We start from the raw sequence: 125,142 nt of genomic DNA, 5'->3' as shown, positions 1-125,142 counted from the left end.
TATATGAATGAACCAGGGGGACGTCTTACAGGTTCCTTTTCTAGCTTAGTTCATTTCCATGACCTATTTTAAAACATATCCCTGTTGTAGAGAAAAAAACTAAGAAGCTAGTGAATTGCAATACAGAATATGAATTGTGGTTCAGAACAGTTTCTTAACCATCCAACATGCCTGTATAATGGTAATGTTTTGTACTGAACTATTTCCTATTTTTGTTCAATGTAATTGAATAATATCAATTCTTTTCAAAGAGTTCCAACAGCATGTATCAGTATTAAATTAAGAAATTGATCTGTCATGGATTCATAATGCTAGCAGCGACTTTCATTTGATAGGAAAATTAGCAGCTCACCTCTCAAAGCTGAAAAAAGTATGTCCTTTCCCACTGTGCAAAACATTCTGCATTGATTACCAGGCACTTAATGATGTTTAAGAAAATAAATTTGAATCTATAGCTCCTCCATGTTCTGCATTATCTGCTTTTCTGGTGAACACAAACGTGACCCATCTTAGTTCATGGTGTGGATTATGAGGAGCAACACAACTGCTCATAACGCAATAGTTTAACAGGCTTTGTTATTAACTTTGGTGTTCTGTTCTTTATAAAAGTATGTTTGGCCAGTTTTGCCCAACTTAGTTTCTTCAGTGCTGTTTACTAGGCAAACAAGCCAGTGTAGGAGTCAATGGCAATGTTACGAAGTTCTGCAGTACTTCTAACTAGGTAAAGCAACTGTAAACTTCAGACTATTTCTGGAAACATTTTCCAAGTTTGTGAAAAACAATAATATTATCCACACATTGCCTGGTTTTGCTTTTATGTTTGTTTTACTCCAGGTGCATTAAGTGCTACAGCATTTATAATGCCATCTGCCAAAACTGAGAACTTTCTTCAGTTCTGCATCACTGAAATAGTAATTTTAATACAAGGAATTAACTGAGTTATTGTACTAGCATTTCAACAGTAATTGACTGGCCAGGTATGAAATAGCATCACTTCCTCATAGGCAGTAACTTATCTTTTATTAGACAGAATACACAGTAGGAAACACTTATAAATCATTCATATCCAGATCAAATTCTCTTGTAGGACTAGTGTAAATCAGTACTGCAGTCAATGGGGTTGCACTAATGGGTATCAGTGAAAAGAGAAGCAAGGGTAAAGGCTCTTAGCATCATTCCAATTTAAAAAGACTAGCAGGGTGCTTTTGATGGTTGTATTTGCTAGCTCTAAAGTAAAAGATCTTAACTCATTTAAAACCATACTTCTAGTAATTTATTGGCATTTTGGAGCACATCTGCTTTTCCCTTAAGTACAGCTCAATGCGGGTGGTTCCAAAAGAAAAACAGCTTCATACTGTTATACAACAGAAATGTGAAACAAAAACATTCTGTAAAAAGACTTCTGGAATTTGTTCTATACTTCTGCTCCTTCTGCAGGCTTTTCTCTTGTTTGTTTCTTTTGAATGCAAGGTTGTATAAGTAAAAATATTATTCCCACCATGTATAGCAAGCCAGATATGTAAAAAGAAAAATCGTATTTTTGTGTGATGTCATAGATCCAACCTGAAAAACAAAGACAAGACACATTGGTAACAAAGCTTGACAACGTGAAAAACACTGCACATTTCTCTCATGACATTTCAGTCAAACCCATAAACGTATTATGGGAGAAAAGGGTGGTGACTGTCGCCTCCTCTAGATGCTACAACTGGAAATGTATTAACAAAATCTCTTGTTCATTCACCAGAACCCCTCATTTAAACAACCTTTATTAGAATAAACAACCTTTATTAGAATAAACCAAACCAGGTTGGAAGAGACCTTCAAGATCATCGTGTCCAACCCATCAACCAATCCAACCCACCCAAACAGCTAACCCATGGCACCAAGCACCCCATCAAGTCTCCTTCTGAACACCTTCAATGACGGCGACTCCACCACCTCCCCGGGCAACCCATTCCATAGCGCAATTACTCTTTCTGTATAGAACTTCTTCCTAACATCCAACCTGAACCTCCCCTGGCGCAGCCTGAGACTGTGTCCTCTTGTTCTGGTACTGGCTGCCTGGGAGAAGAGACCATCATCCGCCTGTCTACAACCTCCCTTCAGGTAGTTGTAGAGAGTGATAAGGTCACCCCTGAGTCTCCTCTTCTCCAGGCTAAGCAGCCCCAGCTCCCTCAGCCTCTCCTCATAGGGCTTGTCTTCCAAACCCCTCACCAACTTTGTTGCTCTTCTCTGGACTCGTTCCAGCAAGTCAACATCCTTCCTAAACTGAGGGGCCCAGAACTGGACACAGTACTCGAGGTGTGGCCTAACCAGTGCAGTGTACAGGGGCAGAATGACCTCCCTGCTCCTGCTGGCCACACTGTTCTTGATGCAGGCCAGGATGCCATTGGCCCTCTTGGCTGCCTGGGCACACTGCAGGCTCATGTTCATCCTACCATCAACCAGCACCCCCAGGTCCCTCTCTGCCTGGCTGCTCTCCAGCCACTCTGACCCCAGCCTGTAGCACTGCATGGGGTTGTTGTGGCCAATGTGCAGAACCCGGCACTTGGATGTGTTAAATCTCATGCCGTTGGATTCTGCCCATCTGTCCAGCCTGTCGAGGTCTCTCTGCAGAGCCTCTCTACCCTCCAGCAGATCAACTCTTGCCCCCAGCTTGGTGTCGTCAGCAAATTTACTGATGATGGACTCAATGCCCTCATCCAGATCATCAATAAAGATGTTAAAGAGCACAGGGCCCAGCACTGATCCTTGGGGCACACCACTAGTGACTGGCTGCCACAGAGGTACTTAAAATAGAACTCCAGCTATGTGTCATCCAAACAAGACAAGCAATCTTCACTCTAAAACTGTACATTTTTCAAACAAGTTATCACAGGTCTGCCTTTAAAAGAGACATTTTGGAATTCAAAACCAATTAATTCTTCCGTCCTACTACTGACTTTGTAAAACGTCTGATATTGCAGGCTAGCTCAAATGCTGTGCCTTCTGCAAGCAAACACATTTCCAATAGCTTTCTCAAAGACTCACATAACAATAAAAGACTTTTCAAGTCAGTACTCAGTACTGCAATGACTCTTGTTCCTATCTTAACTCATTCACAAAAATACATTAAAGTTACTTCAGAAAGGTTTCAGAACCCAAAGTAGCAAAATTCCCGCATTGCATTGCTATGTAACCTTAAGATCAGAAGCTTTGTTACTGATGACCAAATGCAAAGATATGTTCAGCACAGACTGAGCTGCTGGAAGAATTAAAACACCCCTGCACTGAATGAGCTTTCTTCTACATTATGTTGGCTCACTCAGTGATGGGGAGAGAAGGTGAGAGCATTCTCACTTTTCTGGGTTGTTTGTGCTGCTAAAAGCTTCAGCCACGTGTCATCCATGGCTGATGATGGCTGTTACTCACAAGGTTTCTTGCTGCTTTCTTCTGATGTGTGTTTCTGTAGATGACAGCTGTACTCTGGCTATAGCACTGACGATCAGCACCTGTATCTCTTTTATACTCCTATACTTCTTTATACTTTATACTTCTATGAAAAAATGTATGAATGTTTGTTTAAACCTAAGTAACTGTAGGGATAACATACATACACTTCTACGTTCTGCTGTGGATGGCAGTAAAGAGATTATGAACAGTGCAGTCCCCAGAGTCGGTATTTCTGGCTGAAGGAAGGCAAAACTAGGTTAGTTAAATCAACACATCCATTGGCAGCTCAGAGTGGTGACATCCAAACACACTTTAGACTTCTCGGAAGCAATACTGTACTAACAACACCTGCCTACCCTGAAAACTATTCATTTGTTCATCTAGAGGCATGAGTATATATAGGGCATATATTACACAAAATACATAAATATAGGTTAAACTTTTCTCATTTTAAAAACGTGTGTGATAACATTTTAAGGAAACATACCACTGAAAGGATAGATTGTGATGGATTTGGGGTTATTTGCAAGGATTGTAATTTGTAGTGTGTGAATAGTGGACTGGAACCCAGTGGAGGTGATCTGTGAATTTGTACAATATAAAGCTGGATGTCCATTCTGAAGCAGCTGTAATTTTGTTAATTACACATGCTGATAGCACATAAGAAAGCTTAATAATATAACAAGTCACAAGGTTATTATACAAACATCTGTTGGTTAGCAATTTGAGCATTTTACCTGCAAAGGGTGGTCCAAACAATGCAGATATTCCATTGGCACAAATGATGATGCCATAGGCATTTGCAAGGTGTTTAGTTCCAACTAAATCTTCAGTCACAACAGGCATTAGTGAAAAATAGCCACTAGAAAATCCAATCAGAGCACAAACCACAGCCAAGCTAACATATGTTTGCATTAGTGGTAAAGTAAGAATGCAAGTGACCAGAGTAAAATTAGCCATAAAGAAGACATTCCATGTACTGATGCACGGGAGATCAGAGACTATTCCAAGAATCACTTTACCAAAAATATGAACAATGGCTATAATGGATGTCAAAGGGAATATATTATTCTGACTAGACAGGTTGTACTGCTTGACTATTTCTGGAAGATGAATAAAGGGGATGACAAAGCTGCTATAGGCAAACAAAGCCCAAATTATAAAGGCCACAAATACTCTATTGGTAAACAGTGATGCAGCTCCGAAGTAGCTGGAGTACCATATGGCAAAGCCCTTCCTGACTGTAACCATCATTTGGCTCACTGTCTTAAGAATGCGCAGTCCATACATACTCCTTTCACTTTGAGATTTACTTCCAATCTCTATGTGCTGAACATTGTCAAGCACTTCTTCATTTGCTGTTTCTTTTTTATCCAGTTCTTCACTAAGGACTCCGCTAGATTTTATAGTCTCTGCAGAACGGGACAGAGCTTTTGCATGATTACTTTCACTATTTCTTCTCGAAACATATTTTTCACTAACAATGTCTTGGGGAGAGAGTGGTCTCATAAGTGCCCCGCAAACACAAAGATTCAAAGAGATGGCACCCTGGATGAACATGGCGTTCCTCCACCCGAATTCAATACAGAGGTACTTCATTAAGGCAGTCATTAAGAAAGCTCCAAACCCAGTTCCTGTGGTGCTGAGTCCTTGTGCAAGTGCTTTTCTCTTCTGAAAATACTGCCCCACCATGACCACCGCAGGCAGATAAACCATGCCACTTCCAATGCCTACGAAAATAAAAGCCAAAATCAATCAGAACTTTTTGCCAATGAGATAAAAAGTGCTTGTGCAATGAGTAGTAAAACCAAGAATAAATATTCCATTATCATTTTAGATTTCATTTCTGCCCTGTAGGATTTTCCCAAATTTGCACTGTTCATTCCAGTGAGAATACAATACTACTACTGAACTGCTGGAGAAACTGAAACACATGGAAAACAAATCCTTTACATCAGCTAGGCATGACACTGCTGCAAACTCCCAAACATGCCACAATGAAACAGCAGCACTTAATGTGGGGAACAAACATCAACAAACACTGCTTTGAAATATCTGCATTTGTTATACTTGCATCTGATTGTGTTAGCAACCAGAAATGGCTTAATGGGCACAGCTTGTTGCTCTTGCCTAAGTTCACCAGCAATAATGATCCAGGCTGAGTTTTTGTCCTTGCCTTGTAACTTTGGAGACACAACAACCATGACATATGTTTCAGGAGTGAGCATGGGGGCTTAGGCTGGTGGTGGGACCTTGGATGGCTACCAGGTTTCAATTTGGGAAGTCCAGTGGAGGACCACAGAGTAGCTGCACAGGCATATTCTTAAAAGGTAGATCTGCAACTTTGTGCAAAATCTCTCACTTCTAATTGTAAGCTAGGGTATTAATGGTACCTTCTTCAATCAGAAAGTGTTGAGGGTTGTGCAAACACACCACTGAAGTTAACAGTTGCCCAGTTTTTCCTCACAGCAAATTCCTGACAGCAAGGATTTGGACAGGAAGAAGTATATGCAGAATATGCTTCAAATTCACTATGATCATAATTTAGAAGACTGTTCTGGGCTTAAAAGTTCTCCTGAACGGTAGATAATGTAGCTGCATGCAGCTACAGTGGGATCCAGCTACAAGTGAACTGGAGAAAGGGTGTTATTCCAGCAAAGCCTTAACAATCATGGCAGTGTACTGTGGTCAGAGCTGAACCATTTTGCATGTTAGAAGTATCTATATTTATTTGCTATGCAAATATATGATTAGGTTTTTGTATTGCAAAAGGTCTCCCTCCCTACACCCAGCCAGAAACGCTATGGAAGTCTCTCTGCTCGGCCCAACCTATGCTTCACTGCTGTGAGCAAACAGCACAGCCTCAGTTACTGCACTTCCCCTCTGCAGCCTCAGAAAGAACATTTTTTTTCTTGAATTGCTTTATCTTTTGATTCTGTAAGCTGCACAGCAGAACATAGTCTAATCCCATCGAAAGGCGCGCTACCTTCTCGGGTCAGCCCGGGGCCACAGGCCTCTCCACACCGTTCCCTCACAGCTTTCTCATCCTAGGCTCGCCCCTCGCCGCAGGCACGGCCCAGGCTTGCCCTGGCCCCCACCCACAGGGACTCTGCCGCCAGCAGCTCCAGGCACACATCCCGGAGCCCCTCAGGATGGGTGAGGGGGGACAAGGCTCCTCTGTCCCCACAGGGACTCTGCCGCCAGCAGCTCCAGGCACACATCCCGGAGCCCCTCAGGATGGGTGAGGGGGGACAAGGCTCCTCTGATCCCACAGGGAGAACTCAGGGAGCTGCGATGACGCTGTCAACCAGGTTAGGGGACGAGGCTGTGAGGAGCTGAGGGAGGGGAGCCACACTGACAGAAGAGGCACTTTGAGACTGAAGTGAGGCAGCAGGATCATAGGGATGCACCATTTGAGGGCACCTGGCACAGCAGGTCACCGGTGTGGAGAACAAGAGCCACCCAGAAGTGATCAAAGCTGCAGGCAGCCATGGTAAGTGAGCAGCAAGGGGATGGGAGTAAGTGAAGGGGGTTTGAAGTGATGAGTGAGTGAGATCCTGAGTGCAGGGCCTGCAAGTGGGGAGATGGAGAAGGGATCGTGAGTGAGGGGAGAGTGAGTTGATGGTGAGTGAGGGGATGGCAAGTGAGGTGAAACGGGCATCTCGTGGAATTGGATGAAACGTCTTGGGCAGGTACACATTATTTTTCCAGCCAGCATTACTCCTGCAACAGCATCTCACTTCTCTGCCTCATGTAAATATTTGCCTCATATTTTGTCTGAAAATACGGTTTTCACCCTTCTTTAAATTCTCAGTCTCTGCTTTTTTGTCTGACAGCTTGTGTATGCTCCTTCTGAAAAGCATCAAGGGTTGGGAATAACTGTAGATTACTGTCTGCTTGATTCAATACCAATGGAAACAGACATTCCAAAAGGGGCACAATCTTGCCTGTAATTATTGTTCTTTGTTCAGAAATGTATGACATTACAGAAATCTATGGTATGGCGGTATCACAAATCCACACAGTGATCCTTCATAGTTTCCATTTTATCCCATCCACAGAGCTAGAAGAAAAACTTATGTCTAGAAATTCTGCAGATTTCTGTGACATTCTGTGAAAGGGTAGGTTGAAGGAATGGAGGGTACTGAAGCTATTACTGGTATTGTGCACAATTAATTTCTTTTCATATCACTTCTCTCTGTAACATATAACACAGATAACATGCTTCATCTACAAACATCACTGGCCACGTTATTCGTGGAGTGAATGATATTTTGAAGCCACCTGTATTGCTCTGTGTTACTCAGACAGTAATTAAAGACCAAATTTTTAATTTCTTACTTGGATCACTTGAACATTTTTGTTTCATATTTATTAACAGTATCTCTTTTCAGAAGTGAGCAGTGAATAAAATGGAGTAGTGCTTTAAGTAGATAATACTGGATTCACAGAACCACAGAATCCCACAACAGGGGTTGGAAAGGGCCTCCAGAGATCATCTAGCCCAACCACTCTGCTAGAGCAGGATCACCTAGATCATGTTGCATGAGCATGTGTCCAGGTGGGTTTTAAAAGTCTCCAGAGAAGGAGACCTCTCTGGGCAGCCTGCTCCAGTGCTCTGGCACCCTCAAAGTAAAGAAGCTTAGCCTTATGTTTATGTGGAATCTCCTGTAGTCTAGTTTGTACCTGTTGCCTGTTTTCAGTTCACTGGGCACCACTGCAAAAAGCCCAGCCCCATCCTCATGACCTCTCACCTTTGGATATTTACATGGACTAAGAAGATTCCCCCTCAGACTTTCCAGGCTAAAGAGCCCCAGACTTCTCAGCCTCTCCTCATCATAAATCTGCTCCAGTCACCTAACCATCTGCATGGCACTCCACTGGACTCTTTCCTGTCTTCTACCTAACTTTCTTAAAGTAACTAAATTTTTTTCACAAGAGCCAACATTTTGCTAGAAACTGAGCATTTAAGCACTATGGATCTGTTGATTTCAAGAAAGATGCCTAAACATGCTTTGGAAATGTTGATTGGGCTCTTATACATCAAAAGGTATTCTGGAGCCCTAATTCCAATAACAAATGACAAAATACTACTTCTTTCAATGATTTTGATTGCAAAAAAGGCAGCAAAGATAGTTGCTATTAATTAGTGGCTGTTGATGTAATCTGAATGTCTTTTATAAGAAAATGTGTATGAAGTATGGCCCCATGCATTGTTCTAACTGAGGCTGGGACAGAGTTAATTTTATTCATAGTATTTCATGTGGTGCCATGTTTTAAATTTGTGACCCAAGCACTGCTGATAACACAAGCATGTTTTAGTATCAAGCCTTTTTCTGTTTCTTGTGCAGCCCTGCCAGTGAATGTGCTGAGCGTGCACAAGAAGCTGGGAGGTAACACAGTGGAAAAGATGACCCCAACTGACCAAAGGGACATACCATACCATATGATGTCATGCTCATCAATAGAACTGGGGGGAAAGAAGGAGGAAGGGAAGACCTTGGGAGCTGTGGTGTTTGCCTTCCCAAGTAACGGTTACATGTGATGAAACCCTTCTTTACTGGAAATGGCTGAACACCTGCCTGTCCATGAAAAGTAGTAAAAGAATTCCTTATTTTGCTTTGCTTCTGCATGCAGTTTTAGTTTTACCTATTAAACTGCTTTTATCTCACTTCTACCTTTCTGATTCTTTCCCCATCCCTCTCCAAAAGAGCAAGTGAGCAGTTGTGTGAGGTTCAGCTGCCTACCAGCAGTAACACACCATACTCTTTTAAAATGGATTCTAAAGCATTACTTAGTTATGATAACATGGTATTTTATTAACATGGAGAAACTCCTGTAGAAAACATTTGCTGTTTATTCCTGTGACAAAGAGAGGAGTTAGTTAGATATGTAATTTAACAGTGGCTTAACATCTTTATATTCCACTTGTTAGAGTTTGGGTTACATAATTATTCTAGGTAAAAATGTCCTCTAATAAATTCAGCTGGGAGAAACCATCTTCACACAGTCGATTTAAATGTCAACAGAAGCCATTGGGCCCAGTCCACTGAGTGAGTTTTCTGCAAACATAACAGATTGTGAAGTGTGAAAGAAAAGATGGAATAACTTCACAGTCTCTTTCCTTATCCAGACCACCTTCAAAGGAATCAAAAATAATAGGAGGAATTTCCAAGTGTCAGTAGAGTTCTTACCAGCTGTTACTCCAAATGTAAGGAAGAGGCAGTGCACATCTGAGGCATAGGCACTCAATATCCACCCTAGGGCGTTCAACAGCCCTCCCATTATCGCAGTCTTGCGGCACCCACACATGCCAATGAATAAACCAATGAAAGGACCTGTTCAAAAAAAGAAATGGAAAAATGTTACCTTATTTAGTTAATTCTCTGCACTTTTTAGTAATTTTTCACATGAAGATTCTCAATGTTTTAAAGAAATTGCTTAACATCAGACTACTCATGCAATTTGGAAAGAAAAATTAAACCAACTGACCAAATACTTAGCAAATTGCCACAGGACTTAAAATCAAAGAAGCCACCTGAAGAAAGGACAGTTCAAACTGAGGAAGAATCATAGCTCATAGAATAACAGAATGGCTTAGGGACACTAGAGACCATCTACTCTGATCTCCCTGCCATGGGCAGGGAAGCCTCTCAACTAGATTTGGTTACTCAAGGACTCATCCAGCCTGGCCTTGAACACCTCCAGGGAAGGGGCATCCACAACTCCTGTGGGCAACCTACCCCAGAGTTTCACCACCCTCACACTGAAGAACTTCTTCCTAAGATCCAGTCTAAACCTACTACTCTCCCTCAGCTTAAAACCAGTTCCCCTAGACCTGTTGCTAAACAACCTCATGAAAAGTCCCTCTCCAACCTTCCTGTAGGTGCCCTTCAGGTACTGGAAGGCAGCTATAAGGTCTGTCCCTGGGGTCTTTTCTTCTTCAGGCTGAACAATCTCAGCTCCCTCAGCCTATTCTCATAGGAGAGGTGCTCCAGCCCTCGGATCACCTTTGTGGTCCTCCTCTAGATACACTCCAACAGTTCTATGTCCTTTTTATGATGGGAACACTAGAACTGGTACCTTTTTTCAACATCTGGCTAGAAAGCAAAGATTTTATTTCATCTCCAGTGGAATTAAACACAAGTTTTTCAATATTCAGTTAGGGATATAGAAGTGTCTACATACATATGTACACAAATGGATCCCTCCAGGTATATTTTTGGGATGAACTAACAACAACTTAAAAAGTAAGTTTACATTCAGCTGCCAAACTGAGATATAAGCTGTTGAAATTCAACATTTTCTCCTCCCAGATAGAATACAGGGAGGACCACAAACTTCACATATCATGTGTTTTCTTAATTTTAGTGAGACCCTGAAGTCACAAGCATCCTTTCCTGCTGATGCTGTCTCCTGGAGTTACCATTTTCTCTGTCATCTTTGCTGTGGTTCCCTTTCTCCCTCTAACTTGCAAAATTTATCCTGGTTAATTTAAAAAGGCAGCTCAGGAGAACTCAGGCAGCTCTGTTAAGAAAGTGGAAAAACTACAAAAATACTTGAGGGATGAGTGGCAAACATATTGTGATAATCTACATAGTTTTCCAATAAATTATGCAGGAACATACCTACAATAAGTGTAATGCCCATGCTGAGGGAGCTAACCCACGCTGTTAAGCCACGACTTTGATTAAACTCTTCAAGCCACTCTATGTTGAGTATTCCAAGGGCCATTTGGGACCCCATGGTAAGTATGTGCACAAGGAAAGAGGAAAATACAATCATCCAAGCCCATCCTCCATCAATGTTTGGATTAGGTTTAACTGGTTTACTTCCAACTTTTGAGTCATTTCCAAAATCATATCCAATATCCTCTCGACTAGCATACATCTTCTCCACAGTATTCTGAAATAAAGTAAATATCAGTACATACCTTCAAAATGTGTACAAAAAGATCAGGTTGTGCAGTGTGGTTACAGTAAATAGCATACATCATACCTCACTACCGCATTTCACCACTGTGCTTTAGTGCCACTGTAAAGTTTCTATTGCTCAGCCATAAAATGCTTAGAAAATTCTCTAGTAAATGCTTTTATGTAGCTTTTTTTCATGGTTTTCTGTGCAGGAATATTTACAAGTTAACACAGTAGACTGCATAATTTCCACTATATACTTCACTTACTTGTAGATGGCTTCAAGCACTCACTCTTCATGGGTTGACTGTGGTCACAAAAATAGTCTGGTCACTCTCAATGTGTTCTTTCGCTGTATCACCTTCTAGAGTCCATCTGGGTAAGATTGTGTGCTTTTGTGTTCAAGCTGATAAAACTTGGGATACAAAAAGGAAACCAGTAAGAGGTATGTAGATGAAGTTACTACATCTTTTCAGAGGAAACCAGTTTTGAGATGCCAAAAATAAGTGATCCATGGGACAGCAATGTACCCTTGTGGCTAAGAGGGCTGATGGTTTCCTGGGGTGCATCCAGTGTGTCCAACAGGTCTAGAAAGGTTTTCCTACCCCTCCATTCTGCCCTGGTGAGACTACAACTGGAATACTGTGTCCAGTTTTGGGCTCTCCAGTTCAAGAGAGAAAGGGATCTACTGGAGAGAGTCCAATGGAAAGATATGAGGGTGATTGCAGGACTTGAACATCTCTCTTATGAGGAAAGACTGAGAGATCTGTTTAGTCTGGAGAAGAGAAGGCTGAGAGAGGATCTAATTAATGTCCATAAATATCTGAGGGGTGGGTGTCAAGATAAAGGTGGTATCCTGTAACAAGACAAGTGACAAGAATGGAGACAGGGACGACAGCACTCAATATGAGTGATAGTAATCATCCAACTTTATTGTTCCACACTTCATTATTTATAGTCTTATCTTATGCATAGTTAATTCTATTCTAATTTAACACATACTATTGGTTTCTCTCTAAATGGTTACATCATTGTTTTCACCACTCTGTGGATTTTTTCTACTCAGTCTAATTGCTCTTTTTCCCAGATCTTGCCTCCTCCTTATCTTGTTTGCCTCTTCTCAGGGGCAGCTTGACCTCAGCATACCAAAGCAATCAGCACTTCCCCACAGCTCCTACTCCATTGCTATATTATCAACAGAGAATCCTTCAAGGCCTGAATTGCACAGGTGTTCCTGGGACTCATGTCCCCTCTTGCTTAAACCAAACCCCAACAGACAAGGAACAATGGATACAAGCTGGAACACAGAAGGTTCATTCTCAGTATGAGGAGAAATTTCTTTATGGTGAGGAGCAGGCTTCCTAGAGAGGTTGTGAAGTCTCCTTCTCTGGAGACCTTCAAAACCCATCTGGATGTGTCCCTGTGTATCCTGCCCTAGGTGATCCTGCTGTGGCAGGGGGGTTGGACCCAACAATCTCTAGAGGTCTGTTCCAACCCCCAACATTCTATGATTATATGACTCTTAGCAGCAGGAAAACAAGAGCAAAGACAGAGAAAGATAAAGATTTAAGGTTCTTACTTTGTTTATATAAAACAAGGAGATTGTATATACCTCTCTGGAAAGCTTTTTATTAGTCAAATTGACTGTTTGCTATTATGCTTTTGGTTTCCGTAGCATTAATCCATATAATAGTGATAAAAACTAAGTGAATGTTACTCTAAGTGAATGTGAAAATAATTTCAACTTCCTTTTTAACTGATTAACAGGCAAGGCACAGAATCTCCCTCTGATTTTTGCTGCAGCATATTGAAACGTTAGCCAACTGTGAAGCACCACCTAGGTTTCCATGGAGACTAGAAATTTAATGATACAAATTCCCAGAAAGAGTAACTTTTTCTTTTTTTTTCCTTCTCTTGAGAAATAAAAAGAGCCATCAGCTACACAACAGTCAAAAGAGAGAAGAAAGTTATCAACAATTGTTTTGAAAAGCTCCTTACATATTCTACGAGCTTTCAGAAGACCTGCCTCAGTTAGCCTCTCCCTACTGAAAACTGCCAGTGAGTAACTCAGATTCTGTACTAACTGAAAATTTGAACTCCTGTCTTTAAAGTTGTCTTTATACATAGGTATATTTTGCTTATCAAATTCCTACCTTTCCAAACTATTTGACTTTTTTCTTATAGCTAGAAAAACATACAGAGGCCTTGAGATATTTCACACCAATATGTAATGAGAGCTGACCAGTCAAAGCTACTTACTGCTCCTTGCACAGACACCAGTGAAAATCTGCCAATACACATAACATCTCCTTATTGCCTGGTCACTCATTTACCTTTGCAGTTCAGTGCCACATAACCCTTACTTGCAGTGCTGGGAATGATGTGTAACTAAGAGCAGCTTTAATAGCAGGTTCCTCCAAGAGCACACTGATTTGTCTCATACAGTCAATTGGAGCTAAAATTCCTGGTATCAAACATTTCATAGATGGATACTTCTTTATGGACTAAATTGTCATTACTCCTAACTTGGCCATGGAAGGTATTTGCCACACAGTAAAGAAGAACAAGAGCTGGGCACATTTATCACTTGCCAGAGCAGCAGAGAAGCTGGAACCAACTGACAAGTCCACACCTGAGTGACAGTGGAAACATTTACTGAAATGAATTACTAGATTTTTCTTTCTAAATCAAGAGGCAGAGATAATGAACAGGTCTTTCTAGAGGTCCTGCAGAGTGTTTGAAGCAGGAAGGGTAGCAAACAGAAAGTCATGAGTTTTGCAGTGATACAGTCTTTTTCTTAATGTAAGAGGACAGCCTGGGATAGTCTTAGCTAAAATCACACTTCATCATTTCTCTGCCAAGGGTAGGTCTTAAAGATGACATCTCAGATTTTTCCTATTAACATACTTGAAGCTAGGTACCCTGTAATGTAGTTTATATGACTACCTATGGAGGATTCCGCCCACATAGAAGAGAAATACTAATTGCATTAAGGTAATAAAGATTCTGAATAATCATGCTAATAGGAAATAACAAAAAGCAACAGAATGAGGAAGAAGTAGCAGAGGAAGCATAATTGCAAGCTGTTAAACATGCCCAGTTCAAAATTAATGAAAACATATACTGGATATTACAGTGTATCTTAAATAATGGAATATAAAGTTATGTAACTGAAGATTCAGAGTTAGGATTAAATGTTGAGCCTTACCTTTCCATTTCACGCTTTTGACTGGTTTTGTATGCATCTGAATAGTGGTACTAGATACAGAAATTTTCTTCTTTGGACAGGGAATAGATCTACCTCTTATTTTGCTATTTAAAGCAAAAATCATTGGGACGCAAAGATATGACACTGATCTTTGCAGTCTTATTGACAAAATGGGCTTAGATTAAGTAGATGCAAGTTAATGTCATACATGCATTAACCTCCACAAATCTTCAGAAAATGCATATATTTTTCTCTTTGGACCAGATTCTTGCTTATTATCATTTTTAGACTATGAACTTCCCACTAAGGTCACAAGTTCAGAGTGAATATAGTTGAAAACAGTGCAGGTCTTCTCCAGTAGTTGCACAAACTCTCAGGCTCTGGATAAATGAAGCACTGGATCTCTGGATCCTCTCTCCAGTACTGACTCATCACATCTATCACACCAGAAGAAATGCACTTACCTGCTCTCAACCTTCTTCCCTCACCAAGGGGAACTGCCATGAACACAGTATTAAGGAAGGTAGAGAAGCCCAAGAGGCTCTTTGCAATTGTGCAATCCTTGCAGAGAAACTGCAAGGAAAAGGACAGCAGCTGGTTTGTGAAGCAAGCCATACCTTCCCAATCAATGATGTGGTGACAACTAATTCACAGCACCAATGGTTGAATACAGCCCCTCACAAGGGATCACATTTAATAAAGAAGGAGAAGCTGGACTCTTCTATAGTCAGCTGGGGAAGACCTAGATTTTTTTATATAAAAGAAAAAAAGGCTCTTTTCTTATTGTGTGCATACATAGTATGCAGGGCTTTCAGAAAAACTGGCCCAAACATTAGTGTCCACAAACATGCTGAGCTTGTTTGAAAATGTGACTCATGGGCTATTTTAGAGACGAATGCAGGTGCTGTAATAAGACCACAGCCAGCAGCAAAACACTCACGTTCACTGCACCATCGGTGGAGCTATGGTTTTCTAGCTTGTCATCCAACTGGATCATCAGAAAAAAATCTGATCTCGCTATAAAAAGTCTGTATGATGAATAATTTATGAATATTTGAGTAACCTTGGCCAGTATCTGACTTGCCTCAGCGTTAAAAAGTATAGAACAAAACCATAAAGGCACTTCCAATGGATAACTCATAAAAAATTATTTCTGCTTCACAGTATTCACAGTAGGCATGCTACATGTGTTATTATTTGTCTTTGGAAGACACACAGAAAAAAAACGTTGTTAAAACAACATTATTTTGGGCACCAGAAGTTTTGGAAGTATAACCTTAGCTCACTAATACATTTAGCACTCTTGTTGTTGATGACTTCACTGGAGATGTGGACACCAACCACTTCTGCAGACCAGCGCCATGGTGCAAAACTGCACTCCCAGCAAGGAAAACCAAACCAAGTACATGCTTAAAGGACTGTGCTATTTGCCAGTCACAAGTTTGCATGAGGCCAGGAGCAATTCAATTTCCAGACCTGGGTTGCTGCTTTCTGCTTCTGAGTGTTGTTTCCCAAATTTTGCTTACAAAACTTTTCCAGGAGGCCCCTTGGTGCTGTTCTGCCTAAGTGTGAACGTGAGTCCCATGTCCACAGGGACAGCAGAAAGATGCTCAGATAGCAAACATTCTTACCACCTTGGCGCCAAGCAGGGCTTGTATCAGGTGATGTACCTTTATTTTTGTAAATAGTTACAGGCTGTTAGAGGACCACCCGAAGGCACAAGGGTGGTACACCCTCAAGATAATAACTTCTGGAGCTTGGCATAGCATGCCTTCCCCCAGCATTCAAGCTAAGCTCTCCTGTGTAAAGCACTGCTCAGATGGTATCCTGGGATGCATTAAGAAAAGTGTGGCCAGCAGGTTCAGAGAGGTACTCCTCCCATTCCACTCCGCACTGCTGAGGCTGCACCTTAAGTACTGTGTTCAGTTCTCAGCTCCCCAGGTTGACACAGGGAACTACTGGAGAGAGTCTAACAGAGGGCCAAGCAGATGCTTAAAGGACTGGAGCACCTTCCTGACAAGGACAGGCTGAGAGACCTGGGGCTCTTCAGTCTGGAAAAAAGAGTGGACTGAGAGGGGATTTTCACAATGCTAATCAGTTTCTAAAGGGTGGGAGTCAAGAGTATGGGGCTGGGCTCTCTTCAGTGGTGCCCAGTGACAGGACGAGGGCCAGTGGGTTCAAACTAAAGCAGGTGAGGCTCCACATAAATATATGGAAGTAAACATTTCTTTACTGTGAGAGTGCTGGAGCCCTGGAGCGAGCTGCCCAGAGAAGTTGTGGAGTCTCCTCTGGCGACTTTTAAAACCCGCCTGGACATTGTGATCGTGGGCAACCTGCTCTAGGAAAACGTGCTTTATCAGGATGGTTGGACTAGATGACCCCTGGAGGTCCCGTCCAACCCCCACCGTACTGGATTTCTGGGATTCCATGGGCAGGGTTGCTCCTCCCCGAGCCCCAGGTTGCCCCAGGGCCAGCGCTTGTGACCGAGCCCGCTGTGTAGGCGCGCGCGCTCCGCTGCCGCCTGCAAGGGCCGCAGGGGCGGCGGGGCCGGGCGGCGCGCGGGAGCTGCGCGCAGCTGCGGGCGCCGCCCGCCCGAGCACAAAGGATGGCCCTTGGTCACCCAGCGCGGCACGGCGGGAGCGCCGCCGCCAGCCGCCGCCCCCCGGGCAGCCGCGCGCGTACCGGCATCGCGCCGGGCCAGCCCAGCCCGCCTCTGCCGCAGGCGATGCAGCTGTCGCGATGCAGCTGTCGCGTTGCCCTGAGCACGCCCATGCCGATGCCGCCGCTGCTGCTGCTGCCGCTGCCGGTGCCGTGCGGCTTCTTCCGAGGTACTCACCGCGCCGGACCCCGCCAGGGCTGCCAGCCAAAGCGGCGGAGCCGCTACGCGTACCAGGTGCAGCTGCGGGCTCCGCTGTCCACCTGCGCCCCTTTCCCTCGCCCCGCTCAGCCCCGGCCCTGCTCGCTGCCGTGGAATTTATTTTCTGTTGCAGTCTGGCATCGGTCTTGAGCCTCTCCCAAGCGAGGCAGCTCGTCTTCGGCACCGCCTTGTCTCCATTCCCCGCGATTTCAGTTCTCCACGCTCCCTCATTCCTCCGATACCGGCTGATTCTGGTTTGGCAGAGCTTTGCAGCCCTCTCACAGGCACACTCTGCTGGCTGAAGGGAGTTCCTTGCCGCACAGGTTATCGCCCACATGTAGAGCTGAGAGTTAAAGGAGATCATCCTATCAAAACATCTGGTAGCAAGATTTCAGTGGCAGTTGGACTGTGGTTACTTCAGAGGGGCTGGTTGAATCTTTGCAGCCAAACCACCCTGAGAATGAAGCTTGAAAGCTTCATTGTGTTATCCAGCTGAGACTAGGTATGCTGTCTGAGCGTTGAATACACTATGCTGGTCTTTTGAGGACCACTGATCAGGGCTGTATGGTGTAAAAGTGGTCACTTTGTCTAACCAACGCATGCCTTACTAGGGACTAATCCCTGTAAAAGGGCCAAAAGATCGATGGGAGCTCCCATCAAAATAAAACAAAAGGCTTAAGAAAACATCTAGGATATCAAAACTAGCTCTTAATTGGAGACGACTTCTTGGGTTTGTAGATGTTGGAGAACATCTTGAGATAATCAGTTGGGATTCTGGCTGGAGAAGTAATATTAGCAGGACCCTTTCTGTGAACTACCCTCATTATAATGTTAAAAATCGCACCTAGCTACAAAGTCTCCTCCCCAGATAAACTGGGTTGCTGGCTTTGTGGGAACACCTGTCCAGCACTCAAACTTGTGCAACTTCGTGGTAAATCCATAGCTACTCCCAGTGTGTGAGATTGGCTCATTGCACATCAGGGGAAAGAACACATTTTTCGGACAATAGCGTAATACCTTGTTTGTGCAAGAAATAAACTTCAAAAATAATTCCTTTGGGGAGGAAACAAGCAGCAGAAACATACTCCTACTTTTTCAAAGCAGTTTCTGGACCTCAGTTGTACCTTCCTGAATGACCTGACATTAATGAAGTATACATTCTGCAATGAATTGCTTTGCAGTGTATTTACCCAGGCTGCCACTGTACAACACTTTCATCATCAGAGGGTCCTGGTGTCCTACAGCACTGCACTGAGTAGCATAAGTAAATACTGTTCAAAAAGGTGTAAGAGAGAGAATAGCTTGGAGCACAAATACAGGCTGAGCGAAGAGTGGCTCAAGGGCAGTATTGAGAAGGACATGAGGGTGTCAGTTGATGAAAAACTCAACATGAGTGGACAATGTGTGCTTGCAGACCAGAAGGCCAGCTAGTCACAAAAATATTTGTTTGATTTGCTATTAACCCATGTTCCCTCTAGTACCTGAGATGCCATTTGCATGCTTAAATCCTTCTACTAGCAGAGGTTCTCTTTTTACAGCTTGATCTGGTACAGAATTCATTTGGCTGTGTCATAGTGCCTCAGCAGTTTTGGTTCATATATCATTGTGGTTCTAGATTTATGTTGTCTCTTGGAAAGATCAGTATCTATGGATCTACTTGAATTTTAACCATTAAATTGCACAGGTCTAGCACCAAAGGTACAAAGGATGTGCAATAGGGGGAAAAGTCCATTTTGTAAGAATGGGAAGGACAATTCTATAGTATTAGAATAAGTTTTCAGTTTTAATAAAGATTTGTAAGGTGCCTGATCCAGTAAAAGACTTACTTAGACCTTTACATTCATAGAAGTGGTGGTTGGAAGAGATCTCTGGGGACCCACACAGTTCAGCCTTTCACTGGAAACAGGACTGTGACCTGTGGTATTTCAGGTTAGCCATGGCTTTGCCTAATCCGCTCTCAAGAGCCTTCAATAATGGAGACTTGAGGGCCTTTCCAGGCAGTATGTTCCTGTGCAGCACCACCCTTGCCCAATCACAGCTCCAGTGACTCAGCTTGTAGCCTTTGCTCCTTGTTTCACCATTTGCTACTATTAAGACTTCAGTGATCTTTGCCACTCTCCTTCAGGTAGTTTTAGACCGTTATCAGATCTCCCCTTATTTTCTTCTATGCCAGGCTAACCAAGCTCAGCTTATTTCAACATCTCTTCACAAGTCATATGGTGTAGGCTATTTACCATCTCATCAGCATTCTGCATGCCCTTCCCATGTTTCTTGACAGCAGGACACATTATCCCAGGTGTGGACTCACTAGCACTGAACAAGCAGAGCTAATAATTTCTATTCATTTGCTGTCCATGCTTTCTTCCTAATGTAACTCAGTCTATGGTTCACTTTATTCACAATGAAAACATCCTGTTGGTTCATATTCAACTAATAATCCAATGGTTTTCAGCTGGGCTGCTGCTCAGGCAGCCTGCACTGCTGCCTGGCACTATTCAACCCCATATGCACAACTTTGCATTCCTTGATAAACTTTATGAGATTTCTCATGGAGTTTATCCCATTTTTTAAGTTTCTCAGAGTACTCTCAGCTGAAGCCCCACTGTTTGGTTTGAGAACAACCCCTCCTACATTAGTATCTGAAAATCTGCCACAGGTGCATCCTGTGTCATCAGCCAAGTTACCATGAAAACAATGAATAATACTGGCTTCGGTACTGAACCTAGAGTGTTCTGCTTGCTTCTTGCCACCACCAACTAAATATCAACTCATTGATTACTACCCTTCAAACCCAGCAATCCATCCCAATTCAACCCATCTAGCAGTTCATTCATCCAGAACACAGTGCTTAATTTTTTCTTCACCTTGCACTTGCATGACTTGCCCAATCCCTGTTGCTCAAAATGGCAGCTGCACTAAAGAGCTTACTGACTGGTCAGCCCTCTGAAAATTTATATTGATGAAAACATAAAGTGCTGATTTAGTTTCTCAGCTCTTTCCCCCTGTTACCTCAGGGAAGATTATGGAGCAGTTCATCTTGGGTGTGCTCACACTGCAAGTACAGGATGACCAGGGCATCAGGCCCAGTCAGCATGGGTTCATGAAGGGTAGGTCCTGTTTAACCAACCTGAACTCCTTCTGTCACCAGGTGACCTGCCTAGCAGGGAAAGGCTGTGCATACCTGGACTTCAGTAAAGCATTTGACACTGTCTCCCACAGCACTCTGCTGAGGATGGCTGAGCCCAGTGAGCTGTGGTGAATGGAGTTAAATCCAGCTGGTGACAAGTGATGTTCCTCAGGGCTAAGTGCTCAGGCCAGTCCTGTCAAAGATCTTTATCAATGATTTAGATGAGGTGCTTGAGTACCCCATCAGTAAGTTTGCAGATGACGTGAAATTAAGCAGGCATATTGATCTCCATGAGGGTAAGGCAGCCCTACAGAGGGATCTGGATAGGTTGGATCAATGGGCGAAGATTAATTGCAATAAGGCCAAGTCCTGCACTTTTGTCACAACAACTCCATGAAGACTCCTTGCTTGGGGCAGAGTGGCTGGAAAGCTGCCTGGTAGAAAAAGACCTGCAGGTGTAGGTTGACAGCCAGCTGAACATGAGCCAATATGTGCCCAGGTGGCCAGGAAGGCCAACAGTCTCCTGGCCTGGATCAGGAATAATGTGACCAGCAAGGAGTAGGAAAGTGATTGTGCCCCTGTACTTGGCACCATACTGTATTCAAATACCAGGTTCAGTTTTGGGGACTGCAGTGTAACAAAGACATTGAGGCATGGCTATTTCATCAGTGCCTTGCCAAGATTCACATTAGCCTCCCTCAGCAAAATGCAGTACTACTATTCCATACATGAGGAGTTTGGGCCAGGTCCTTCCACAAGAATTGCAGTAAGAATAAAGAGGGAAAGTGAGTGGGAAAAGGACACTGAGATGGAGAAGCCTAGAGAGCTGGCAGGGTTCATTGGATGGGTAGAAGCATGTATTTCAGCATGTGCTTCTGAACTGTACTGTTTCTACTCATGTAAAGTCATTCAGGGGCAGCAGACATGGATTTCCAGGTTGCAGATGAAGAAGCCAACAGAAAAATGAATGTCCTGTTGATTCTTTGCCATTATTTCACTGCTTCAGAAAGTCTCAGCTCAGGAAAAATAGCACTTGCTCACAAAACAAAGGAAGATGTGATTAAAAAAACACTCTCTCCCCATCCCCCCACCCCCAGTGCTATTTAATCTCAACCTTGTACACTAGCAATCCCAGTTGATACTGAGAAGGTAAAACAAACTATCTTATCAGAAAACCACTATTATTTGTAAGTGCTGTTGTAACACTTCCATGCTTTGCAGATGGCAATATCTGGCTTTTCTGGTTTAAAACCTGTGAGTGTTAAGGGTGGGGTTGCAGCTGCTTAAACATCAGCAGCACAGTGCTAGGAGAGAGAAATCAGGGTCCTTCCAGTAGGACTCACAGCTGCACTGCCAGACACTTCCTCCTCTTGCTCAAACTTGTAATCTCAGAACATTCAGTCAGAGGTAGATGACTTGGTCGTGGGTTGCACCTGTTGCAAATAAAAGAAATTAACAGCAAATTCCAGTCAAATTAGCACTGAACTAGTTAATATAAATTAAAACATTGATTTAGTGTTTAGTCCTCCAGCCTGTGGCATTCAAATCACAGCATTAATTGGCGTGCTGTAGCTTTCTAAATTTTCACTCTTGAAATGTTTCACTCCAGCAAGTACAAAGTAAACCATAGAACAGAATCACAGTATCATGGAATCAATGTTTTACATATGTCTTGTCTAAACCAATAACTGGGGGTTTACTGCAGACTGAGCATAGTGGTTTAAATCTATTGGTAGCTTTGTTCTGTAATTTGCTTTCTGCTTATCTTGACAGCCCCTTAGATCAAAAGACTCTCCCGATCAATAAGCATTTTGAATATATTCAATCACATATTTGTGCTTGTAACCTCTGAGTACATCTAAGATGGATTTGAACTGTGTGATGTTCCTTTCTGTTCCTCTTTTCTCTGTAGCAGTACTGCCAAATATTGCATTCTTTAGACGAATGAATCAAAAAATAGTGGGGGGTTTTATGAAATATTAACATCAACATTTTAGTAATTTGATGTGTACAAAATCTCAAAGAAATATCTTTTTTAAAAAGAACTGCAATAATATTTTGATTCGCGAGAACAGAGCAAGTAAACAGTGATTAGAGAGGAGGAGAGAAAGCTGCTGCTGTCCACTGTAATAAGAGATGTAAATATTTTAGCCAGGTTACAGCAGGCAACTTATTCAGTTCCCAGTTGAACTGTATTGTGTGACTCAAATCTGATAAGATCATCTCTATTGGTACTTCAACCAGACATTTTCAGGTTGCGGGAAGCTGCCAGGGTGTTCTCACAGTTCCTGGCCCTTTGCTGCTGTCTCACTCTCCAGAGTTTTACAGGCCATTTTGGAGGGCCAGAATATAACTGATCTGCATTAGGATCTGCAGAGATCCTCCAACACAGATTGCTGTGAGAATTCAGCCACAACTCTTTGTACAAGTCCTGATATTACATGTCCAAGGTAGAGTAACTCCTTCCCAGTAATTGTTCCTGTGTCGCTTGTTTTGTTAGTTGGGTTTTTCTCAGTGTCTATGTAGCACTCAGATTTTCAATGGCCACAATTTTGCCTAAACAGAGAACCCAAGTGCTTTAGAAAATGTAAATAAATACAGACAGGAATACAGAAAATAAATAGATTTTATGTTTTATTTATGAGCATTCTGTAAACTTTGAAATTAAATTCAGGCATCTATACTAAGGCCTGGGTTCCATTTCCTTGATAAGCTTTTGTTCTTGAGCAGTAAACAGAGGGCTTCCTTTGAAATAAGTAAGAGCACAAACCAAAGAATTGTTGCCTTGTGCTTAGTTTGTCTATATCTCAGCATATAAAGAAATCATAGGATTATAGAATGGTTTTGGTTGGAAGAAACCTTAAAGGTCATCTGATTCCAACCCCTCTGCAATGGGCAGGGACACCTTTCACTGAAGAGGTTGCTCAAGGCCTCATCCAACCTGGCACTGAACACTTTCAGGGAGGGGGTATCCACAGCTTCCCTGGGCAACCTGTTCCAGTGTCTCTCTTCCTAATATCCAGTTCTAAATCTGCCTTCTTCCAGGTCAAAACCATTGCCCCTCATCCTATCATTACAAGTCCTTTTAAAAAGTCCCTCCCCAGCTTTCTTGTAGGTCCCCTTCAGGTACTGGAAGGCCGCTATAAGGTCTCCTTGGAGTCTTCTCCAGATCTCAGACTCTCACAGTTGGTTCTCACAGGGGAGGTGTTCCAGCCCTCTGATCATCTTCATTGCAACTTTTCATGGTCACCTAAACTTTCAGTGTTACATTCTTATCACTAAGCCAGTCTACTTAGGAACTCCTCCCACATCATGTCTTCTTTTCCTCCCTGCAGTACATTTTTCCAGTGAGCTCTAAGTGAAGATGAAATGCTTCATTTTTGGTAATATAATGGACTGAATCAATCTCTTTGTTTTCTCCCCACTCTCTGCCCCCTGCCAATTTTACTGTTACTGCTTTAAATGACGTGGAATGAAACTGTTTCAAAATCTGCCTAGCAACCAAAGATGCTCTCTCTCCCCCTGGTGGAGAAAAAAAAATAGTTGTTTTTTTCCATTTCTGCATGTGTAAACCCTCAAATACTATCAGAGGTAGAAAGCTTTTTTGAACAAGAATATATAATCATCTGCTCAGCAGGTTTGCTGGTGACACCAAATTGGGAGGCTTGGCTGATGCAGCTGAAGGCTGTGCGGCCATCCAACAAGACTTGGACAGACTGAAGAGCTGAGCAGAGAGGAACCAAATGAGGTTCAACAAGGACAAGCACAGAGTCCTGCATCTGGGGAGGAAGAATAAACTGCACCAGTACAGGTTAGGAGGTGGTCTGCTGCAGAGCAGCCCTGTGGAGAGAGACCTGAGAGTCCTGGTGAATAACAAATTATCCCGGTGGCCAAAAAGACCAATGGGATTCTGGGGTGTATTAAGAAGAGTGTGTCCAGCAGATCGAGGGAGGTTCTCCTCCCCCTCCCCTCTGCCCTGGTGAGACCTCATCTTGAGTACTCCATTCAGTTTTGGGCTCCCCAGTTTAAGAGGGACAGGGATCTGCTGGAGAGGGTCCAGAGGAGGGCAGCAAGGATGATTAGGGGTCTAGAGTACATGCCTTACAAGGAGAGGCTGAGGCACCTGGGGCTTTTTAGTCTGGAGAAGAGAAGACTTAGAGGGGATTTAATAAATGTTTATAAATATCTGAGGTCTGGGTGTCAGGAGAGAGGGGACAGGCTCTTCTCACTTGCTGCTTGTGATAGGACAAGGAGCAATGGATGTAAGCTGCAGTACAGGAGGCTCCACCTCAACACAAGGGGAAACTTCTTTACTGTAAGGGTCACAGACCATTGGAACAGGCTCCCCAGAGAGCTTGTGGAGTCTTGTTCTCTGGAGATTTTCAAGGCCCATCTGGATGCGTTCCTCTGTGACCTGAGCTAGATTGTATGGTCCTGCTCTGGCAGGGGGGCTGGCCTTGATGATCTCTTTGGGTCCCTTCCAACCCCTGACATCCTGTGATCATCTGTGTATAACATGTAATGCAAATATTATGAGAGTAGCAGTTTTAGAAGATATATTTTCATATCAGTGGGGGTTTTTCTGCAAGTACACAGCTTTTAAAGTGATCCTTAATTATATGAATTGTAAAATATTTACCTGTAAATATTTACATATATCTAGACACATTTTAAAATAATGCTAAAGGTCCATCAGCTAAGATTAAAAACAACTCCTAATCTCCAAAGCAAAGTACAGCATTCTTAATGCTGAACCCAGGAGCAGCTTGCATGTTGGTACTTGCCAGATTGAACCTCAGTTTGAAAAGCATGTGCCTATATGAAAACCTTTTTATTTCAATCCAAATTGAAAATCTAAATCCAAACCTTTTTATTTCAACCCAAACTGACTGTTCACAAGGGCTTTTAGTGATAGAACAAGGGAAATGGCTTGGAGCTGGAAGAGAGTAGGTTTAGACTGGATATTAGGAAGAAACTCTTTAGAGTGAGGGTGGTGAGACACTGGAACAGGTTGCCCAGGGAGGCTGTGGATGACCCCTCCCTGGCAATGTTCAAGGTCAGGTTGGATGGGGCCTTGAGCAACCTGGTCTAGTGGAAGGTGTTCCTGCCTGCGATGGGGGTGTTGGATGTACATGGCCTTTAAAGTCCTTTCTAGCCCAAACCATTCTGCAATTCTATGTTTTCAGCATTTGTAGTGCTCACACTAAGAGGAGAAGGAGACTGCCACAGTGCCTGGGTGCAATGTGTATTTACCCCTTCCTCAAAGCTGGCTGATAAAATCTACTGTTTTGTTTCAGTCCCTTCATTTTTAAAGAGCAGCATAAACACCTTCCACACACTTACTGCTCATTAGAAGTGTGAACTGCTTATGTCAGGGCTAAGTCCACAATTAGGGGAGTAAAAAATACTTCTTGTGTATTACTAATTAAAAAAGATACGTTTATAATTACTTTGCTTCTAATTTCTGAACTTTAACAAGGCCATTGTTTCTTGGATAGATTCCAGTTTTGTTTTCAGTGGAAAGTTTTTCTTATTCTGCATATTTTTCTATTTGGTGTTTTTCTTATCTCATTTTATTGGTATTTTTCTTTTCCTTCCTTGTTGCCATACAAAATTTCACATAGGTAAGTGGAGAAGCCATTGGCTGAAGGGAATTTGGAAGATGATTGCACATGCAGTTACTCTTACAGTATTCTTCTTTTAGGAAGAGGGGCTTTCTCCACCTGCCTTGCACTGTGTGTCACTGTGAGCATTTTAGTTCAAATTAATTTGAGTTCATGTGTTTGTTGTTTTTAGTCCTTACTAAATGGTAGCACATGAAGTGTTAGGTGACAGTTCTGGATTGCCACTGTCTCACTCAAATACCAGCAGAAAGTAGATTTCTTAGCAAAGAGGAAAAGCTTTTATTTTCTTGTACAGGAAGTGACTCCAAGGACTGTGGTGCAATGAGTCACTCAAGTTGTAACTGCTATCAGTAAAACAGAAATGTAAACAGTGGGTAGGAACAGTGCACAAAGAGGTGATAGAGAAGAAGTGGTGGAAGGCTCTTCAGAAATGGCAGTGGGGCCTCTGGGCTGTCTGTATTTGGAAAAAACTCCTCCAGCATGAAGAGAGGTAATATAAGGTAATAAGAGGGATATAAGAGAGTGCTGCTGTGGCTGCCACAGCAGCTCTGTGCTTCCCTCCCAGAAGAGGCTGGTGTAAATGCATTCCATGCTCTGGAATTTGACAGACGGTTGATGACTCAGTTTGTGCAGTGTTCTAGTGTGGCTGACAGAGAACAAATAGCAGAGAAGCTAAGTGTGAAAGACATATTTGTGCACTCACGGTTTGTATTATCAAATGGAAAGGAAAGAGGTGAAGGGTCTGGAGAATAACTCTTGTGAGGAGTGGCTGAGTCAACTGGGATTTAGTCTGAAGAAGAGGAGACAATGGGGAGACCTTATTGGTCTCTACAATTCCCTTGAAAGGAGGTTGGAGTGAGGTGGGAGTCAGTCTCTTCTCCCTAGTGTCAGGTGACAAGAGGAAATGGCCAGGAATTGTGCCATCAGAGGTTTAGGTTGGACATGAGGAACAATTTCTTTCCTGAAAGGTGGTCAGGCATTGGAACAGACTGCCCAAGGAGGTGGTGGAGTCACTGTCCCTGGAGATGTTCAAGAATGTATGGACATTGTTTAATGGCCATGGCAGTATTGAATTGATGTCTGGATTCAATAGTCTTAGAGGACTTTTGCAAACAGAACAATTCTGTGGTTCTGTCATTGCTGACTAGGATAAGGCAGTAATGCTTGGATTTGTTGATGCTATTTCCCAAATGCTGTGCTCATTTCCCTTTAGTGTAATAAGACTGTAATAAAGATTATTATTTGAAGGACAGTATTGGTTCCTGAGGCATTTGGACTTAGTCATTAACTTCTCCCTGGTTTCAAAATGAAGTCTTGAGCTCTCATGGTCAGTAGTTGCAAAGGACATCACAGATGATTGGAGATGCCCTTTCCACTGCTGTGATGGCTACAGTTGAAGTAGCACCAAATACAGAAAAGTAACAAGGAAAAAAATGTTTTCAATTTAAATCAGTTGATCTTCTGTGGAGTTGCTTTAATAGGGAATGCAAATATTATTTTAATACTTTTTTGTGTGTATGTATTAGGAAATTATTGTTAACCTTTATAAGATTACTTTTTGGAGCATTTTTTGTTCCTTTTCAGTTTTTCAAAGCAATTAGTGTATTCCTAGCTTTGGGATGATTATTTCAGCCTCGTAGTATTTTCAGGTGCACTGGCTTTGCAAGATTAAGGAGTGCAGACTCATTTCTCAAGATTTTCTTTAAAAAGGCACATGTTTTATTCAGGTCATTACTGAGCTGACAGTTCCCTGAGTTGGTAATTTTTAATTTATTTTTTAACAGGAATGTAATGAGACTGTAATGAGAAGCTACAATTATTATTAATGAGGCTTCCTGGAATGAACAGTTACCACATCATTTTACCATTCCTAAAAATAATGTTTCTGTGCCTCTAGTTGCTCCTTTCCCCCCAGTAACCATGTGGAGATACTGCTCCCTGAAGGGCTGGAGGCAGATGCATCTCCTCACTCTAGCTGCACTGAGAGATGGCTTCTCTGCTGCTTCCAGCCATTGAGGAGCCCTCCAAACCCAACACCTCACAGAGAAGAACATATCTGTAGCCAGTCCACTCTTGTAAGCCTCTGTGGAAAACTCAAAAGGCCCTGCTGCACCAAGCAGACACCAGCCTGAACCACATGTAGCTCATTCTGCAGTCTTTTAATTTGAGGCTTTTCCATTCACAGGTGCTTGCTTTGTTTTGTAGAAGCTAGAATTTGGTATACCTTTTACCTTGTTTTGTCACAGGCAGAAGCAGCAGCTCAGTAAGGTACATTACATGCAGACAGAATCATAGAATCATTAGGGTGGGAAAAGACCTCTAAGATCATTCAGTCCAGCTGTGAGTCAACACCACCATGCCCACTAAACCATGTCCCAAAGTGCCATGCCTACACATTTTTTGAACACTTCCAGGGATGGTGACCCTACCACCTTGCTAGGCAGCCTGTTGCAATGCTTGACCGGATCTGAACATCAGACCGTTTGGTGAGGTGTGAATAGGAGTAATGCCAAAGCGAAGTGACAGCAAGTCACACTGGAAGCAGACACATGATGCTTTCTGAAAACACTCATTTGGTAAGGATACACTATTTTAAAATATTTATTTTAATCAACATCCATCTGAATATGTCCTTCAGATGTATGAAATTAGATTTAAAATCAATTTTTATTCCTATATTAATTAATTTTACATTGTTGCCAACTTACTGACATTTTGATAGGTGTTTTGAGTAAGGCCATTATAAAAAAAGAGGAGGTTTCTTGTTCAAAAAATACTTGGTCAATATCTCTGGAATTTTATAAAAGTTTGTTGCACTAAATAACAGCTTTTAATTCTTGTTGAGTATCTTTAGCATACAGAATCCATAAACATCCTACACGTCATTATAAACATTACATTCTTTCACAAACAATGCCATTTGTGTCACAGAGAAGCCAAGCCATACTTGGAGCAGATTGCTAAGAAGACACAAGATAATATCTTCATCCTCTGCCCTGTTTGATGGCTCTTTGACCCCAAAGGCAGGTAGTGCTTGATAGGTGGGTAAGGCTGATAATTCTGGGCCTCTAAGAAGGTTGCAAATTACATGAAGTAACCTTTGGAATTTCTAGTGTTCATACCAGGCTCAAAAAACTACCCAGAGTTTCAATACCTATTGAAATACCCCTGATATCTGCTAGATAATAGAATAATAGAATAAACCAGGTTGGAAGAGACCTTCAAGATCATCACGTCCAACCTATCACCCAACACCACCTAATCAACTAACCCATGTAACCAAGCACCCTGTCAAGTCTCCTCCTGAAGACCTCCAGTGACAGCGACTCCACCACCTCCCCAGGCAGCCCATTCCAATGGGCAATCACTCTCTCTGTGTAAAACTTCCTCCTGACCTGCAGCCTGAGACTGTGTCCTCTTGTTCTGGTGCTGGCTGCCTGGGAGAAGAGACCAACCTCTGCCTGTTTACAACCCCCCTTCAGGTAGTTGTAGAGAGCAATAAGATCACCCCTGAGTCTCCTCCTCTCCAGGCTAAGCAGCCCCAGCTCCCTCAGTCTCTCCTCATAGGGCTTGTGTTCCAAGCCCCTCACTAACTTCGTTGCCCTTCTCTGGACTCATTCCAGCAAGTCAACATCCTTCCTAAACTGAGGGGCCCAGAACTGGACACAGTACTCGAGGTGTGGCCTAACCAGTGCAGTGTACAGGGGCAGAATGACCTCCCTGCTCCTGCTGGCCACACTGTTCTTAATGCAGGCCAGGATGCCATTGGCCCTCCTGGCCACCTGGGCACACTGCAGGCTCATGTTCAGCCTACCATCAACCAGCACCCCCAGGTCCCTCTCTGCCTGGCTGCTCTCCAGCCACTCTGACCCCAGCCTGTAGCACTGCATGGGGTTGTTGTGGCCAATGTGCAGAACCCGGCACTTGGATGCGTTAAATCTCATGCCGTTGGACTCTGCCCATCTGTCCAGCCTGTCGAGGTCTCTCTGCAAAGGAGGGCTCCTTGCTGTCAGATGCAGTATTCCTAGAGTATGGAACACAGTACAGAAGGTATATGTCTGACCTTTGTCTCAAAGTTCAGTTACCCTGATCTCTCTCCATATAGTTTTTCTGGGGAGGTGAGGAAGCTTCTGGGTCTCACCAGTGCCTTTATATTCAGTTTTCAAGGGGAATTAAAAAAAAAATAATAAAGTGTAGACTATCTGGTAAGACTACGAAATGATGAGGTCTTCATTTCCTTTCCAGCTTTAGGGAACCAAATCTAGTCTTACTCTGTCAACAGCCAACTGCAAACCTTTATTTCCTTTTGTGGAGTTAGCATCATGTGCCTTGGCTTGGTTCTCCTAGAGAGCTCCAGGCATCTTGGGATAATTGTTCTCAAATATAATTTGTCAGACCAAGGTTTTAACTTACAGAAGATCAGAAGAGAGAGCAGTCATCATCTGATTGTCAGGTCATGACTTCAGTGGGAGAGCACAGGGAAAGAAAACTGTTCAAATGTTAAATTATCTGAACTAATTTCACCCTCCATTTCATTCATCACACATCCAAAGTTCATTTCTAAGCAAAAGAAAAAAACATTCCTAGCCACTGCTAAAAAATGTTTTCTGAAATACTTTATTTAGAAAGTGTTTCTTGAAATACTTTGTTTATGGTAAGTAAATTTGAAAAGAAGCCTGGATCTGTACACTGACTGTGAAAATTGCCAGCAAGACTCACAATATAGAGAGTCTCACAAAAGGCTCAATTTTCATTACTGCCTATTACACAAGGACCAAGTCCATTACAAATTAAGATGTTTGACACTAATCCTGCAGTGGGCACATTTGGGGACTAAATGACAAAGAATGTTTTTCTGGTTTCTTTTTCCCTTATGTTTAGAGATCTGGATTTACATTTCAAATGGATGCCTATTTTGAGTCTCTTGGTTTGTGCAGTTATTAGGTTTCTAAAACATTATCATTACTTTACTTTATAAATTACAATTAAAAATTACATTTATTTTAGTATTTAGAAGTCTGCTTAGTTACTTATAAACTTCTGGCCTCTTTAAGATGTTTCAAATTTGAGCTTTAAAATTGAGATGCTAGTGACTTCAGAGAATAACAGAATGCATCAGGTTGGAAGGGACCCTCAAGAGCATCTTGTCCAACCACCCTGCAGTGAGCAGGGGCATCTCCAATTAGATCAGATTGCTCAGGACTCCATCAAGTTTGACCTTGAATATCTCCAGGGACAGGGCCTCAACCACATCTCTGGGCAACCTGTTCCAGTGTTCCACCACTCTCATTGTAAAGAACTTCTTCCTAATGTCCAACTTAAATCTACCCTGCTCCAGCTTAAATCCATTGCCCCTTGTCCTATTGCTACATGGCCTTATAAACAGTCCCTCCCAAGCCTTCCTGTAGGTCCCTTTCAGATACTGAAATGCTGCTATAAGGTCTCCCCAGAGTCTTCTCTCTCCAGGCTGAACAGCCCCAGTTCTCTCAGCTTGTCCATGTAGGAGAAGTGCTCCTGCCCTCTGGTCATCTTCGTAGCCCTCCTCTGAACCTGCTTCAGCAGATCTGTGTCCATCTTATGTAGGGGGCCCCAGAGCTGGACACACGTAGCTAGCTATGATAACATCCTACTAGTCAGAACAATGAGGAAGTAGAAGCAAAGCTAAAATTGAAGCTTATGGATTTGAATAATTCCCTTTCTGGTACAAGGAGGTGCAAATTGTATTTCCTGAGTTTGCAGCACACATAGCAAATGCTAGTTACAGCACACACACCACACCCCACACCCCCCCCAAATGCACTGTGCTATGCAAAGGCCTGCTCACTGCCTCAGCACATCCCTATCTAACATGCATAGTGTTGCTTTTCATGGCTAACACAGTGCTGGTAGCTGCTTCTTGTAGGATGTTAGCTGAAAGAAGGTTTTGTGTTGCAGTTCTCCTTACTGCCATTTGCAGTCTTTTATCACTGTCACCCAGACAGGACAGCTTATATTAACAGTATCCTGATAATCTTCAGCTGGACAATAAATTGAGGCATACAGGGCTCCCATCCTCTCTGCCCTGATTTTTTTGCATTGACAGGTGGAGTACTGGTAATTGTGGTACCACTCCTGGTGGTAATAAGCAGTATATTGCCTAGTGTGCTGGGTTTTGTTTTGTTTTCTCTTAGAAATAGCAATAACCTACTTCCAAGATGTGTTCCAACAAGAACAATCTTATTACTCCAATTTCATATAATTATATTTCAAAAAAAGCCCAAAGCTGCCAAGTGTGCTGATGTCTTGCTGAAAGATTGTAGCTTCCCTTTCAGACCACAACCCTGCCTGAGAAATGCCAACAAAATGTAGTGCATTATGTTGTCACAGCAGACTGATCATGGACTCCAATATGATAATCAAAGATATTCATTATAGCATCTGAGGGTCCTTTTACACCTGCCCAAAAATGGGTGATGTGACACATAAAAGATACAAAGCCCAGAGCTGCACCAATTAGCTCGTTCTAATACAACTGGCATAATATATGGGTAAAGATAACAAGTCTTACAGTTACACTAAAATAACAAGCGTAAATTCCTTTCCACTTATCTTACAAGGTCAAGACACAAACAGGACAGTTGCCTCTTTCAGACAGTCACCAGAAAGGTTTCATCCCACAGTTTTGAACTTACAAGCACAACACTTCTTTGTTACCTGCCTGATCTCTTAAAGGGGACTTAGATCTTGCTAGTTCTAATTCCCACATTATGGCAATGTAAGTCAGATGCAGCATATACCATGCATGAGAGAGAGCCATAAGGTAAGCTCAGCATGAGAAACCCACAAAATGAAATTCTGTTTGCAAAGCTGTGGTGGCTAGAGCAAAGGAGGAGCTTTTGAGAGGGGGTCAGAGAAGATGATAGACATGTTTTACCCAGTGCTCTTGTGATTACACAAATTATGCTGGTGCAAATATCCCTGCTTGCCACTGTTTTCTACAAAAGATCAGTTTGCAGCTGGTAGTGAATCTGAACAAAGTAAGGCATGCTCCAACTAACTTTTTAGGACTTTCATGGATTTTGGGGGAAAGATTGTTATCATTCTAGGGCTTGGAACCAAAATCCAGATCAAAAAAATAAGAGGTTTTGTGGTTGTTTCACTCACATTTTCCAGGCCACTTATGTTTTTCTTCCACATTTAAAATTCACTGCATACACTTGAGATTCTCAAAAATGGTGAAGTGAAATTCTAGGAAGGAATTTCCACTGAAGATGAGTTAATTTTTCAGTGATATTGTTATTTATTTGTTTCTACAGTACTTGGAAAATGCTCTTGTGAACCTTCTTGGCAAAATGGAAGGCCATAGTACTCCCTAAAACCAGCAATGATTCAATCTCCAGTACAGAACTGAGTAATAAGCAGTGAAGATTATGTAGTGCTTGTGTAGAAGGAGGCACATTTGCTCAGTCACACTGTTCATCTTGCTTATCTAAACTTACCTTATTGAGTGCCATGACCTTGTAAGAGTTACCCAACCTGTTGCCCATAGGCCCCATGACTGTTAGAAGAGCTGTGAAAATTTTTAAATTGAAATTGTACAGTATGCCTGCATCCTCATCTAAATACATACACAGATCTAGACTGAAGACAAGGCCCTTAAGCTACTGTTTCCTTTTGCCCATACATAGGAAATGACTAACTGAGAGATGAATGACTAAGCAAAGCATTAGTTATTTATGGACATGTAAAGTCAATTTCCTAGGGCCCCTGACAACCAAGGAGACAGTGGTCTGTATATCTTAGCAAAAACAATAGCAGGTTTCTGCTTATTTAGTGAATAGTTCTGATGAGTTCATCCTACTACAACAAATGTAAGACAGAATGCCAACTACATATATTTACTTATGGTTGAAGAAGCTAAATGCTTCCCTTGCTAGATCACACTAGGCTGATTTGTGCCAATGCAGTGCATTTTAAAAATAGCTCCAGATGCTAGTATTGACATTGTGGAAACTGTATGACTGCACAAAGCCCAGTTAAAGCCAGAAGCTGGCCTGTGTGGAGTAGTTTGAAGCTTTGGAGCCATAGCTCTGAAGTGGTGTGTTAGTGTTAACAGGTTGGCAGGAACAGATGAAGCTGCTTCAGGGTCTAAAAAGGCATCATCTGTATCATGAGTATTCTCTCTGTATCTGCAAATCAAATGGTGATAGGTTTTTGGTGATGCATCTTGTTTTCTGTATTTGCAAGCACAGTGAGAAGTGTTGTCTCTGGCAGTGAAGCAGTGTGCTTCTCAGTGCATTGCTCATTGATGACAAAGATCCTCAAAATCAAGTTATGCCCTTACTGGTATATGTTCAGCATGGCTTCCTAGGCCTAGAGCTTTACTAGCACTTATAGCAGGATCATACTGACTTCACAGAATTTGTAGTGATGTAACAGATCAAAATTCAGCTTGAGAAAGGAGCTGAGTAAAGAGAAATTTAATTTACATGTCACTCTCCAAAACGCATCCTCTCAGAGTTAGCTGTTTCCAACTGGTTAGCACATTGCTGGCAAAAGACTTTGTGAGCATGTTTTGCTTGGATTGTTCTGCTTTGTCAGTGTGGTTTGGAACACAAAAGCTATTGTTTAAAAAAATATGAATGTCAATTTGTATGCCATCGCTGGGTTTTTACACAGGGTGTGGAAAGAAAAAGCAAGCTTTGATTTAAAAAACAAACCCCAACATTGTTTCCTTTTCCCTTTCTTCTTCCTTGTGCCTGGTTCTCCTTCATTTTGATGTTTCTTCTCCAGACCATGCTCCTTGAAAGAATGAGTGTCCTCTAGAACTTTTAGGCAAATGTAAGTACATCCACAGCTGTGTCTGTATAATACAATAGGAGAGAAAAGAACAGGAATAGAATAGAATAGAACTGTTTCAGTTGGAAGGGATATGTAACAGTCTTTTAGTCCAGCTGCCCAGAGATCATCTAGCAGAGCTATATAAATTTTAAGACAAACTTAATTTACAGAATCAATTTTATAAAGATGTCTGTGGGACAAAAAGAGACTAGACTACAAGGTTCAAATTTCTTTGAGTTTTGCTTACAGGTTTAACTGCAAGGCCCAAGCAAACAACTAAGCTGAGCTTCACTTCTGGGTTTAACAACAGCACTGCCCTGTTTGGTCTATGGTTTATGGGTGACTTGGGGCTGAGTTATCTACACAACTGCCCATAGGTCATCTCTGCATAGGTAGGGCATCAAGGCAATCCAAGTCTGGGTCACTTTTACAACCCTTCCGTGAGTAACTTGTGTGCACTAGACAACAAAAACTTGCTCAGAACTATGAGCCAGATAATCCATACAGTCTGTGAACAATGACACCTGAAGTTAGGAGGTAACTGCAGTATGAAAATCCATATCCATCCTATGCCAGAAGACTCTGGTGTAGCTTCAGAAGTGACATAGATGCTCCACAGACCACACTGCCACCATCCATTGATTCTCAACCCCGAGTCATGTGCTCCAGCTGCCTCCGTAGCTCTGGTTCTTATGTTCATGTAAACAGTGTGCTGAGTTCACTAAAACAATAAAAAATAACCCTACTAAAAGGGGCTTAATTTTCAGCTGAACTAGTGAGCTGGTTTGACTCAACATGCAGCCTCACAAATACCAAGGCTAACATAAGAAGGGTGGAAGGAACAGGACATTGGGAGGAGGAGAGAGTGGAGCTGTCAGAGCCCTGAATCCACTGATAAGCCTTTATTGACCCCATCCGGGGCTTCCCTCCACACCCATGGGCCCAGAGGCTCTATTTAAGTTCAGGTGTACAGATATCTATGGTGGTTATTTTTGCAGGGCCTGTTGATCTGGGTTGTTGTGCACTGTCTTGACCCAGACTTAAAGACTGACTTTGCAGCCTGACCTTGGCTCTCTTCTGTCTTATAGACCTGCCTGATCATCAAGAGGCTGGGTCTCATCCTGACTTACAGAGTGGCTTCCTGATTTGACCTCAGCTCTGGCACTGTGAACTTGCCTTGGTAATCACAGGGTTGGGTCTGATCCTAACCTGCAGACTGACTTCTTAGCTTGACCTTAGAGTTGCATTATAGCCATGCACTTGTCTGATGATCTAGTTTGACCCCAGGTACTACTCGTGTCCTAAAATAAGGGAACAGAGCAGGGTAATAAGGTGGTGTCTGGTGAGGCTTCTGCTCTACCTGCAGTGATATAACTCCCTGTTCCTTGAGGAGCAGCCAGCCCTCATTGCTCCCTGACAGGGACCCCATACTGGTAGCAGTGTGGTCTTTGACTGGCTCCTACCAGTCTAAACTAATTACAAGACTGTTCAGAGGTGGCAATAGCAAGGAAGATGCTTCCTGAAAGAAGCAGCCCTGACTATTCCCCAACCATAGGTGCCCACTCCTCTTCTTTGTGCCAGCACAAGTGTTTGTGCAGCAAGGCTGTGAAGCAGAACAAACTAAAGTTATAGAGTTGGCTCTGGAAGAAAACATGGCATGGATTTACCTAGGACACAAGGAAGCAGCTAGTTTTGAGAATAGTAGCTGACAGTTTTTGTGTTTGTGGAAGTCTGGCTGAAAGAGCACCAAGAATGAGGAGAAGTCAAAACCTATGCATTCTGTTCTGGTCTCTGCCAGCTTAGTTGTGTAAGGCCCAGCCCATTTAGTAAGGATTGGTTGGTTTAGGTTTTTTGACTGCCTGGTATTTCTATTTTTCTTTTCAAATACTGTCAGATGGTCAGAATCAGCATGGAAGTAATGTCATGACTGGTATGTATCTGGGAAAACAGTGTTCAGAAGTTTTGAACTTTGGAAATCTTTAACTTAAGTGAAATCCCCAAGAAAAAGCTCTCACCAATGACCATACCTGTAGCAGGGAAGATAGTGATTAATTGGAAATGGAGACTATGCAAATAAAAGGTATCTTCAACTTTGGCAGGTAAGAAATGTTCAAGGTGATTAATGAATAGAGAAACAGAAATCAAGACTTTATTCAGTATGTTGTAGAGAAAAACCACATTTTATAAATTACTTACTCCTTATTGTTGGCTGTTCATAAGACAGCATTTGCTTTCTTCTGCCATTAATATTGAGGAATCTGTTACAGACTTCATCGAAGTTACTTGTTTTGGAACTATCAAAAAGCATTTGCATAAATATTGTTATTCTACAAATGTATGAAGTATCAGAATTTATCAAATATCATGGAGGTATTAGGAATAATTGAAAAGGCACTCCAAAGGGTAATGAAGCCAAGCAGGCATGTGAAACAAACTGCCAGTGTAAGTAAAGCACAAGTGATTAATAGCATCAAGGGCAGAAGATAAACGAAGGATTATTTTGTCTGGAATAGAGTCCATGATGCTTGGTAAAGACGAAACTGTTGTACGTCTTGTTGTGAGCTACATTAAATCAGTTTAAGATTAATGAGCATCAGACTAAGCATGTTCCAGGAGCTGAAAGTGTTGAAGGAGATTGATATGGTACTTGGAGAGAAATTTTACTATTTATATTATTTTGCTGTTCTTTCTATATCTATCTTGATGCCTTAAAGAAAAAAAAAAATTAATATAGTCATGCTGTCCTCTTCTTTGAAGTGATAAATTATGTGAATGAAGCAGCTGATTGATTCAGGCCTGATGGCCACTACTTAGAATACCCTCCACTTCTAGATTTGCACCTGAGTAAACCAACATATGCAGTAAGAAATTCTTGGTGCTTATGAATGACCCTGCAAAGGTCCAGTTTGAATTACAAAATTAAAGGATAAATAAGGAACTTCCCTGCTGTTAGTCCACAGCATGCTATTTTCTTGTCTGTTGAGCACTTCCTCTGAGTAATTATATCATGGTTTTGGAAGCCTTTTATAATGTTTGTATCTAACATTCCACATCCGTTTGTCTCACAACAGTTCTTGGTTGGGATAAGCCACATGTGCACGTGGTTCTGGGTGCTGTTCCTGGGTGAATCACTTAGCCCCTCTGTCTTTTTCTATTTCCATCCATAAAATTAGCATAATAATGCTAATTTATCACAGGCTATAGTTAGACTCAGTGTTTATGATGATCTCTGAGACTGTTGTATAAAACATGCTGTAAAAGTGTATTATTATTGTTAATGAAGCCTTTTGTACAACTGCATTCTAACAAAGCACTACGAGTGCTCACTGGCTTTAGTCTGAAAATTTTACTGAAATTCCTAAGGATTTCAGGGACTCACAGAATGGTAGGGGTTGGAAGGGACCTCTGAAGAGCATCGAGTGCAACCCCCCTGCCAGAGCAGGATCATCTAGAGTAATGGGATACAATTTTCTGTAAGTGTGCCCATTTCTCTTCTTCACTTATTCATACCATCAGAAGCACAGTTTCAGTTCTAAAGCTGCAAACTGTGCATGGAGAGAAATTATGTCATTTCATAACTGATCTAGGACTGAAAGCTTTTTAACCAGGGCCTCATTTACACTAACCTTACTTCCAGCACAACTACTTCAAACTTCAGAGAGCTATGATTTATAGAATAACCCTCTTAGAATGAGGTACCTGTCTAGCTGGCAGTATAAATACTCTTTAACCATGGAAATGACAGCAGTGTAAGAGAGTTCTGGTAAACAAATCTCATTCTACATCAGTGGAGGAAAAAGTCTGGCATTCAGAGTTTATTCTGGATAAGAGGATGCTCAGGGGAGACTTCAATGCTCTCTACAACTACCTAAAGGGAGGTTGTAGTGAGGTGGGAGTGGATCTCTTCTCCTTATTAACAAGCAATAGGACAAGATTAAATGGCCTGAAATTGTGCCAGGGGAGGTTTAGGTTGGATATTAGGAAATTTTTTTCTTCCTGCAAGAGTGATCAGGCATTGGAACAGGCTGTCTGGGGAAGTGGTGGAGTCACTGTCCCTGAAGGTGTTCAAAAACAGTGTAGGCATGGCATTTTGGGACATTGTTCAGTGGGCAGGGTGGTGTTGGCTTGATGGTTGGACATGATGATCTTTGAGATAATTTTCAACTCTAATGATTCTGTGTGATTCTGTGATACATTTGTTAGATTGTTAGGAGTTATGAGACAGTCACTTACACACATGAATTTTAGGAAGCAAGATTTCTCTTTTGGTTTTACCAAAAGCTAAACAGTTTTATTGGAATTTCTGAAACATTTTCTCTTCTGATGACATACTGCAGCTTCCTACCCCTGCTTGTGCTGGTACTTATATTATTTTAAAATTATTTCTTAGTATTTTTAATAATGAAAAATGTGTGTTATCCTCCTCCTGTCTCTTCTTCAAAACAGTTCTTACTCAAACTTTACTGAAAAAAAATGATTAAAAATGCTGATAAATCAAGCTGATCCTGTTTAAAGTCATATATATATCAAAAGTAACTTTAATCAGCAGTTTATAAAAGGAAAACTTTTGCTCATGTGAAGATGTAAAAATGCTGAACTTTCTTTTGCAAATGATAGATTTTATGTTGACTGCTCTGAGAAAATGTCTGTTTTTCAACCTAATCCTTATTTCCCTTCTTGTCTACTGTCTAGTAGAAGGATGTGGCTAAAATACCTCTCTCCAGGATTTTATGTAACTGAGTGAAGAAGTTTGTTCATTCATTTATATATTATTCAGCATAGCTCCCACATCCAGGGCATCTCCTATAGCTAGAGGGACAATATATTCTCTTGATCCAGCTTGGGCCCATGTTGAATAATGCTGGAAGTGACTTGATATGTATAAAACTGAATGGTTTTGTCACTGAATGTGTTTGTCATTTTTTTTCTCAAAGTCTGCTGATCTTCTTCCAGCTATTTACTGCTAGAAGGCAGTAAATTCTTCAGAACTTGGCAGAGTTCTCAGCTTACCAGACTGCCCTTGTGTATTTTCTTCTTAGAATGACAAGGTGTGGCAGTATTTTCTGACAAAAATCAGCTCAGTTTTAGGAACTCTGTGTGAGTCTGTCTTTCCACACACTATCTCCTTTTGCTTCTGCTCTCAAATGATCAATCTGGAAGACTAGGACTTTTCATGTAAGAAACCATATACTGGAATGTGGAGGCTGCAATACAAAGTGATGTTAGACCCCTCCTCATTCCTCACCAGTTTTGATAAGATACAGTACGTGAAGACAGTATGTGAAGAGAGATTAGATGTTGTTGCCCTCAAGTGGTGATAAATAGGGGAAGAAGAATCATGTTTACAATTGGGAAGCTTGAAAGTAGGAGAGTACAAATGGCTTGTGAGATGCAGAGAGGATACTTAAAAGAGCCTCACTTTAAGCTGATTGAGTGACTGACACAAGCTCACAGAAAGAGCTGAGATAGTCCTGAACCAGCAAGGGCAGGAAATTTTGAAGTCAAGGACAAAAAAGTCAGTGCTTTGGAACTGCACAGTTACAAATAAGATTTTTCTACTGAGAAACAGCATACAATATGAATATATCTGTACCTTGAAAACTTGGGCCTACTTTGTGCAACCTACAAGTGCAATTTTTAAAATGTATTTTACTGTGTCCAGTTCTGGGCCCTTCAATTTAAGAAGGACACTGAGACTCTTGAATGTGTCCAGAGAAGGGCAATGAGGCTGGTGAGGGGCCTCGAGCACAAGCCCTATGAGGAGAGGCTGAGGGAGCTGGGGTTGCCTAGCCTAGAGAAGAGGAGGCTCAGGGGAGACCTTATTGCTCTCTATGACTACGTGAAGGGAGGCTGTAGACAGGTGGGGGTTGGTCTCTTCTCCCAGGCAACCAGCACCAGAACAAGAGGACAGTCTCAAACTGCACCAAGGGGTGTTCAAAAAGGGATTGGACGTGGCACTTGGTGCCATGGTTTAGTAGTCATGAGGTATTGGGTGACAGGCTGGACTTCATGATCTTTGAGGTCTTTCCCAACCTTATTGATTCTATGATTCTATACTGTGCCATGCATCATGCAGCTGTAGAAGGGCCTAGAATCTGATTTCTGAATTGTAATTATACTGAGTCTGAAGCAAAAAATTGCAACTCCAAGCCTGGAAAATTATTACTGCTAAGCACTGAAAATGGCCTGTTTAAGCAAGAGGTACACATACAGATTTGAACAAGCTCACTGCTGTTCACTGTGAGGTGTTTATTCTTCTGCTGCATTCATTGCCAGCAGACCTTTAATATTTCCTACATCAAAAAACCCAGAACACCCTTCTATCCCAGAACAGTATCTCTCTGGGAAAGTGAGACTCCTGACCTCAGGAATACAGGAATAGATATATTTGTTGTGAGACTACACTAAAACCTGTCTTTTGCTGAAAATCTTTCTTTAAACAAACTCATCACTTGGTTTCAAAACTGCAGAATCATAGAATTGCCTGGGATCATCAAGTCCATCCATATCCTGACATCTCCCTGTAGGGACCATGTCCCTAAGCTCCTCATCCAAATGTCTTTTAAATACCTCTGGGCATGGTGACCCCACAACTTCTCTGGGCAGCCAAATGACCCTTTCAGTGAAGAAAATTTTCCTAACATCCAAATTAAACTTCCTCTTGTGTAGCTTCAGTCCATTTCCTCTTGTCCTATTACTTGCTGACTGAGAGAAGAGGCCAGTCCCCACCTCACTTGATGCTCCTTTCAGGGAGCTGTAGAGAGCAATAAAGTCTTCCCTCAGCCTCCTCTTCTTCAGGCTGAACAACCCCAGCTCCCTCAGCTGCTCCTCACAGGACTTGTGATCAAGACCCCTCACCAGCTTTGTTGCCCTTCCTTGGACACACTCCAGCACCTCAATATCTTTGTTGTAGTGAGGAGGCCAAAACTGAACCCAGACCTCAAGGTGCGCCTCATCAGGGCACAATCACTTCCCTTTCCTGCTGGCCATACTATTGCTGATCCAAGCAAGGATGCTGTTGGCCTTCTTGGCCACCTGAGCACACTTCTCTACCAATACCCCCAGATCCCTCTCTGCCAAGCAACTTTCCAGCTACTCTGCCCCAAGCCTGTAGCATTGCATGGGGGTGTCATGACCCAAGTGCAGGATCTGTCACTTGGCCTTGTTGAACCTCATACAGTTGGCCTCATCCCATTGATCCAGCCTGGGCAGGTCCATCTGCAGAGCCCTCTTCAGCTTAGGTTTACCTTCTTGTAAAACTAACAGCCTGCTATATAAGGCCCAAATCTTCTGTCCTTGAAATCTATCAGAGATTTGCCATAATTTTAAACAGGGCATGATTAGTTTGATAGTCTATACTTGACTGAGAGGAACATTAAAAAAAAAAAAGACTCTATGTGGTTAGGCCACACCTCGAGTACTGTGTCCAGTTCTGGGCCCCTCAGTTTAGGAAGGATGTTGACTTGCTGGAACGAGTCCAGAGAAGGGCAACGAAGTTGGTGAGGGGTTTGGAACACAAGCCCTGTGAGGAGAGGCTGAGGGAGCTGGGGTTGCTCAGCCTGGAGATGAGGAGACTCAGGGGTGACCTTATCACTTTCTACAACTACCTGAAGGGAGGTTGTAGACAGGTGGATGATGGTCTCTTCTCCCAGGCAGCCAGTACCAGAACAAGAGGACACAGTCTCAGGCTGCGCCAGGGGAGGTTCAGGTTGGATGTTAGGAAGAAGTTCTATACAGAAAGAGTGATTGCACTATGGAATGGGCTGCCTGGGGAGGTGGTGGAGTCGCCGTCATTGAAGGTGTTCAGGAGGAGACTTGATGGGGTGCTTGGTGCCATGGGTTAGCTGTTTGGGTGGGTTGGATTGGTTGATGGGTTGGACACGATGATCTTGAAGGTCTCTTCCAACCTGGTTTGGTTTATTCTAATAAAGGTTATTCTTAATTTAAAGTTGATCTATAGTGGCATGTATCTAATCAGACAGGTCATAGTTATAAAAGCTCAAAATGAATAAACAAAAAATCCAAATAAAGGGTTGCTGAAATTCTAACTTATTTTCTAATCATGTATTGGAATAGCTAATGGTTTTGCTGCTCTGGTCTGCCTTTCTGCTGGCTGGGTTCCCTTTCTGTGTGACAGATGTGCTATTTATAGAAAGGGATTCTGAATATTTTAAAGCACTGACTGTTAGGATCATCTCATTCCCAGCTTTTAAAATGAGAGAGAACAAAGTGCCAAATAACTTCTCAAAGAAAAACCTCCTAATTAAATTGCTACCTATTTAATCACTAAAAAAAAGACGATGGAAAAAAAGCTAAATCAGATTGTCTGGGTTTTACAGGAAGTGAACACGTACAGGCAGCAGTCTAGTCGCTGCTGTGCAACATTTTCTGATTTAACACAATACTTGCTATTAGTTTTAATTTTCAAAAAACAACTGCTCTTTTAAAAAAAAATTACAATATTCACAGGTTCCTAGAGCAAGAATATGTGGCTGCAAATTTGTCTGCTTTCTTTCTCAGCTGTACTGGCAAGTCGTGTAAAAGATAACACCTCACAAATATCGCCTCACAAGCATCTGTTTAATTCAGCAGTTGACCGGGAACCATTTATATTCACTTACATATACCTATGATAAACAATCCCTAAAGAAGTCTTTCAGTGAAGCATCTTCAGAGCTACCACATTAATTTTCAGAATGCTGTTCATGTGCTGTCTGTCAGCTGGTGGTATTTGCAGGTAGAGAGACAGGAAACTGTGCACAATCACTAAAATAGTGCACGGGGGGAATCTGCTGTCTAAATAAGTAGATCTCACAGTTCGTTTTGCCTCATCTGATAGTTTAGCCTTCTGGGAAGGAAATTGAGATTGCAGTAAACTGTGGTATGCTCATCTCATCTCCCTTTTGGAGACAAGGATAATGAAAATAAAACCAGCTTTGCTTATTAGACATTTTAACAAATAAATTCAGAGTAGCCGTTTTTAACGCTTACTTTTATATTTTGCATTATATATACAAAATGTTTTGCTGTATTTTGAAGTTTACAGAAGATGACCCTTTTAAAACATTCATAAAAATCTAATTCCCACAATTACTCTTGCAGTCTCTGCAGAGGGTGATACCAGTTTAATGTATGCAGCTAAACAATGTGCATGTCATTAATCTCAGAAGGCAACAGAAGGATGTTAAGTAGATGATGTGAAATTTGTAATTTTTTAATATTTTTTTTCATCTCTGCCTTAATATTTCAATATTTTTTCCCTAAAGATGATAGTACTTTAATATCTGCATTGACCTCATGATGTCAGAATGTCATTGTGCAACCGTAGCTAAGAAAATCCTCTGAGGGGAAACAAAAAAAACCAACCACAAAAAACAAAGGAGCTTTGCATCTTCCAATAACATGAGATGTGCACACACAGTACGCAGCATTTTGGATTTCATACTGTGGAAGTGAGTTGTTGCTTTCAGTTTGATTAGACGATCATTGTTTCATTTTCCTTGCTGTGACAGCGAGTCTGCTCGTACGCTGCTTAAGTCTTCTTAGTGCTATCTAGGTCAGTATACTTAGGATAGCTTTTCCGATCTGTACGTCTGACAGCTACCATGCCTGACAGATTGGTACTGAATTTTCTTTTATTTGCTGTATCTGAGGAGAGAAAAAAATATTTTACAATTAAGCAGAATGGTATACCACATAGCACCTACAGCTTCTGCATTGCAGATATATTTAGCTCTAACGCTGCTTATGGTTAACAGTGTGTAGCGTAGACACAGACAGCTGATCATGCAGTCAAACCCTGTGCTCGTGCGGTTTGTCAATACTGCTCAGCATTTTGATGGACTGTAAAAGAGAGGAAATGGAAAAAAAAAACAAGGTTTTCTTTAGATGAGCATTAGAACTTTAGTTGTGCCTTTTTTGCTACCTTTTTTTTTCTTTTTTCTTTTTTAATTCTGAGATTTTAAAATTAGAAAAGCGCAGCAAATGCATCCAGGATTTAATGCGTGCGACGTGAAATCTTTTTGCATCAAGAGGGTGTTGCTGTAGTCAGTCCAGCATTTCTCCAGTGAGCAAGAAGACTGGTTTCTTTTCCTCTGTAGGCGGACTCAGCCATTGCACAGGCAGATTTTGATAAGAGTTTGAAATGCCTGCTACTGTATCACTGTAGAATTTGGAGTTTGCTAACAGTGTTAGTGACTGAAGCTCATCTTGCATCACCAATTGATGACAATTTTCTTTGTTCCCTCCCACCCAGTTGAACCAAGACTGTGTAGCTGATACGCAATGTCACTTACAACATTAATCAGATACTGCATTTAAGGTGAGCTGTCCCTTGCCTCCTCCCTTACCAGCGCTGTGCTGCAGTATGTATCTTACTCCTGCGAGCCTAAAATGGCAGGCAGGATTAACGTTGCTTGTGCTGTGTGCATGCTGTGTATTGAATTCATTATACTGTGCCTAGTATCTCAAATGTGAGTATGTAAATGGTCTGTGTGCCATGTCATGCAGTAGTGAAGATTCATTTATACTTTTTTACAGGCTTAGATATTTGAGCATCACCTTCAGAATCCTTTTTGCATTTGCAGCGTGGTGAGCTGTTAGCTCGTCATCACGTTCAAACTACATTATTAGCCCTTGGAAAGGGATTTAAAAAAAAAAGAGAAAAAAAAAAAAAAAAAAAGGCAAACTGTGCTTCCAGATGGTGTCACCCTTTTTCTTCTTGTGTTTACTGCAGTTTAAATAATGTATATTGTATTGTTAATTAATGTGAATATCGAATTAAAGCACTTGAAACTTAGATATTTATTATGCAGGTAGGAGGCATGTCAAATCTATTTTTAACTCTTACGCAGTTCACGTTGTGCAATGGGCTTTGGTTGTTGAGTTTATATTTTCAGCTGCGATATCAATAGGCTGATTTTCAGTAAACGTGACAAGTGGCCTTTGCAATGGTCAGCTTCAAGCTTTGAACCCTCTGAGGAGGAGAAAAAAAAGAACAACCAACCTTTTGTTGCAGTTTCAGAAAACCTTGGACGAGGACACTTTTCTCCCTCACTCCTGCCCTCCCTATTGATAAAAACTCAGTTCTGATCACAGTCTGTTCAAGCTGCTTCCCATCTGATTTTTGACTGCTTCTAAAAAATTATCAAGAAGACCAAGAACAGAACTTCATCGCTTCACGTAAAATGGCTGGGTGCACTGCCATGCTAACGCTGCACTAAGTGGCACGAGCAGGTAGGTTGAGATTTGCATGTTTTACTGATTTCTTGGTCAGTACTGCAAGAACATGAAATGGGCTTTGGAATGTAGTTAAAAATGTATTAAACTGTTAAAGAAAACAAGCTAATATTAAACTGTTGTCTTCAGTAATTGGCATGACAATTGTTCTAACCTGCTTTTAAAAAACCTATTGTGAAAGTAGAGCAATCATGCCTGTTAAAATAATCATATGTACCGAGGGCGTGGCAACGCTTATGCAACAAAAGAATTTTTGAAAACCCTATTGATTCAGTTACATTTTAAGGGTGACCATAAGCATTACTAAGCTTGCCATTAAAATGCAAAAATAAAAAACTGAAGTAGGTAAGAAAAATGAAAAATATTTAAATTTTGTCATAAGCGGTTTTGTGCGAAATCTTAAATAAGTCTACTTGAATGTTTGTATTTTCAGCATTAGCTACAAACAGGAACCTGCAGCATTTCTTTTTATTTTAAGGTAGAAGGACTTTAAGGAGAGAGATTGATAGAGATGGTCCTGTCAGCTTAAACTGAGTACCAGTTCACTGAAGTGTGTTTTACTTTACACAAAACCAGGCTATGAAATAAAACCAGCACTATGTACAAAACCCCCAAACTGAGCACCAGGAATAAAAATGTGGATGGTATGTCTTGCACCAACTATTGTAATGTATTTGTTTCAGATCAATACTGGGCCAGAACCAGTTTCCTTGGCAACCAAATCCATTTAAAAGGTGCAATGGTATAGATGTAGAAAGATGTTTTTCTCTTTAATAGCAGTATCATAATGCAAATGGAAATTCTGCAGTTACTTCTCTTTAGTTCTAAATAAGAATCTGATCTCATGTTATGTTTCCATGTGGCTCTAATTTCTTAAATGATGCCATTTTTATAAAGCTGTTCACAACATAGAACTGGTTTATTCATGTTTTTAATTGGTTGTTCCCAGTAACGTAGGCAGGTTTCTTTTTTTAATTTAGCCTAGTCTTGCACGTAGGTCAAGGTTTGTACTGTGGGTATACAAAGTGATAGTTCCATTATGACAAGAATAGAAGTATCATTTAAATATTTAGCAGCTGAGAAATATAGAGAATCAGAAGTATGTTTCAACCTTTGCTGAATTCAGCCCCTGTAATGCTAATAAACCTTTCTTTAAATAGTGGACCCATTCTGAAGTTCAGGTAACAAACTGTATTTAAGCATAGTGGAAAACCATTTCTGTCAGGTCTTAAACAAGCCTTTACAGGATAAACTCACTTGTAGGCTGCGGTAATTTCCAGATCCTATAGATTTTTCAAAATTTAAGTATTCTGATTTGTTGTTTCCATTTTTAGCTAACATTTAACAGTACCAGTGAAGTTAAATCTTACCTGTACCACAGGTAACTGTTTATACAGAATCAGATTTTACTAAGTTTCTCCTCTGAGCTTATAACGTAGTGTATCTCCTTGTGAATCTCCTTTCTATGTGACTTGAGAAATTCTCAGTACTGCAATGAGCATTTTGCAGCAGGGTAGCCATTTTCCTTTCATGTCCTTGACTTTAAAATGACTAAGTATATTTTGTGCGGATGAGGAACCAGCACTGAAAATTAATGCAAAGGAGGTACTGAGAAGCACAGCCAATTATCAGTAATAGCCTTCACAGCCTTAGTAATATCAAACTAATTCTCATTTATTTCTAAATGTGTCAGTTTAGTGCATTCCAAATAAGCATAGTATAACCGTTCAGGAATATGACTTGTGACCTGCCTTGATAGGCCAATGCTTAATAACTATAATAAAAACATTTGAGTCATAATTATGGGACTAGTCTGAGGCAGTGCAATATTCCCCTGTTCCACCTGAAGAAGCAGAACTGAAAATGTAATAAACAGCATCTCTCAAGTGGCAGATACAAGTCTGCAGGTTTTTGGTAATTTGGTTTCTCTCCAGTAGCTTGCTCCTGCTGAATCTTTTCCTGGTTGAAATGTTAATGTGGAGTATGCCATTACATGTAGCTATCAGAATTGCATTTCTTTGTTGCTTGTGGAGTTATTTTTAAAGGAAGTTGCTGAGCTAAGGCTACGTAGAAGCAATCTATTTATTGCTGCTGATATTTATCTTTAGAAAAGACAGGGCACTTAGCAATAAGCTGGTTTTATTACGTCTTTGTGTCCAAGTGTACCCACTTGAGGCATTTTAAAAACTATATAGCTCCATTACATGAGTGTGCTTTGCTAGGGTTACTTTAAATCCATCTGCAAATTTGCTCTCTTGTTAGGAAGTCCAAGTCCTCTTCTAATTAATATGACTGAATTCAAAGGCTGAAATGAGTCTGGAAAAACTCATTGGCAGCCTGTGAACTCTTAATGTTTTCTAGCTAAAGAAACTTATTTACTGAGGAGGAGACTACTAATTAGCAAGCTGTTTCCAGTTCGATCATTTTAAGTGAGTTGCTATATGTATTTTAATGGCAGTTACATACAGCTCATGCAGAGGATCAGAATGGCACAGCCAGAAGTGTCATGAGAAATCTTGCATCGGCTTAACCATTTTATTCTCTCTGGCTGAGGGGGCTAACCAAGGCACGTAGGAGCAGGTGCAGGTTTTCACACCTCCAGCAAAGCCTGCACATGTTATTGTTAGGGACACTTGAGGTTTTTTCCTCAGACACTATCCTACATGCTTCTTAATGACCTTTCCAATTAAGGTTAGTTCTGCTTCTAGACTTAACTCTGATGTGAAACTGCAGATCTCTCACTCTGAAACTGTGTTCACATATTTGTTAGGCTATTACACAGACTCAGGCAGAAATGAACTGGTATTAATTAACCCTTCTGGGGCACCTAGCATCTGCTGTATCTTATCATGTGGATTGTTACTACATTCTAAGAGGGCTTTTCTATGTATAATATTAGATTTGAATTCTAGTATTATCAAATTTGAGGGTTCTTTAGCTTCGTAAGATCTTTTGCTGCTGGATTGCTTCAAATGTGATGTTTAAGTTTCCCATTCACCGTAACATTCCCATTCATGCTTTTTGTCAATACAACTTTTGTGGTATTTGAAGTAATAATAATAGCTTCATGTAATTGTCTTTCATTCTATCCTTTGTCATGGGCAGATTTGAGCTGCAGAATACTCACTGAAATCAAGATATACCTAAACCAACAAAAAACATAAGCTCAATTTCTTACTTTTTAAAGCCAAAGTGATGGATCCTATATTGGCTGTATAATGTTATTCATAAAAATATATTATATATTTGTAAATGGAATATGGATCCATATATTGTTAATTGCTGCTATATAAATGCTGATCAGCTCTGACGTTTCGCAGTTGCCCTGTGGAACAATTTAATTTTGTTTAGTGTCTTTGAAACAAAGCCCTGCTCTGAATCATTTTTACACTATTACATAATAGGCTTATTAGGATGTTTAATACATAATAACATAAAATTGGGATGTTTGACAACGATGAATAATCAATTAAGCAGAAAGATACAGGAATTGTATTCCATAGAACAAGAGCTGCCTAGAAATGTCAGTAACACAGACAGATAGCAGAATAGAAAGGGGAGAAAGAAATACTGCAAAAAACAAAAAACATGGAGGCTTTTAAGATAAAGGATAACTTGTAATTAGTTTCAGCAGTTTATATGGAGTCAAAGCTGTTGACTAGTAATGATGATTGCTTCTCCCTGTACCATGACTTGTTTTCTAACTGGCAAACTGTGGAGCTGATCTTAAAATATATTTATTTTCCACTGATTTACCTCATGAAACTCAGGACCAGATACAACTGAGGAAGCTAAGCCTCCATTATTTCATGTCTTATTAGGTAAATGTGTGAGGAATAATTTGAATCATATACTAAATAGTGTATTACATAGTATATAATTTATATTACCTTATATAATGTATAATATATAAGATGCAAAATATACAATAAATTTTAAAAAACAATATTAAAATGGGGAAAGGGAAGTAGAGCTAAGGATTGGGTTTAGCCTTGTTTTTCCAGTGACCCAAATGAAAAATTAAACTTGAAAACCTCCTTACATTTCTGTCTAGGACACATTATGAAACACTATGTCCAGTTTGCACTATACAGGTTAAACTATAATACAGCAATGCAGGCAGAAGCGGTATTCACAATGCATCTGGAAAGTGCTACTTGTCTAATAATTTAGTAACTACATTTGGATTTTCCCCCTTTGCAGGCTGAAACACAGTAGCCACAAAGTTCACAAAATTACTGAGATGTTTTTGCTGAAAATACCTGTTGATACTACTTTTAAAAGATTCTAACAGAAGAACCTGATTTTAGGTGAGTAAGTTTATGGAGTAATTATAGCAAGCTGAGATCTCTTTAAACCTCACATACAAATAGTGCTGAAATATTTAACACTTTAAAACCACTGCATTAAATGTTTGGGGTTTTTTTTCTGCTACCAGAGTTCTAATTTTCTTATAATCATTTAAGAGTTGTTCTTGCTACAGCACCACATTGCTCTATTCTCCTATCAATACTGTTCGATTTTTCCATCTCCCGCTGGATTTTTATTGCCATGGAGGTTGGACAAACAAAATCAGGCAAGAGAGATCTTTGAAACAGGTTGTTACAGCCTCCAGTTATCTGTATGAACCAAACAAATTGGCAGGCGAGCAAACCTCCTGAGCTTGCCATAATGTTAACCCTGGATCCCAGTCACTAGTGTGCATTATAAATCGGTGCCATACAATAAAGGCTGAGGAACCCTAATATTATTGTTTTGGTTAAGCTGTACATAGTTCAAGCTAATCTCTGCCCCTACATGACTGTAATCACGTCAATTTGTAAATTCAAGTATAGTGTTGGGATAAATAATCAGGGTATTTCAAAATACGAGTTTCGCACTTTGCATGGCTTTTTCAAATATCAGCAGTTTCCTTTCTTATCACTGTGAATGCACAATAATCATCTTGGTTAAAATAAGTATGTCTGGTATCTGTGCTTTAGATTAGAGATATATACATATTGAATGAAGGAATCAGTGAAATCCTGATTAATTCTTTTTTCTTTTACCATGGTTCCTTGTATTCTAGCACATGATCTGCGTTATACAAAGGGAGCAAGTTTAATTGATTTCAGTGGCACCATTTGCACAAATCTCTATACAAATGGTTTGTTGCAACACCATTGTTAATGTCATATGATAATTAGAAATAAGTAATTAAGGCTACCAGGCAGAATGTAAGATAAGGATACATATTTAAAGCAAAGCAAAACAAAACCCCAAGACTAAACATCAAACCAAAATTCTACTCAATTCCTAGAATCTCTCGAAACATTTACTATATTTAAGTTTACTTCTAATACCCAGTGATGTACAGTGTAGAAAATGGCAATGGATTTCCAGAGACAATGAAATGGCACTGGAGATTTTATCAGTGAAACAAAATTAGATACATACAGGTTACCTGGATTTACAGAAGCAATGAGATACCAAATCTTAGTTGTGCCTATTTTAAGTAAATTATCACAGAACATTTGCTCAGAATTTTCAGAATACTGGGCCATAACCTGTTTCCTTGGCAACCACATATGAATAAATGGTACATTAGCAAAGCTGCAGATGTGTGTCAGTGAATGCTTATTAAGCAACCCAATGCATTAACATACCATGTGCCTGCAATAATGCATGCATCTTGAAAATCACCATATAAAAAGATTTCTGGGCATGGCCCAATGCGGATTCTTAATACTCAAAGCTTTTAACTTAAAAATCTCATGTTTGCAATGGAAATATCTTGTAATTTTGTTTGTTTGTTTGTTTGTTTGTTTTCATTATGCTTTAAATTGAAATTAGAGTAACAGGGCAAAAACTGGCATGGTGGGCTTGGTGTCCAAACTGAAACAATTCTCCAAGCCTCTCATTACTTATAGCACTGCTTTAAGGCAACAAAATACAGATGTAAAGGGAGGTTTAGAATGCTCAGGGATTCTAAATTTGAGTTTTGTACCATCACTCAGAAGTATGCTTACACTATTTTACACAGTGATAAACTAAAGCCACTCCATGATGATGTTGTTTGTTGTACTCTCATTCTATCCAACATCTTCAGGCAAAGAGGTATGATGAAACACTGTCTCCTAAGAGTCAACAACACATAAAGATGGGGGGGTGAAGGTGTAGCAAATAAATGTAGAAGTCATCAAAATGGCATTTCATGGACTTTTAGAATAACATTGGGATGTAGTATTTAGGCAGTACTCACGCCCTCTGTGCAATTGTTCGTATAGTACTATTTTGTTTTATAGGCATGGACTAAAAGAAGCTCAGATTTTTCAAAACTGATCTTACATGTATTTTTACTGAATTCAGCAGTTTTAACTACCAGTTATTTATGGTGTTTCTTCTTAATGTATTTATGTATATATAAAATGAAAAATGGGTGCAACCCTTTGGGTTAACTCTGTTATCCCAAGATGATAGATCTGTAAGAAATCTAAAATGCTAGTTTCAGTATCACTAAGGTTGGAAGAGACCTCAAAGATCATTGAGTCCAACCTGTCACCACAGACCTCATGGCTAGAGTAGGGAGGCCACTGCTGCCCACTGCAAGCTTGAACTCACGACCTTCCCATTAAGGGTCTTACGCACTACCAACTGAGCCACATACTTGCTAATTCCATCTTTTTAAACAGGAAAAATGGCAATCTGCAATTTCTGAGCTTAAATTCAGTTAGTGTAATCTGAGTTGTTGTCTATGTGAACAGTAACCATTTTCTGGAGGGCGCAATAAGAAAGAAGGCTTCATACATAATAACGTTATTTAGCAAATAAAGATTATCCTGACAATCATAGAATCATTGAATGGTTTGAGTTGGAAGAGACCTTAAAGAACATCTAGTTACAACTCCCTTGCTACGGACAGGGATACCTCCCACTAGGCCAGGTTGCTCAAAGCCTCATCCAGCCTGGTCTTAAGCACTTCCAGATATGAGGCATCCACAGCTACTCTGGGCAACCCATTTCAGTGTCTCACCACTCTCATAGTAAAGAACTTCTTCCTAATATTTTATGTAAATCTACCCTGCTCCAGTTTGAAACACTTCCATAACTCTCAACAGAAACACTTCCATAACTCAAGTGTACCAGAATCTAGTATTAATTCCAGATAGTTTGAACACTGCCCCATGAATCTTTTCATGATGCTGAACCACAATGTTGCTATATACCATCATCTGTGACAATACTATTAAGGCTTATGAGAGAGTAAGAGTTCAGGAAATTATTGTGGAGATGCAAATCAACTTTTTGGCTGGGGTTTTGTTTTCTTTTTGTTATTTGTTGCACCCCATCTTGCTTGCTGTCAGGCCAGGCTTTGTGCCTGAGGCAATTCATGTTGGTTATAGAGCATGCAGCACAAACCAGAGCTGAAGCCCTCAAGCTTTTTCTTCTTACTACCAGCTACTACCTGGTTTTGGTACAGTTCTTCTCCATTTAATGATCAGGGCCCTTGATACAGCTTTTAAGTTGAAACATGCAGCAGGATGCAAGAGGATGTGTAGGGCTTCAGCCACACCACTTAATTCAGCACAAAATGGAGCATAAGACTATTCAAAAGCACACAAAACTACTGTGTCCAGTAAGCTGCCATAAGAAATGGCCACACTAAAGCAATGAGTAACTGCTTCCACTTGGTGCATTGTTTTTGACATGCTAACATTTATCAATATAACAGCAAACCCCCAAATATTTTGCAATAGTTTAAAGATATTGGAGATCAGAGGTGGCCTAAAGTTTGAAGACCAGTTCTAGCTTTCAAAACATTTGTGTTCAGCCATCTAGCAGACCAGCTAAATTAGTATTCCAGTTAGCTTTCTGATAACTGAATGGACAACAGAATACCACAGAGTAAACAGCCAAAATGAATAAAATTTAAATGTTTTATTTGATATTTTTGTTTTAATCTATTCAAACATACATACATATATATATATATATATATACATTACTGTATCAAACAACAACAAACAACAGAAAGATATTTGGTGATGTCATGCTGTAAACATAGCTTCATAATTGCAACTGATAAATCTATGCTAGCCAAAGACTATGATACATCTCAGAAATGTAGGAGGCTAAACAGTGGCTCGTCAGCCGCAGATAAAAAATTAAAGACTTAACTGGAAAATAATACTGAGATTGTTCAGAGATATGAAGATGTAAAGTCAGGTGATTCTTAGTAGTACAACATAAGCTTTTATATCTTCAGCAAAAGAAGAATTTGGATTTCAGTCAGTTATTGTTGCCTCATTTTGGTTTTTAGACTGATGGAGGAACAAAAGTATAATTATACCTTTATAAATTGCTTGTAGTCTGTTTAACATTGAAGGAACTCAGATTAATCCACCCCTAAATTGTAAGAAGGCAATACACCTTGGAGGAAGACTTTCTCTGCTGCACATGCGTAGCTTACACAGTTTGAGAGCCAAATGAGTTTTGCCAGATTCCTCTCTCATCCAGATTTGGAGAAGCAGGCAGCTGCTGCAGGTCTCCATTACTGCACTGCTTCTCCCTTTCTCCCCCTCAACTTGATGCTTGAGAAGAGTAGAGTTATACAAAGGAAGTCCTTGCCTTGCTCAAAACCAGAAAGGAAGTAAAGTCACTTTGAGCTCCTGGGTCCTTCTTGCACCCCCTTTCCTAGAAAAGTGTTGGGCCTGCCTGAGGGGTGAAGAGCAGCTGTGTTTTCTTGCTTGGCCACTTTGACCTCATCAGTAAGAGCAATCAAGACACTGCATCCAAGTCTTTTTCTCATGGATAGGCTCACCTGCTCTAGCCACTGAGAAGGAAAGATGTCAAGCCCTGGTCAAAATCCTATCACTCATGAGGAATTTGCATGAGTTGATAATGTTGTTTCCTGCTGTTTAAAAACTGAACCTGCTTGTCCAGAGAGGAACACTGGAACCTTTTTTTCCTAGATGGTCTGAAATACTCTAAAGGGAAGAATTCCACATGCCATGAGTCAGAGAAATGAGATTATCAGACTTCAGCAACCTTGGAATTGTTTTATACATTTTAAAGAAGTCAAAATTTGCTGACAATTTTCTCCATACCTTGCAATTTTACTACATAAGATATAATTCAGTGCAAAACTACTCAGACTTATATTTAAAAGTAACATTTGTATGATGTTATGTGCTATCATTTATATGTTTAATGGAAATTGGTCCATGTATATTAGCAATATTGCTATTTTTACAGTATATAATTTGCACTGTGGCTTACAGTCTGAAATCAGGACTGCAGATGCAGGTAAATCTTGTCCGACCTCTCACAGATGTCAATATTCTCCATTCTCATAGGTATGACTTCAGCACCAGTTCCTCTCCTGTCTTTGCAAGCAGTTGGTTTTACATGAAATATTACAATGAGAACATAAATTCTCACGTGGAACTAAGACAGCCTTATGAGGGACTGTGAATTCCAAATAACTCAAATTATATATTATATAGAAAAAAGAACCTTCAATTACAGCACTAGTCACAGAAAAGGTGGTGGGGTTTTTATGAATGGATGTGCTGAAGTTGCTTTAAGAAAACACCCTAACAATTGAGAACAAACAAAACAAATAAAAGCTAATCAAACAAATAACACAACAATAAACACAAAGAGGAAATAAAGAAAAACGGAGTCAGTTTTCTCCAAATCTGTTACATTGTCTACAGATATTAAGACTGCCAGAGTATCAAATGGTCTCTAAGTTGAGGGTATCTGCTACACAAATGCTGGTTATGCATCTTATTTTCAAAACAATTTAAAATATTTTAATTCAAGTCTAGATAGAATTCATAACCTAATATTCCTTAAATTTATTTCATGTGGCCTAAAAAGATGCTTGTACTTATTGTTGTTCAGTAATGCACTTCTTTATTTTAAAGGATTACAACAGATTTAACCTTAATACAGATGATTGTATTGTTACCGGCAACACGTTTGTCACAAATATGGAACCTGTGTCAGAAATCTTCTTTAATATATATTACTATGTATATATGCACCTCAAACATTAATAAAGAAGCAGCAGTAAAAAAAAAAAAAAAAAAAAAAAAAAAGCAAAAAGCAATATCTCAAGATTAAAAGTAACCTATATGCTAAGTATGAAACTTTGATTCTCAGGTAAATTGGAATGAAAAAGAATGTTGTGAAAATTTGGGGACCCACTTCATTTTTGCCACCATGACAATTTCCTGACAAGAACAAATTTCTTCACATATCTTTTAAACAACCAGGAAAGCATGCATATGCATTCCAAGACAGAATGCTGCAAAAACAGACACCCCCTGCATGTAACAGATTTTATATCTTATGTTGGTATTAAATAGTTTCCTCAGACAGTAAGCTACATTTATAGTGATGGAGGTCTAGCAAAATTCTAACTTCCAGGCCTACCACGGGTGAATATGATTAAAAGTAATGCTTCTGGGTTTTTTGTTTGGTTGGGTTTTGGTATAAAGTGAATCAGTTCCTACTATTCAGTGTTTCTAATGCATAGGCTTGAAAGATTTGAAAACTGAGTAACTGTGCAGTCAAACCTCATACACCAAAGTCAGTAAAAATAAACACAGGTTGGACTTGATGATCTTTGAGGTCTTTTCCAACCTTGTTGATTCCATGATTCTATGATTTAGAGAAGGATGAGAAATTCAGTAATGTTCACATATTATGCTTTTATTACAGTGTTGGACACAGGGGTGTGTACACAGCCTGTGTTACCATGAGAGGTTTCAGTAGATGCTTGTATGCGAAAAGGTATCTATCTAAAATGACAGAGGCATGTTGATATTTCACATAAAATCCCGGTTCTTCCTATCTATACAAAGTTATCTAAGAATGACAGAAGTATTTCACAGACAGTCCTGGTTCCTGTTTAATCTTCCTTTCTTCAAGGTCCGTCTGCCCCTTCCTGCATTCCAGCCAATTATAATAAGGGGAGTTCTTCATCAATGTTGTAATTTCATTAAATTGGGTATCTCTTTATCAACTCTGTTGTCTTGTTAAACTCAGGAATTATTTTTAAAGATTTTTCCACTCATCAACTCCTCATCAGGTTAACTTTGGGCAAAATTATTATTTTCAAGCAAACTGTCCATTTTTCTAACAGTGTTTTCCACCTGTCTCTAAGACTAGCTTTGGGGTTTTTTTACTTGGTTTGGTTTGGGTTTGGGGTTTTTGTTTTGTTTTTCTTTAAGCTTCATGATTCCAAGAACTAGGAAAGAAGGTTTTGCTGACTATTCAAAGTGAGAGGTAGAGAAAGCAAACATACAGGAAGGCTGTACCAAATATTTTTGAGCATCTGGCTAAATGAAATCAAGCTAATTGCTTCTTTATCTAGGTAAGCATTTGTTAAGTGCTTATGAAGCACCAAGAGTTTGGTTGCACTTGGTTCCTGAGGCAATAAGTAATCAGATGAAACCAAAATCAGAGATAAAGATTACTGCTTAAAATTAACATCCTCATGATGCGGTATGAGTTTCTATGTGTGCTTTAAAAATGTAATCATCACATAAGGCAAATAAGGTAAATGTGACTCTGCTTCACATCTGTAAGAAATTGGGTTGCTGGTTTTTTTCAAGGTACTATTTCACCTCTCCTTCTCCTGGAAAATTGCATAAACTATGCACAGAACTATGTATCTCCAAAAATGCTTTCTCTTTCTTATTATGAGAAGGGTTTTGAAAGAGAGCCAAGGAAATCAGAATCCTGTGTTAGATTTAAGAGGAATTCTAAAGATGTGGACAAAACTGCAGTGATACCTCTGGAGCAGGGGGTTGGACATAGGGAAGATGGGATTTCCTCATTTTCTTTGAATTTGCATATAAACAACCTTGTCTGATCCGCTAAATAGCCCATCTGAACGTGTTTATTAAGCACAAAGCATTTGCTGTAAAACAAATACACTAAAAATACGGTAGCAGCAGAGCAAGAGGGCAAGCGCCCGTGCGCTGGAGCCCGCCTGCACTCCACAAACCACAGCCTAATCCGCTCACCAGGGATTAGGAGCGCAAAATGGCGGCGGCGCCTTCCTGCCCGTCGGCCCGGGCCCTGCGCCGCCCGGAAGACAGCACCTGTCACGTCACCCCGCGCCCGGGCGCCCCGCGCACCGTAAGGCTTCGCCGCGGCTCTCGCCTCCCGCCCTGCCAGAGACAGCCCCAAAGCCATGGGTTTAACCGCCAGGTAGCTCAAAAACAGTGAGTTATAAGACATTCGAGCATAAAATTGCGTAAGCGTTTCTTTTGCTGCTAGGAAAAATCATGTTGCAGGTTAATGTGCTCTGCTTCCTCGGCTAGAGATCGAACCGAACCCAGACGACAGTTATTGCCCATAAACCGGAAGTGTCTTCAAGTTATCTGCAGCTGACAGATTGCCAAATGTTTGATGTCTCAAGAGGCTCCGTTTTAAGGCAGACAAATATATTGACATTAACGGGCTTTATATTTTATGTAATTCGCGCAGAATTAAGAGACAATTGCATTTGAACTCTGTAGGAGCAGTTGCTGTTTAACGTAGTGGTGAAAGGATGGATTTAGTCTTGCTTAAGCAAGGAAAGGGGACGGGGCCTTTACTCTGCGCGTCCAGCTCCACCCTGTGGGCCAGCTGTGCGGGAGAGCCTGTGCGGGCCGCGCCGCCGTCCTTAGCCCCTCAGGGTCTGCAAGGGCCGTGGACGAAAGGGTGAAACCTTTAAGTATCAGGAAGAACTGGATATGCAGCGGGAAATCTATTTTTAATTTTTTCCCCGTTTCTTTTTAAATAATTGCAAAGCCAGTTCAGGAGAGACGAGGAGCTACTGGAGAGAGTCCAGTAGAGGCCATTGAGGATGATGAGGGCACTGGAGCAGATCTTTGACAAGCTCTTCAACCTGCAGAAGACTGAAAGGGCATAGATATATTTACGTATACGTATATATGTATGTATATCTAAAGGGTAGAGAGGTCAAGAGGATGGAGCTGGGCTCTTTTCAGCAGTGCCCAGTGATAGGGCATGGGGCAAGGGGTGCAAACTAGAACATGGGAGGTTTCACTTAAACATAAGAAAAAACTTGTTTGAGGGTGCCAGGGCACTGGAGCAGGCTGCCCAAAGAGTTTGTGGAGTCTCCTCTTGAGACTTTCAATACCTGCCTGGACATTGTATTCCTGAGCAGCTTGCTGGGTGACCTTTGCTTTAGCAGGGAGGGTTGGAAAACATGATCTCCAGAGGTCCCTTCCTAGCCCCGCTAGTCTGTATTCTGTTACAAAGAAAGGACTCACCTTGGTTTTCAAACTGAGAAACACGACTTAAAAGCACAAACCCACTCTGAGCACTGATAAGGTTTTAAAGGCTGGTTTCCATATGTTGAGAAAGGTGTAATGTAGGAAGTGAGAGAATGAGTTGGAGATAGTAGGGAGTAATTATGGCTCTGAAAGAATGGTTCATCTGTTGGCTTCAAAGATTTAACATTCTTTTGATAAATTCCACCACCCCAGCTGTGTGAATTAAAAGTCAGAGGAAGCAAGTGCAAGGATGAAAAAAAATTATTTAAAGTTCTGTGCTTCTGAGGCCATTAACAGTAACTATTCTGTATTAATAGGGAAGGAGGTAAGCAGTGAGAGTCTAAAAGAGAAAACATATGAATGTAATTGTAGAAATACTGTGTAGCTATGTAAATTCACATACTGCAAACTATTAAACATTTAAACTAAAACTACTGTGAAAATTTGTAAATAAATTAAAGGTACCATTACAATTAAATTCAAATTACCATTAAAATTTTTCTGCCAACCTGAGGTTGTAAGGAGACTGAAGGGACCCTGGTTGAGGCATACTCATAGGCATACTGAATAGTCATACTGCGCAGATGGGACTTCTGCAGTGATTCCATATAAAACTGAGCTATCATCATAAAGTGATGATTGGACAATAGGTTTCCAGGTAGGCAAGGGTCAGGATAGTAGAGCTAGGATAAGATTGGGGGGGGGGGTGTGGAGATGTACTTGTTTTTGTATATTTGTGGTGCCTAGTTGTATTTCTGCTCTTGTAGATGAAGGTTACGTCTCAGGGAAACAGGTTGGAAACAAGAGACAGCCTTGACTATATGTTAATAAAGTGAAATTTATCTGAACATAAGGAAAGTACAGAGTAAACATCTTTCCATAGTGTCATGTTGATAAGCAACAGAAAATACTAGCATCTTTAAAATCCCAGTAGAAATGTGTGCAATAAGAAAAGAGAGGGAGAACTGTTATTTCATGTATCATGTATCTTTCTGGGGTTTATTTTGCCTAGGTAGTAGCAGCTGGCTTGAATGGTGTTTTTTTGCTGATGCCATTAGCTTGTCTTTCAAATTTAGGTGACTGAATTGTAACAAAAGAATCTGTTCTCATGTATACCATTACACTTGCCTGGCAGTGGGTTTCAAAAGTTTATCAAAAATTAAAAACTATATTCTTGCTTTGCAGCAGTTCTCTTTGGTAGTAAAAAAAAAAATACTGTATTTGTTATATTTGGCATTCATCAGCCAGTAAAACTCCTTGAGATCTTGTAGTTTATGTGCAAATAATACTAAGTAGAAATTAAGAGTAGGGTCTTGCCCTCTTCAGTGTACATGTAGAGCTGGATGCTCCAATGTTTATAATTAGCAGTGTCATCTGTGAGGCATAAGTAGTCAGATTTGTGTTTGGATGCATCAACCCTCTGGTCTTTCTGTTAACTTTTAATACTACTTGTTTTCATTTACAGCTGTTGTCCTGAAGTGTTATTCTGTTGATGTCAGAAAAGATAGCATTACACTTGAATCAGCCCACTAAGCATTACATTTACATTTCGGATGAATATGTAAATCTATTTTTCCCAAAGTGATTCAACAACTTTTAATGACAGGTTAGGGCTGTTACTGTTTTCACAGAAAATATGCAAATAGTAAGGTAGTTTGCAATAAAAAAAAAATCTGCTGTTAGAAGCTAAAATTGTCTATGGGTGCACCAAAGATGAAGTTATACTACAAAGGTACTGTTCAGATTCCTAAGAAACTATTTATGTCTGCATTGAGAGTATAAAGTATCAAAACAACACACATGCTTGTGTCACAAAAGGATGGCATGGCAGGCTGAAGAGCTTTGTCAAATGGGCAATCTATGAATAACATTAGAATTTTTTCTGTAAGTCTATAATAAAAAAAAATACAGAAGAATAGTAACTTGTAAGTATTTTAATAAGAAATATTTTAAACCAGTAATATAATACAAATAATGCTACAGCTCATAATACATCTGAAAAGGTTGATCTTTCTGCATCTTTGTCTCCATAGAGCTCTCTGGGAAACTGAACACGTTTTCCTTTTGCAAAATGAACTGCAAATGGAATGTGAAGAATTCCTAAAATATTCCATTTATTGTGTCCTGGGAAGAGCCTTCTGATTTTATAGTGTTTCAGATACATTTTTCACAAATGCAAGAAGCAAGACAGGTAAAATAAAAGGCAGCAGAGAATCATTACACACATGAATAAGTGGACTATTTGGGAAATGTATAGTCTGAGACAGAAGTCAAATTGTTGGCTCTGAAAATCGATTTGATCTGGAATTTTTCAGTATCTTTCCAGTGAGATACGTAACAGATGGTTTAGCACACAGCAAAAACTTAGATGTCCAAATAGCAAATGATAGTTTCAACTATCTCTACACAAGGAATCTAGTTTGGTGGTTTACTGAGCATATCAAAACATCCAGAACTGTAAAAACTGGCAATCTGTGTACATGCAAGTAGAAATTTAAAATATATACTTGTCTCCTTAGGAGGATGAATTTTGAAATAACTAGCTGAATAATAATACTGCTACTAAAACCACTTGGGTTTGTAGGCCTTGGTTGTAAATGCCTCTTAGTATAAAAGTATGCAGTATGTCAGATGATGTCTTTGAACTAAACCCAGCGGTTTCCAGGAAAGAAACAGAGGAAACACAGGCAAATTCCTAAGGGGCAGTTCACTGGGAGGCAGAGTTGACATAATTTATTTCCTATACTCAGGAAATAACTCTATCAATAGCTCCTGTTGTGAAATGGTTTTGATGTCTTGAGAGTTGGTTTCTAATACCACATCACATGAGCAAGTCAGATGTAATCTGAAGACATTGTCAATGAGAAGAAAGAATTATGGAAGAGTGGCTGCTTGCTTTAAGAACTAAGTTTTCTTGTCAGTATTCTTTCTGTAGAAGACTCAGTGCAGGTTTTCAGATACTGAACCAAAGCACATAGCCACATCTAATTACTGTGCACTTCAGGTTATCATTCCAAATTAATAAACATCTCCTATTTTAAGCCAAATAAGTGTAATAAACACAAACATGATAAACTCTGATTTTAAGAATTAAAGGCACAAACCAAATGCATCTAGATTTACAGCTGCTAAGAGTGACCAGATAATAAAAGTAATATACATCTACTTTTCTGTCATAGCTATACTAATGAATTTTGTTACGTCTGTGATATATACAAGCATCAAAGGCATTTTTTGTTAATTTGTTTTGATTTTTCTGAATTCTGGGCAATGAAAATTCTCAGCCATTAAATGATGTTGGAAATTTTGGCCGTTTTCATAGGCAACACTGTCCTGATAGAAGCAGTAGCCATGATGGAAGGTAGAAATTTTACTTCCAAGCTTTATCCACAACATCCCAAATGACAATCTTTTTCATAGTACATTGTGTTTATCTGCACAGTAAGACTGTCTTTTATTTTGGTATAATTTGATTTGCAGCAAAGTAGTTGATGGATTTGTGATAGTGTCAAAAGTGTAAGTAGATGCAAGGGTGCATGTCCCATGTTACTTTGTGATCAAGACCTATTTTCAAGAAAGGATTACTTCTGAATAGCTTCAGTGAGAAGGCAAATGTTCTAAATGGTCATTGCTCTTTGTTTAGTGAATATGGGTCAAACCTTTCTTGCAGCATTTGGTTCAAACCTATCCTAACAAATATATTGGCATTTGTAATGTGAACTATTTGAGGGTAAAGGTAAGTTATTCGTAACTTCTTAGAACATTACAGCATGTACTATTTTAACCTATCAAAATATCTGTAGTTGGTCATTTTCTTTAAGGCTCAATCTATTTTCACGAGTTGAAAGAAAATGGTAGTTAATAAATGTGAAGATTTTTTTACTGTCATGATTGGTAAGTGCCAGAAGAACAACTATTTCTTCATGACTTGAAGTTGGAAATGGACAGTACTAGTTGGAAACTACTCAGATACAGAAGAAAAAGAACAAGCCTCATTATTATTTGCACAAAACAAAAAAAATCATCCATTTAACTCAGAGATTTTCTTCAGATATGTACTGTCAAATTCATTGTGTTTTTCAGTCTATTTTTAAATTCATATTGGATTCATATAAACCATAAAACCCCCATTTAATTTATATAAGCCAATATATTAATACAGTAACAGCCTGACTAAGCATTTTTTTGTCATCTTTAAACCTCGTTATTGTGAACTATCTGTTATTTAACAGCATTTTCTATTGCAATTAGTCTGAAATTAACATACTGTCTAGTTATGGAAACACTATAAACTGTAACTGAAGAAAAAATGTCCTGTTATTCTCTACTTATTTTTCTCACTGAACTTATTCAGTTACTTACAAATTCTCAGTCATTTTCAAAGTTAAGTGTAAGCTATTTAATAAAATGTAATCAGTATTTGAAAACAATGCTGTTTCTGCAAACGGTGTTACACCCACTCTGACATTGTTTACAAAATTGTGTGGCTTGTAAATTCATTTCTTTATGAAGACTTGCAACTAAAACTTTATTGCATGGGATCTCTGACTCCTATTTTAAATGTCAGCCTAAAAAGGGGATCAGATGCAGTTGTGTTGTAGTCATTGTCTGACAGCCTCTGAAAACTGTCCTTAGTATCCACAGAACTACAGCAATTCGGCCTTCCCCAGAATGTCTACCAAATACTTCAGCTGCATGCCAGGGGCATTACCTCAAGGATGTAGTGAGGTATTCAGTGTGAAGCTGAGCAGACACACCCACTGGCACAACAGAAAGTTGGCAGCTGTGGTCCCCTCCCCAGTGAAAGGTATAGGGCAGGCAACACACCCATGTAGGGACAGAGAAGATCCTCTGCCTCCTACTGAGGAGCTACTGGTATTCATGCACCCTTGATCTGTACATAGACTACCTTCAGTACTGTTGGCATGAATGCACCTAAGATGACTTCAACCTGAAATGCTGTGACAAAATTTTAATCATTCTTAACATGTATAAGTTAATAAATAAATAAATAACTACTATAAATAGATTTACATATGTTTTTTTCTTGCTTTTTCTTGTAGATGACAGTCATGTCCCATTCAAAGGATCTCAAGGATGACTTCCACAGTGACACTGTACTTTCTATTTTAAATGAACAGCGCATTCGGGGCATTTTATGTGATGTCACCATAATTGTGGAAGATACCAAATTTAAAGCCCATAGTAATGTGCTGGCAGCTTCAAGCCTTTACTTTAAAAACATTTTCTGGAGTCGTACTATCTGTATTTCAGGTCATGTACTGGAATTAGATGATCTCAAAGCTGAAGTGTTTACAGAAATACTGAATTACATCTATAGTTCCACAGTAGTTGTTAAGAGGCAAGAGACAGTAACAGACCTTGCAGCTGCAGGGAAAAAACTGGGAATATCATTTTTAGAAGATCTTACAGATGTTAATTTTTCAAGTTCTCCTTGCCCCTATGCATATTGCGTTAGTGAAAAAGGGACTGTCAAAGAGGAAAAACATGAAAAGAGACATGAAGACTCTGCTGTGGCAAATGGACCACGAATTACAAACGCATTCTCCATTTTTGAAACAGAAAACAGTTTGTTTTCTCCACTTGATTTGAGGGCAAACTTTAAAAAGGTATCTGAGACAATACAAGATCACAACATAAGCCTCAACAGAAGTGACATTTGCAAAGATGCTGAGCCAGCCAGTACACTGGCTGAACACTCCTATGCAGTTTCTTCTGGAGGAGATACTTGTCAAGGAACACCTTTTATTGAACAGTCCAGCAGCCCTTCATACAGGACAGGTGAAGACCACTATGAAGATGTCCAAGCCACACCACTCATTCAGCCACAAAAACAAGTATGTAGTACTCCTAAGACAGTCCTTAAACCCCAGGGTACTGGTTTGGCTATAGCAAAAGCGCCAGCCTCTACAGTAACCACTACAGAAGCCCAGCATGAAGCAGTTACTGGTCAGCCAATTACTTCCTTTCCAAAACCTCAGAACAAAGCAGGAGATTTCCATTTATCCAGAGAAGAAGAAAACAATCCTGCTAATGTCTCTGGATCCACAGCAACTGTAGTTCCACCTGTTTACAATTGCACCTGTTGTGCAAAATCATTCAGTGACAGGGCATTACTGAACACTCATCTTCAGCTCCATTCAGAGCATCAGGAAACTTTCATATGCAAATACTGCAGCAAACAATTTGCAAATCTAAATGTATTGGAAAGTCATGAACAAGTCTGCACAAGATCAAGTGGCTTATCAGTTCAGAATGGAAAGCAACAAAACTTTGCAGGTAATTATACTGCTACAGACAGAAAGAGTGGAAGTTCATATGCAAATGCAGAGCCTCTGCTGTCTGAAAACAATATGACTGATTATTCTAATGCAAACTGCACTTTACCAGAAACAGATCATTTGATTAAAGTTGTGGATGGGCAGATATTATATACTTGCATTGTTTGCAAGCGTAGTTATGTAACATTGTCTAGCCTTCGAAGGCACGCAAATGTGCATTCCTGGAGAAGAACATATCCTTGTCACTACTGCAATAAAGTATTTGCATTAGCTGAGTATCGCACTAGACACGAGATCTGGCACACTGGGGAGAGACGGTATCAGTGCATTTTCTGTCTGGAGACTTTTATGACTTACTATATACTGAAAAACCATCAGAAGTCTTTCCATGCAATTGACCATCGTCTCTCGGTAAATAAGAAGACAGCCAATGGAGGCTTAAAACCAAGTGTGTACCCATACAAGCTTTATCGACTTTTGCCCATGAAATGCAGACGACTGCCCTATAAGTCCTACCAAAATTCTTCATATGAAAATGTTCAAGCAAGTACCCAGGTTAATGAAACTGCTTCTACTAACTGTTTCATTCCAACTTCTCTTAACTCTGAGCTACCACCACTGAATTTTCAAAGTAATATCATACCAAACAACAGACCTCTTGCCTTGGATACATCTTCATGTAATGATACAGCATCTGCTGTGAATACTCAGAATGTGTCCTCTTGGGGAGCAGGTATCTTAAATTCTGACCTGCAAAGGGACTTTTGTACCATTGAGAAAAGAGTTTCCACTGCCACAGGTGACCCTGGTTCTCAGGAATGTGATTCCTCTGTTGTATCTCCAACTAACATGAATGAAAATTCAACCTCTGTCATCAGTTACAGCAGTTCTGCACCCTCTGTTATAATGCACAGTAGCAGAGTTTCATCGGTAATCATGCACAGCAAAACAGTCACTTCAGTAGAAAACAGCAAGGCAGAATCTTCAAATAATCCACCTAGTCAGTCTGCAACTGATGATTGTAAGTATGAGTCAGATAATCATGGGAAGGGCATTACAAAATCAAAATCTAATAAGGAGAAAAAGAAGACACTGCTGCAGAGCAGAGCAGAAGCAACTGAGGATACACAGCATGTCCCAGGACCTGGAGGTTCATCTAGCAAAACAACAAATACTGTCCAAGAATCAAGTAAAACTGAAACATACATTGCAAAGCCTGCCTTACCGGGAACATCTACTGACAGTAATGTTGCACCTCTTTGTCAAATTACAGTAAAAATTGGTAATGAGGCTATTGTAAAAAGACATATATTAGGATCTAAGCTGTTTTGTAAAAGAGGACGAAAAAATAAATGTGAGTCCAAACAGGACAATCTGGTTGAGGAATCAGAAACAGAGAGAAAAGAAAGAAGCCCATCTAGGCTGTATAGCTCAGAATGCCTGGAGCTGACAGAAATGTGTGATGACGTAAGTGACCAAGACTCCAGTGATAAACCCTGGAGACCCTATTATAATTACAAACCAAAAAAGAAATCCAAACAGCTAAGAAAAATTAAAAAGACCAAATGGAGGGAAAAGCATGGAAGCAAGAATACCATTGTGGAAAACCACAACACTTGCAGTCGAGAGTATGCACTGAGGAATGCTCCCGAGGAAAAAGTTATTAGTCAAGAAGAGAACACAGAAATGCCTAATCTCCATTGTGAGCTTTGTGAAAGAGATCAGTCTTCCACTGAAAAAATTCAAGATCATGTACACTGGCATGTAGTGACTTCAAAGCCTTACATTTGTGAATTATGCCAAAAACAATTTCAAAGTCCATCCACTTTAAGAATACATATGAGGTCTCACACTGGGGAAAAGCCCTACACTTGCAAAACCTGTGGTAAATGTTTCTCAGTTCCTGGATATCTACAGAAACACGAACGTATTCATCTGGGTGTCAAAGACTTTGTCTGCCAGTACTGCAATAAGGCATTCACTTTAAATGAAACACTCAAAATACATGAGAGAATTCATACGGGAGAAAAACGTTACCACTGTCAGTTCTGCTTTAAGAGCTTTTTGTATCTTTCTACCAAAAGGAACCATGAGCAAAGGCATGTACGTAAGCTTAATGGAAAAGGGTTTGCTTGCTTTCACTGTCAAAAAATTTGCAAGACAGCAGCTGCTCTGGGAATGCACCAGAAGAAACATCTATTCAAAACTTCAGGTGCACAGGATAGAAAAGAACAGTTTTGCAATGAAAGCACTAAACTTTTGGAAAACCCACATGTCCTTGGCTCAGAAGGAAGTGAAGTGAAAAATACACAAACTGTACCTCCAGAAGTTATACTCTGAGTGGCAATTTTACAGAAGAGAATAAAAATCCAAAACTATGTATTGGAGAAAATAGAGAAACATCTCCACTCCAGTTGGTATCATTTACTATGACCAAATTTCTTCATCCAAACATATCCCTCTATGCAAAGGAAGGAAAATAACCCAGAAAAGAGTAACTGCTATTTGCAATAAAACAAACTTAGTGTGAAAGACCCACAATACTTCTGCCACAACAGAATTCTGACACAGAGAAATAAACAAACAACCAAACCCTTTCTGCTTAGTCTTATAGGAAACTAGTCTCTGAACTATCTTACAGTGCTGTTTTAGGAGTCAGAATTGTTCTAGGCAAAATAAATACATAGATTCACGGTGTGCTCTGCAGAATTTGTGCTGCAGAATGCATATATTGCAATTTCTTAAAAAAATGTGTTTATAAAAAAGTGTCATTTAGTGTATTCTAAAGTGAAGGTGGGAAATGTTTCATGCACTTGAGTACGCTGAAGTACGGTTGAGTTCTGGTGTGCTTTTCGGTAACTCAACATTTAGAAAACATTCAGGAGTTTAAACCCCTTTTCCTTTCCATGTTCAGTTTTGTAGTTACCATAATAACCCAATAAGTCTGAGTGCTCATGTGGAAAGTATTCCAGATTTATGGTGTCCCTCAGACATTTACTAAAGGTTCAGTGGAACTCACAAGACCCAGTCTTCCAAACTTCATAAATCTCAGTGTCAGTGGCTTGGTAGAGTTACTGAGGTTCATTTCTCTAAAGGAAGCTGTTCTCATGAAACAGCCTAGCTTAAAGAACTGTATACAATTTGTATACAATTGTATACAAATGTCCACCTACTGGTGGCTCTGCAGCTCCTGTGTTTCAGAAATACTATTCTTCTCAGCAGAAAAGGAAGTTTAAACTCTTCCTTCTCATCCTGGAATAATGCTTGGACAGCTAACAACAGAGCAAATCCCTATAAATACTTCAGTTTTGGGAAGAGTAAGTAAATACTCAGATTCTTGTTTCCACGTATATCATTGATGCAGTCCCTATGTATAAAGAGAGATAGAGCCAGTTTGTGGTGTTCCTTGTCACTCCCATGCTTTAAGTACAAATTGAAACCTTCCTGTGTCTCCTTCAGTGATTCCCCCTAACCATGGCAGCATCTGGGCCAAGGCAAGCTTTGTTGCACTGTCCCTTGGCCCAGCAGCATGGTCCCATAGCAGAGAGGTGCCTGGAATGGGTTACTGGAAAAAAAAAGTGTTGGCCTTTCTGCCTCCTTCAACCTGTCACACCAAAGGGTCATGGTGAGCCTTGAAGGTTCACAGTTTACTAGGAATCAGGAGAAAAGGCTCTGAAAGACATCACCAAAACATACATACAATTTTATGAGAATGTGATTACTTTTAAGAGAGAGTAAGATTATTTTTTTTTTTAGGAGGAGGGTTTATGTGTACAAGTTTTATATGATAGGGCTCTGATGTTCTGTTTATCTGAATTTCCAAATAGTCATGTATGTTCCTCTCTGTGAAGTGTTAAAAAATTAAGTCAGGACAAAGTTTAGTGATCCTCTACTTCATTCTACGTGCAGATCTGGTACACGGTTTACATATCTCATCCTCTTGAATATTTCAAAATAAACTATAGCTGGGTACAGTAAAACCACAGATAAAATGATAATGCAGTATTGATTGAAGTAATAATATAGTCCACTTATTTATTCTATCAGTGGTGAATGCTATGAATTCCTCGAGGATTTTTTGGTTTCATGGCGGCTTTGGTTCCATTTAAATAAGGCTAATAGAAGATTAAACAGAAAAAAAGTACAGTGATATTTCAAAGAAAATACATAAAGTTACTGTCTCTGTGGACTTGTATGATCATAATTATAGACCAAAGCAAATAAGGTAGAATATTTATGAATATAAAGATAATTTTTGAAATATTTTATATAATTGTATAGTTCATAAGAAAAAATATTGATAGCTTGTGTTAGGTTGGGGGGGGTTTGTATATTTTGATAAAAACACAACGACTTTGTAACTCTGTATATTCTCTACAATTTATAGCAAGACAGTTTTAAGATGACAATGTCATGTTTGTAGTTCAGTTGTGGCACTTTTACAGGTAACACGTTGCAGTAATGAGTCAAGTATTAATGAACAAATTAAAGTTAAGTGTAAGAGAAAGTAAATACTATACATTGTCAAAGACTGTAATTTGCTACATAACTGCATCTGTATTTTTGTTTAGAAGAAAATATTAAATGCAGATGTTAAGGATTGATTAAAGAGTCTAATTTTATTTTTAGAAAGAGTGATTATAACTCTGTTTTTGCTTAATTAAAAAGAACATCTTCCTAATTTTCTTTAAGTCTCTCCATTTTTTAAATTATGTTAATGCTTAAATAATCTCTGAGATCCAGAGATACGTACCTTCTAGTAGTTACTCCATTAGAAGATTAAGCAACACAGTTACCAAATGCTCCCTTTGTTAAGGTCAAAACAGTGACTCAAGAATGCACCAGAGCTCAAGGGAAATGATGGTATCTCCTGGCACCTTTCTTTTAAGGTGAAGGCAATGCTGAGGTGAACAGAATTTACCTGCTTAGTATCTTAAAGGACTTGGAAGACAGGTGAACTGCTTTTAATGCTTTGCAACATCTTAAATACCTGTTTATGAGGACCTGAAGCTTTTAGAAGTCTTTTCAATTCTGATAGTAATCTTGCAGTATAGATTGTGTATTTTACACACTGTACTTCAGATCTTTTGGGACTACTGCCCAGAAACATTCAGAATGCAAATACCTAATTGTATAAGAAAATAAGATACACAGAAAACAGAAGATTATGCATATTCAAAGTTCTTCCTCCTTCAGCTAGGTGTCACTGCTCTGTAAATTGCATAAAAAAAGTTAAATTTAAGCTAATTTAGGCAGATCATTTGGGGATGGTCCTCAGGAGAGAGATAGAACTAAAAAAAAGCTTTATAAGTTTGGTACATATAACAAAATACATTTTTCTCTTTCAAATGTTAATTAAAACCACGAGTGAATCATCAGAAAGTTGGTACATCTAACAGATGCTCCAAAAACGTAACTTTAAGGGACAGTGAAAAGGAATATTATGCAATTGAACCAGCATTCTGAATATAGTATGTTAGATTAAAACACGGCAGGTTTAAAATAAATGGAGCGGGAAGTAGACAATGGCAAAACTACAAGCTGAGCTGAAAGTCTGTTTCGAAGGAAGGTGATGTTAACAGTAACCTCCAACTCTAACCATAGAGTATGGGAGAATTAGAGTCACAGGATGTAACTTTTAAAATGTTGCAACCCACAATGTAAGCATATATCTTTGTGCTCAGAGTGCTACCCTGTTTCTCACATCAGAGCTTTGACTAGGTTCACCAGCCACCAGTCAGACTGCAGCCAACCTAGGTGGCCAACTGGGATAACTGAAAAAAATAATCAGACTACAAATAAGATGATGATCAAATTCTGTATTTGTACTATAAAGCAGTTTCTTATTTTTAACATGTTAAAGTTCATCTTATGCAACCTCCTGTCTCGGTACAGATTTGGGGGTTGCATGCACAGACCCAGTACTGGTGTGATGAAGCAGCTTATTTCTCAATGCTCATTTCTCCTGCCTGCCACCTTTGAACACATACCTGTGCTCCCCCAACCGTGAAGTGGAGTGTGAGGATGAAGAAGGAACCTCGCTGCTGCTGAAGGAGCAGCAGGGGAGAAGTTGGATGCAGGAAAAGCCACCAAGGAATGAGGCAGTTTAGTGCTTGACTGTCAGATGATATGCAACAATGCTGTATCAGAATGGGAAGATTCCTGCAGGAGAAATAAAAAATGGAGCACAACACAGAGGAATTCAATTTGATACAAATTAGAAGATATGGGCTGAAACTTCCCAAACTTCCCTGTGCTGTACCAGAAGGGCAGGCTCAAGAGGGCTTTCTAGGCATAAAAAATCCTAGTTCTCTACTGCTTTCTCAGTGTTAGCCCCTTGAACTACCTCCGGTTTAGGATATGTCAGTCACTAAAGCATTTTACCAGACTTTGTGCCTTGAGGGCTTCAAGACCAATGAACCCTCAGCATGCATCCGAGTGCCAACAAACTGGGCACACCACCTGCAGCTGGGTGGCTGGCTGAATTATGCAGACCTAAGAAAGTAATTTATCACCCATGTGGGACTGAGGTAAACTGCAGGTGTAAGCAAGATCCTGGGGTTTCACATTAGAATCTGTACCTTCAAGAAACGTCAAAAAACATGAGGCAAAGGCCCCTTAATTCTTGCTGAAGGTGGGTTGCTGCTGTACTTCATGTGCAGTGTACCAGCACCCTGAGGTGTCTTTAGAACTCCAGTGAACGCGGCATTGCTCGCTGCAGTTTGCAGGCAGCACTATACCAGCTTTCGCAAGCAGCACTGGAATCTGCAACCGGCTCTGTCGCTCGTTTCAGCCGTTTAATGGGATGAATAATGCGATTAATACAAGAGTTTCACCCTTCTGCCTCTGTAAGAGGCACATAAAGCCACGTCCAGTGAGGGCCAGGTCAACCCCTGGGCTCGTCGCTGCAGAGTCCGCGCGGCGGGAGCTGCCTGTGGCCGGACCTGGGCCTAGGAAAGGGTGGCCCCGCCGGCAGCCGTAGCAAGGGCGGAACCGCCGCGCAAAGCCCTGCTGGGAGACGGTGTCCGTCGCGCATGCGCCCCTACGCCCCCCGCCCCTCTTCGGTCTTTGGTGCCCCCCGACAGCGGCGGCCGGCGCGGTTGGGGTGGTGGCGTGTGGCGGGGCCGAGCCGTTCCGCTCCCCTCCCTTCCCCCCACCGGGCACTGCACTTCCCAGGCGGCGCTGGCACGATGGCGGCCGGAGACGGCACCGACGAGGTGCGGGTGCTGCAGAATCTCCGCGGGAAGATCTGTAAGTGCGGTGCTGCGGCTAAGGCGGGCTGCTGCGGAACCGGGCTGGGCTGGGCGAGGGTTCGGGGCCGCCGCGTCTCAGGTGCTCGCTGCCGCCTCAGCTGCGCCGCCCGCCGCTCTCCCTCTTGTCGCGCTGGGTCTGGTGCTGAGGCCGCGGGCGGGACGCAGACGCGGAGGCGCTGAGGGCCGGCAGCTTCTCACGGCGGTGCTTCTCAGGCTAGGCGCCGAGGAGAGGCTAATAGAGCGGGGGAGGCCGCGTTGACGCAGGCCGCGTTGTGGCAGCTCCGGTAAGGGGCTTTGTGGCAGGCGCGTCTGACACGTGTTGGTGGGTGAGGCCGAGCCGGGGTCTGTGCGGCCCCGCCGAGGGAGGGAGGAAGGAAGAGAGGGATGTGGCGAGTCCCGGCGAAGCACCTTAGGGGCTGGGAAACATTCATTGCACCCAGAGTTTACTTGAGCCAGCGGGAAGCAGAAATGCTCCCACCCGCCCAGAGTTTGGGCATCGGAGTCTGTTTGTCAAGAAGAAATTGCGAAATAATTGATGTGCAGGAAGTCGGTGGTAGCGGGCTGTGCTGGGAACGGTCATTAATGCTTCTGTTTCTTTGTGTAGTGTGTGTGCGAGTGAGGGGGAGGCCGAGAGAGAGGCTGGTGACTTTATTTTGGTGGTTAGGAAGTGATGATTAAAAACACCTATACATTTAGTAACGTGGGAAACCAAAGGATGAACTGGAGAGGAGGGGCCGGGGAGGAAAACAGATAGTGTGGTACGGCTCAGGAAGACTTCAAAGCAAGAGGGAGAAACAGGATGTGCAGCGGCTTCCTGAAGGGGTATCGAAATACATTCATACAATTCAGATGCAACCCATCTATTTCCTTTCTCACGCAGATGTTGGTTTTGTGTTTTTTTTTAACTTGAGAATGAAGTGAAACAAGTTGAATTTGGCATGGCACTGGGACTGAGAACCGGCTGTGAAAGTCTTTTGAAGGGTTAGGTTTGATGAAAGAATGGAGTCGTGTTTACTTAAATATCTTATGCAATATAGACTCAAAGGTGTCTTCAGTAAACAGAAGACTAGGTCACAGAAAAGGAGACTACATGAAGTGAAGCTGGAGGTACACTCACTCCAGGGCATTAGTGAGAGAATACTTGCCCCTTGAGTAGACAAGGCTGGACGCATACTGAGATCTTGCGTTGTAAGCAGCTGTCACAGAAATAACAGGTCAACATGCCTTTGAAAGAGAATACTGTTAGTTTTAGAACTAAGGCATTAATTACTGAGGCTGGTTTATTTATTGTCACCCTTCTGTTTCCTAGTTTTTATCATAAGGTTTTTCTCAAGGAGTTTTACTTCTTACACTACATGAACCAGACACAAGTTTTCCATTAAGCATTGAAAGACAAGAGCCAAAACATCTTGAAATTTATGTTGAAACTAATTTTATTGTCCCATTTGTGTGTTCTGGATTGAGACTGCTGTTGTATTGTAACTTTGAGTATTCAGTTACCTGGCCAAAGTAATGGTATACCAGACTGTGATCTGTATCCTGGGGAATTACATAGAAAGCTGGTTGCCAAAGATGAACCTGTAAGAACTCTAGGAATCCATCTGGAAAATTAGTGGAAGTAATAGCTGCAATAAAAGATGATTTTCATGCTGCCTCAAGACATGTCACTTTGTAAGCCTACTTACTTCTAACAAAGCAAAAACTGGTTTTTAGAAAAGAGTTAAATATGCTGAGGGAGCCTGAAAATCTGCTAATTCCTAGATGTTCTTTTGGCTTCTTTGCACAGCAAATACTGTTTTATTTTCACTTCTTCCTAGTGTTTTACTAATGTGCTTTTTTAGGGGAAAACCTTATGAATGAACAACAGTAAAAGGAATTATAGAATTGTTTCAGTTGGAAAAGATCATGGAGTCCAACCTTCAGCCTAAGACCGCTATGGCCATTAAACCATGTCCTGAAGTGCCATGTTCATACGTTTCTTGAACACCTCTGGGGTGGCAACTCCAATGTCTGACTACTCTTTCAGGAAAGGAATTTTTCCTAATATTCAATCTAAACCTCCCCTAGCACAATTTAAGTCCATTTCCTCTCATTCTAGCGCCTGATACTAGAGAGAAGAGACTGACCCCCCACCTCACTCCAACCTCCTTCCAGGGATTTGTAGAGCAGTGAGGTCTCCCTTCAGACTTCTCCAGACTAAACAATCGCAGTTCCCTCACAGATCTTGCTTTGGAGAAGCTTCATGTTCATAATCTGTGAGAATTCCTTGTAACATGTTTCACACAAGTGAGGTATATCTTGGTGCCTAAGCTTTGTTGGCTTTTACACTACTACCAGCCTTGGTCCTGGCTGTTTTCATATGTGCTACATGAGGGAGTGTGGTAATTTTAATGAAGTCAGTTCTGCAGTAAGTTCTTACTTATGCTGTTGTTTAAGAATACACCAATGGTAAAATCTAAAGTTACTGATGTTGTATAAATCATCACAACAGATTTAAAACTGAGGCACTTAAGTAGCTATTACATACCTAGCGGTGAAAAAACTGGCTAGGGTCACATATGCAGTCCCTGGTGTACTCTGGTTTTTTGCGGGTTACTTGTGTTTGCAGCCAATCTCCTGCTTCCAGTTTTCAATTAAGGGGCAAGATGAACTGCATTTACCAATTTAAGACCCCCATAATATTTCTGGAATATATGGGTTTACACTTTAGCAGATTCCCACCAGAAATCCACTGAAGCTCTGTCCTTTCTTTAGGATGTGTGGGTGTCTCTATTTCATATGTCATAGTGATGACCAAAGCACTTTCCAGAGGTATGTGAATATTGTGTGGTTTTAGGCATATCTCATAGTGTGGTGTTTTATGCTGTATACTAACGAGCTTCTGTTTTCATTTTGTGACATACAGTGGTACGTTTTTAGGCGGTAAGTGATTTCAGTTGCTTTCCTTTTGATGTGATCTCAAGGGTAGTTTTGAATTCAGTCTCTTTGGAATCTAGTGGTTCTGTTCATGCTTCTTGATCTCTGTGTGTGCAGTTTAAAATGAATGTGTATACTTCCTCTTTTCCCATACCCATGTTGATGAAGAGCTCATTGATGCTTTTGAGAGTACAGGTTTTAACTGTGGAAGTACTTAAGTGTCTGTTCATGCTTTCCATCCCTGTACATATTCCTGACTTGGAGAACACCACACACAAAGTACAATCTTTGCTCCTGTTAAACTGTCATGTTCTCTACTCAGATACTATAGTGGTAGCCTTTCCAATACCAAGCATTGCTTAACTTTCAAGACAGCAATTACTTTATTATTTATTTAAAAAAAAAAAAAAAGGATGGGGAGAGAAAGAAAATAAAGTTCTGATTTTACATCTTAACAGCATAGAAAATCTCATTCCACTGTGCTTCCTATCTGCAGATTTTTTTAAATGGGAACATTGGTATGATACTTCAAGTCTTGTTTCAAGCTGAGGTCTTTGAAAGTGGAGGTATTTTATTCAGACAAAAGTAATTAAAACTTTGAAATAGTTTTCATCCTCTCACTTTTTAAGACCTTCCATAAGTTTAGATAATTCCTCATTTCATTGGAACAGGTGTTTCCAGTAGCAGATAAGGATGAATGGTTCTGTAAAAGGTCCTAGTGCAGAATACAGTTCTGGTTGCCTGTGTTTAAGATAAGAATTAAAGTGCCACAGAGTGGCTATTTGCTGATAGGAACCTCTTCTGTGAGAGAATACCAGTAGAGCTTCTCGGTTGTTCTTCTTTAAGCAGAATAAAAGGTGAAAAGGCTCTGTTTGCTGTCTTCAAAGACATTCAGAGGGGAAGCAAACATCCGGTGGGAAATATCTGTTTAAGCTAAGGACAGTGTTGCTGTAAATAAATGTAGGTGTCTGCGGCACTCCCAGTTTGGAAGAGCTTTCCAGTTGGAGCACTAGGAACTGGTTTTTGCTCTAATCACTTAGAAGTAACCATTTCTGGAAAGGGCTGCCTGATAGCCAGTGTATGTTAGTGCAGTGGACTAGAATCAATACCCAGCAGATCTTGGTATTCCTGTGTTGACAGTCATCCTGTCTCATTAGGAACTTCCTTTTCCTACTTGTTGTTACCCATGTTGCACTTAGTAGGTGATTTTTCCCTCAGTACTAGACCAGACAGGAAAATATAGAGTACTCAAAGGTGAACCTTTGAAAATCTGTCAGTTAACTTAACATCAGATGTTTGTTGTGGAGAATGAAATCAGGATTTGATGTGTAAGTTCTTCTTAATCAGCTTCCTTTAGCAGAAAGAATACCAAGTGAACGGCAGCTCAGCCAGATCATTAACACCTCAGGCTGCAAGCTTCTTGGATTTAGCAAGCTATGCAGGGTCAAGCCCAAGATGAGACCTCTCAAGGGAAAGTGCAGGTGCTGCAGGAAGTGGTGTTCGTGAGTCACTGTGCTGTCCTTTTCCTGTCTATTCTTACTCCACATGAAGATGGGTGTAGCAACTTCTGTACACTGTTGGATCGTACAAAGTGGAAATGAATGTGGAAATGCATGAAAGGAGAAGTAAATTTTGGACACACATTACAACTGTAAAATTCCTGTGCCTAATACTTTTTCCCCCTCGATACTTACAGTAACGTTTTTATTTACAGATGATGCCAAGCACTTAGTACCAAACAAAATGAGAGACTTTTTCTGTACCATAAACTTGGACCAAGAAGAAGTTTTTCGTACACAGGTAGTTGAAAAAACTTTAAGGTAAGCTTAATTTTTAAGTGGAGATGATAATCAAGACTGCCTCATTCAGAATAAAAACAACCTATGTGTCAGTATGCTTTTGCTCGTCCCTTTTTAAAGCGAGAGCTATTTTGTGGCAACTACTCAAATGTTACAGCAATGTGTAAGTTGTGAGTAGTTGAAGACAGAGTTGAGGCATGTGAGTAGTAGAGTGCTTTGAAAATGAAGTGTGCCAAAACATACTTCACTATTTTGTGACACTGGGCAGCACATAACATTCTCTGTCTTGCCAGGTTGTTTTCAAGAGAATGAAGTCTGCTTGGTAATTTCTCTCCTGTCATTTCCTGCTTCAGACATGCAGTAGATCCGTGTTGGTAGAATTTTGCTTTTAGTATCTGTCTTGTAAAACCTGTTTATAGAATGAGGGAACCAGAACTTTGTAAAGAGTTCTGTGTGCTGTGGGATATCTTCCTGAACAGGCCACATTCTTTCTTGAAATTCTTGTTTTGTGAACTATCACCTGTACTCTCACAGAATAGATGGGTTTGCCTCCCTGAGCAATTCTTGGCTGTAGATTGTACCACTGCCTTAGAGTCTTAGAAAGCAATCAGACCAAAGGGTCATGATAACGTAGGTGTAGCAGTATGGGCACTTTGTCTCCAAACACTTCAGTCCATTGATGATCCATACTGAGGCATCCTTGCAGCTGCCTTGTTCAGTATATCCAAGTGGCTGTTTATCTGGAAGAGATATTAAACTTTACTCATAAAAGCCAGAAAGCCTGTCCACAAAGTCTTGTTGTTTCTCTTAAAATCACTGGAAACAACAAGAATTATTGTTAGTATGTGCTCTCCGAGTCAGCTTTGTTGATGCTTCCAGGTGACACACAGCATACTGCTTGTATTACAAATTTAAAGAGGGAATTTTACTTCTTCAAAGCATCATTTTAAAGCCTTCTTACACTTCTGCATGAAAAGCAACGCCACATGCATGCATGCAGGCAGGGAAAAATATTTGCTTTTCCTCCTGATCTGTAACTGCTGTAGTCAGATACACAAAATGTTCAGAATTTAACTTGGTGCAAGTGAGGTTGATTTACCAAAACAAACTCAATTGAGTAATCCTTCAGAGAAGAACGATGGATGCTGTATTGATAAAGCAGAGACTTATCATTTTCCTTTCAGTTAGACAGTTTGAGTAAAATAACTCAATGTATATAAAAAAAACCTCTTTGCTGTGCAATTTTTGACATATGAATAATTGTAACCGTAAGGAGCTGAGATTTGTTTCATTTACCATTCATGCAGGCATTTTTATTATAGTAAAGAATTATTACATTTATGTATTCTTAATCACCTGGTAAGTATTAACTGTATAGTAAAACTTGATAAATCATCTTAGAGCCTTCAGTTGTTTGTTTGTTTTTTTAAATAATATTGAAGCTTAACTGCAAATTGATGAAATGAGAAGAAAGCTGTTAGGAAGAAAAATCTCATCATAACAAAATAACAGTTTGAGGGGGGGCTCTTAAGTGATATACACATCTCTCCCTTCAAATTCAGAATTTTTCAGGTGATACAAAATTGACAACATTTCATTAGGAGATAGAGTCAGTATTCTGAATCACTTTTTGCCCATAGGTGCCTTTCTGTCTCTGCTGACTACACAGAGAATGGTTTGCGTTGGAAGGGACCTTAATGTTCATCTGGTTCCAACCCCACTACCATGGGCAGGGACACCTTCCACTGGACCAGCTTGCTCAAAGCCCTGTCCAACCTGGCCTTGAACACCTCCACAGAGGGGGCATCCCCAGCCTCCCTGGGCAACCTGTTCCAATATCTCCCCATCCTCACTGTAAAGAATTTCTTCCTAATCTCCAGCCTAAATCTCCCCTCTTCCAGTTTAAATACATTCTCCCTCATCCTATCACTACAAGCCCTTGTAAAAAGTCCATCCCCAGCTTTCCTGTACTCTTCACGTACTGGAATGCTGCTCTAAGGTCTCCCTGGAGCCTTCTTTTCTCTAGGCTCAACAGCCCCAACCTTTTCAGACTTTCCCCATAGGAGAGGTGTTCCAGCCCTCTGATCATCTTCATGGCCCTTCTCCAGACCCACTCCAGCAGTTCCATGTCCTTTCTTATGCTAGGGGGCACAGGAATTGTGTGTAGTTACACAGACTGGCATTTGTTCCTGAAAATTAACCATACCATCTTGTTTATTGCTGTGTTAGGTTGGAATGCCATACTAACCCAGAGGCACCGAAAAGGAAGATGAAAGCTCTGATCTCTTACTAGTCTGAAAACTTTATAAATTGCTTTTTTAGTAAGGTGTAGTATTATGTAATTTTAGCCATAAATGCAACCTTTAATTTAATTGTTTTATATTAATTGCTTGCTTTTTCTTACACATGTAATTCAGAGTCTGTTTTAATCACTGTATTCTGGATTGCAAATTTGTAATAGCTATAATCTAAATTGCATTCTATGAATACCCACTAGTTACATATCTGGATGTCCTATAACTAGAATTAAAATTATTTTTTACTACAGTGATTGAAAACTAATGATATATATTGATAATGATATAATGATAAATATATATTTTAGAACATGCATATAGATTTGGGCCTGCACCTCCATTGAGACTATTGTTAGAGTGCAGATGTGAAGCAAACGGCTTTTCAGAGATAGCAAACCGTGGAATAATGCTGAAGTGAAAGAAGAATATTTTGAGGAATGACTCAAGAAATACTTCCTGACATGGTGTGAGATTTCTGTGGTTCTAGAGAAACAATTTCCTTTCCCCACCCCCCCCTTGGAAAGTTTAAAGAATATCCATGAGCCTCTTCAAATATGTGCTCACGTATGAGGAATTGGAGAGTGGTTGTGATACCTGTGTCCTGCATTCTTAATTTAAACTAAATTCAGTTTATTTTTCAAACTGAACTTTGTGTGAATGCAACATTATGGCAAAAATTGCTTCTCGTTTAGCTTTTATGGAATGACATATCTAAAGACATTTTAACAAGAAAGGGAAGAGCAAACATGTATGTCACACATTTAATCTCCTGTATTACTCTAATCCAGTTCTTCCTGTATGGCAGTCTCGTCTTCTCTTGAATTAGCACCATCTTCTACTTTTCTATCTGTCACAGTCTTTAAAATTCTTGCATCAAAGGCACAAATGAAAGTACTAAACTGACTGAATTCCTGAGGAACAGGTTTGCCATTTTAATTATTCCTCGTTGGTATAAGTTTTTGTACCCTGTCAGCCAGCTCTCTGTCCTCCTTAAATTTTCTCTCTGCCTCATACTTTGCTAAAGAATCATGAGCAACTGATTCATATGGCAATGGTAACCTAGGTAAGGAAGAATTTCCCAGCTTAAATAAGGCAATTCATTATCTTCTATTTATGCTTATACTGTAGATCTGCATTTTTTCTGCCCAATGTGAGACTTCATGTAATGTTGAGGTCAAAATAATGACTGTTAGTGACTGATATGGGGGGAGTTCAGTAGTGAAGTTTGCTTTCTTTGTCATAGGTTATGGCTGCTAAATAGATATTTGGAAATCTCTACTAATAGTCTCCATCCTAGACTAATTATTTTATGATAATTGGATACATGAAGTTGTATAGATCCAGGGGAAATGGGGATTTAACACTTGGGAATACAATAAAATTCACCAGCTTGGAAAAGACCTTTGAGATCATCAAGTCCAACCCCTATCATCCATCACCATCTAATCAGCTAAACCATGGCACTAAGTGCCTCATCCAGTCTCTTTTTAAACACCTCCAGTGATGGTGACTCCACCACCTTCCTGAGCAGCACATTCCAGTGGCAAATCACTCTTTCTGTGAAGAATTTCTTCCTAACATCCAGCCTAAACCTCCCCTGGCACAGCTTGAGACTGTGTCCTCTGGTTCTGGTGCTGGCTGCCTGGGAAATGAGACCAACCCCCACCTGGCTACAGCCTCCCTTCAGGTAGTTGTAGACAGCAATGATACTTAACACTTAGAAAATTAACAAAGATGGTTTTTTTTAAAAAAGAGAAGCTGAGAAACATTTCTCTTAACCAAGAATTATTGAGTTGTTTCTCAATGTAGTTTAAAGCCTGATTTGTCTCCTTTGAAGCCTGTGTTAAAAGGTCTCTGAACAAAAGGAACTGGTAAGTTAAGGATCAGTTCCTTCATCTTGCTCTTCAGATCCCACTCTGTTGTCTTCAAATGCATTTTTGGGGATGTACCTGCTCACTGCAGGGGTGTTGGCCTAGGTGACCTTTAAAGGTCTCTTCCAACTCAATGCATTCTAGAATTCTGTGATTTTCATCTGTGAAATTCCTCATAATGAATTCCTGCAGTTAAAGCTCTTGTTTGTACAAAAAAATTACTATAGAAATTCAGAATGTGTGATTTCACCCATGGCTTTTTCCCACTTTTTGAGTAAGTTAGTTCTTCTCTTACTTTTTTTGCTTAATTAATGAACAATTTGCCCTTAAGTATTTGGTGCTTTTTTGGTGATGTTTTTGGAGGGAATAGAGTAACGATGCTATCCCATTCTTCCTGGTATTCTTCTGGGTAGGTATTACTGTGAACTGATTGTTCCAAGCATAAGCATATTTGTATTAGCTTACAGTATTGTAGCAATATGGTGTCAGAAGGGTATTAGAGTGGGAAATAAAAACCCCAGTCTTTGTCTCTGGCTTTAGTATCGCAGTCATCACAGCACTTTTCTGTAGACAGAAAGCTGCCTTCCAACCTTTCTGTAGGATCCCTCCCAAGTATTGAAAGGCATCTATAAGGTCTCCCTGAAGTCTTCTCTGGGCTGAACAACCCCAGCTCCCTCAGCCTATCCTCACAGCAGAGGTGCTCCAGCCCTTGGATCATCTTTGTGGCACTTCCCAACAGTTGTGTGTCCTTCTTATGATGGGGACACCAGACCTGGACATAGAATTCAAGATGGGAGTCTCACAAGATCAGAGTAAAGGGGAAGACTCACCTCTCCTGACCTTCTGCATGCAGCACGTTGTGTGTATTTTAGATGAACATTTCTCTCTTTCACTGTTCTGTTGTTTAGTTGCTAATGCTTATGGCTTCTTTTTACAAGTCTGAATCTTTAAGCATTAAATTTGACACACAAGTTAAAGCTAAACTAACATCCACTAGTGAAGTAATTAATTGCATTCTAATGCAATTTAGTCATGTACTGAATGAAAAAAGACACACCTGAAACTTGTCTCAGGATGTCCTGTGGGCAGAGAACCAAGCAGAATTATTTCAAGGCAGAAAAATTGGTAGAGGAGACAGCACTATGTACTTTTTTCTGGTTTTGAACATATGTAGTGTGTTCTCACAAAGTTTAACTTGCAGTGTTGTTATATGTTCTTTTAATGAAATAGTTGTGGATGGTTTTGATGCTGTACAAATAAGTACAGTGCTAGAGGCCAACATCTAGGACTACACTAAAATGTAGTGGGTTTGTTTGTATTCTGTATAGATTACATAAAGTGGTTTTCTATTTTAACTTTCAGTCTTTCTTTTCAGCCCTTATTTTGGGGAAGAGTTTTACTTTGAGATTCCAAGAACATTCCAGTGGTTGTCCTTCTACATTTATGATAAAAGTGTTCTACAGAAAGACCTACGCATAGGTAAGTTCTGGGATACTGTCTACATCTTCACAGAATCAACCAGGTTGGAAGAGATCTTCAAGATCATCAAGTCCAACTGATCACCCAACCCTAACTAATCAACCAGACCATGGCACTAAGTGCCTCATCCAGACTTTTCTCTAACACCTCCAGGGACAGTGACTCTACCACCTCCCTGGGCAGCCCATTCTAATGGCCAATCTCTCTTTCTGTGAAGAACTTCTGTCTAAGATCAAGCCTAAACTTCTCCACGCACAGCATGAGACTCTGTCCTCTTGTCCTGTTGCTGGTTGCCTGGGACAAGAGACCAACCCCCACCTGGCTATAACTTCCCTTCAGGTAGTTGTAGACAGCAGTAAGGTCTCCCCTGAGCTTCCTCTTCTCCACACTAAACAACCACAGCTCCCTCAGTCTCTCCTCACAGGGCTTGTGCTCCAGACCCCTCACCAGCTGCTTTGCCCTTCTCTGGGCATGTTTGAGCAACCTCAACATTGTTCTTAAACTGAGGGGCCAGAACTGGACACAGTACTCAAGGTGTGGCCTAACTAGTGCTGAGTACAGGGGCAGAACCTTGCATAACATTTGGTTGGTTTCAGTGTCATTATCTGTAGTAATAAGGGCACAGTTATTAAATTGATCTTAAAACACAGTGTATAGTGCACTTAAATCAAATGTTCCCTTAAAGTTTGAAAAGCAGGATTTCTGTTCCACTGAACTATTTGAATAATTGTCACTACCTGTAGGTCTTTTAAAGAATGAACTATGGAATAATCCCACAGTAATTACAATTGTGGAATAATTCTCAAAGGTAGTTACTTACATTTTCCTCTGTCCATGCAGCGTGTAACTCAATGACTTAGAGGTTGCTGTAAAATGCTTTATGTAGCGTAGGTGAAAAATTGCAGGCAGTGGATTCCACCCCCCTCAGTGTGTAATGGCACTGCTGCAGCTGCTCTTTGAATATGGCTAATAAAAAACTCCTCGTAAGAGTGATAGGAAAGAAGAGTTCACATTACTTAGGTTGAGTAAGGAAATAATTTCCACCAGGATGACAGCTAATTTGGTATAATAACAGCTTTCCAATATTTTTTGAGGCATTCTGCAGCACCATTACTGTTCTCTCAAGGCTTTATTGCGATGTTTCCAACCACAAGGGTGTTCTTTGTTTTACCTTATCTTGTTGTTAGTGAAATCCAAGATAGCATATCATATTTAACTTTATTTGGCTTTATATAAATGATTTTTCTGCTTATGTTTCCATAAGCTTTTCACAGAATATCGTAAGCTTAAAAAAAAAAACAAAACAGCAACAAAACAAAAAAAGAACTTAAACAAAAATCAAACTGCAGATCTATTTAAATATTTCTCCTATTAAGATGAACCTTGTATGTATGCTTATCTGTCCCTGTCATGTCCCCCCCCAGGAAAGGTGTCAATCAAAAAAGAAGATCTCTGCAACTACACAGGAAATGAGAACTGGTTTATGCTTCAACCTGTTGATTCTAATTCAGAGGTTCAGGTAATAAATTGCACATTTCCACTTTTAAGTGTGAATATGAATGAGTGCATGTGATGCTAGTAGTTTATATTGATCTGTAGGAGAGAGAGGTTAGCTTCTGTCTTAATTCTTGTGAGGCAGCTGTTGTATGTTTCAGCTTGATGAATGAACAATCCATATTCTACACTTCTAGATTAACTGTATGGTTTGTTGTGATAATTAAAACTGGCAGAATCATAGAATGATTTGACTTGGAAGGGACTTTTAAAGCTCACCTAGTCTACCACTCCTGCAGTGAGCAGGGACATCTCTAACTAGATCAGGTTGCTCAGAACCCTGTCTAACCTGACCTGGAGTGGTTCCAGGGATGGCACTTCTGTCACTTCCCTGGGCAATCTGTGCCACTGTTTCACAGTGTTTGTAAAAAATAAAAAATAAAAATTCTTCCTTGTGTGTGGTCTGAATCTCCCTCTTCCAGTTTAAACCCATCATCCCTTGTCCTATTGAAATAATCCCTGCTAAAATGATTGTCCCGATCTTTCTTGAGCCCCCTTTAAGTACTGCAAGGCTGCAGTAAGGTCCCCTTGCAGCCTTCTCTTCTTCAGGCTGAACAACTCCAGCTCTCTCAGCATGTCCTTGTGTTTCAGGCCTGCAGTTGCAGGTTCATGTCCATATGCTGAGGGCCCCAGAGCTGGACACACAACACCAGGTGAGGTGTCACCAGAGCAAAGGTGACACCTCCTTTGACCCGCTGGCCATGCTTCTTTTAGTGCAGCCCAGTAATTATCTAAAACCACCGTACTTGTAATAAATTTAGGACTCTTGTAGTGTCACAATCTGCTCCAAATGCAGAAGCTGTATAACAGTAATCTCCACAGATCTGTACTGACAGGTAATCTGAAGTGGGGGTGATTAAAAGTTCACCAGAGTAAAAGCACTGTGTGTTTGAGTTAATTTAAATTGGTGGTGAAAGGGGGATGATGGATATTTCCTTTCAAGGGTATATGGGACAAGAATGGCCTCTCACCAGTCTTTGAAAATATGGAAAAGTTACTTTGATTTTTAGAAAACATCTGCTTTGGATTTTGATCTTAGCTGATTTGGGGTAGTTTTTGTTTTGCTTTACTGGGCAACCTGTTCCAGTGTCTCACCACCCTCACAATAAAGAATTTCTCTCTGATATCTAATCTGAGTCTACCCTTTATCAGTTTGAACCTTCTAGTTCTGAAGTTTAGGTTGGTGATCTGGCTTTGGCTCCTTAGTTACTATGTGAATCTTGGCCACGTGGCTAACAGCTCCATCTTCCTCTAGTCAATATCTGAAATGTGAATTGTTTATCCATTTTACAGTTAAAGGAGTACCTACCTGCCTTGGATCTTTACCTCCTTGAGCTCTACAGATGAAAAGCATATTCACCTAAAGTGTGCTGATTATTTATTATTTAACAGTGGCCTATTTATTTTTGTTTTGAATAAAATCAATCTGTACAACTGTATTTAAAGTGTGTACATTAAAAATCTGTGCAACTACATTTGTGTCAAAAGCTCTGATACAGATCTGCAGAAAACCATTGTGCTGCTCTCAGCAAGCAAAACAAACAAAAAAAAAAAAAATGCCCCTGAACCCCCCTGTACATGTCAGGGAAACATTTACTTAGAGCCACCTTACTGCAGCCATCGTGGTGCTGAGTTGTGAGCAACTTACATCTACAGCTAGCTCCTCAGTAGCAGTAAATTGATGAGTGTAAAACACATAATTTGGGGCAAAGGGGGAAGTGGGGGTTTGGGTTTTGTTGTCATTGCTTTTTGAAAGAAAAGATGTTTTTTTTAGACAATTCACAAGGTCTGCTTAGTAAAACTAGTTGTCAGCTGTTGCATTAAATACTAATGTTGTCTTTTCATTTGTCATTCAGGCACTTTGCCTTATAAAGGCTGTTGGCATGCTTCCCAGTATCCTTGTTTTTTCATGTAAATCTATTTTTGCAGTTGAGTTTCTCTGTGACACAAATGTTTTCTTAATGTACCTGTGCTCCAGCCCGTGTAGTAACAATTCACAAAACACTTGACAGGCATCCCAAAATAGTTCCATTAAAACTTCCTCATAAAATAAACTTCACTTCTCCCATGTGATGTAGAGAGAGAAACACACCCCTTGCCCCAGGGGATTTGCAATTAAAAAAACATTCCAGTTCTGTGTCAAAACATAAGTGCTGTAGGAAAAGGGGTGCTAAGTTTGCTAAGGGTTTTACTTTCATTTCAGTGTTGTACTTCAAAAGTGCAGTTCAAATAACAGCTTGCTTCCTTTGCTGTGCTTTAAAATGACCTTCCAGGTCTCTTCCCTAGGTCTCATAATCATGGCCCAACCCTTGTCACCTGGTTTTCTATTTCACAGAAGGGTAAGGGTTGGAAGGGACCCCTGGAGATTGAGTCCAAACACCACCACCCCACCCCACCCCCCCTTTCAAGGCAGGTTCAGCTAGAGAAGGTCACTCAGGAACATGTCCAGGCACGTTTTGAATGTCTTGAGAGATGGAGATTCCTCCACCTCTCTGGGTAGCTTGGTCCAGTGCTCTGTCAGCCTTACAGAAGTTCTTCCTCATGTTTAGATGGAACTTCTTATGTTAAAGTTTGTGCCTGTTAGCCCTTGGCCTGTCACTGTGGAAATAAGACTGGGCCTGTCTTCCTGACACCAACCCTTGAAGTATTTATAAGCATGTATGAGACACACTCTTTCCCCCCTTAGTATTTCCAGAGCAAGAAGACCCAATTCTCTCAGTCTTTCCTCATAAGAGAGATGTTCCAGTCCCCTCATCATCTGTGTAGCCATTTTTTCTACCCTCTCCAGCAAGTCCCTGACCCCAGGACTGGACATAGTACTCCAGATGTGGCCTTACCAGGGCAGAGTAAAGGGGGAAGGGAACTTCCCTCAACCTGTTGGCCACCCTCTTCTTGAGGCATGCCAGGATGCCACTGACTTTCTTGGCCACAAGGTCACATTGTTGGCTCATGGTCATCCTCTTGTCCACTAGGACTCCTAGGTCTTTTCACCCAGAGCTGCTCTCCCACAGGTCAGCCATCAGCCTGTCCTGATCCATACTACTCTGCTTTTCTAAATATACCTGTCTGGCTTCAGAGTCCAAGGTAATTTTGGAACTCCTGAAATGCTCATAAACTCACTGGCTGTTTGTTCAAGGGCTGATCCTGCGTTTAGGATGAAAAAGCTGAGAGGGGCTTTGCTTTTGGTAGTTTCTCATGCTGGAAGATACATTTTTGTGTGTGTGGGTGCGTTTATTACATCTGTGGAGGCTTGACCAATTAAGGTACTGTCTACAGCTGAGGATATGTGCTTCAGAAATTATCATTGCTAGAAATTATATATTGGAATTATCTTAAGTTTCTAACTTTAAACTGTATTGTTTTTAATTACTATTTGTAAAATAAAGGCTTTAAAACTATTTGTTTCTCTCTTGTGTGTGTGTGTTTTGTTTTTCCAGGGAAAAGTTCACCTTGAATTAAAACTGAATGAACTGATAACAGATAATGGATCTGTGTGCCAGCAACTGGTAGTACAGTAAGAAAATATATTAATCCTTGAATATGATTTATTTGTTAGAACATTGTGATTTGTCTGTCTTTATACTGAATGTCTGCACATCTTGATGCCAGTAATGTTTTTCTTTTTGTGTGACTTCCCTTGGATCTTGCTAAGGGAATTGGGTATTTGCTTAGGAAACAAGGTTTAGCAAGTCTGGGAGCAAGGTCCTGCATGTGGGTTGGGCCAGTCCCAGGCACAAATCCAGGTTGGGTGCAGAGTGAGTTGAAAGTAGCCCTGAAGAAAAAGATTTGGGGGTTTTGACTGATGAGAAGGTCCACATGAGCCAGCAGTGTGCTCATGCAGCCCAGAAGGCAAACCATATCTGGGCTGCGTCAAGAGTAGTCTGGCCAGCAGGTCAAGAGAGGTGATTCTTCCCCTTTGCTCTTGTGAGACCCCCACCTTGAATTCCATGTCCAGGTCTGGTGTCCCCATATCTAGTGGATATCAGTGACAGGCTCTTTATAGTGAGGGTGGAGAGATACTGGAACAGGTTGCCCAGCAAGGCTGTGGATCCCCTTTCCCTGGCGGTATTCAAGGCCAGGTTGAATAAGGCCCTGAGCAACGTGGTCTAATGAAAGGTGCCCCTGCCCATGGCAAGGTGAGTTGGAAGTAGATGATTTTCAAGGTCCCTTCCAACCCAAACCATTCTATGAATCTATGAAATGATACACTACACTGTCTTAAATTGTCAGTTTGTTACTGTCCTGTTTGACTTTATTCTGTGTGCATGAAGTCATTGTAGGCACCATAACAATTTTATGAAGTATACAAATCCTAATGGCTGCAGTTACTTAGTTTCTGCACTTGCAGTTGATTTGAATGATGGAAGTAGATTCCCTCAGTCATTGAGGGGATTCATTGCAGGCTGTGCCTTTTTAAGGACTTCGTCTTATGGGCTGAATATATGCCAGTTATATATATGTTATATACATATGTATGTGTATTATATATATGGGGGCAAGAAATTGCTTTCTGCAGGACTTCTCTGTCTGCTAGAGAAATTCAGGACCTTAGTGAATATGACACAAGCTATAGGAAGAGAAATTCTGGTGCTCTTGCTAAAATATTAGAATTCTCTCCAGATAAGTTTGATTTGATCTATGTGCTGTGAACTTTGTATGAGATTGAAGCTGAGGCTGCCTTAGAGGAACTCTCTGAAATCACACCTGAAATAAAAAATCCCTGGGAGCTGCAGAGACAATGCATTTAGTGCCACAAAATGCCTAATAGTCTGATGGAATCAAGTCCTGGCTGCCTCAAATCAGATACCCCAACTGGCTGAAAAGCTTAGTTCAATTTTGTTACCACTCTTACATGGCATGTGTGTGTTGGAGGAGGAATCAATTAATACTTAGGAAACAACTGGATGTTTCAAGAACCCATTTAAGTGGTGGGTTTGAAATCACTGTGGGGTTCATTGTGGTTCAGAAATTATTGAAATACTGAAGGCCATGTGCTTGAAAACTGGAAGAAATATAACAAATGATTGTGCAGTGTTTCAGTGTTCCATAGACTGGCTAAGACAAAGGGACTTGGGGGGGGGTTTCTAATCATGCATACTCAAAACAGAGTTGCTTTTGGAGGCAGCACGGCAGTGTTAGTGTCTGTTGTTTCCTCACTTGGGTTTGCAACTCTTGTTATTCTTTGAATGCAATTTTTCTACAGTACAGAAAGCATTTACTTAACAGTGTAGCAATTGTTGTAACTTTAGCTCGATCCACACTAATACCATTTATTTTAATATTAGGACATTTACTTGATTATTTGTATGAACTTAGATCCCAAAGTATGATTTCTACTTAAAGTACATAGGGTTTACATTTTATTCAAATGGGCTAGTTATAGTAACCAAGATTCACTTGCATTACTTTCTTTAAATGCCTGCAATACCTGATCTTAAAATAGATTATTTTGAGAAGTTCAGTTCTTATTTGCATCTTGTTTATGAAGTTTTGTAATCTGCTGAATGTTTTTGGACTTATTAAATACTACAGTGTGCATGACTACCTTAGAGCAGCATTTTGCTAGAAAGTCTCTGCTGTAAATTTACAAACTGGTTTGCTCTGCTTTGTTTCAGCTGGTTTTAGTTAACACTCATGTGGGCATATCTGAAGGTTAGTCAGCTTGCTGACTCAGCTCTGTTTCTATTAGTGTGGCTGCTGTGCTGAATCAAAAATATCACAAGCTTTCCAAAAAGGTTCAGAATGTATTTCTCTGTCCCAAGGAGCATTACTGTCTAACCATCCCATCCTTTTTCATCAGGAGTGGTGAGCAGTGTTCCAATGTACCTGTTAAACACCAGCCTGATGACTTCTGGAAGAATTATATTCAAATTATGGAAGAAAACAGTCTTTTAAAAGAGCCTTTTTTTTTTTTTCAGAATAGTTATGCACTATTCTGAAAATAATTTGAAAATAAATTTTAAACATAGTTTCAAAGGTGAACTGATTGTCTGCATGGTTCAATAATATGGATGGAACCTAGACATGTTAATAGTTTTGGATGCTCAATTTTGTAGTACTTGGAATTTCTCAGCTTATTCAACTATGAATGTAGTTTAGCCAAACCAAAATATCTAAGTATTTTACTGCCTTCAAATATGGTTGCTGCCATGTGGATGAGACCAAATAGCTTTTTGTGGGCCTTGAGGAATCAAATTAAAAAGCTAATGAAGTCTTCATTTTCCTCTAACATAGATGCTCATTTTACTTAGGATTTTGTCATGCATGTTTGGGTGGTGTTGGATGATAGGTTGGACATGATGATCTTGAAGGTCTTTCCAACCTGGTCTGGTCTGGTCTGGTTATTCTATTCTATTCTATTCTATTCTATTCTATTCTATTCTATTCTATTCTATTCTATTCTATTCTATTCTATTCTATTCTATTCTATATTCTATTCTACTGGAATATGTGCTATCAAAGCAATTACAAGCATTTTCATCTCTCAGAGCCTCCTTACTCTGACTTTATATTTGCTTATTACCGTGTATTACCATCCAAATATCTGTAGTTAGGATCTACTTCACATACATCATTACACTGGGTCAATACATATATATATATCAGTGTGTAATACATCAGGATTAATTAAAAAAACCTTTACAAATAAGACTTTTTGTTTGTTTTTAAGCCCAAGACATTGTTCCACTGATGCATCCATTGCCTTTTCTTGTAGCATAAAGGAGTGCCATGGGTTGCCTCTTATAAATGGACAGAATTGTGACCCTTATGCAACAGTGTCTCTTGTGGGGCCTTCCAGGTAACATTTTAGTTCAAAATTAATTAATCTAAAATGCTGTACTGTTAAGCTGGGGGGTGGGGGAGGGGGAAGTCATAGGTTTTAAGCAAAATCTTTAAAATACAGGAAAATCTTAAAATGCCTTCTGTGTATCACATCTTCCATTGTTACTGTACTTTCCCCACCATACTCTCAAGATTGTAAAAATGTTTCTGAATGGCCTGTGCTAGTCATAGAACCACTTGTCCCTCAGTTCTTTCTTCTTAGATTTCATACTGGACTCTTAATATCTGCACTGTTTGTCAGATTCCTATATGAGATGATAGAATCAATTGCTCACTCACCTTCCTCTGTTCCCTGTTTTTCTTAAGGTGTGACTTTCTTTCCAGCAGTTGTTTAGCATCTGGGAGGAAGCCAGAAAGTAGAGGTTCTGGTGAGACCAGCACCTTCAGGATTCAAAGTCTCCACAGTTTCAATGTGCCTTTTTTTCTTTTGTTCTTTTTTTTTTTTAAATTTGGTAATCCTGAATCAGTTAAGAAAAATCCCACATCTTGTGCATGGTCCTTGCCTGTTAGCAGCTAGGTTTCGCTTGTTTCTTTTTTGCAACATCACATCTAAGTCCATCTACTTTGTTCAGTACTGAGGAATTGCTGCTGTGAGCATAGTACCAGAATGTCTTCTAGTATATTTGTGTGTTTTTAAAGACTTTGGGAGGATTGTCCCTAAGTAAGGCTGAGTGAATGGAGCATTTTTTTTCTTTCTTGGTATTGCATAGCCAGGTTTTTTTAGGGCTGTGTTTGGGGTTTCTTTCGGTGGGTGGATGTATGGTTTGGTTGGTTGTTGGTTTCTTTTTTTAAGTGAACTAGGGAGGTTTGACCATTATACTTAGGGAGCTTTGCCAAAGAAAGTAAATTGGCATATAGTTCATGTGATACAGGTAGAAGTGGGTGAATGTTGGTTCTGCCAAGTGTTTTCCCTGTTGGTTTGAGTGTGTGTGTATATATATGTAATGCTAATCTGACAAAACTTCGTGGTTAAAATTTTCCAGTCTCGTGTGTGTGACTCATGTGGCCAGCACCTGAAAACAATGAGTTGATGTCTAGAACAGTTTGGTTTTTTTCTTCCTCATCAGTGTTTCCCTCAAATTTTAAAATGATTTCTTTTAGAAAGCATTTTTATGCTACCATAGTCCTTTGCTAACTAAGTAAGACTGTGTTCTTTTTCATAAAATGTGTAAAATCAAGAAAAAAAAAAACCAACAAAACCAACTAGGTGAACCACAAGGGAGTGGGGAGCAATTGTTTTATTTGACCCTGTCCTGTTTCACATCTGGCATTAGCAGTGATTCCTTCCAAGGAAAACATTCTGTGGCCTGTTGCAAGCCTCCTTCTGTGAAGAAGTAGTGGGTATTTCCCCAACAAAAGAGACTGGGAAAACCAGAAATTGGCAGTTGAACAAGGCAAGAAAACTGCTCATAACCTGCAAGCAGTGGTAAAGAAACTGTCTGCAGACTCAAGTCTGATGCTTCAGAAATTCTTGTTGCATTTTACTCAATATGTGTAAATTACACTCATTTGTGAAATAGAAACTAAAGAAATAGAAACTAAGGAAATAGAAACTAAGGGATGGACAGATGTACAATTAACTAGGTACAGCGCTCTAAACTTCAAGCTAGGTTGTGAAAATTAGCTCAGTATTTTCTTCATTGACCAAAGTAATCCCTGTGACAAACACTAAATGACAAAAACTGTTTTAATGTCTTTGCATGGGTCCTTCTTGACAATAGAATGTCTTTATAATTGTGTGTTTAAGTTGTCTATGGTAAAAATTTTACCACATTGGAACAGGAATGACCAAAAGAAGACCAAAGTAAAGAAGAAAACAAGCAATCCGCACTTTAATGAAACATTTTATTTTGAGGTAACTTTTTGTGTGGTATTCTGTCTGTCTATATTATGCAACCCTTCAAATGTTTTTAAGCAAGCTGCATAGCAATACCTAACACAGAAAGCTCTCTTCAAGGAAGTTGAAGAGCTCTTGTCTAAGCCTCTCGAATATAAGTGAATGACATAATTACATTTCTGGGGGCTGCCAGACAGTAACATTTCCCTTCAATTGCTGTGTGAAAAATTACTCCCTCATAAACACATACATGTAGGTACTTCATTATCTTGAATAATTTTATATAGCCTCTGTTGCCATCAGGAGTCTGAGAGATCTTTAACCTATCCTGTGGAATTCAATTTAATTTTTGTTTCCCCAAGAACATTGAGCTAAAAAAACCCAACTTAATTCTTTAATGAAACAAATAGTGGTTACACCTGATAAAGGCTAATTTTATTATTTTGTTTTTTTGGAAATTAACTTTTTTATTGTTTAGGATTTGATTTCAATCCTATGAGTTACCCTACAATAACCAAATGATGATGAGTTTGACATTTCATCTGATTTGTCTCTGTACTAGAAACTACATTTACATGTAAGCATACTATGTTCAGCCGAGAGTTGTAAGTAGTACAACTATCAGATTTGGCTCAAATGTATTATAATTTACTGTCTTTATGTAAGTCCTGGTCCTGCTGTGGGACTTCAGTGAGAAATTGTGCAGTCCTTAAGTACAGAATATGAACATATGGCATGGCTTCCAGCTGACCTGCTCAAAATGCTGAGTGTAATTTCTTAGGAAGATACTAGGATAAAAATGTGATCCAAACCACTCTGATAACTTCATGACCTATAATTTATTTGAGCTAAACTGAGAAAAGTTAAACTGAGGAAAATTGAAGTAAGGGGTTACAATTGTAGTATAATTAGAGCAAGAAGAGTGGACTTCTCACATGTTTTGTTTAAAATCTCAGAATTAATTTCAGTTCTTCCTTGGGGCTCATGCTGAATCCAAAGAAATTCTTGCTATTTCATGTCATACTTCCTTCTTGGTTTTGTTTTGTTTGTTGTGTTGGGTTTTTTTTTTTGTTTGTTTTGTTTTTCCAATAGGTCTATACTATAGTTTGCTTGATACCCACTAGCACTCAGTCTCTAGCATGAGCCCTTCTTGACCCATTTTTTACCTGCTTTCTGTCAGAAGGCAATTTGTTGAATTGAAAGTTTTCCTTTTTAAGAGGAACATTAGCTATTTACCAGTGTTAAAGAGGTGATGTTTTTACACCCATAACACAATGGTAAAAGGTATGCTAATAGGAGGAATTTGCTTGCAGGTTACCAGGTCCAGCAGTTACACCAAAAAGTCCCAGTTTCAGGTAGAAGAAGAAGATATTGAGAAACTAGAAGTCAGGTAAGTTATGTCGATTCAAAGGCAATTTATCATTAATAAATTATAATGTTTTATAATAGAAACAAAAAACTATTTTAGTGTAACCCCAGAGTTACACTAAAAGATCCTTCTAACATGTAAAGTTACTCAATTTCTTTAGTGTCTGTCTTACTGAAAACAAGGGGATTTATTTTTAAGTAATCAGTGGCAAAGTGTATTTAGCAGTCTGAACTTTTTTCCTGTACCTGTGAGGAAGGAGGAGTGAGGACCGCAAATCAATATATATTAGTTTGGGTAGAGTATTGATAATAGAACTTGTATTGAAGGATGTATTTGGAGAATGGTCAACTGAGTCCCTTGGAGGCAGTCCTGAAGGGCAGGAAGGCTGGATGCTGTTCAAGAAGGAAGTCCTAAAGGCTCAGGAACAGACTGTCCCCATGTGCCAAAAGCTGAGTCCGTGCGGAATAAGGGGCCTGGTTGAACAGAGATCTGGTTGCTGCTTAGGGAGAAAAGGAGAGTTTGTGGTCATTGGAAGAAGGGCCAGGCCATTCAGTTGGCCTACAAAGTTGTCAGGAGGCTGTACGGGGAGAATGTTAGAGCCCAACTGGGAATTAATTTGGCTTCAGCTGTTAAAGAGAACAGCACAAATCATTAGCAACAAATGGAGGACTGAGGAAAATGAAGCACTCATAGTCCAAGAGGAGATGGCTAGTGACCTGCTATACCACTTAAACACACAGAAGTCTATGGGGATGCATGGCAAACACCTGAGGGTACTGAGGCACCTGGTGGAAGTGCTCACCAAGCCCCTTTCTGTCATTTACCAGCAGTTCTGACTAACTGAGGAGGTCCCATTTGTATGGAGATTGGCAAATGTGATGCCCATCTACAAGAAGGGCTGGAAGGAGGACCTGGGGAACTACAGACCTGTCAGTCTGACTTGAGTGCCCGGGAAGGTCATGGAGCAGATCATCTTGAGTGCCATTATGCAGCATGTGCAGGGCAACCAGGTGATCTGGTCCTGTCACCAAGGGTTCATGAAGGGCAGGTCCTGCTTGATGAACCTGATCTCTTTCTATGACAAGGTGACCCACTTAGTGGATGAGGGAAAGGTCGTGGATGTTGTTTACCTGGACTTCAGTAAAGCATTTGACACTGTCTCCTACAGCATTATCCTGGAGAAACTGGCTCCTCATGGCTTGGATGTGTGAACACTTCCTTGGGTAAAAAAATAGCTGGATGGTCAAGCCCAAAGAGTGGTGGTGAATGGAGTTAAATCCAGTTGGTGGGCTGTCACAAGTGGTGTTCCCCAGGACTCAGTTTTGGGGCTAGTTCTCTTTAATATTTCTTTATCAGTTACCTGGATAAAGGGGATTGAATGTAGATTCAGTAAGTTTGCATGTGACACCAAATTGGGTGGGATTGTTGATCTGCTTGAGAATAAGAAGGGATCTAGACAACTGAGTCCATGGACCAAGGCAAATGGGATGAAATTCAACAAGGCTCAAGTGCCAGATCCTACAGTGGAGTCACAAGAACCCTGTGATGGCTCCAAGCTTGGTGCAGAGTGGTTGGAAAGCTGTCTGGCAGAAATGGACTGGGAGGTGTTGATCAACAGTGGCTGAACAGGAGCCAGTGTATGCCCAAGTGGCCAAGAAGGCTGACAGCATCCTGGCCTGGATCATGAATAGTTTGGCCAGCAGGAGTAGGGCTGTGCCCCTCTACTTGGCATTGGTGAGGCCACATCTTGAGTACATGGTTCAATTTTGGGCCTCTCACTACAAGAAGGATGCTGAGGTGCTGGAACAGATCCCAAGAAGGGCAACAAAGCTGGTTGGGAGAATAGGTCTGGTGAGGAGCAGCTGAGGGAACTGGAGTTGTTTAGTCTGGAGAAGAGAATGCTGAGAGGAGACCTAATTGCTCTCTACAGCTCCCTGAAAGAGGAGGTCAGAGTGAAGTGGGGGTCAGTCTCTACTCCTGAGTAACAAGTGATAGGCTGAGAGGAAATGGCCTCAGTTTGCACCGGCGAGGTTTAGATTGGACATTAGAAGAAACTTCTTCCCTGAAAGGGTTCTCGACAATGGAACAGCCTGTCCAGGGAGGTGGTTGAATCTCCATCTCTTTGGGTGTTTAAAATAGAGGCAGAGATGTGGTGCTGAGTGACACAGAGAACATAAAAGTACCTCTTAGATGAGGTTCTTACAATTTCACGTTGTTTCTTAGAGGAGTATTTGTGTTGCATCATTTCCTTACAAATGTGAAGAGTACTTCAAAGTACATTCATTCCACTTTCTGCTCATCTATCTTTAGAACAGGTCTGCCCATATTTAGTTGAGTTGAGTTGAGAGACCCTCTGCTTAGTTACTTTTCCTTACTGTGCTCATGCTCATACATGCACCAGATTTGCTGAATGACAGAAAGTCTTCAAGACTACCATATGTTAGCCTTGAAGAAAGAAGTTAGTCATTAGTTATAAGAGCCATTATAGAACTAACCTGGTGTGTGCACATTTTTAACTATCACCTTCCTGAATATATTTTTTAGAATTGTATATTTCATTATAGATGCAAATGTATTTGGAAAAATAGTCCTCCTGCCCCAACAAATCTAGTTGATTTTTTTTTGTTTGTTTGTTTTGTATTTTTTTTGTTTTGTTTTGTTCTTAACTGCTGTCTATCAGAAATGTCAGAGAGGTAAGAAGTAACAGAAAAAAACCGAGGTGCATGTCTGGAGTCTGTGATTCCTTTTGAGGTTGTAAGCATACCAACTGCAGCTTGGAAAAAGAAGTGCATGTGCTGGTGTGGCATTGCAGTGTGCCAAATTCTAGCTCTTGAACAGAGATGGGTAAATACATTGGTTGGAAAGGCCACTTGAGTTATCTGAGAAGAAATGTTCACAGTTTGGGGAACAAGAGACTGCTCAGAAAATTTATATGTTGCAAATATCACTTCTGTCTACTGATGCAAAGTCTGTAAGTCTAACCTCCACTGTTTGTTTCTTTATCTGTTCTTTGTGGGTTTAAATACCACTTGTTTGGTTCTTCTTGATTTAATCAGAGTGGAGTGAGATTTCTAACATTTTTTGCCCGCATGTACGTGGATTAGTGCTGTAAGTCAGTTGTTGTTAACTTGAAGATTTTTCTTTCTGAGAGGAAAAAGAAAAAAAAAAGCAGTGTTCTTATTTTCAGGGTTGACCTGTGGAATAATGGAAATTTGATACAAGACGTCTTTCTAGGAGAAATTAAAGTTCCTGTGAAGGTGTTACGAAATGATTCCTTTCAAGCATGGTAAGAAATAATAGCTCAGGAGTGAATCTGCTCTTACCTTGCAAATCTTGTCTCATCTTGTCTTCCTATTCTAGTCTAGGTAAAATGTCTCTCTAAAGAGTTTCCCTACTTAATAAATTTACCTTGCCAAATGGTACAGTTAGCTCTTTTCTTCCTGCAGTCTGCCCACTCCCACCTAATACTTATGTGTTTCTGGGGAAAGTGCAGAGAGTACGGAAAGAGAAAACCATGTTTCAGTCAGTTTGGTGGTTTGTTGTGATCTGTGTGTGCTTTTCAGCCTAACCAGCAGACCTGGAAGTTCTCAGAATGGCATCACTTGTAATTCAATCCCTAAGGCAGATTTCCACAATGATGAAGAGTTTATTTTGTAACAATTATTAAGTAAGGCTGCTTTTTTACCTTGGGGAGATTTGGAAATGGAAAATGGAGAGCACTGGATATCATCTATCTTGACTTTGGCAAGGCTTTGGATGCTGTCTCCCATAACATCCTCCTAGGTAAACTCAAGAAAAGTGGGTTAGGTGATTGAACTGTGAGGTGGATTGGTAACTAAGAGAGTGGTTGTCAAGCTGTACTGCCATCCAGCAAAATCTGGACAGGCTGGAGAGCTGGGTGAAAGAGAACCTCATGAAGTTCAACAAGGACAAGTGCAGAGTCCTGCATCTGGGGACAAATAACACCAGGCACAAATACAGACAAGGGATCATCTTGATGGAAAGCAACACCGTGGAGAGAGACCTTGGAATCCTACTGGACAGCAAGTTATTCACGGGACAGCAATGTGCCCTTGTGGCCAAGAGGGCAAATGGCATCCTGGTGTGCATCAAGAGTTTTCCTCTCCCTCTACTCTGCCCTGGTAAGATGACACCTGGAATGCTGTGTCCAGTGTTGTGCTCTCCAGTTCAAGAGAGACAGGCCTCTGCTGGAGAGAGTCCACTGGAGAACTCTGAGGTTGACTGGGGATCTTGAACATATCTCCTGAGAAGACTGAGAGAATTGGGTCTTTTTAGACTTGAGAAGGCTGAGAGGCAATCTTATGAATGTCAATTAGCATCTGAGGGATAGGTGTCAAGATAAAGGTGCCAGTCTCTTTTTAGTGGTACATAATGATAGGATGAAGAACAATGGGTACAAGCCAGAACACAGGAGGTTCCACCTCACCATGAGGAGTAGCTTCGTTATGGCAAGCGTGATGGAGCCCTGGAGCAGGCTGCTCAGAGGTTGTGAAGTCTCCTCTGGAGATTTCCAAAATTGTCTTTTGGGGGGGTTGTTGGTTTGTTTGGGGATTTTGTTGTTTGGTTGTTTAGGTTTTTTTTTTAATTGAGAGTAGGAAAAAAAACTATCACTTCCCCCCCTCCCCTTTAATCTTATATGTTTCTCAGGAATCCAGCCTGCTTATACTATGTATTTTTCCTGGTTTCAGACTAGACTGTGTGAATTCTTGACAGTAGCTGTTCCATCTGCAATGTCCAACACCTGAATATAACCTAGATGTAAAATGAGAAGGTCTGACGTAATTTCTAACTATTCCTGCTGTCCCCAGTGAGACAGAAGAAATATATCCTAATTCACTGTTTGGAAAGATAGGTGAAAACAAAGACATGTTTCGCTATGAGCTAAGGGGGCATCAAATTCTGCTCCTTTGTTTTTCCTTTTGCATGTCAAGGGTTTTTTTTATGTGACTTTTATTGCCACTTTTCAGACTCTGTTTATGTCTTCTGAAACAATGTGATAGTTTGCTTTATTGTAGAATTAGTGAAATTGATGAACTGTGAATCTAGTATTTTAGAATTGCCCTGTTGCCTTCAGGTACTTACTGCAACCAAGAGAAAATGGGAACAAGTCTTCTAAAACGGAAGATTTGGGATCACTTAGATTAAATATCTGTTATACTGAAGACTGTGTGCTTCCATCTGAATACTATGCTTCCCTAAGAAACTTGCTGCTAAAATCTTCCGATGTTCAGGTACTTTCATTTAAAAATTCTCTTTAAATGCAGTCCTGTAGGCGACAATGTGAATTATGAAGCTCTGTGATTAGGAGAGAAATGTAGACCGTTAAGGTTTCCTTCAAACCATTCTATGATTCTATCTAGAGAATTTTTTTGTCCCTTTTCATGAGTTACTTGTCACAAGCACCTGAACAGCTTGTAGAGCATTTGCTACTTCAACAAACTACCAACATTCTAGTGTTATTTTAGAAGAACAAGCAGAGGGAATGAAGTAAATGTGCGGTGTGACTGAAAGAGATAAAATACTTTTATTGGTTACTTTTATTAACCTCGTGTTTTCCCACTGACTGCTATTGGCCTCCTGGATTTACTGGTTTTCCAGGAACATTGATCCATTATTGGTACTGAAGAGGCAGATAATCGCCTTGCGCAGAAATTATCTGCTTCAAATTTGATTTCTAATTCCACTTGTTATGTCTTCCCCAGTAGTTTTATCACCATGACTGGGTTTCTCAGGTGGACCTGGTGACAGAGGAAAATGTGATAGATGATTAGCATAACTGTGAGACAGGAATCAAATTAGAGTAATTAGGTTTTTTATTTCTAGATCTTTTAATAGGTCTTTTTTTACTTAACTTGATCAGGTTTTGTGTTAGAATTCCCAACTATGAAATGGCCACAGACACTGTGGAAGTGTGAGAACTGTATTTTCATGTGCTGTAATTGCAGTTCTAAAACTACGTAAGACATTATAGTAATGCCATTGCTTACCCCCTCTTACTTGGATTTGCTACAAAGCCATACTCTAAATCTTATAGGGAAAATGAGAAGGGTAAGTAGATTCTGAATTCTGAATGTCAAGTATGGATTAGATAATACCAATTTTCAATGAAGTGGAATGGAGGCTTTTAATTGCCATGTTGTACAGCAAATATTGAAACCTTTTGTTAATCCATGTCTGTAGTCTTGTTAGATTTGAGCTGTACTTTGCTAAATACATGAAGAACATTTAACTACTTCACTCATGATTTCATATTTTGCTTTCTCACAGCCCATTTCTGCATCTGCTGCCTACATACTGAGTGAAGTTTGTCGAGACAAATATGATGCTGTTCTGCCTCTTGTACGACTCTTGCTACACCACCATAAGCTAGTTCCATTTGTTGCTGCAGTGGCAGAACTAGATCTGAAGGACACCCAGTATGTATTTCATGTTTAGTGATGTCATGCCTTTTTAAAGTATTCTTAGAGTTTCAAAGGGCATCATGATACAACATTAATAAGAAAGCATGTCAAATTTCTTTGACTAAATACATTGATCTTTTAATGCTAGTTTATAAAAACATTCATTAAAGTCACACTAAAGCTAGGAGTCAGAGAGAATAATTGTGTGCTGGTGGTAACATTTTCTTGAAGCTGGTATACAGCTAAATTTAACAAGCTAGATGTCTAGAGTTATGTCCACAAATGCATAGTTTTTATTCTAAAGTGTCATAACTTGAACACATCAAATTGTATTGCTAAATAGACTAGTACTTTAACTATTTTTAACTGCTGGGAATCTTACCCTGTTTCCTTTAGTGTATTGCATAAATAAGTGGTACTCTCTTTCTGAAAGATGCCTTGGAAGTAAGTACACACTCTCCTGCATGCCTTGAAAGTAGCAAGCACAGGAGTTCTTTTAAGCAGCAGCACATGGCCTGTGAACTTGGTTAGGAGAGAATTGAAGCAGACCTGAGTAGTGGCTCCTGAGGTGCCAAGTCGTGTCCTGTGGAGGTGTGGAAGGGATTTTGTCACCCCAGCATCGTTCATTTCAAAGCTGACTTACTCCTGATTTAAATAAGGTGTGACAATTTAACGGTGTGGAAAGAGGTGACTCACACAAAATCACATACTTTTTCCATTATAAGTGGACTGTAACAAAGAAAAATTAAACTGAATCTCTCAGATTAGAAAGATTTACTTTGCAGAGCTGGTGCTCAGTTTTCTTCAATGGCTATAATGAATAAAAAGTGTAACCTTAAATTAAAAGGATTTTTTTTTTCCCCACCAAGACTGGAGGAATGAGGTGCAAGGCATTGTTTTGACATTTTCTCCACTTGTTCTCTCTCATATTCAACACTGGATAACCTGCACTCTCTAAAATCTCTTAGGTTTTTCCTTACGGTTTTATTTATGTTTCTGGGCTTGGCAGTAGCTGTAATAATAATTCTTCTTTTGTCTCTTCCTGTTACTGAGTGCTATTGCAAGCTGGGGTATGGAGGTTATGGAATTCCTGAGTGAAATATATGGAAAAAATATTAAAATTTTTAATTCTTTAACAGAAAGATAAAATATTAATCAGATTTGATAACCAAGCTTTCTCTTTTCTCCCGTTCAAATAAAAATTTTCTTACAGAGAAGCAAACACAGTCTTCAGAGGCAACTCACTAGCAACTCGATGTGTGGATGAAATGATGAAAATAGTGGGGAAGCACTACCTAAAGGTTACTTTGAAGCCTGTTATTGATGAGGTAGGCTGTCCTACTGAACCTTTTTTCAGGACACTTAGACCACTGGTGTATCCTGTCTCTTCAGTAGGAATTCTTGCAGCTCCTTTTGTGGTGGTGATCACTCAGGTGGGGGAATTCCAGAGGAAAGTTAAATGGAGTAGTACTTGGTTAAGTTTAGTGGGTGAAGCTGCTTTTTATAATTTATCTTCTAGATGCTTGAAAACATACAGTCAGTAACAGTTGTTCCAGCCTCTAAAACGCTGCAGAATTTACCCACAAGATGCTTCATGTAATCGATCCATGTAAAATGCAACACAGAAGTCAGTGATTGTTGCATGCTATTGTGCCTGGTTTGAACCTGTTTGAAGTCTTAATCTAGGATGGAATCTGGTTTTCAGTAGGTGCATTTCCACCTTTTCTGTTTGAGAAATTGAATTCCTACAGTTTTGTTTGTTTGTTTCAGATATGTGAGTCTCCTAAACCCTGTGAAATAGATCCCATTAAATTAAAAGAAGGGGATAATGTAGAAATAAATATGGTGAGTTTCCTAATCTGTTTCTCCTAATCTAAACTTCTTCAAAATCTGAGAGAAAAGCATTTTTAAAGGCAGATCTGTGTAATGGAAAACGAGTAACTTAACAGTAGCAGTGTAATCCTCTGAGCAAAGGAAAAGTCCAGTGGCAAATGGGATGGGGAGGAGAAACAAGCAGAGGATTACAGTTTTCCTTACCAATTTGTTGGATGTTGTGATTCCTTATGTTCTCTCTGTACTCAGCATCTAGATGATGAAGTACCAGATTAGGACTGCTGTAAAACTTTTCATTGAAGTTTTATTTGCCACCTGCCTGTTACCATAGGATGATATTTAAGGCTATAGTTACTGTACCATTAACATTCGCTAGGTATGCATGGGAAGTGCTCCTTCTTTGTAGTAGTTGTCATATTAGAAAAGTGGGGTTTGATAGTTGTGTATTGCTCAACGCTGCCTATATACTTTAATGTAAGTGAATATCATTGACCTGTCTTTTAACCCTGGCAATTCCAGATAAATATTATGAGACTTTTAAAATATGGACTAAAGTACATAATTGAATAGTCAAGATGTTAGGAGTTTTGGCGTTTTTTGGTGGTGGGGTTTTGCTGGTTGGTTGGGTTTTGTATGTTGTTTTTTTTGAGGGGGGAGGGGTAATAGAAATGAATTGTAGTGTTATGTTTCTTTTCAGGAAAACAACACAGAAATGCATATGTCTGTGGTCTGAAAAAATACCTTTTTTTATAATTGCAGGAAAATCTACGCTATTATGTAGACAAAGTATTCCGTGAAATTGTGCGGTCAAGTATAAGTTGTCCTACCCTAATGTGTGATGTTTTTTATTCTCTGAGACATCTGGCTGCCAAAAGATTTCCGAGTAAGTGTGCTCTAAAAACTTTTGAAAATAGTTTTCAGAGTAAAATACAACTTCTACAGTTACCTTATAGGAATTACTGAAATTCTTGCCTTGTTCAAAGCTGTGCCCTGAACTGCTTACCATGACAGTCAGACCTTTGTTTTTCTGTCAATACTTAAGTTATAGTAAAATCTTGTGATCAATCAGCAAGAATTTTGATGGGGGGCTTTTTGCCACAAAATGTGGCAGGTGAGAAACACTGCAAAGCAGCAGCAAAGGAGAAATTACCAACAAAAATATGAGGTGATAAAAGTAATACAGAAGTGATGTAGTTGAAAGATACATGAAGTTTGGAAGAGTTGAGCTGTTACCGCTTCTAAAGAGACAAGATGTAAACTTAAATAAAGTAGATGTTTACATCTTAACTAGCTGCAACTGTGTTAGCTGTGACTAGCACATAACTTGTATGAAGTTAGCTTTACTAATAATATCAAGTAGTTGTGAGGATGGTGGGCAATGTAAAATATTTAATGTGCTTGTAATGTGACCAACATTAGAACAATTTTACTCTTTCAGAATGGTTTTATATAGGAATAACGGAGCTCAGAAATATTGTTGCACTTCAATCGCTTAAAAGATTCAATGCCATACAATAAGCTACAAATGAAGAGTATTCTCATAATCTGGAACCTTTATCTGATTCCTGTTTGTTACTGGAACTGGCACTATAAATTCCTCTGGTTAAGACAGTCCTTTCAGAACTTGTGATCCCACTATATTTTCCAGTATAAATTTGTAAATATCCCCAAAATATTAAATTATAAAATCCTCATTTACAGCATCAAAATTAAATAATACCATTGGATTCATGATGCAGCTCTGGATTGCAGTTGCTCATAAGTGTTGACTGCGTTTGTTGTGCAGCATTGATATATTTGAGTTTATATCAATGATTAGCCCTGGTGTTTAAAGGCAGCTGCCAGTGTTTTCTCTTTGGATGCAAGATACATGAAGCCATAACTAATGAACACTGCGTATGCAAATGCTTTCAATAATCTTGTCGTTCCTAGTAACAAAGCTGATGAGTCAGTTTTATGGGAACAGAACTTCTTCTCAGAGAAATAAACTCCATTTGAAGTATCACATTTCTTGCCACAATCATCTTTCTCATTTCATGCACTTCATTGATTTTTTTTTTCTTCCCCTGTTCTGTTTTAAAATATAAATGTCTGCTCTGATGTTACCTTCTTAAGGATTCTTACTTTGACTTTCTTCGTTATTTCCTATTAAGTTTAGTGCATGTTACATTTCATGGTTTTTCTCTGCAGATGACCCACATGTACAGTATTCTGCAGTGAGCAGCTTTGTGTTTCTTCGTTTCTTTGCTGTAGCCGTAGTCTCACCTCATACTTTTCATTTACGACCTCACCATCCAGTAAGTTTTGTGAAGCTTTGTTCTGGTTTATTCATAACTGTCTGATCTGTTTTCCTGGGAAGGTGTATGTTACCTTCAATGGGTCTGTGACTGGGAAATAATTTACTAACCATCTCTTGGTAAAGTTCCAATTTTACTGAGTTTCCAATTTTATAACTCACCAAAGAATCCAAGACATTTACAGTTCTTGAAGCATCCAATTCTCGATGAGGTGTTCTCAAATGATGTAGAAGATCTAGTAATATTAAAGATGCTTTGCCCTTTTGGGGAATGTTTTTTGTCAGAACAGCAACACAGCCTGGTTCTTTAAGGTATATGCCTAAGCTGTATTGGCTCCTTCTACTCTGAATATTAAATATCCAGATACCACTTTTACTTTTAAAAAATCATGTACATTTGTGACTTAAGCAAGCGTTGTAAGATTACCCAATAACTGATCTGCTTCTTTATTCTGGACTCCAGCAGTTGAAGTGGGTTGCCAAATCAAGCGTTTTCAGTTTTAAAACTGTCAAGTAGATATGCATGTCAAAAATCTACCATCTCAGAGACAGGAATATGGTGATAAAAAAATAAAATACTACATTCTTTTCATGTAAACTGCAGAATAGGTATCTTCCACTCCAGAGATTCAAAGTTCATTTTTTTACCTTATTTTATCTACTTAAGTGTGTTGTGCTTTGAAGAAAAGAAAAACCTGTGTAGACAAATTCATCCCTTTGTCATTATGGAGATTACAAGATTTTGAAACTTCAGGGTTAAACATCAAGGCCTCTTTCTGCATTATAATCCTGTACTAAAGTACAAGCACTGAGGTAGCAAGCCAATTAGAAAAAAGCCTTAAAGACAATAGCTTTAAGTTCACTTGGTATTATGAAAATTCCTATAATTTGTCCAGCAATAGTTCATTTTATTTAAGTTTTGAATAGTTCAGAATTATTACATGTGTAGTAACAATTACAAGACCTGAGGGGTTTAATATGTTTTATAGGTTAAAAGTAATTGTTCCAAGTACTAACACTGAATTCCAGTGGGAGTGAATAAAATATTAAGCGCTGTGCGGTAGCTCGATTCTCACAGAATAGGTGCTAACAGAAGACAATACTGCATATGAATTTCTTTGTGCGAAGAAAAGGAATTAAAGATGTGTCAGACTTAGTACATCATGTAGTCTAATAACTCTGTTGATATTTTCATTTCAAATTCAAAATTTTATCTAGAATTGTGACAAAATATAACTTCTGAATGTTGTTTCTTTATTTTAGGATGCACAGACTTCTAGAACATTAACTCTTATATCAAAAGCCATCCAGACTTTGGGGAGTTGGGGAAGTTTGTCCAAAAGCAAACTTGTAAGGATACCAAAATTCTTTCTTATTTCATAGACAACATTGATTGAAACTATATTTATGTCAATAAATATAAATTTATTATTGTTGTTATATCATTATATTATTTTATTATATATAGATTGTTGTTGTTGTTGTTGTTGTTATTAGCAATAAATATAAATAAAGTGTCCAGTTCTGGGCCCCTCAGTTTAAGAAGGACATCGAAACACTTGAACGTGTCCAGAGAAGGGCAACAAGGCTGGGGAGAGGCCTTGAACACAAGCCCTATGAGGGGAGGCTGAGGGAGCTGGGATTGTTTAGCCTGGAGAAGAGGAGGCTCAGGGGTGACCTCATTGCCCTCTACAACTACCTGAAAGGTGGTTGTAGCCAGGAAGGGGTTGGTCTCTTCTCCCACGCAACCAGCACCAGAACAAGGGGACACAGTCTCAAGCTGCGCCAGGGGAGGTTTAGACTTGAGGTGAGGAGAAAGTTCTTCACCGAGCGAGTCATTCGGCATTGGAACAGGCTGCCCAGGGAGGTGGTGGAGTCACCATCCCTGGAGGTGATCAAGACGAGATTGGACGTGGCACTTGGTGCCATGGTCTAGTCATGGGGTCTGTGTTGATAGGTTGGACTCGATGATCCTCGAGGTCTCTTCCAACCTTAGTTACACTGTGATACTGTAATATGCTTCTTCTTTCAGTCAAGTTTCAAGGAGACATTTATGTGTGAGTTCTTCAAAACATTTCAAGAGGAAAAATTTACTGAATCTGTTAAAAAGGTACCTTTCACTTAGATTATTATTTTTTACTGGTTGATGTATATGATCAGTCTTAATTCTTAAGTGGTTCTTATTGTTCAATTTTCTGCTAGAGAGAAAAAAAAATCAAATACACAAGAGTTATACATAGTAGACTAGTTTGGTTTGGGGGAGGAGGGGGAGAACAAAACAAAACCACACAACAGATTTTATTAGATTTGCTGTTTAAGGAACTAATTAAAGAAGTCTTCTGTGGCTTATGGGTGTACATTGTTCCAAGTTCCTGCGGCATTTTCATCTCACGTCTTTCATAAAGTAATTGTTCTGTCCCAGGAGAAAAACTGGAGCTGTATATTTTCAAATTAGCTTTTGTTTGTTCTGTTTCTGAATAGTATATATTCTCTGTGTATTTTTCCTTTAAGTTTCTAGATGATGTTTCCTCTACTGAAAGTAAAGAGCCTAGCGGTCTGAGTGAACCAGTACACCTAAAAGAAGGGTAAACAGATTTTTGAATCTATGTTGTATGAAACAGAATGGAAATTACAGGTTTTTCATTAATGCCAGCATCAGCTCCTCATTAAAATGTTTGATATACTATAGAAATTATTACAGACGTGATTTCTTACTTTGCAGAACTAGTTTAAAACAGCAGCTATAATATTTCATAATTCATTTAAATACTTCAGAAAAAATAATTCAAAGCAGCTTGAAACCTATGAAAGCCTGTCTGCATTTCTGTTCAATTCACTGCATGTTCTCCCATGATTTATTCAGGATTGTGAAAGTGTACTTTAAAAGAATGTACTAACTTAATTTAAAATTGCTTTATGTGCTGTTTAATCCCAGCAAGCTAAATGTTTTGCCTTTAAAGTAGGAGAAAAATTACCCTGTAATTGAGGTACATAACGGTAAATGATAAAATGCTTCTAAAAAAATGAGGTGTAAATCACCCTTTGTAAGAAATGAACTTTTTTGTCATGTTGATCATGAATAGCTGATTAAACAATCCAAGCAACAATTATGGGGGGGGAAAATGTATTTACCTAAGAAGCAGATTCACAGCAAGTAAAGATTCTTCCAAATTTCAAATTAGGAAGAAATGTATCATTTATTAAAATACTAAATAGAAATGAAGGAGACAATTGCAGTGGATCAGCACTCTGTTTCAGCAGTTTGCAGGCTAATCTGTATCATAAATTGATGAGTGTTGATAAAATGGTTGCCACTGAGTGCACTTAGTGCACTGAAGACAGTCTATCTACCCTTGCCATTGAGTCATGTTCAGCATGATTTCATTCACACTCAGTTTCTGATGCAGATACAGCAAGTACATTCTTATGTAGAGGGAATCTTGTAGTTGTATACATCTAATTCCATTGGAGAAAATCTGGAGTTCTGGATCTGAATGAGTGCATACCCACTCCAAATTCACTGGTACAAACAAGACTCTGGATTGCACATTTTTTTAAACTCTTCCTATTTATGGAACCCTGTTCATGACCACCATATAGGGAGGTCATCCTGAGGATATATTTTTGACTATTTCAATTTTTCTTTTAATCTGCAATGAACAACCTGATGTAGTTGGAGATGTGTAGGGTGTCCCTGCCCATGGCAGGGGGGTTGGAACTAGATGATCCTTGTGGTCCCTTCCAACCCTGAATGAAACTATGAAACTATGTCAAACCCCCTACAGTGAACAGGGACAAGATGACCTTCAAGGGTCCCTCCCAAATGGATGCATTCTGTGATTATGAGCAATAATGTGTTACCTCAATAAATTGTTTTGAAAGCTCTTCAGAAGACTAATGGTTGCATTTCATGTGATTCTGTCTGTACAGAGAAATGTACAAAAGAGCTCAGGGAAGGACTCGTATTGGTAAAAAGAATTTCAAGAAGCGGTGGTTCTGTCTAACAAGCAGAGAATTAACCTACCATAAACAGCAAGGTAAATTATGTTTACTTTGCAGTTATTTTTATATTCTCAATGTTTTCTAAGCCTTTATATTGATTTGTGCCTTTAAAAATGTGTAATTGTTTTTCTTTTCCTGAAGTACATATGATACACAGCAGTAGGGCAGTGATCACTCAGCATTGGTGAGGTCACACCTCAAATACTGGTTTCAGTTTTGGGCCCCTCACTACAGGATGGACACTGAGGTGCTAGAGCAGGTCCAGAGAAGGGCACAAAGCTGGTGAAGGGTCTGGAGAACAAATCTGATGAGGACTGGCTGAGGGAACTGGGGTTGTTTAATGTGGAGAAGAGGAGGCTGAGGGGAGAGACCTCATTGCCCCCTACAACTTCCTGAAAGGAGGTTGGAGTGAGGTGGGGGTCAGTTGCTTCAACCAAGTAACTATTGATATGATGAGAGGAAATGGCCTGAAGTTGTTGCAGGGGAGGTTTAGGTTGGATATTAGGAAGAATTTCTTTCCTGTAAAAGTGGTCAGGCATTGGAACAGACTGCCCAGTGGTGCAGTCACTGTCCCTGGAGGTGTTCAAGAATGTGCAGACATGGCACTTTGGGACATGGTTTAGTGGGCTGGGCATGGTGGTGTTAGGTTGATGACTGAACTTGACGTTCTTAGAGGTGTTTTCCAACCTTAATGGTTCTGTGTTTCTATATGCTTTAATTACCTTTGCCATGATTACCAAATGCTTCTGTCTATGCATATTTATTGGAGAATAAAACTTGGGAACTTAACCTACAGTATCAGTGCACTTAAGTTATCAAACAGGATTTTTTTTAATTGCTTTGCTCATCTGCTTACAATTTTTTTGGCAGATAAAGAACCCATTTTCACTATTCCAATCAAAAACATCCTTGCAGTGGAGAAACTTGATGAGAGTTCTTTCAACAAGAAAAATGTGAGTCAAAAGATAGTTTATACGTGATTTTTGATGTATTCTTTAACTGGCAGTTTGCAATTAGCTTATAGAGTTACTAAAACCTTATTACTGAACTCTCCAGGAAAAAATAAATCTGTTTTATATTGGAAGTAGTGCATACAGCTTTTTCTTCTTAAGCACTCTGAATATGGAACTTAACTTTGAGATATGGATCTCTGCACCAACTTTTCTGTCTGATTTTAAGATTCCTGCCCCCTTTCCAAATTTCTGGAATGAAGGTTAAGACCACCATGACCTTATTACAAAGCACTTTTATGTGAGGCATTAGTAATGTGTGTTATATTATGGTCTACTGGAAAGATAATGGTACCAGACTTAGATTTATTCGTCTTGATGAGAACTTGTTGCAACACTTTGATCACCTGAGTCAGTTGTTTACGCTCAGAGGTTCATTCTAGACCTGTAACACTTCACTGTTTCTGTTGTTACCTCAACCCAAAATTTTGAGGCAATGATGGAAGTACAGATGTTGGCTAAAGGAGTGACTTCTAGGAAGCTCCTGTTTCTCTCAGCATATGAAGCATGAACTCCAAGGTCACACTTAAAGATGGGTGGATGAAGAGAACAGAAAATGCATATTCACACTCTTTAAGGATTCTTTTTTGGATGAGGAAATAGTATAGGCAGAACACAGGATGCTGTTCTGTTTTGGTTTTTTTGTCCCCACTCCTAATAAGGTGCAATAAAGTTAAAGCAGCAAGAAGTCTTCCTTTTCCCCTTTATTTGGCTTTGTTGAATTGCCTGTGCTTTAAAATGGATTTTGGTATATTCAAAGTTGCTCAATAACTGAATTATTTTTTTTTTACTGAGCAGAATAATGCTGTGTTCCTTCTACAGATGTTTCAAGTACTACATGGAGAAAAGCCACTCTATATCCAAGCAAATAACTGTGTAGAAGCTAGTGAGTGGATAGAAGCTCTTTGCCGGGTGACTAGATGCAACCAGAAGAGACTCAGTTTTTACCACCCTTCTGCTTTCCTGAATGGGAACTGGCTTTGCTGCAAGGCTACGATAGAAAATACAGTGGGCTGTGCCCGTTGCACTGCGTAAGTTGCTTCTCAGATGAAAGTACATTTGCTTTGTAGGACAAATAACATTTGCTATGCAACTTGAAAGGTTTTCCCTGTCTACCTGGGTAAGTCAGGCTGTTAAAAACCTGCCTTACTGAAAAGGCTTGAAGTACTAGATTATACTAAGTCTAAGAGGTGGGTCTGTGCCAACCTCACAAAGTTCAACAAGGCCAATTCCAAGCACAAATATAGGCTGGGTGAGGAGTGGCTTGAGAGTGGTCTTGAGAAAGACTTGGGTGTGTCAGTTATGAAACTGCAGTGTGTGCTAGCAGCCCAGAGGGCTACCATGTGCTGGGCTTCATCAAAAGCAGAGTGACCAGCAGGATGAAGGAGGTGATCCTTCCCCTTTACTCTGCTCTTGTGAGACCTCACCTGGAATACTGCATCCAGTTCTGGTGTCCCCAGCACAAGAAGGACATCAGACTACTGGGGCGGGTCTGGAGGAGGGCCATGAAGATGATCAGAGGACTGATCATCCCCTGTGGGGACAGGCTGCAAAAGTTGGGGCTGTTAAGTATATTGAAACAGAATCAGTTCTTACTTGCTTTCAAACCTTTGAAGACTTACTTACATTGACTACCTTTTTATCATATTTTAGAGATGTTCCTGCTGATACTCAAATTGAGATTGATGGAGACAGAGAGACAGAAAGAATTTATTCACTTTTCACTATCAACATGTCTAAACTACAGAAGTTGGAAGGTACTGATATAATAATTCAGAAGAACTACACTGATATTATTCAGCTCTAAGACTTTAGGCCTATAACATCAACTTGATGTCTTAACAATTTACCTGAAAATAAGCAGAGACAGATTCTATTTCTTAGTCATTCTTCAGTCATTTCTTTACACTAGACATCAGACATGCACATTGTTATAATGGAATTTGCATATATGAAATAGCTTTAAACAGCGAGATTGCAGCTATATAGCTGGTTGCTCTTCTGTCTTTGGTCTCATTATGCTGACTGTGGAGTGAACTCTGTTGAACCCGACTGAGTTGCAAGAAAGCATTGTTCTGCTGTTGATGTGAACAGGAGAGAGTGAGGTGCTCAATATGCTGAACACAACCAGCAGAGAATAACCTATAGAACCATAAATCTAGTTGATGCAGTCTCCTGCTTTTGGCTTAACCCATAGTATGTATGAGCTAGAGTAACTTTATATTTCAGAATTTCAGAATAGACATTTATGCAACAGTTAGATCTGGTTTGTTAATTACTGAAAATCTAATTGGGATAATTGTGTTAATTTTTGTAGAGGCTTGTGGAAGTATAGCAGTCTATCAGGGTCCACGGAAAGAACCAGATGATTATTCTAACTTCACAATTGAAGATTCTGTAGCAACTTTTCATACACTTAAACAGATAATAGATGTAGTAGAAAAGCTGAATGAATCACATGAAAAATACCGAAAGAAGAGATCATCTAGTGCCACATATGGTAGTGAGTAAGTATCTTGTGTAAATTTGGTATCCATAAATGTGTGTTTTAAACAAAACAAAAGTGCAGAGCAACGATAGGCTTCTTTAGGTAGAGATAATGAAGCTAAAAGTAGATTTAGAGAGCACAAAGACATGGAGACATAAGGTATGTCATTTGTAGTAATGCAGCTTTTTACCAGTTATTAAAAGATACAGGAAGCTCCTCTGGTATGGGATTCACCTGTGTTCCTGATGAGATTCCCATGAGAGGGTTAATGATTCTGTTGTTTCCTTGCTACTTAATATCTGAAGTGCATCCCTAACTGTCTGTCTACTTCTTAATTACTGTATTTTATTTTTAGAAAGTTGAGAAACAATTAAAATACTATGTTCTATAAACAATTAAAATATTATGTTCTATAAACAATTAAAATACTACATTCTACAACTGTAGAGAAAAATTACACTGCAAAACCCATACATTTCACACAGTACACATACAGTTTGCAATTCATTTGCCGTCTTCAGTGATAAATACTACTCGTGGTGAAGGTAAATAAATCTGTTTTTTGGAGCACATTGTTGTTCAAGAGCAGATTCTTTCAGTTCTTTTCAGTCCAGGCTGATACCTGTTTTCTGCTTCCTTTTTTCATCAGTAAAGCTTGATCACAGAAAAAAGGACTGCTCAAACCCTGCACTGGTTTGCCTGTTTTAGTATGTGACCCAAGTTGTTCAGGAAGAATTGACTTTGATTTAGCGGTCTTACCTGGAGGCGTATGAGGTCTTCCACAAATAATATCTCACAAGTAGTAGAAATTATGTAAAGGTTTGCTTAATGAATAAAATTGTATGATGAGAACACAAATGTTAACCTTCAAAATATTTACATACAGTATTTCTTTTTTTTTTTTTTCCTAGAGAAAACCCAATTGTTGGAAAAGTTTCCTAACCAAAAAAAACCTGGGGCACACTTGGCTGACAAAAGAAACTGGAAATGTTCTTGAGTGTTTTGGGGTTTTGTTTTGTTTTAGTTGTGTTGTTTTGGGGGGTTTTTTTAATCACTATATGCATTTTTACAAAGTATTTAAGAATGAACATAAATGCTAGTTATGTTGACAATCTATTTAATACTTCATGGAATAATATCTACTTGGAAGTCTGGTCTTAAGATTTGTTCTCATTTTGCTGAGAAGTTTGAAGTTCCAGGTTCTTGGAAGTAGCAGGTGTGAATAATCTAAATGTTGCTTTGCCATTGTTGTCTAATTGGAAAGAACTTGGTAAACAAATAAGCTTTTTAATGGAAGAAAATCCACATGGTGTTTGTTGGTTGGATTACATCTCTCAGTACATAACACTGCAAACTTGCATGAATTCATCACGAGTGCCTGCTCTGCTGATAAGGATCTTGAAATAGAAATCCTAAGATACTACGATATGGGAAAGATCTGAAGTTTCACACTCAATTCATTTGACTTTTCTCCTTGTATTAGGTGTGTCAGGACTTGATTTATATACAGCTGAAGTCTCTCAAAATCATGTGGTATGCTGCAAATAATCTGGGCAACAGATACCAGTGTTAGATATGCTTTTAAAGTACTAAGGAAGAAGAAATCAGGGAACTTGTGTTGTACCTCTGTTTACATTTGGGATGAGTACTATTTGGAATGAACTTAGACCACTATCTATTTTCTTTAAGATTTTTTTAAGGTACATAATATTTCTTAATCTAAAAAGACATGCAGGGCAACAAGATGCTTTTAAAATAAGTATGCCTAAACATATAAAAATGTAAATGTGAACAGGTTGTGGTTAAGTACTGGTCAATTTGCATCATCCCATCTATGATTTTATTTCCTTTTTTATATAAAAAGTAATAACTAGGTCTAGCTCACCTTTTGACTATGAATCTAATAAATAATCTCTATTATAATCACTCAAAGCACTTTAGATATCTGGACCATGCCAGATTATTTTTAGATACTTTGTAGTATCTGCTTGTTATGATCAGTTGAATGATCAACGTTTGTTTTGTCTTATAAGCAATGCTTCAGTGAATATTTTTGTATCTTTAGTTATATGGATTCGTGTTTGCCACTTAATTTCAAACTGGCATTCTTGACTTTAAGATTAATTTTTGCTCACTTCATCTGAGAAGTTAGGTTTATGCTGAAAGAACATATATGTGTGTAACCAGGAAGAAGCAAAGGTATTACTGTGGCAACTTTGCTTCATCAGTATTAAATACTTGGAATATTATTTTTAATAAACAACATGTGGTACTTTTATTTTTGGAGCATTTGCTCTGAGGCCTTCTATTGCTTTCTTATTGGATGGTTTGAGGGTTTTCTACAATCATAATTTGGCCAAATTAATTAGGAATGTAACTTACAAATAGAATAAAAATCCACAATGCTTGAAACTGTAAGCTGTTTAAATTACTCAACATTTATTACACTGTTGTAGGGAGGCTTCTGTAATAGAAGAAAGTTGGCAAGACAGGATTGAAATTTCTTTGGGAATGAGTAAGTATTTGGTTTAGAACCAGACAAACCGTTGCAGAATATCCAGGTTTCAGTGTCTGCAAGGTCACAATCATTTTATCACCTCAGCTGGGTTTGGCTTCTATTTTTCACACATTTGATGTATTCTGAGGGGGGTTTATTTGCCAACAATTGAAATTGCAGGGGAGGAGGGAATGTAGGAATGCCAAGAAAGGTGTTTTGCCAAGGTAAAGTGGATCTGTGTAGTTGCCATTAATTAAAAGCTGCCATTAAACAAAGCTCGGTGTGATTGAGTGTCAGAGTTAGGTCTTGCTGTAAATGGATTAACCCTGTGGCATAGTGACTGTTCCTTGGAGCCATTTTCTGTTGTTTAGTCAAACATAAAGTCAAATTTACGAAAAATTAATTGTATACTCTTGCAATTGTTTTGTTTTGGTTTTTTTTAATATGCACTTTTTTCTGCTTTGGTACTGGAATTATCTAGGAAAGAAAAAAAAAAACCAAAAGCCATTGAATATTTGTGACCATTAAGATTTGACTTTTCATTTTATGATGTTTTAAAATGCAGTAGATGTTCTAGAATTTAATTAGGTACGAGTAGGATGATGAATAATAAAAGTTGCCTTCATTTTGATTAGTCTAGAAAGATGATGTTATCCAGCAATTAGTTCTGTTAGGAGTGTAAATTATCATTAGTTTTAATTTGTATTATGATGAGGTATTGTTGAATGTATTTTTATTTAAATTTTATTTTCTTATCGAGACATTAAAATGTTTTGTAACATTGCTTGAGAATAACTCACAAATAAATTACAACAAACTGGTGATGGCCTGTATGTTTATTGTGAGGCTTGGCTTTCAAAGTGATAGCATTTGTCTGAAGACTGAATTAATGGGGACTTACATACAAGAGTTGGGTTTAAAGAGGTAAATCTAGTTGACGGGAGGAAACCCAAAGTTAAGGTGAGGGATCCTCTGTGGTCATTAGCAGCATTGTGGCATTCTACACTAAGACTGGTGGTTAATTATTTAGCATAACAGCAGACATAGGAGCCACAGTTTGTAAAATGTTTGCAGTGTCTGGGCTGATGAATGGAAGTGGATCTAGTACAGTGTTGCTTCCTGTCATGAGTTGAATTGAATCTGCTACTGCTACTGTTACTCATACCATGCTGCACTAATGCCAGCTTCAAAAAAATGAAGGTGCAGGCTGGAGCAAAGTATTGGGGGGCTTGAAGTTCGGAGTGTAACATGGGAGGCTTCCTGTTCTGGTTGCTGCTTTAGGGTTCTGGGTTTATATTTTGAGTGTTGGCTTTTCTGCTGGGATGGCAGCGGGACAGGGAGGGATGGGGGTGTAGTTTTCTGGCTTGGGCTTTTGGTTCGCTCGCTTCTGTTTGATGCTGCCTTGTGCCAGGCTTTTTCTGCAAATAGTACAATGCATAATTACCTTAGCCTATGATTATGTTCAGTGAATTCTATTCATATCTCACTTTTTTGGGGGGGTTTCAATCCTGAGTTTTTTGTGTTATTTTTCCCTCACATCTGTGTGGGGAAATAGGCAGGTTAACCCACTGGTTTGGTTTAATCTCTTTTGTTCTGATTTAAACCATGACACTTACTGCTTTGTTTCATTACATGCCCTGTGTCCCAGTACCAGCTACATCATTTATCAGGCTAATTTTAGAATCATAGAACCACAGAATTGTGGAGGAAAATACCTCCAGGACAGAGTCCAACTAACCCAAGACAACCATGGCCATTAAATCCTGTCCCAGACTGCCATGTCCAAATGTTTCTTGAATACTTCAAGGGATGGTGACTCCACCATCTCCCTAGGCAGCCTGTTCCAATGCCTGACCACTCTTGCAGGAAATAATCTTTTCCCAATCTGCAACCTAAACCTCACCTGGCACAATAACAGATCATTTCCTCTTGTTCTATTGCCTGATACTAGGGAGAAGAGACCAAACCCCACCTCACTGCAATCTCCTTTCAGGGAGTTGTAGAGAACAGTGAGATTCCACACGTCTTTGTCCCCTATCATACCATGCAGATGACCATAATGAGAAAATGTGTATTTACAACCTATATATAGGTGACCATATATACTTATCTTCATATGGTCTATATATAGGCTATAGATAGAGTAAACAGAAGCAAGAATGGATGGTAAATGAAGTGTTTACAAGGCTTTAATATCTGCTTCTTTGTATGTGTTTTTAAGTACAAAGTTTGCAACAGGTACTCTGGTGTGATGACTGATTGAGTAAAAGCATGTGTATGGATTTTGAGGGTCCATCCCAACCCAATGTAATCTCTGAATCTCTGAATAAAATTAGGTCAATAAGCAGCCGGTCCCAGTAACAAGGGCTGCTCCCAAGAGAATGGACAAATGCATGCCATTTACTTACAGTTCTTACAAATAGTCACACAAGCATATTTAACTGGAGGTTTATATGATTCATGCAGATTAAATAAACCAGAGATCTTTTAATAGCAGCAAGGAGACTGTGTCAGTGTTACTGTGTTCAGCTGTTGAGGAGATTGCTGCTGGAATATTTTGTCCCTGAGATTCAGCAGCGTAGGCAACTATTTTAACAGCCAAAAATAAAAACGAGATTTTGAGAGAAGGGTTGTAGGAACTGTGAATATGGATTGTGATTTAAGTAAATGACTAAGTTAAAGTCACTCATGTCCCCAAACCAGGGACAGAAATTTGATAATCAGTTGCTCTGCAATCATAAGGTTTAAAAAAGAGCTCCAGTGGCTGCAGTGTTCAAGAAATGCAGATGCTTTGCAAGAATATTTGGGGGGTTTAATTTAACAAAAATAAAGAAACCAAACCCAAACCCAAAACAATCAGACAACCTCAATGAATTGCCCTGAAAATATTATTTACATTAATAAGTGCTTATGGAAAGTAACCAAATTCATCTGTGTATAGGTCTCAATACAGTGCTCCACAGAACTGTGTGATCAAGCTTTTTAACTATTTGAAGTCATAACTATTTTACATAATTGCTATTGCAAATTCTGGGGTAGTTTTAGATAAACTCTAGAGAACAGTTTCACCAAAACCAGGATATAAGTCTTTATTCTTGTTGTAGGAATCTTCATTATCTGAGGTATTTAAAATCCACTCAGATAATTTAGTTCTATTTATGGGGTTGTGATTTTGTTCTCTACTTTCATCCTCTATTTTTTGGTCATTCTTCCTACACAGGGGGAAAAAAAAAAAACTGAGACAATCAGAACAGCTAAAGTAAATCTACCATGTGACTTGAATTCAAGACTTAAAGATAAAAATCTCTTACCTGGTCCCTCTGAAACAGTAGTGCAGAAGATGCAAAACATCCCCTGCTTTACTCCCAGGCTGGTGTTACACTGACAAACTGGACTGTGCGAAGGAGCAGAGAGATGATGAAATTGTGAGGAATGTGTGTGTATATATAACAGAAGGCTTCAAAGCCAGCCAAACCCATGTTCACACAGTGTTTTCCTCCTAGAGCTGCATGCAGACACCGGACCTACTGAAGGGTTATTACTTCAGTTGCCAGCTAAGAAGCTTTAGCCCTGGGTACTTCACAGGGTTTAACACTGCCTGCTCAGCCTGCACCTTCCCTCTCCACTGTGACATTGTTGCTAGGTAATATAGAAAGTAGCTTTCTTTGGAAGGCAAAAGGCAGGTGACAGAGATAAAAGAAGGGAAACTCCCCTATAAAAGCTGATGCTCAGACCTGACATTAATCCACATCCTGACACAGCCATCTTTCATCCATAGATCTTTTAAAATGCTTAATCAAAGAAGGGTAAATAGATAAAATTCCACTTTCTTCCTTCCATGCTGGGAGAGGGCAAGGTGCTGCCTATTGATTAGCAATGCAAATCTAAAATGTCCAAGAGGAAGGGAGTACTTCCTTACAGTTTCTGTAACTAGAAAGTATTTAAATTATGCCAGATATAGACAAAAAGCTTTGTCAAATACTTGGTCCTTTTATCATCTGAAATCATGAACTGACACCCCAGAGTGTGACAGTGTAAACTGAGAGCAGCTGGTTCAGGTTCCTTTCAAATCTTCCCTGTCAGACTATTCAGTCACTGTGTGACATTTACATGGCTTTGGGATTATTAGTATTTTTTTAATTCTTTGCATGTGTACTGGAATTGTATGTACACATATCCTGGCCAAAGCCTAGAAGTATCAAGGTGGGTCAAAGTCAAAAAATGTGTTGAGTGACATGATACAGAATAGAATAGACCAGACCAGGTTGGAAGAGACCTTCAAGATCATCGTGTCCAACCTATCATCCAACACCACCTAATCAACTAAACCATGGCACCAAGCACCCTGTCAAGTCTCCTCCTGAACACCTCCAGTGATGGTGACTCCACCACCTCCCCAGACAGCCCATGCCAATGGGCAATCACTCTCTCTGTGTAGAATTTCTTCCTGACCTCCAGCCCAAACCTCCCCTGGCACAGCTAGAGACTGTCCCCTCTTGTTCTGGTGCTGGTTGCCTGGGAGAAGAGACCAACCTCCGCCTGTCTACAACCTCCCTTCAGATAGTTGTAGACAGCAATAGGTCTCCCCTGAGCCTTCTTTTTTCCAGGCTAAGCAACCCCAGCTCCCTCAGCCTCTCCTCATAGGGCTTGTGTTCCAAACCCCTCACCAGCTTTGCTGCCCTTCTCTGGACATGTTCTGGCAAGTCAACATCCTTCCTAAACTGAGGGGCCCAGAACTGGACACAGGACTCAAGGAGTGGCCAGGCTATAATGTCTGCAAGTCAGAATGAGGAGAAGATAAACTTCACCTGTGCAGTACCTTCCAGACATTTAAACAAGTGAGTTTCCATAAGCAAGTTTCTCTGTGGCTTCCCTTGATGGTGTTTTGGAAGGCCGGGGGGGGGGCAGGCAGGAATTTTGTTGTTGTTGGGGTTTCTTGGACTGGAGGCTAGGTTTCACTGAGAGTGGCTTATGAGGTCTATCCTGATACTAGGAAGAATCCAAATATTAGTGTAATGTTAAAAATGTTGAAGAGAAATTGCACTACCTCAGGAATTTATAGCAAGTGTCAATAATTCAAAAGAGGTAGAGGGTTTCCCCCATTGTAACAGCAAAACAATGTAACAATTCAGGATGCAGTTCCAGTGTCAAACAGCTAACTCCAGTTAAAATATGCTTAATTTTATCTTCACAGGTATTTTTCTTTCAAATTCATAAGCAGAATATGAGGGAAATTTCTAACTTGAAAACCCACTCTATCCAGGGGTAACAGTAAAAGCCAAGTTTTACTCCAAAGAGTGACACAATGAGCAAACATGTAGAATTTGATAAAGTAGTCATAAAATCATAGAATTGTTTAGGATGGAAAAGACCTTTAAGGTCATCAAGTCCAACCATTAACCTAACACTACCACTTCTGCTGCTAAACTGTGTCCCTACATAAGATGGCCACAAGTTTTGTAGATACTTCCAGGGATGATGATTCAGCTGTGTCCCTGCATAGCCTGTTCCAGGGCTTGACAAACCTTTCAATGAAGAAATTCTTCCTAATTCCCAACCTGAAACCTTCCCTGTTAAAAGTTGAGGCCATTTCTTCTCACTCTATCCCTTGACACTTGGGAGAAAAGACCAACCCCCACCTCACTCAAACCTCCTTTCAGGGAGTTGCAGAGAGCAAGGAGGTCTCAGCTTAGCCTCCTCTTCTCCAGACTAAACAATCCCAGTTCCCTCATCTGCTTCTCAGAAGAGCTGTTCTTCAGACCCTTCACCAGCTTTGTTACCCTTCTCTGGACACACTTCAGCAACTCACTGTCTTTATTGTAGTCAGGGGCTCAAAACTGAACCCAGCACTCAGGGTGGGGCCTCACCAATGCTGAGTACAGGAGCATGATCACTTCCTTGCTGGTGCTGGCCACACCATTCCTAATCCAGACCAGGATGTTTTTTGCCTTCTTGGCCACCTGAGCACACTGCTGGCTCATGTTCAGCTGACTGTGGACCATCTCCCCTGGGTCCTTTTCTGCCAGGCAGCCTTCCAGCCACTTTGCCCCCAACCTGGAGCACTCATGAGGTTGTCGTGTCCCAAGTGCAGGACCCAGCACTTGGCCTTGTTAAACCTCACACAACAGTCCTCAGGCTGTCGATCCAGCCAGCCCAATCCCTCTATAGACCATGTGTACCTTCAAAGTAGATCACCATTCACACTGAAGCATCTTTCTTTCAAGGACACGCTGAGAGACTCTTTAGCTGGGCTTTTAGGGCTCTTTAGCCTGGAAAATAGCCAACTGAGAGGGGGTCTTACCAATGCTGATTGACAGCTAAAAGATGGAGGTCAAGAGGATGGGGATGGGCCCTTTTCAGTGGTGTCCAGTGATAGGGCAAGGGGCAATGGGTACACACTAAAACACAGAAGGTTGTACCAGAACATATGGAAAAACTTCTTTCCTGCAAGGGTGCCAGACACTGGAGCAGGCTGTCCAGAGAGGTTGTGGAGTCTCCTTGTCTGGAGACTTTCAAAATCCTCCTGGATGTATTCCTGTGTAACCTGCTGTGCTTGACTCTGCTTTAGCCAGGGGGGTTGGACTAGATGATCTCTGGAGGTCCCTTCCAACCTTTACCATGCTATGATTGTGTGATGTATTCTTTTTTTATTTATTTCTGGATGCCTACTTCACAGAAGCAGAACATACTGACTTTGAAGTCTGTTTTCCATGTCAGAAAATTGCATCAGGCAGCTTCAGCAAAAGCTGAGGAATTACTGCAAGTGGTTTGGTCAGAGGTGATACCTCGCATGCTGACACAGTCTATTGACAGAACAGTAAGGGTCATAACACAATCCAGCATGTGCATTAGTTAGCCAAGATATACACATTCTTACATAACTGTTCTTAGCATTAGCATAAAAGTGACATTTCCATAACAGTTTTGTTATTAGTAAAAATAATCTTCAATTCTGTGTTTCAGAGTAAACAAGCTGTGGAAAAAACAACAAAAATCCCCAAAAGTTCTTTGACAACAGAAAAAAGCAAAACCAAACCAAACAAACAAGCAAAGCAAACAAACAAAATGAAACAGAAAAAAATCAAAAGATTCATGAAAATCTGTGGAAGGCACTGTACAAGCTTCCAAACCACTGGCTGTGCAGTTTTCAGTTTGAAAAGGTGCAGAGGGTGAAAATGTTCTTACAAGGTGAAGATGCAGCTGTATATTTGAAATTAAATTAGGAGTATGAAAAAAATACTGTTATGGCCATTCTATAGAATCATGAAGGCTGTAAAAGACCTCTAGGATCATCAAGTCCAACCTTCTACCCAGCAGCTCCACTAACCACTAGACCATGTCCCACAGTGCTTCATCACCTTGGGTACTGTGTTGTACCTTGAGTACTGTGTCCAGTTCTGGGCCCCTCATTTTAAGAAGGACATTGAAACACTTGAATGTGTCCAGAGAAGGGCAACAAGGCTGGTGAGAGGCCTTGAACTCAAGCCCTATGAGGAGAGGCTGAGGGAGCTGGGATTGTTTAGCCTGCAGAAGAGGAGGCTCAGGTGTGACCTCACTGCCCTCTACAACCACCTGAAAGGTGGTTGTAGCTGGGAAGGGGTTGGTCTCTTCTCCCAGGCAACTGGCACCAGAACAAGGGGACACAGTCTCAAGCTGCGCCAGGGGAGGTTTAGACTCGAGGTGAGGACGAAGTTCTTCACCGAGCGAGTTGTTCGTCATTGGAATGTGCTGCCCAGGGAGGTGGTTGAGTCACCATCCCTGGAGGCATTCAAGAGGAGACTGGACGTGGCACTTGGTGCCATGGTCTAGTCATGGGGTCTGTGTTGATAGGTTGGACTCGATGATCCTCGAGGTCCTTTCCAACCTTAGTTATACTGTGATACTGTGATCTACTCATTTTTTAATACCTCCCGGGATGGTAACTCCAGTACCTCCCTGGGCAGCCAGTTTCAATGCCTGACCACTCTTTTAGGAATTAAATTTTTCCTAATATTCAATCAAAACCTCCCCTGGCACAGCTTGAGGCCGTTTTCTCTTGTCCTGTCACTAGTTACTGGGAGAATAGGACAAGTTGTAAGTTTGATGTTGAGCACTTGAGGGTTCGAATGAGTATTATTCGGCATGGAGGCAATCAGGACGCAATGTCAATCTGTGATCAATTACAGTGCATCCTTACTGTGAAATTATAGCAGAAATGTAATTGGTTACCAGTATATTACATAAACCAGCATTCCAAATGTGGATGTCTACTGTTATGCATGTCTCCATTCACAGCTGCCAAACAAGGTTTTTCCTGTTTTGCAGTACACAGTTGGCTGAGCAGCTCTAATTCTAGCTGTACAAGCATTTTACAGACCAAAAGGAGTTTAGTTCAAGTTCCTATATTTAGATACTGTTTGGACCATTTTCAGTAATGCTGTCTTTCCCTACCCAGTCTAAAAATGAGGTTTTCTTTAATTTAAAATCACTGACAAAGTGCATGGAAAGAGCAGAGGCGTGAATATTTTATGCCACCTTCCCCTGTATGACTTCCTTAATGTCATGTGTGTCTGTAGGAAACAGGTGAATCCTCAGTGCCAAGACAGTATTGCTCCAAAGTGGATTGACATTTTTGTACAGTAAAAAAAATAACCAAGAAAATAATTATTAGTTGGGTAACTATGACTTTATTTCTCTAAATCAGTATGGACAGAGGTAAGGGTGCCAGTGTTATATTTGCTCTACCACTTTCCATGCCAATGTATCTTCTGGCACTGCACAGTAAAAATACAAGTTTTGTTTTGAAGAGTAGAAAAGACAAAGCAAGCATGCCAAAATATGCCAAATCAAAAGTTATCTCCTTTCTATTTTGAAAAAGTAAGTTTTCAAAACACCTCTTTCATCCTAATACTGGAAGCAGTGCTTCATGTTGATAATCTCTCTTCTCTGAAAGGATATCCCAGTCTTTTGGAATAAATTCAGAGCAAATTTGCTGGTTATGTCTGATGGCTTCTTAGATGTGGAGGCGAGACTAAAGGAAAGAGTCATAACTGTTTGGATGAAAGTATTTGATACTTATAGAATCACAGAATTGTTTCAGTTGGAAAAGACTGCTAGGATCATCATGGCCACATTTTTAACACCTCCAGGGACAGTGATTTCACCACCTCCCAGCCTGTTCCAATGCCTGCCTCTTGGAGGAAAGACATTCTTACTAATATCCAATCTAAACCTCCACTGGCACCATTTTAGGCCATTTCCTCTCGTTCTATCACCTGATACTAGGGAGAAGAGACCAACCCCCACCTCACTCCAACCTCCTTTCAAGGGACTTGCAAAGAGCAATGAGGTCTCCTCTCAGACTCCTCTTTCCAGACTAAACAATCCCAGTTCCCTCAGCTGCTCCTCACAAGAGCTGTTCTCCAGAGCCTTCACCAGCCCTTCTCTGGACATGCTCTAGCAATTCAGTGTCTTTATCGATCAAACAATTGGTCTTACTACTGAAGACTGAGGCAAAGGTGTTGAGTCCCTCAGCTTTTTCCTCATCCTTGACCACTATGCTCCCCCCCACATGAAACCAAGGATAGGGATTC

The 125,142-nt window shown here is 40.0% G+C and overlaps 3 protein-coding genes across 11 annotated transcripts; 2 read left to right on the top strand and 1 right to left on the bottom strand.

Annotated features, from left to right (window-relative positions):
* Nucleotides 1-797: 797 nt before the first annotated feature.
* On the bottom strand, nt 798-17,684 carry SLC16A14 (solute carrier family 16 member 14). 2 transcript variants are annotated; one of them, XM_068145250.1, is made up of 6 exons: nt 17,393-17,684; nt 11,618-11,763; nt 11,064-11,340; nt 9,630-9,773; nt 4,173-5,165; nt 798-1,563 (listed from the first exon to the last, which is right to left on the bottom strand). In XM_068145250.1, the coding sequence occupies exons 3-6, from the start codon at nt 11,323-11,325 to the stop codon at nt 1,415-1,417; spliced, it is 1,548 nt and encodes a 515-aa protein (XP_068001351.1). In that variant the 5' UTR covers nt 11,326-11,340; nt 11,618-11,763; nt 17,393-17,684; the 3' UTR covers nt 798-1,414. The 2 variants fall into 2 exon arrangements, with proteins under 2 accessions (XP_068001351.1, XP_068001352.1); XM_068145251.1 differs by lacking the exon at nt 11,064-11,340 and having other exon boundaries at nt 17,393-17,683.
* Nucleotides 17,685-45,044: 27,360 nt separating this feature from the next.
* Nucleotides 45,045-70,490, top strand: ZBTB38 (zinc finger and BTB domain containing 38). 5 transcript variants are annotated; one of them, XM_068145247.1, is made up of 4 exons: nt 45,045-45,305; nt 46,002-46,219; nt 50,426-50,532; nt 64,566-70,490. In XM_068145247.1, the coding sequence occupies exon 4, from the start codon at nt 64,566-64,568 to the stop codon at nt 68,142-68,144; it is 3,579 nt and encodes a 1,192-aa protein (XP_068001348.1). In that variant the 5' UTR covers nt 45,045-45,305; nt 46,002-46,219; nt 50,426-50,532; the 3' UTR covers nt 68,145-70,490. The 5 variants fall into 5 exon arrangements, with proteins under 5 accessions (XP_068001348.1, XP_068001349.1, XP_068001346.1 ...); XM_068145248.1 differs by lacking the exons at nt 45,045-45,305; nt 50,426-50,532 and having other exon boundaries at nt 45,326-46,219; XM_068145245.1 differs by lacking the exons at nt 45,045-45,305; nt 46,002-46,219; nt 50,426-50,532 and adding an exon at nt 58,273-58,429.
* Nucleotides 70,491-72,869: 2,379 nt separating this feature from the next.
* RASA2 (RAS p21 protein activator 2) lies at nt 72,870-116,391 on the top strand. 4 transcript variants are annotated; one of them, XM_068145240.1, is made up of 25 exons: nt 72,870-73,055; nt 75,963-75,979; nt 77,688-77,793; nt 83,316-83,419; nt 84,844-84,938; nt 88,411-88,487; nt 91,689-91,772; nt 93,599-93,671; nt 94,967-95,043; nt 98,210-98,308; nt 100,118-100,274; nt 101,311-101,459; nt 102,658-102,772; nt 103,215-103,289; nt 104,037-104,160; nt 105,468-105,574; nt 106,837-106,923; nt 107,606-107,683; nt 108,085-108,158; nt 109,504-109,610; nt 110,446-110,528; nt 111,408-111,616; nt 112,239-112,342; nt 112,903-113,092; nt 113,985-116,391. In XM_068145240.1, the coding sequence occupies exons 3-25, from the start codon at nt 77,717-77,719 to the stop codon at nt 114,013-114,015; spliced, it is 2,376 nt and encodes a 791-aa protein (XP_068001341.1). In that variant the 5' UTR covers nt 72,870-73,055; nt 75,963-75,979; nt 77,688-77,716; the 3' UTR covers nt 114,016-116,391. The 4 variants fall into 4 exon arrangements, with proteins under 4 accessions (XP_068001341.1, XP_068001339.1, XP_068001340.1 ...); XM_068145238.1 differs by lacking the exon at nt 75,963-75,979 and having other exon boundaries at nt 72,915-73,055; XM_068145239.1 differs by lacking the exons at nt 72,870-73,055; nt 75,963-75,979 and adding an exon at nt 74,792-75,868.
* The last annotated feature ends 8,751 nt before the right edge of the window (nt 116,392-125,142 follow it).

The sequence above is a fragment of the Melanerpes formicivorus genome, unplaced genomic scaffold (assembly GCF_026170545.1).
Source record: "Melanerpes formicivorus ecotype bairdi unplaced genomic scaffold, bMelFor1.0.p_v2 SCAF_12, whole genome shotgun sequence".
Lineage (NCBI taxonomy): Eukaryota > Metazoa > Chordata > Aves > Piciformes > Picidae > Melanerpes > Melanerpes formicivorus.
The sequence above is the reverse complement of the archived record's forward strand: the minus strand, read 5'-3'. Positions and strand labels throughout refer to the sequence as shown.

Bases quoted from the DNA above. Each gene is read 5' to 3' on its own strand.
- SLC16A14 (XM_068145250.1), bottom strand. From the start codon at position 11,325: ATGTATGCTAGTCGAGAGGATATTGGATATGATTTTGGAAATGACTCA. The intron at 5,166-9,629 runs GTAAGAACTCTA...TTATTTTCGTAG, and splicing joins TACATTTGGAGTAACAGCTG to GCATTGGAAGTGGCATGGTT. The intron at 1,564-4,172 runs GTAAAATGCTCA...TTTGTTTTTCAG, and splicing joins GTTTGGACCACCCTTTGCAG to GTTGGATCTATGACATCACA.
- RASA2 (XM_068145238.1), top strand. From the start codon at position 72,995: ATGGCGGCCGGAGACGGCACCGACGAGGTGCGGGTGCTGCAGAATCTC. The intron at 93,672-94,966 runs GTAACTTTTTGT...ATTTGCTTGCAG, and splicing joins ATGAAACATTTTATTTTGAG to GTTACCAGGTCCAGCAGTTA. The intron at 95,044-98,209 runs GTAAGTTATGTC...TCTTATTTTCAG, and splicing joins ATTGAGAAACTAGAAGTCAG to GGTTGACCTGTGGAATAATG.